This window comes from Aethina tumida, chromosome 5, assembly GCF_024364675.1.
Source record: "Aethina tumida isolate Nest 87 chromosome 5, icAetTumi1.1, whole genome shotgun sequence".
NCBI classification, from domain to species: domain Eukaryota; kingdom Metazoa; phylum Arthropoda; class Insecta; order Coleoptera; family Nitidulidae; genus Aethina; species Aethina tumida.
In genome coordinates this window covers 14,219,662-14,363,840 of record NC_065439.1, presented here as the reverse complement: position 1 = coordinate 14,363,840, position 144,179 = coordinate 14,219,662, and the positions used below count along the sequence as shown (strand labels likewise).

The 144,179-nt window shown below is 32.4% G+C and overlaps 15 protein-coding genes across 21 annotated transcripts; 6 read left to right on the top strand and 9 right to left on the bottom strand.

The window, feature by feature from the left end:
* Positions 1-10,812: 10,812 nt before the first annotated feature.
* On the top strand, positions 10,813-34,797 carry LOC109598653 (T-cell leukemia homeobox protein 3). Of its 2 annotated transcripts, XM_020014557.2 has the most exons (4): positions 10,813-11,586; positions 25,674-25,721; positions 25,806-26,034; positions 34,016-34,797. In XM_020014557.2, exons 1-4 carry the CDS (start codon positions 11,145-11,147, stop codon positions 34,230-34,232), a joined length of 936 nt encoding a protein of 311 aa, XP_019870116.1. In that variant the 5' UTR covers positions 10,813-11,144; the 3' UTR covers positions 34,233-34,797. The 2 variants fall into 2 exon arrangements, with proteins under 2 accessions (XP_019870116.1, XP_019870117.1); XM_020014558.2 differs by lacking the exon at positions 25,674-25,721.
* An 18,554-nt stretch (positions 34,798-53,351) lies between these two features.
* Positions 53,352-64,748, top strand: LOC109598661 (lateral signaling target protein 2 homolog). 2 transcript variants are annotated; one of them, XM_020014567.2, is made up of 6 exons: positions 53,352-53,770; positions 60,494-60,772; positions 61,425-61,722; positions 61,777-62,638; positions 62,691-63,017; positions 63,080-64,748. In XM_020014567.2, exons 1-6 carry the CDS (start codon positions 53,735-53,737, stop codon positions 63,759-63,761), a joined length of 2,484 nt encoding a protein of 827 aa, XP_019870126.2. In that variant the 5' UTR covers positions 53,352-53,734; the 3' UTR covers positions 63,762-64,748. The 2 variants fall into 2 exon arrangements, with proteins under 2 accessions (XP_019870126.2, XP_049823409.1); XM_049967452.1 differs by lacking the exon at positions 53,352-53,770 and adding an exon at positions 60,236-60,355.
* Positions 64,749-66,117: 1,369 nt separating this feature from the next.
* On the bottom strand, positions 66,118-70,136 carry LOC109598650 (vacuolar protein sorting-associated protein 54). Its single transcript, XM_020014553.2, has 4 exons — positions 69,216-70,136; positions 67,858-68,009; positions 67,578-67,803; positions 66,118-67,525 (listed from the first exon to the last, which is right to left on the bottom strand). Exons 1-4 carry the CDS (start codon positions 70,003-70,005, stop codon positions 66,249-66,251), a joined length of 2,445 nt encoding a protein of 814 aa, XP_019870112.1. The 5' UTR covers positions 70,006-70,136; the 3' UTR covers positions 66,118-66,248.
* Positions 70,137-71,213: 1,077 nt separating this feature from the next.
* Positions 71,214-77,635, bottom strand: LOC109598652 (CD63 antigen). The gene is made up of 5 exons (XM_020014556.2): positions 77,267-77,635; positions 73,033-73,221; positions 72,809-72,982; positions 72,277-72,747; positions 71,214-72,223 (listed from the first exon to the last, which is right to left on the bottom strand). Exons 1-5 carry the CDS (start codon positions 77,330-77,332, stop codon positions 72,158-72,160), a joined length of 966 nt encoding a protein of 321 aa, XP_019870115.1. The 5' UTR covers positions 77,333-77,635; the 3' UTR covers positions 71,214-72,157.
* Positions 77,636-77,792: 157 nt separating this feature from the next.
* Positions 77,793-78,335, bottom strand: LOC109598659 (cytochrome c oxidase assembly protein COX20, mitochondrial). The gene is made up of 2 exons (XM_020014563.2): positions 78,178-78,335; positions 77,793-78,127 (listed from the first exon to the last, which is right to left on the bottom strand). The coding sequence occupies exons 1-2, from the start codon at positions 78,229-78,231 to the stop codon at positions 77,831-77,833; spliced, it is 351 nt and encodes a 116-aa protein (XP_019870122.1). The 5' UTR covers positions 78,232-78,335; the 3' UTR covers positions 77,793-77,830.
* A 1,617-nt stretch (positions 78,336-79,952) lies between these two features.
* LOC109598660 (ninein) lies at positions 79,953-99,412 on the top strand. Of its 2 annotated transcripts, none has more exons than XM_020014566.2 (6): positions 79,953-80,067; positions 80,446-81,113; positions 86,523-87,714; positions 95,796-96,043; positions 97,015-98,218; positions 98,276-99,412. In XM_020014566.2, exons 2-6 carry the CDS (start codon positions 80,466-80,468, stop codon positions 98,512-98,514), a joined length of 3,531 nt encoding a protein of 1,176 aa, XP_019870125.2. In that variant the 5' UTR covers positions 79,953-80,067; positions 80,446-80,465; the 3' UTR covers positions 98,515-99,412. The 2 variants fall into 2 exon arrangements, with proteins under 2 accessions (XP_019870125.2, XP_019870123.2); XM_020014564.2 differs by having other exon boundaries at positions 80,421-81,113.
* A 30-nt stretch (positions 99,413-99,442) lies between these two features.
* On the bottom strand, positions 99,443-101,927 carry LOC109598649 (dihydrolipoyl dehydrogenase, mitochondrial). The gene is made up of 7 exons (XM_020014552.2): positions 101,769-101,927; positions 101,360-101,506; positions 101,166-101,304; positions 100,862-101,106; positions 100,482-100,808; positions 99,984-100,428; positions 99,443-99,929 (listed from the first exon to the last, which is right to left on the bottom strand). The coding sequence occupies exons 1-7, from the start codon at positions 101,808-101,810 to the stop codon at positions 99,754-99,756; spliced, it is 1,521 nt and encodes a 506-aa protein (XP_019870111.1). The 5' UTR covers positions 101,811-101,927; the 3' UTR covers positions 99,443-99,753.
* Positions 101,928-103,274: 1,347 nt separating this feature from the next.
* LOC109598658 (apolipoprotein D) lies at positions 103,275-104,442 on the top strand. The gene is made up of 4 exons (XM_020014562.2): positions 103,275-103,494; positions 103,833-103,963; positions 104,016-104,233; positions 104,283-104,442. Exons 1-4 carry the CDS (start codon positions 103,372-103,374, stop codon positions 104,408-104,410), a joined length of 600 nt encoding a protein of 199 aa, XP_019870121.1. The 5' UTR covers positions 103,275-103,371; the 3' UTR covers positions 104,411-104,442.
* A 37-nt stretch (positions 104,443-104,479) lies between these two features.
* Positions 104,480-105,497, bottom strand: LOC109598656 (josephin-like protein). Its single transcript, XM_020014561.2, has 3 exons — positions 105,129-105,497; positions 104,895-105,075; positions 104,480-104,844 (listed from the first exon to the last, which is right to left on the bottom strand). The coding sequence occupies exons 1-3, from the start codon at positions 105,377-105,379 to the stop codon at positions 104,638-104,640; spliced, it is 639 nt and encodes a 212-aa protein (XP_019870120.1). The 5' UTR covers positions 105,380-105,497; the 3' UTR covers positions 104,480-104,637.
* A 2,313-nt stretch (positions 105,498-107,810) lies between these two features.
* On the bottom strand, positions 107,811-109,791 carry LOC109598655 (sugar transporter SWEET1). Its single transcript, XM_020014560.2, has 4 exons — positions 109,605-109,791; positions 109,348-109,549; positions 108,482-108,760; positions 107,811-108,092 (listed from the first exon to the last, which is right to left on the bottom strand). Exons 1-4 carry the CDS (start codon positions 109,679-109,681, stop codon positions 107,991-107,993), a joined length of 660 nt encoding a protein of 219 aa, XP_019870119.1. The 5' UTR covers positions 109,682-109,791; the 3' UTR covers positions 107,811-107,990.
* A 245-nt stretch (positions 109,792-110,036) lies between these two features.
* Positions 110,037-120,697, top strand: LOC109598662 (huntingtin-interacting protein 1). 3 transcript variants are annotated; one of them, XM_049967298.1, is made up of 15 exons: positions 110,042-110,254; positions 111,813-111,911; positions 116,565-116,828; positions 116,883-117,040; positions 117,151-117,487; positions 117,540-117,772; positions 117,828-118,003; positions 118,059-118,141; positions 118,452-118,658; positions 118,708-118,858; positions 118,910-119,218; positions 119,273-119,670; positions 119,732-119,832; positions 119,890-120,119; positions 120,300-120,697. In XM_049967298.1, exons 2-15 carry the CDS (start codon positions 111,885-111,887, stop codon positions 120,470-120,472), a joined length of 2,847 nt encoding a protein of 948 aa, XP_049823255.1. In that variant the 5' UTR covers positions 110,042-110,254; positions 111,813-111,884; the 3' UTR covers positions 120,473-120,697. The 3 variants fall into 3 exon arrangements, with proteins under 3 accessions (XP_019870127.1, XP_019870128.1, XP_049823255.1); XM_020014568.2 differs by lacking the exon at positions 111,813-111,911 and having other exon boundaries at positions 110,037-110,254; XM_020014569.2 differs by lacking the exon at positions 111,813-111,911 and having other exon boundaries at positions 110,038-110,254; positions 120,312-120,697.
* A 220-nt stretch (positions 120,698-120,917) lies between these two features.
* On the top strand, positions 120,918-122,304 carry LOC109598654 (3-oxoacyl-[acyl-carrier-protein] synthase, mitochondrial). Its single transcript, XM_020014559.2, has one exon. The coding sequence runs from the start codon at positions 120,978-120,980 to the stop codon at positions 122,241-122,243; it is 1,266 nt and encodes a 421-aa protein (XP_019870118.2). The 5' UTR covers positions 120,918-120,977; the 3' UTR covers positions 122,244-122,304.
* Positions 122,305-122,344: 40 nt separating this feature from the next.
* Positions 122,345-125,901, bottom strand: LOC109598651 (gametogenetin-binding protein 2-like). Of its 2 annotated transcripts, none has more exons than XM_020014555.2 (8): positions 125,690-125,901; positions 125,340-125,530; positions 125,134-125,274; positions 124,830-125,080; positions 124,606-124,774; positions 124,230-124,533; positions 123,229-123,882; positions 122,345-123,170 (listed from the first exon to the last, which is right to left on the bottom strand). In XM_020014555.2, exons 1-8 carry the CDS (start codon positions 125,789-125,791, stop codon positions 122,973-122,975), a joined length of 2,010 nt encoding a protein of 669 aa, XP_019870114.2. In that variant the 5' UTR covers positions 125,792-125,901; the 3' UTR covers positions 122,345-122,972. The 2 variants fall into 2 exon arrangements, with proteins under 2 accessions (XP_019870114.2, XP_049823669.1); XM_049967712.1 differs by having other exon boundaries at positions 124,230-124,527.
* Positions 125,902-126,299: 398 nt separating this feature from the next.
* On the bottom strand, positions 126,300-127,703 carry LOC109598645 (transcription factor E2F5). Its single transcript, XM_049967316.1, has 5 exons — positions 127,516-127,703; positions 127,350-127,459; positions 126,888-127,293; positions 126,710-126,830; positions 126,300-126,660 (listed from the first exon to the last, which is right to left on the bottom strand). The coding sequence occupies exons 1-5, from the start codon at positions 127,624-127,626 to the stop codon at positions 126,533-126,535; spliced, it is 876 nt and encodes a 291-aa protein (XP_049823273.1). The 5' UTR covers positions 127,627-127,703; the 3' UTR covers positions 126,300-126,532.
* A 318-nt stretch (positions 127,704-128,021) lies between these two features.
* On the bottom strand, positions 128,022-129,782 carry LOC109598646 (cytosolic non-specific dipeptidase). Its single transcript, XM_020014550.2, has 5 exons — positions 129,361-129,782; positions 129,109-129,302; positions 128,694-129,056; positions 128,314-128,644; positions 128,022-128,260 (listed from the first exon to the last, which is right to left on the bottom strand). Exons 1-5 carry the CDS (start codon positions 129,739-129,741, stop codon positions 128,048-128,050), a joined length of 1,482 nt encoding a protein of 493 aa, XP_019870109.2. The 5' UTR covers positions 129,742-129,782; the 3' UTR covers positions 128,022-128,047.
* Between the last annotated feature and the right edge of the window lie 14,397 nt (positions 129,783-144,179).

Here is a 144,179-nt window from a genome sequence, read left to right as displayed (position 1 = left end):
GTTTAAAACTAATAGCTCAGTTTGTCTAGACTATTTCCTGAGCAGTTCACTAATTTATTGTAATATTCAATGTCAGTTTCTTAATTTAAAAATACTTATAATATAATTATTATTTAAATAAATCAAATAATTTATAAACAATAAAATTGTGAGATATATTGTGACAAAACATTGTACTAATTATTAGAATATTATCGATTTAGAAATATTAATATTAATACTTGATCTATTTTTGAATTTATTAACAGAATATATTGGAATGTGTTTCATTATTCAATTGTTTAATAATTTTCTTATTTTTTAGCTAGTTAGTATTTCACTGTAATCTTCAATTTATTTTATAATTTTTATAAAATAAAATGTAATTATTGCATTATATATGGTAAATATACATCAATTTCAGTGTTAGTGGGTAATGGTTTAAAACTAATAGCCTAGTTTGGTTAGTCTATTTCCTGAGCGGTTTAGTAATTTATTGTAACATTCAATGTTAGTTTTTTAATTTAAAAATACTTATATACTATATTTATTATTTAAATAAATCAACTAATAAAATTTTGAGATATATTGCGATAAAATATTTTCATAATTTTTAGTATATTATCGATGTAGAAATATTAATATTAATACTTGATCTATTTTTGAATTTATTCACAGAATATATTGGAATATGTTTCATTATTCAATCGTTTAATAACTGTCTTGTATTTTAACTACAATAGTTAGTATTTCTCGTAATATCCAATTTATTTTATAATTTTTTTTTAATTAAAATGTTATTGTGGCATTATATATGGTAAATATACATCAATTTCAGTGATAGTGGGTAATGGTTTAAAACTAATAGCCCAGTTTGGCTAGTCTATTTCCTGAGCAGTTTAGTAATTTATTGTAATATTCAATGTTAGTTTTTTAATTTAAAAATACTTGTAATATATTTATTATTTAAATAAATCAAATAATTTATAACTAATAAAATTTTGAGATACATTGTGATAAAATATTGTGATAATTTTTAAAATATTATCGACGTAGAAATATTAATATTAATACTTGATATATTTTTGAATTTATTCACAGAATATATTGGAATATGTTTCATATTCAATTGTTTAATAACTGTCTTGTATTTTAACTATAATAGTTAGTATTTCTCGTAATATCCGTAATATATATATATATATATATATATATATATATATATATATATATATATATATATATATATATATATATATATATATATATTTAAATTAAAATGTTATTGTGGTATTATATATGGTAAATATACATCAATTTCAGTGTTAGTCGGTAATGGATTAAATGTAATAGCTCAGTTTGGCTAATCTATTTTCTAAGCAGTTCAGTAATTAATTGTAATATTCAAAGTTGGTTTTTTAATTTAAAACTACTTATAATACAATTATTATTTAAATAAATCAAATAATGTGTAACTAATACCATTTTAAGATATATTGTGATAAAACATTGTGATAATTTTTAGATTATAGGAGTAGAAATATTAATATTAATACCTGGTCTATTTTTGAATATCTTCACAGAATATATTGAAATGTGTTTCATTATTCAATTTTTTTAATAACTCTCTTATATTTTAACTACTTAGTATTTCACTGTAATCTTCAATTTGTTTTATATTTTTTTTATTAAAATGTAATTTTATCATTATATTGGGTAAATATACATCAATATCGGTAATGGTCTCTATTACGCATTAGTTAAATAATATATCTTTTTAACGTTACATATATTTTGAAATATTTTGAGATACTTTTTAATTTTGGTAATTATTTACACCCTTATTAAGATAATAATTTAATTTAATAATTATTCAAGAAAATTAAAAATGGAAATAAGGATAATTATCTATATAATAATTTAAATGTAATTATTGTTTTAAATCAGTTCACAGAATTTTGTCTTACTAGTTTCATATCTTTAAAATAATTTAGTAATTCATTATAATCTTGAATATTTAAAGTTAACTTTAGTGAGTAATAGCTATCATTATACACTTGTTATGCTACAATATGCCATTATTTACTATTTTTTTAAGTGGCGTAAGATTTTAGACATAGACAGTAAAACAAGTGGGAGACTTTAGAAAACCTCGGCAACGTTGCTGGAAGCAAGAAAGATAGATCGCGGCCGCATGCAGTGAGCTATGACCCGCCGACCAACCGCATGTCGAGAAAAGCGAATAAAACAAAAGGCGGCCGCGGCAAGGAATGTGCACGGAATACACAAATATCGCCACCGTCCTCCATCCCTTGTTCCCGGTAATTCGAAAACGAGACCCCCAGATTCGCGTCCGGGAGCTAATTCCGCACCGGTACAAGGGTTATTTTGATCGATGACACGTTTCGGACGTGGCCGTTTTAAAATTCAATCGCATCGAAGTCAAGTGAAACCACCCTTTCGGTCGGCCGCCCTTCAAAATGTCAAAACGACAATTTCCCTATCGAAGGAGGATGAATAATAAAGTCTTGTCTCAGTCGCAACGGTAGGCTTTAACCCCTTGATGCACTTCAAATATTAACCGACCCCTTTTTTAAACTGCCGTTTTAATAATTAGCGGCGGGCACAGCGGCGTCGGATTTTACGGCCCGCGTCCGCCACATCGCAATGAAACGGTCGATTGTCCCGATTTAATTTGCCACCCGTCATCGGTTTATTTTTAGTTTTTTTCAGTTGATTTGGTGCCCCCAAATCAAGTCCAACGACAGTTATCGTTGCGAAAATTGTGTGAGGTGCGCCCCTGGTTATTTTTCGGGAGGAATGCAAGTCTCGGTGGAGCACGGACAGAGAGCAGGAGATTTGAACAGTTTAAATCTTCGTTAATTATTAACCGGACCCTTTTTAACTCCAATTAAGTCTTGGAAACGTTATTGGTGATTTACGCCATCCATAATGTATTCACAGCCCGGTTACAAATTTATTTCCGACGTTCCGCTTTCGTGTGGGTCCTCGTTTTCCAGAAATTTCCTCTGGAGAATTTTAATTCGTTGTTACTTCTCGTCAAAGGCGAAACGGATTTGTCTTTGTTCGTGCCCCGATGGAAACGTATAATTGTACAACGGTATAAAAGGAGGCATGAAAAAATAATCGTTTTTATGTGGCATGACGAAAGAATCAATAAAAAGTATAATTCAGTTTTGTAGACAAAGTGCTGTTTAACAGCGGCTTCGCTAGTAAGATTTTAATAATTGATCGGGCGCATTTTATACAAATGGTGGAGTCCAACACGGATCGCACACTCTTCACAACCCTCAAAAAATCCCCAACCACTTTTCTGCACAAATTCACTTCTTATTTACAACTTTAAAACGTTCCCCTCATAACAAAAACTATTCGCAATAAATTCCGTAACGATTCAAGTCGACACATATGCGAATTTAAAGAAGAATTCAGCAATTTTTGACAGGGTTGGGAGTTGAAGTTTGCGGCCAGTGTGCGTGTTTATTTCGGGGTGAACAAAATATCCGAATGTATCCCTGGAGTGGCATCATTTATAACCTATCGCCTAACGAAATAAAGCGCAGTTTGCCGTGAAATACAATTTTTAATAAAGCGAAACACAACATCAAATAAATTGACATTTTTATTTGGCCCGTCAATTTGGGTTTTATGAATGTTTCAGTTGGCTTTTTAAAATTTTCATGTAAAACTAAAACGATTCCATGATAGCGATACGTATTCGAACAATTGCCGACGTCAATGTCAATCACAATTCACTAGTTGTATTTTGTAAATTTTTGTTTAGGACTTTTCAATTTATGCATGTATGCATGTAAGTTATTATTTTGAATAATTTATTACGACATACATATTTTAAAAATGAAACTTTAATGTGTCACTAGAAAATAAGTGGGATTTTATTTTTTATTTTGCCAAGGACATTAATTAGTCGAAAGGAGGAATATTAAGAATTCAAGATGTGACAGAGGGTGTGAGACCACCAGATGACAATAATTAAAATGTTACGATATAAGTATTAAATCATTTAAATTTATTGATTTTTTTAAGTTCCAACCAATTATGCCGTAATTAAAAATCTTATTAATTAAATAACATGTGAAAGTAAGTGTCTCAAAAATCAATTGATTCTTTATTTAATACCACTTTTGAAAAATTAATTTATAACAAAATTATTATTAATAATAAATAAACAAAACTTTGATTGCATATATAAGAAATTTATATACCTATCTACATATTTATTTTTTTGTTTTATACAATTATTTATGCTAATGTTGATTTAATTATAATTTTTATTGCTAAAAATTATTTATTCATAATTAAAAACATACGAAATTGCTATTTTAGAAATAAGGAATTCAGTTTAATTAAATTTTATGTTTAAGATAACATTTATTAATTATTATAATTTATTTCAAACATTTTTTAAAATTAAAATCTTTTTCGTCATTTTTTAATTACCATTAAAAGATACCACCAATTACCACCAAAAATATTTGAGAACGGATATAAATTTTTTTATCTCTATTCCTAATTAAAAAATTTATTTTAATTAACTTAGAAAATTAAACAATATTTTGATTAATAGTAAAAGCAAGATAAACTTTTCCTTATTTTTGTTAATAAAAGAGTAAATCAAAAACGAAAATATTTGCAACTAAATTCTTTTTTAGTTAATAACATTTTCTTTTTTTATTCTGTATGTAAATAAAGTTAATTTCATTTTTTCGATTATCTTTTTTTAATTAAAATATTAATTTTAATTAAATTAATAATAAAAATCAAACAATATTTTGATTAATAATAAAAGCAAGATAAACTTTTCTTTACTTCTGAGATTTTCAGTAATTTTTGTTAATAAAACACTAAATTAAAACCAAAAATATTTGAAATCTAAATTATTTTTTTAGTTAATAATATTATTCTTTTTTATTCTGTATGTATATAAAATTAATTAATTTTTTTTCGATTATCTTTTTATAATTAAAAAATTAATTTTAATTGAATTATTAATAAAAATTAAACAATATTTTGATTAACATTAAAAGCAAAACAAACTTTTCTTTTCTTCTGAATTTTTCAGTGATTTTGGTTAATAAAAGTTTAAATCCGAAAACGAAAATGTTTGAAACTAAATTAATTTTTTAGTTAATAATATTAATAATTAAAGTCTTAATAAAAATTAAACAATATTTTGATTAATATTAAAAGTAAGACGAACTTTTCTTTACTTCTGAAATTTTCATTAATTTTGATTAATAAAATATTAGAAACTGAATTATTTTTTTAGTTAATATGTTATTCTTTTTTATTCTGTATATAAAGTTATTATTTTTTCGTTTTTCCTTTTCTAATTAAAAAATTAATTTTAATAAAATTATTAATAAAAAATTAAACAATATTTTGATTAATAGAAAAAGCAACTTTCCTTTATTTTTTCAGTAATTTTGATTAATAAAAGACCAAATCAAAAATGAAAAGATTTGAAACTAAATTATTTTTTCAGTTAATAATATTATTCTTTTTTATTCAATATATAAAAAAGATATATTATTTTTTTTCCGATACTTTTCTTCTAATTAAAAATTTAATTTTAATTAAATTATCAATAAAAATTAAACAATATTTTGATTAATAGTAAAAGTAAGGTAAACTTTCCTTTATTTTTGTTAATAAAAGAGTAAATCACAAACAAAAATGTTTGAAACTAAATTATATTTACATTGTTAATAATATTATCTTTTTTTATTCTGTTCGCACATATAATTAATATATTTTTTTAAATTATCAGTAAAAAATTAAATTATATTTTGATTAATGTTTAAAGCAAGACAAAAACTTTCCTTTACTACTGAGATTTTCAATAAATTTGGTAATTAAATATTTAGGTATTCTGTAAGTAAATAAAATTTCTTTTACTATTTTAATTAAATTCTTAATAAAATTTTAATAATTTATTTTGTTAAATTCAAAATAAAACGACCATATTAAAATGCAATATAATTTTTCAATTTATTTTAATTGTTTTTTATCTAAATAAAAATATATCTAAATTTCTTCAGAATAATATAATAAACATCAACAATCAAGATTATAAATATGTTACCAAAAAACTAATAAAATATTTAATATAATTTTTTATAAAATTATTATAAACCTACCTGCTTTTTTAAATATTTATTGTATTTATTTTAATGAATACAAAACAAAAGATTTGAAAGAAGAATTTTACACAAATTAATTAATTTTTATTATTTTTTTAATTACAACAAAAATTAATAAATTACAAATTTATTATTTTATATATTTTGATGTGATGATTTTTAAAAAATTAAGTAACAATTTATAAAGTCTCATTTTTTCCATTCGTTCTGGAAATAAAGTAAAAAAAACGTAGAAACTGTTTTTGTAATATTGAAAGTAAAATATTAAATATATATTAATTTTTTAATTCATTTAAATTTTAATTAAATTTATGAATGTATTTAATATTCCTTGTCTATTTTCTAAAAATAAAAACAATAGCTTGATAAATTGAAGAAATCAAAAAAAATTTCTTAACATAAAGCTTCTAATAAAAACCTTAAATTTCTTTGTTTGGCAGTTAAGCACGGTGTCACTTATTAAACAATTCACGCCTCCAATTAAATAATTCAGGGCGATACGTTCCTTATAGCGTTAATTCCGACAGCGGGGGAAAAACCGGGAACGTCTGGCGTGCTTTATGAAAACACATCGCCGGAATTAGGACCGGGCTAAATAATTGACCGGCGAGAGAACACACAACCCCCGAATGCATATATACGAATACAAGTGGGGGGGGGCGGTGGCTTTAAATGCAGAACGCCAACAGTCGTATTTAATCCAATTTAAGTGGCGTTGGTGGGGGCTGGGGGGGACAAAGGAGCAATTTATAAAACCATCCCGGAACCGGTTGTTTATTCGACGTTCGCAATCATTAAATGTCGAAATTAGGTATCGATTCGGGCGGCGTATCATTTTCATTGTTTTCGAAATTGCATGGCGCCGCAATTCAAGATAAACGCGACGGTTTCGTAATTACCGGACCCGATAAAAACGAACGGTGTTTAATTATTTAGGGGCGCAATTTACATAATCACGTTAATTGTTGTTTTATTACGATGTACGGACCGGCGCTCCCGATTTCGTGCACAACGTTCCCCACCGATAATAACATGTAATATCGTTGCCACCATTTTTAATTAGCTGCGAGATTAACACTTTCATACTTTTATTATTAGCTTAATTTATATATAACTGAATGGATAATATACATAATTAACTGTTCGAAAACCATTTCACCTACATAACAAAATATTGAAACATCAAGTAAAATTATCCCCACTTAAAATAAAAGTGCCACACCTGAACTGTTTTCTCAGAAAATTTAAATTTGTACTTTTTAGCTTTAAGGTGCAATTATTGTTAATTTAATAAATTAACCTTTTTATATATTGCTCACAAACCCACATTACACATAATTCCACCAAATAATTGAATAATGAAAGTATTTTTATTTAAAAAAAAAAAAGAAATCTCATCGCAGTACTTAATTAACATTAAATATTTAATTAACAAAAGCATCTCGAGTAAGTTAAATGGCGAATCGTTGTAAAGAGTGCAGGCCATTAAAAATTACTTTTTCAATTATTCAGCACGGTAAATATAAAGTAAATTACATTATAACAGGCTAATTCATTTATTAAACAGCTGAATGAGCATAATTGGACAGCAATTCTAGGAAAATCAAAATGGCTCCGGCGAGAAACAAAAGCAAAGAGGTTTACGAATAAAAAATGACAATTAATTCTTGAAACAAAACACTTGACTTGCTTTTACAAGTCGAGTGGTACCGTTGAAATTGCCCGCACAGAATTCCCACTTTCCACAGCATAAAAACAAAGATATTTTGAGTAATTAACTTTTATTTTAAATTCCGACATGCTTCATTAACTTTAATTCACAATTAAGTAAAATAAAAATTATTATTTTTATCTTTCGAATAATTTTATTAAAAAAAATGTATGAAATATAAAAATACATACAAGTAATTTACATTAATATAATAATTAATAATAATAATTTCTAGATTTTTGTTGCTACCATAATTTAATTTTTTTGTATATGGTAAAACATTTTAAATGAATATATTAATTTCGTTTAAATTATTTATTTTAAAAATGTAATCAAATAAAAAAATATTAAATAATGAGAATAATATAATTTATTTTTTAAGATTAAAATTAAATTATGTAATATAATAAATATTAAATAATTTTATTCAATAACACAAATGTTAAACTTATTTGATAAATTACGATATTATAATTTAAAATACTCTTTTATGAATAATTTAATATTTTTAGATTTATAGAACAAATTTAATACGTACTTTGGTAATTGTTTGTAATTTTTGGCTATAAAAAATCGAAAAAAAGGACTCCTCGGCACATTAAAGAATATATTTTGACCAATTTAAAAAAGTAAGATTTCTTAGAGAAAAAATAATTTTAAATTTGAAGAAAAACTGATTTTTTTCGGTTTTTGTTTGAAAACTTGGTGAATAAAAATTTATATCAAAAGTTCATTTTACAAAAAAAAAATGTCAATAATTTTTCATTTTTTTATGAATTGACAATTTAACAATTTTTATATTATTATCATATTTTCCCTATTTTTTTTAAATATTTTATTTTTAGGTGTGATGAAGGACTTGTGTTGGTCAATTGAAAAAAATCAAAATTTCATAGAGAGAAATTAATTTTAAATTTGAACAATACTGATTTTTGACGTTTATCTTTGAAATTTTTATGAAAAAAAATTCTTTTATGCTGCCAAAGTACATAAAAAATAGAACATTTACAAAAAAAAAAAAGAAATAGGAACCTAACCTATTTTTTCATAAAGTTAATCAAAAATAGAATATTTTCAAAAATAAAAATAATTGTTCAATTTGTCGATAGATCAATTTTTTCGATTTTTTATGCCTGAAACAATTACCCATACTTTAATTTTATTTAAAAAAAAATGTTTAAAAATTATAAATAATTTTAATTGAAATGTTAATTAATAGCGTTTGAGTAATTAAAACAAATTAACGCATGTAATAGTTTTAAACTATTTATTTTTATTTCTGCTTTAATTATTTATTATTTTTTGTTATTATAAAATTTTATTTATAATTTTATGATCCTAATAATACATTAAATATAATTATATTTTATATAATTCTAAATATATGATAAATATATTTAATTTTAAATATCTTGATTTTTCTATAATTTTATTTTTTTTAATTTTATATCATATTATAAACTTTATTTTATTTTTTGAATAAAGTAGTTAATAAAAACATATAATTATTTAGTTTTAATCTTTTTGAGCATTATTAATTTTAAATTCATATATAAAATATATTTAATAGCATTGAAATTTTTTTTCTTCTATAATTATTTAAATTTTTAATTATCTCTTTTTACTAATATTTCTAATTTATTTTAATCTATTAGTGCACAAGACTTTGTAATAATAATTAAAGAAAGATAATTTAATTGAATATTATTTTAATACCACATTATTTTCTGATTTTATAAATTATATTTTATTATTTATTGAATATATAAGGAATTATAAATAATTAAAATATATATATAACTCATATAATTTCAAGTTCATAAGTTCATAAAATTATATAAAAAATTTAATCATATAAAAAATATTTATTAACAATAAGATTTTTTACTATAATAATTTAATTTTTTAATTATCTCTTTTTATTAATAATTCAAGGTTTATTTTAATAAATATTTATTAATATTAAATATTAAAACTCATTGTTAATTCTACAAACAAACGTATGTATATTTTTTAATAAAATATTAAATTATTTTTTAATGGAAATATTATGTTAATATAAATTCTTTTTAAATACTTTTTTACTATATAATGTTTCTAATTTTATATCAAATTTAATAAATTATAAATATTATAATATTTTTTCTTAATATGTTATTAAAACTGACGTTCATTAAATAAGAAATTATTTATTTATTTATGAATAATTTTTAACAAACTAATTCATTAATCAAATTAGCCAGCTTTAGTCTGTTGAAACTTTTTCTGTAAAAATATACTATATGAATTTATTATATAAAATGTTTTTAAATAAAAATAAAGTGTTGGAAAAAATTTGAATATTTTTACAAAATTGTTATATTATAACATATAAGTAATTAATAAAATTAATAAATGACCTTTACAAATTTTTTTCTAAACAAATGATACATACTTTATTTCGTATTTTAAAAAAGATTTTATGACTTTTTAAAATAAATCATAGAGTATTTTGTTCTTTATTATTTTTACACATTTTTATATTTCATTTATATTAAAATATTCTTCTAATATAATAATGACTTGTTATATTGTTTTTTTTTATTTTAAAGAAATTTTGAAACAAATGACACTTACTTTATTTCGTATTTTTTTACTTTTATTTTAAAAAAGATTTTATAGCTTTTTAAAAGAAATTATGAAACATTTTGTTTTTATATCAATTATTTATTATAAAATGATCTAAAAAACTGATTACTTTTATTTTTATAATAATTTTTTACAACATTTTTAAAACAAAAAAAAATTAAAAGCATCAAAAAAATGTATAATCCGGGCCGTAAAGTATAAAATCAAAAACCGCCCGGACAACAGCACCCCATCAAATTATCGTAACCGCTTGCTTGATCTCCAAAAAAATTAACAGAAAGATATTCAATTTAGCAGGAATCAGTTTAATCCAATGGGAAATGGCAGGGGTGGAGCCGAAACAACCAATCTGGCCAATGATTGGGCGTCAGTTAACTACGCTCACGATGCCATGGCAACCGCTAACTTACTCGCCAGTCTTTAACTGACATTCGTCCAAGTCCGGTGAAACACACGACCGCACATTCACGCTGCTCATTTGTTTCACGTGTTTCAACAACCCCTCTGCGACCGATCTAGCCGACTGACTACCCACTTGCCCGTATGCGTCGCGCGTTCCAACCGCGTCCGGTGTGTTTGTGTCCGATGTTCGTTTAGACCCTGCAACCCCCGTCTATAATAAATAAAAAATCCACACAACCATGTCCGACCACGAGCTGACGGAAGAGATGTCCGACCACGAGATAAACGTCCTGGACACGGACAGCCGACTATCGCACAGTGACAGTGAGGCGAGGAGCCACTGCTCCAGCCCGGAGAACGTGTCCACGTCGCACAGCTCCACCAACACCACCCTGCCCTTCAGCATCTCCAACTTGCTGGGGAAGAATTTCGAACAGAAGCCGGAATCGGACGCGGGCGCCCTGTACCAGCATCCCGGCTTCCAGCAGCGGAGCCCGTTGGGCCTGGTGCCGTCCGGGTTCTACGGCCAGGGCGTGCTGAGGGTGCCGGCACACAGGCCGCTGGGCGGGCCCGGCAGTCCCGGTGCCGTGTTCAACCCCTGGATCAGTCTGGATCCGGTGCTGCAGCGGTCGGCGGCCGCCGCCGCTTTCGCGTCGCAGGTTGTCAAGGATAGATTAGCAGGTAAGTTCCTTGTTATTGTGTTTTGGTGCACAGAAATGCGTCATGTCAGTCGGGCAATTTTTAGTCGAAAGGCTGAATGAATTAGGTTCTTTGTGTGACTGTCGGGAAGAGTACATAATACATTCTATTTCTCCTACGTGTCGTAAGTCAAGGTGAAACAAGAAACCGTTTGTTAAATCAGTCAAACAGAAACTATTTTATAACACAATTTAATTTTATTAGAGACGTTATTTTAAACTTTCATTTTTCTATATTGTTATAATTTTAAAAAAAATAACAAATTTTTTATATCACATTTTTATTCAAAGAGAAGTTCAAAAAATCAAGTCAAATAGGAATTATTTTAATTAGATTAAAACGTACTTATTTGACTTGTAAACATTTAACAAGTTTTTTCATTATTATTATGTTCGAAAAAAGTTATTAACCGTATTGTTAATTGACACAATTTATTTTTAATTCAGGAACAAGGACAATAAAAATATATTCAAATAAATTTAAACTTTAATGTATTAGTGAGTATTTTAATTAACAACCTAATCAAATAATAAATTAAATGACTTTTATTTAACTTTATTTAACATTTTATAAAACTTATTTAAATTGGATAACCTAATATTTTTAATTTGATTTGAAAATAAGAAGAATGTTAAAAAAGTTTAGTCAATTAAAGACTTATTTAAACTTCATAAAATATCTATATCTATAAAACTGGATAAAATTTATTTGAATTAGAAATGAGCTTAATAAAAATCTAATTAAATAAAAGTATAAAGTTTTCTACTATTAAAATATGTTTTGTCTTTATTTTATTTTCTGGTTTTTATGATGGAGAGTCTTAAAATTTGTTTTTAATATTCCTTATTTAATTCTCAGAAGAAAAATTTTTAACAACATTAAATTGTGTTTCCATTATATTGATATTTTACAGACAGTTCTACTTAAGTCAAATTAAATAGTTACAATTTTAATCATGTCCCATAAAAAACCTTGTTACACAATTAAAATAAAATCCTAAAATTGCAGTGGACGTTGTGCCATACACTTCCACTCATTATATTTTTATCTGTTACATTGTACGGGAAATAACATTAATTACAGACAGTATTTAAAACGTGTAATTACTTGTAAACAAAAGCAAATAAACTAACAAAACGAAACTATCGTTTAATTAAACAATTATTTTTATTAATAGTCTGACATTGATAAACTACGTTCGCCGAAATAAAAAACTTTGTTAAAAGTCGCGTCAACATTAAGGATTAATTATAAATAACGTCCACCGATCGGAATTAACAAACATGCAAAGTCGATTAATCAGTGCTGTTTATATTTAATGTCGATATCGATGGTGATTAAAAGGCTTCCGATCCATCCGGGAGTACGGACTAATAGAAAGCGCCTGAATCATTCAAAATCCCGATACCGAATACGAATAAACTAATTATTTAACCGCCGCCTCAAAACTTATATTACTCACATTTAAATAAGTTAACGTGCCAGTTTGTTTTTTGCCTGACTTTTGTTTGCGCGAAATGCAAACCATTCAAAAATCGTTTGTCGATATAAATGCTTAAGTAGGTGGTAATTTAGATTAAACCAGTAAAATGGTTTATTATCTGCGAACCGTGCAAAAGAAAACGAAAACGAACAACAATGATAATGTAAAACTCTTGTACGTTGTAAACTCTTGAATATTATTAAGGCACGACGCTTTTTTACCTGAGTGAAAAATATTAATGGAAAACATTTATCATTCCGTTTTATTTTCAATTTCATATTGATAAGCAGTTTAACATAATAAATTACTGTTTAAACAACTTCAAGTATTATCAGAGAAAGTACCTAAGGTACACTACATCTGTTGTCTATTTTATTAACTTGTCAAATTTCGGAGAAGTACCTTCGTACAATTTTAGTTTTTAACTATTTAATAAATCTAAATAGCTAAATAACTGGAGTATTTTCAGAAAAATATCTGATATCTTTTATTTTTATTAATCTATAAATTTTCGGGGAAGTACTCACGTATGATAATAATTTTAATTATTTATTTTCGGGGAAGTACCCACGTATATTGGTTATTTATGTTGGTGTTAAATAAATTTGACAAAGAGTCTAATATATTAAATTAATGTTTTAACAGTTGGAAAAGGTTCCTATATACAGATATTATCGTGTTGTCTAATTTACAACTTACAAGTCATTAATTTGTTCTTAAATAATATTAATAAAAAGTATTGTAAATTATTTTTTGCATAATAATAATTTTAATTTGATATTGATAAAAAGTTTAATAAATTAATGCTTAAATAACTGAAAGAATTGTTAGATAAACCATCTAAATACGGACTCTATTCATTGCCTAATTTATTAAATTATTTGTTTTCGAAAAAGTACCCACGTATGTCTGTAAATAAATTTGTTGTTAAATAATATACATTGGACGAATAATTGGGGAATATATCTAAACATAGACACCATCATGTTGTCTACATTATTGACTTATAAATTATTAATTTGTTCTTAAATAATATTGAGAAAAATATAATAAATTAAAATTCAAATAGAAGAATTGTCATAGAAAAACTACAGACTCCATTTTTTGTCTATCTAATTTTAGTGACAGTACCTGCTTGTGATTTTAGTTTAGTCTTAATAAATATTGATAAAAAGTCTTATAAATTTTCGAGGTAGTACCCATGTATGATAAAAATTTTAATTTGATATTAATAAAAAGTTTAATTAATTAATATTTAAATAACTGAAAGAATTGTTAGGTACCTTTGCCAAATTTATTAACCCATTTGTTTTCGAAGAAGTACCACGTACGTCTAATTAAATTTGTTATTAAATAATAACTAGGGGATATACCCAGAAGACTTCTCAGGGGAAGTATTTAACTACACACTCTATCTTTTGTCAATTTTATTAACTTACACATTTTCGTGAAAGTACCCTCATGTGATTTTAGTTCGGTCTTAATACATATAATTTTCAGGAGATATCACTGAAATTTTTATTAACCTATAAATTTTCCAGGTAGTACCCATGTATGATAATAATTTTAATTTGTTATTGATGAAAAGTTTAATTAATTAATTAATGATAATTAATTGATAAAAAGTCTTATAAATAAATAATTAAATAGCCGGATGAATTTTCAAGAGATATATCTGATATCTTTTATTTTTATTTTCCTATACATTTTCGATGTAGTACCCATGTTGGATAATAATTTTAATTTGATATTGATAAAAAGTTTAATTAATTAATGTTTAAATAACTGTAAGAATTGTTAGGTAAAATATTTAGATACATACTCCATCCATTGCCTAATTTATTAAACTATTTGTTTTCGGAAAAGTACCCACGTATGTCTGTAAATAAATTTGTTGTTAAATAATATTTACCTAAACACAGACACCATGATGTTATCTACATTATTGACTTATTAAATTGTTCTTAAATAATATTGATAAAAAATATAATAAATTAATGTTTAAATAAAATTGTCAGGGGAAGTTTTCAACTACTGACTCCATCTTTTGTCTGTTTCATTAACTTAAATTTGATTTTAAATTTTCGAGAAAGTTTTAAAAAATATATATACAAATTTTTATAAATAGATAGAAAAGAATTTTCAGAAAAAATATCTGAAATATATTTTTATTAATAATAAAATAAAATTTCATAAATTAATATTTAAGCAATAGAAATAATTCGTAGGAAAAATATCTAAAATTTAAACTCCAACTATTAACAACTTACGGACTTAACACACGAATTATTTGTAAACTAAATTTAATATAAAATAATATTAAAAATACTGAAACAATTATTAACGAAAGAAGTTACGTAGTTTATTAATTTTCGGGGAATTTCTTGCTTAAAATTTTGGTAAAAAAATTACTGAGTAAAAGTTGAATTAACTAGAAAAACTGCGAGAAGAATATTTGGATAAGTACTCACATATGATAGTGATTTTAATTTGGTGTTAAATTGCTCAGAGGAAATCCGGATGGAAAATGTATTATTTGCCGTTCTAATTGGATCCCGTAAACATGGTTCGGTTTATATTGATCCCCATCAGAACTGTTGGCGTTATTAAATTTAAACACGCCGGCGGTATATTAACGAGGACGCAGTATAATTCCCCCCACGAAACGTCGGACAAAGGGATAATGACATATCAAACTTGTATAAAGTGTTATTAGCGTCGATCGCGGACCATTAAATATAAAGAGTAAATAACCAAAACATTAATACAAGAGTAAATTTGATCTAAATTGGTTCTTAGTCGATAATACAATAATAAATGTCCCATTGCATGTCTGGATATAATAATAACTCTATAACGAAATGGAGTCTTCAAAATGGCGCACGAACATAAAAAACAAATATGTAATTACTAATCGTGGTCTTGTTAAATACAACTATTCGATTTCAGTTTTATTTTTATGTTTCTGATAATTTCGATGTAACATTTTAAAAGCACTTCTAAAATAAATGCGACAAACGCTCTGTTATACAATTATATTTAATTAACGTATAAATTGAATTTAAAATTGTTTTAGCCCTACTTAATAATTAAATTGTCAATTTAAAACATAATTACGAAAATAAATGACTTTTTCATTAAAATAATTTATTTTATTGACAAAATAAAACAAACAACACGAAAATTTCACGATGAATATTTAAAAGCAAAATATCCATGATTAACATTATAAATTGTACGAGCTTCAGAATCGGTTGTTTTACGGCTTTAGATTTAATGAGTTTAGTAACGACCCAATAACATTTAAACAGTCCAGATGTCACGACTAATAATTTATTCAAATAAATTTACTGTAATACACACTTTTTATTATTGTAGCTTCCGTTGTCGGAAAACGGAAAAACCACACATTTGAATATCATGAGAGTTTTACAGCTGTGAGTTTTCCGCAACGATCTACTTAAAAATTAATATTTATAAGATTCCGGGGACAAAAGCCAGCAACGATTTAATCAATTCCATTTAGGTTTCCATAAATTTATTATTATGTCACATAAATAATTTAGAAACCAAATATTTTTACTAACTCCCTCTGCCGTCCAATTAGTAAGGTAAATTTCGGGGAAGCACCCACTATATATAATAATCAATTTACATTGACAGAGTTTAAATAACGTGCTTTGGATAATAAAGCTTTTAGAAGAGCTCCGAAACTTTTATAAAAGGGCTAAAGACATTTGGCGTTCCGTTAAAAAGTTATCCGGAAACGTTGGCCGTAAAACGTCAGTTCTCATTCGCGGATAAGTATTTACCGTCATCGGAAACTTCCCCTAAAGGAGAAAAAGAGCGCCGCGGCGCCGCGTAAAAAGCCTAAAAGCCCGAGATCAATATGCATTACATATAATACGGGAGTCACTTTAAATCCTAGCCCGTGCTTTTCGGCTCGCGGAACTTTTAAACTGAACTCCCTCATGGGACAAAATGGCGTATACCCACACACACACACACACATAGAGAGACCCGCACGGCAAAGTAATTCACCGCAACGTGAACGTTTATATTAAAATTCCGAGTTATGCGCCCGATGCAAATGGGGCCCTTTTTACGTCCCAACTTTAAACGGACGCCCGGAATTTATTTATACGGCGCCGTTTCGCTACTTTTTTCCCAAACGTTGCGAGCACGTGGCCGCCGAAACTGAGACGGAATCTAAAAGGCATCCGTCGCGATCAATCTTCCAGGTGTTTATTTATTCAAATGAAGTCGCTCGGATGGGTCTTTCTCTTTTTTGCTCGGTTGAAGTCGGCTTAGCAATGCGAGAGTTATTGCAAAGAAGAACGCTTCATCCATCCAACAAATATGGCGGAGCCATATGAAGGGTTTTTTCCCTTCAAGAAATGAAGATTGGATAAGTTTAAGAAGAACTTGTATGATTTAATACAGGGAACAATGATGGGAAGACCACAAAATTAGCGAGGCAAAAATTATAGATAATTATCAATTAAAATTCAAGGTCTAACAATTTAAAAGAAGTAAGATTGAACTTAATGCTTCATCAAAACATCTTATCTTTATTCCTTTACTAGTCTCATTATATTAATTTATTCGTTACAAAGAATGGGATATTTATGCGCCTGATGAAGACGAGAAGAATCCATATCGAATAATTGGTTTTTAGAGCATAGATATAGATAATTCATGAACAGAAGTAAAATGGAGAGTCATCAACAAGCATTTTTCTCACTTGTTTGCATACATTAACATGTAAATCATGTCCATAATTAATTAACTTTGAAAAAACCTCTTAATCCAGTCCTTATCAATTTTTAAGCAATCTAAATGGCATAAACAGACGGATATAGTACTAATTTAGAGGCGAATGCTAATTTATGGAACCACTTAGCTAAACTGTGATTCCTCCATTGGAACATCTAAATGTGGATTATTTTTTATGTTAATAACACCATTTTATTTTAACAGCAGCAATTTATATGACAAGTTTTTAACTACCGAAATGAAAAAAATTAAATCGGTAGTCTGTAAACCACGTTTTATATTCAATTCTCGAGGCTACTTTATTTTAAAACGTGGTTTATCACAACGTATTTTTAAATACCGTTTTAACGATAATCGAATGTAATTGGTATACATATTTAGATAAGCACGGTCAATAATTCCATCATTAACCACTCCCGTCCAAAACCCAACGTTTCCTCTACGTCTCGGACCAGATCGTAATTTAGGAAATTGAAATACGCATGGCTTAACGACAACGAGGGTAGGCAGTGGAAATCCACCCCCGTCGCAACAAAAGACGCGAAAGTCTGTTGGCTGACGCCTCGAGGGGCTGCGCAGGGATAATTTTCCTCTTTACCGTCAATTTCCTCCCTCCACCGTTCTTATCACTGTTTTATTTTACACACTCCGTCTCAACCAACAATTACTTTGCCACCTCCGTTGTTCTCCCTAAAGATGTTGTTAAGGAAAGATTAATTTCGTTTTACATCAAGCCATCTTTAATCCTTCTTCCAATCAGTACTAAATATGAAAAAACAAGCAAGATTCTGGTGGTGGTGGTCTTGAAAGTCTGGATAGGAACCTCGCACCAGTAGACTCGTCCCGCAACCTTCCGACTTGGTCCAACCACGTTAATGAACTTGACGTAAAAAGTTAACAATGCATGTACACTATTCATTACAGCGTCTAAACAAATTCCGTCCATGAATGTATTCATAAAATGCGGCCGGCAAGTGGGGTAATTACGGTTATCGGCGTGGCTACCAAGAAAGCCAGCGTTGCGTGTCCGCGTCTTGTTAGTCCTAGATTCGTTTCTATTCGCCCTCTTCGACATGAACATCGGAAGGGAAAAAAGGACGGGTCCGTAAACGTAATCCGTGTTGGCAGCGGTGGCCGAGAAGGTTTGACGCGCTGACAGGTATAAGCGTCGGGTGTCGAAAGGGCCGCTCCGATTTCTGCGCCGCTCCTCCTAAATTATAGATCGCGTCGAATTATTAAGGCTACATCGTGTGCCGATGGCGGGACCCCACGAATCGGAGATGCGAACCCTCGAAACTCCCGCTCGGGTTCGTTATGTCGTGCGTTTACAAGGAACTAATACAGGGCGAATTGTTTCTAGGAAGTTTTGGCCCCAAACGTCAATTTTGGGAGCTTCCAAAAAGTTGTGGGGTTATTAAAGAAGGCTCATCAAGTTAATTGCGTTGCGTTTGAACGCGGCCAGTTAAATGAATATTGAACGGGTTGTTATTCGGGAGATTATACATTTGATGACCTCGGTCAAGCCGGGTTATTGTGGTCCGTTCCGCAATGAATATCGCAACGAGGTGGACCCGAAAACACATTAACTAATAACCATAATAATAACATTAGAACGGGTCCACGTTGCCGGGTATATTAACTTAGCGAGTCCAAAACCCCAACCCGTCTGAAATATGGTGCGAATCGAGGCCCCTTAAACTTAGCGGTTAACTAGGGGGGTTGGATAATGTGCCGAAACACTTTACGATATCACCGCCGTAACGACCCAATAACTTTGCACGACGCCCGTACCATCTTCAGCGGCTCTTTGCAAAAATGATCGTAAAATTATGTATACGACGCTCTAACCGCATACTGCTGTTTAACCGATGTTTACATTGTTATAGTGGAGCGGAGATGAATTACGGTTTTCACGAGGAATTCGATTTTCCCTTTGTTTCTGCGAATCAAATGGCTTCTGGTCTGTGTTTTCTTTCCATTTTCTTTGTTTCTTTTTGTCTTCAAATTATATTAGTTACTTAAGAAAGTTTTCAATAGGACCAAATTAAATAATATATTTTAAAAAATAATCTTTTTCCATGTTAGATCGTACTTTAGTTCCTATCCCATCCACTGTGTCAGATTTCTAAATAGCTTAGTGACAAACTTTTATTCTAATTTTTATATTAGTTAATAATTTTATTAAGGCGTATAACGGAGCACATACAAATAATTTTTTTCTGTGTTGGATCATATTCAAAATCAATTTCTACCTGTTCGACTGCGCCAATTATCTAAACAGCTGCATTAGTGTAGCAACTAGAAAATTTTATGTGTTTTTAAAATGGACGTCATTTATACTGTTGAACAAACTTGATACTTTTGTTCATAGTCTTATTAATTTAATTGAGAGTTATGTGCGAACTTGTTCCGTCAACTACAACGGATTTAAATCTTACACTTATAGTGCACCCTCTGGTGTACCACAGGGATCTAACTTAGAACCTCTATTATTCCTTTTATTCATCAATAATTTATTGAGTTTGTTTTTATGCTGTCGTCTAGCCTATGCTGATCATCTGAAGCTATATAATCGAGGCGACAATATTGTACAAGCCCTTATTCTACAAAGTGATATTGACACTTTGGTGACATGGTGTCAGAGTAACAACTTCCAGCTAAATGTTAAGAAATGCTTTATTGTAAGTTACACCAAACGTGAATTGCCAGTCAAATTTTCATTCAACATAAATGAATGCGTACTGGTGAAGAATGATTGTTGTAAAGATATGGACGTTTTATTTGATAACGAATTATTTTTTATAACGCAAGTAATAGAAGTTTGTACATCAGCTTCCAAGATCTTGGGATTTGTCTTACGAAACTGCAAATGGCTAAATTCTCAAATTGCATTATACTCTGTTTTCTGCACTAGTACGAAGCAAATTGGAGTATTGTAGTATTGTCTAGAAACCCATGTACACTTGCCATCAAATTAGCCTAGAATCTATTCAACGAGGATACCTTAAGTAGTTGAGCTTTCGTATGAACCATGTATCTCCTGCTCGTAACATCGATCACAATCTATTGCTGCAAGAACCTTCTATGGACTCACTGCTAGTAAGAAGAAAAAACTTCAGCAAAGTTTCTTTTCAATATATTACATGACAAAATTGATGGTACTTATATATGATCCAATATTGGATTTAACGTGCCAAGACTTAATTCAAGAAGCAACGTTTCTCTTACCTTTACCAAGACAAAGAACCTATGTTCTATTAATAAGCCCAGTTTTCCAAATGTGCAGGAATGATATTTTTAATTAAGATGTATTATATCATCAATCAGTTCCTATCCCATCCACTGCGCCAGTTTTCTGACTAGCTTAGATACAAACTTTTATTTTAAGTTTTATATTAGTTAATAATTTTCTTTAAGGGCTAATTAAACATATCTTCTATAACGGATCACATACAAATAATATTTCTATGTTGGATCAAAATCAAAATCAATTTCTATCTGGTCGACTGCGCCAATTATCTAAATAGCTGCGTTAGTTAATGTAGCAATCAAAAAATTTTATGATTTTAAAATTGTGAAGGTTAGAAAGCCATTCATAAATACTTTCTTCATGCTGAAATGTTATGTAAATTTATTTAATATTCCATCGCGCAATCGATGTTAAAATTGTTTTTATAATTGAATCTTTATTCAAGAAATTATCGTTTATCAATTGGAATAATTGCCCATCTTGCAGCATCAATACATTTTATAAATAGCATTTCAGGATAATCCAATAAAAAACTAGTTATTGGAAGCGTGTAGGCAGTTGAACAAATAAATCGTAAAGGCAATTAATGATTGTAAACAATGATAAATCGAGTGTACTTAGTATGAGTAATGATGTGGCCGCTAATAAGAATAATTTCGTTTGCTGTTTTATGGTGTCGACGTCTGATACTGGTTGGCTGACACACATAAACCGTTTTTTCGCCGTTTATCGACACAGTAAAATAAATTAATCCAGGCGAAGACCAATAAAATATGATAAGATGCGAGGTATTGTTTGATTTGCGAACGGACGATGGGGAGTGAGTTATTAAAACATGTTTACGACACAATTGTGGGGATATTAAAACACCATATTCAAACGTAAAAAGCGCTATTAAAATCTCATCATTATCAAGCTAAAATTAATCATGGGTCTTTTAAAGTCAACTATAAACCAAGACAAAAACCTGATGGTTTTAATCAGTTGTTTAATGCAAAACAACATAAAGCTTTCAAGTTTGATAACGACGTTCTGCACCTAAAGTAAAAATACAAGAATTATAATCTAATGTTAACCGTTAAAAACACAATGTCCGACTATATTAATTGCCACTTTTGTATTTGTCTTGTGCCATGAATCTTTATCCTAATTTATTGCTTCTAATGCCTTCAATTATTTGAAACATTCCGTATTATATGAAGGGAATTTTCCGTGCGTTAAACTATAATAAAAATCTACGATAATAACCGTTTAAAATGCAAATGTCTTAATATGAATTTGCATTCTCTTAATGTGTCAGTCGCGAATATTTATGGACGTGTCGGCTGTATTTAAATTTATTTAATAAGTGACATTTAACACCGTTCAGGCATTTTACAAATGTTAATGCGTCATTTATCAGCAATTGCGAAATTAAATTAAAATCCCGCATGAACAATCCGCATTAACATTAATTATAGATAAATAAATATCTTACCATATTCATACATGTGGATTTAAATGTGGCGCCCTATGACGTCACAATTTATTTTGTGAGGTTAGGAATGGGCCGCCATCTTTATTTACTTCAATTGAAAATAGTGCTGTTTCAAGGTCCCCACGTTGAAACGGACCAATTTAAAAACGAAATCCATTCGGCTCGACCGATTTGAAAGACCGGCAATTAATTGTTCGGTCCGGTTTCGCAACGAAACGAAATAACAGTCATTAAAGACTCGATTCTATCCTTTAACGTGCATGTATCTCTCGGACAAAAATGTCGGAACAAATTGTTGTCGACCTACACACTCACACACACACAGAGAAAATTAATCATTTTTCGATTGCTCGCCGTAAAACGTTCGCCTATTAATGTTTTTTTTTTCCCCCGTCTCAGTTGTGTGCGCCTGCACGATTCCTTCTGTTATTACGAAAACTAGAAATTACCAATTATGGCCGTATAATCAAATACGTCGGGTTAAATTGAAGCTAAACCATTCGTATTTAATTCGTTTTGCCTACGTACACACGGACCGAACCCGATCCTCTCCTCCACCATATCATTATCCGCCATCTTGAATTTTATAATAAAAATGAGCCTTGCATTAGCAACACGTAAAAATATCATTAAGAAACCAACCAATAGGAACGGTTTGTGTAATAGGATTTTTTAGATTAACATCTGACAAGCTGTATACAATAATAACAATCAACTGTAGCTTTATTGTCGACAGTTGTACTTATAGAAAAACAAAACACTGCCGGTGCGGTTTATAATCATGGCCGACTATTAGACGATACGCTTTGTTGCCGGATTAATTGTGTAATTGCGGCAGGAATTTCATTAAAATTGTATCGTGTACCGAGGCAAATGTGTTTTTATTAATACCTGTACGTGTGTACGTTGTATTGTGTGCGCTTTTATCTCTATGTTCGCATCGATTTTGCAACGCCATTCATGCATCCGGTTTTCAAATAAAATTAAATATGTAAAGTTCCTCGTGTTACTCCAATATCGCCTGCTATGAATATTTATTAGTCAAATCTTGTTTTGTTTTTGAACGAGAACATTTTTGTTAAAATGTTAAAGTCTGCCTTAAAAAACATTCAGACTTATTTGAAAAAAACCTAGATAACAATCGAGCGTAATTTAATAGACAATTACACGTTGTTAAACTGCTTGTTCTTATGTGATAAGTTGAAATAATTGAAACAAGGAAATAAACTTAACGACAAACAAAATGCAATGCATTAAATTTGTCGTAACCACTGTTACGTAATTATGAAATAAAAATAATAAACAAGTTTAATTTTAGCTTTAATACACTTTATTTATTAGGTACCTTCCAAATTAAAGAAGGTACTATCCATATAGTGTATATATTTTATTAATTTTCATTTAAAATTTCATGACTTTAGTCAAAAAGTGACTGATTGTTTGTTTCATCGGTACAGGAAAAGAAATATTTCTTCTCCTTGATCTTCTTAATAATATTCTTCGATATAACTTTGATTAATTTTTATATCAGTCACTTCAGAAGCACACTCCAGTTGAAGAAAAGTCAGGAAAATCTAATTAGAAGTGGATTACAATAGCTACACATAACTGCAATCACCAATTCTAAAGGTCCTACTTTAAAAAGAAATACACCCTTTATATATTTGTTAATGATTCTCACGGAAGATGTTATGACACCACTGACTGCGCCAATTATATAATAGATATGACACTTACTCTGATATAATTATCATTCTACTAATTATTCCAATTCAACATTTTATTTTATAAATTAATCTTAAAAACGTTGTGATTCGGTGAACAGTCCAAAACATAAATTCGGGGGCTTAAAGGCTCTTATGATAAGAAACCATCGACTGCGCCAACTATATAATTCACATATAAATATTACATTTATTCTATTATTAATTACCATTCTGCTAATTGTTCCAATTCAACAATTTATTTTATAAATTAACCTTAAAAACTTCGATTTTCTGGTACTTAGAGAAGCCGTAAACAGTTCGAAACATAAATTCGGGGGCTTTAAAAGGCTCTTATAGAAATTATATTGTGTTAATTGGGTTTAATTATGGGGCTGTTGTTTTTGTCGGGACGTCGTCATTTTTCACGTGGCTTAATTTCTTAAGCCGTCGGACGTGGGAGTCGCCTCCCCCGAAAATCGACTCGGCAACAGTTTTATCATTTTAAAAAATCCCTCCCCTGCTCGTCTTCATCTATTATAAATGGGGCAATTTAAAATTCATCCGTGTTAAAAAACGGCGCCCGTATTAACAACGAGTCGATTTTCATCCGAGTCGCTGACAAAGGGAAGTTTCGGAAAGCGATGATGACGGTTTATGGACGACGTTTTACGACTAGTGCAGGATTTCGAGTAAAATTTGCATCGGCGAAAAAAATGTTTGGGGGTATAAACAATGCAGTTATCGAAAATGACTTTAAGTAGATATTTTTATGGGCGAGGAACACTTAAAAATTATACGGCTGTCTCCTGTCAACGCAATTAAATTCTGCAAAGTAGTTAAAATGTTGCTGATACGATGAGGAACGTTTTACGACGGTAAAACAAATAATAAACACATTAACGACAATTCCTCTAAATTGATATGGCCACATTAAAATAATTATAAAACCATTTAATTGCCACGGTGGATGTTTGATTGTTCGAGACATTTATTGATTGTAAAATTCGAATTAAATACCGTTTTCAGATGTCTTATCTTTAAACTCCAATAGGCATGAAATTTTAAGGACCCTAGCCCACAAAAAAATGCAAACAGATTATTGAACCCGAATAATTGCCTGTTATGTTTTACATTTCACATATTCCAGATAGTGGCGAGATGTAATTTATCTGCTCATTTCCGGAATCAGCATTCTCCAACAATTTATAATTAATCTTACAATAAATACCTGAAGCCAACATGCGAAGTTTAATCGTTTCGTCTTTAGATTGTATAATTGTGGGAACGCAACATTTCGGCCGCTTAATTGATGCCAGTTTCCAAAATTACGTAATTTAAATTCATGCCTCCTGTTTAATAGGTTTTCCGTTTTTTCAGCCATTTTTCCAATGACGGACGATAATTGTAACCAGTTTCCGAAACTATGTAAGTTAATTTATCCCATCGACTGCGCCAACTTTCCCCAACACCGATTCCAAACTTTCTACAATGCCTTCTCGCTTGTTCCAGCAACGTTCCCGATGACGAGGCGGATCGGACACCCGTACCAAAACAGGACGCCGCCGAAACGGAAGAAACCCCGTACGTCGTTCACCCGTCTCCAAATCGCCGAGCTGGAGAAACGGTTTCACAAACAGAAGTACCTGGCGTCCGCGGAACGGGCGGCGCTCGCCAAAACCCTCAAAATGACCGACGCCCAGGTGAAAACGTGGTTCCAGAACCGACGGACGAAATGGAGGTAAATTGTTTTGTTTTGTTTATTTAATTAAAACGCAATAAACACTTAATTAAATTCTATAAAGATAAGCGAGTACATGCGGTTTTTTGTGGTGTGAAAATTACTTCAAAGATTTATTTTTATGCTTTTAATTGTCGGTGTGCAATTTACATAAACTGTTTATAATCATTGACAATCAATTAAGGAACATTAGGAAAATGACAGGCGATTAATTTGAATAATATATTGGTCACAAACAAATTATTTTACGTTCGTTAATGAAGTCTTACTTACATTTAATAATTAATAAACTACTTTGGTGGCAATAAAACTCGAGTCGAGTACGACAGAGCTAAACCCCCATGTAAATTAAAAGGTTTAAAATTCCTGTTTCGGTCTTTTATCTAAAGTGAAACGATGTGATATATAGTATGTTGTGTAGTTATCGGCTTAGCGAGACGAAAAAGATTAGTCGAAATAAATGTACCGGGTGGGGATAAAGTGGGCTTAAAAATCTAAACATCTTTTTTTCGTTGTCGATTAAAACCCGAGCTGTGTCGAGTAGTTCTTTTAAAACAAACTGCCTCGACTTTTAATTACCTGTCCGGTAATGGACATACCGTGTTTAACAAGTGAGTGGCGCCGTAGAAATACAATCGACATTCGCCCCACATTGCGACAACACGAATCCAATCCGAGGTACTCGTTTTTTTTTCTACCCATTCCGATCAAACACGACCGAATTAAAGTTTGATTGACTTAATGTGTTCAATAATCAGCCGTTTAGTTTCTATTTAAATGCTGAGATAAACCCGAACGATTTTTACCGATCGCCGATAAATAATCGAACGTTATTTGCAAACGGACGCCAATTAAACGTGATTTATTCGTTCCCCGGTTTCGTTTTTCGAAATCAGTCGTGCCTTGCGATTTGATAAAATAATTGGGGTTGTTGCGTTCATTTATAACAGTGAAAACGTCTAACGTCCCCCCGCCGTAATAAATTCACCGCCGGCAACTAATTTGCACAAAAACAAATTAAACAATTCCCGAAAATTAGCAAATAATGAACGGGGCTGGCTCAAACATTATCTAAATAGAGTTTGCGTTAGGTGTTGATACAGCGGAGCTTTCATTATTAATTAAGGCCGTAATTAAACTGCGCGGCGCAATAGTAATTAGCACCCTTATTAAAAATGAGCGGCGCGGCGGAGAGCGCAAGCTACCCAGTTTTAATTAGTATTCACCAATTAATAATTAGCTTACCCTTTCCGTGTTTCTACGCGGGGGCTTAATTCGCCTTGTCTTTTTCATCTGCGATTTCGGTGTTTCCGGTTCCGTTTGTCGCAACATACTACATTTGCTCTAACAAGTTTTGTAGATAAATTCAGTGAAGAAATTATTAAAAACTATTGTATTTATTATACAACTTTTCCTTGTTATCCATTTGCTCCACCAATAAGATATAAAGAATTAAAGATGTTTTATTTTTACAATACAAATTGTATTTATTTTCTATTTTCACTAACAACTTCTCTTATTCTAACAAATCTCTTCATGTTCTTCTAATAATAATAAAATAAGTAAATTTTCTGTATTCCCACTAATAAGTTTCGTCAATAAATTTGTGGATCATCTTCTCTTAAGACAATTTTTTTATTCCACTATCAAATCTTACAGAGAAATTTATTGTTAAAAAAAATCTCTTCATCTTCACCAAATACAAATTTTCCCGTTCTTTTATTATTGACTAGTTTTGCAAAGAAATTTGATGTTGGAAATATTAAAAACCTTCAATCATTGAACATCTCTTCACCTTCATCTAATAGATGGTAACATCTGTATTCTCCATTTCTACAAATAAGTTTTATCCATCAATTTGTTGCTAATGTTATAAAAATGTTATATTCTTCTTAAAATCTCTTCACCTTCTCTCCTTCCTGTTCTTTTTCATTATGAAATTTTGTAGTTAAATTTATTGTTGAAGATGTTAGAAACGTTCCATTATTCAAAGAATCTCTTTATCTTCATTTATTATAATTATTACTTACAAATTTATTAAATTAATTATTACAAATTTTTTCAGTTCTTATCTACTATTTCCTAGTTTTGCAGATAAAATTTGTTATGTGTGTCTTCATCTTCGCCTTATAACAATTTTCCTATTTTTTACTACCATTGACTAGTTTTGTAGAAAAATTTATTGTTGGAATTTTTAAAAAAGTTCAATTATTCTAAAACATCTCTTCACCTTCATCTAATAGATGGTAAAAGCTTTCTGTGTTCTCCATTTCCACCAACAAGGGTCATCCATAAATTTGTTTTTGAGGTTATAAAAACGATATATTCTTGTTAAAATCTCTTCACCTTCTTTCCTAAGACCAATTTTCCTTGTTTTTCATTTTCACTACGAAATTTTGTAGAGAAATTTATTGTTGAAGATGTCAGAAACGTTCTATTATTCAAAAAATCTCTTTATTTTCATTCAATTTATTAAATTATTTATAACAAGTTTTTCCAATTCTTAACTACTAATGCCTAGTTTTGCAGAAAAATTTGTGGTGTGTCTTCATTTTCGCCTAATAACAAATTTCTCATTTTTTGAGAAAATTGTGTTGTTGGAATTATTAAAAACATTTAATTATTATAGAATATTCCCTTCATCTTTATCTAATAAATGGTAAACCCTTAAAAGTTCTTCATATTTTCTTCTTCTTCTCCTAACAGAACTTTTTTATAATTCTTTACCACTATTTCCTAGTTGTACAGAAAAATTTGTTGTTCGAGTCATTAAAAATTCAATTATTCTTCATCTAATAGAAGGTAAACTTTCTGTGTTCTCCATTTCCACCCACAAGTTTCAACCATAAATTGGTTATTGAAGTTCTAAAAACGTTACATTCCTCTTAAAATTTCTTCATATTCATTTAAGACAACTTTTCTCTGTTCTTCGGTATAAAATTTTGTATAAAAATGTATTATTCAAGATGTTAGAAATATTTCATTTAAAAAATATATCTTCATCTTTATCTAATACAAATATTTCTAGTTCATTACCACTATTGATTCGATTTACTAAAAACGTTCAATTATTCTAAAATGTCTCTTCACCTTCATCTAATAGATGGTTAAGTTTCTTTGTTCTTCATTTCCACCAACAAGTTTCATCCATAAATTTGTTAAAGAGGTTTTAAAAACGTGACATTCCTCTTAAAATTTCTTCATATTCTTTTAAGACAAATTTTCTTTGTTCTTCATTTTTACTGTAAATTTTTGTAGAAAAATATATTGTATGTTGAAACATTTTATTATTCAGAAAAAAATCTCTTCATCTTTATCTAATATAAATGTTTCTAGTTCGTTACCACTATTGACTAGTTTTGTAGATAAATTTTTTGTTAGAATTATTAAAAACATTCAATTATCCTAAAACATCTCGTTACCTTCATCTAATGGATGGTAAACTTTGTATGTTCTCCATTTACACGTACAAGTTTCATCCATAAATTGTTGCTGAAGTTATTAGAAACATTCTATTTTTCTTAAAAATGTCTTCATCTTCCAAGACAAATTTTCTCAGTTCTTTAATTCTACTATCAAATTTTGTGGATAAATTTGACGTTTATGATCTTGAAATATCTTTTCACCTTCATCTAAGAGATGGAAAATATTAAGTGTTTCCCATTTATTCTTCTTAAACATCATTTAATACAAAATTTCCTTATTCTCCATTTCTACTCTTAAATTTTGTAAAGAAATGTGTTATTAGAAACGTTCAATTATTCTAAAATTTCTTCTTCACTTCTTCATTTTCAGTAACATGTTTGTGGAGCAATTTATTAGATAAGTTCTAAAAATCTCTCCATTATTTTTAGTACAAATTTTACTTCGTCCTCATTTCCACCAACGAATTCTTTAGAGTCATTGAAGTTAACACTTTTCCATTATAAATTCCGTTACACTCAATTAAATTCATATTCACCTAATACAATTTTTCTCTGGTTTCCAAAAGCGCTCATCCCAAGATTCGAATAAAGGAAGGATCAAACGTGTCGTCAACTCCCGAATAAATAACAATATGTCAAAACTGGTCGTTTTTTATGCCGTTTCGCTGAGCCTCGACGTTAAATTATTAACGGGCCTTATATGTATTTTAAAGGATCCGGGGTGGAGTGAGAAAGTGTTATCCTGTTTGTATTTCGCCAAATGATCCGACTGACAAGGGATTCCATCACTGTAAAACGCCGACACGTTACGGGAGTCAACCGCGACTTAAAAACCTTTTAATAATTCTTAGCGTTGCGCCTTTTTCGCAAAATATCTAACTTCAAAGTGTTTTATTATTTATTAAGACCGACCGGAGGAAAGTTTCAATTCAATTTTCCAAGTGAAAAGTTTGATGATTGCATCTGCAAGATTTTTCAAGGCGCTTTCTAAAGTTTTTGACGTGTTGCGAATTGTTGATTAAACGACAATTACTATTAAATTGTGCCATATCTTAATTATACTAACCGAATAGGAAAGTAGTTCTGTTTTATTGGTCGTTTGTTTAAGAGTGTAGTAACACCAGTGTAGATTTCTGGTCTAATTCATTACGCCAAACGGCCCCCGACAATTGTTATAAAAGGAAATGGCTCGTTCTCCGCCGAAAAACACCCCCGTCAACTCAAGAGCAATGTAGTTAGCGGAACGACGTTGGCAGGCCTGTGCAGGCGATACCAGATCGTATTAGTGTAATTGACTGGAGGTTGCCTGCCTGGAACGATGTCAACCGTTGCGTTTTCCACTAAAACAACCACTAATCGAATTTTCTTTCCTTCTCCCAGTTTGTTTTATTTTCGAGTTTATCTGACTTTGGCATGCAATCCGGTCGGCATGGATTTATGCTTTTAAACCTTAGTCAAAAAACCCTTTGTCACGTCTAGTTTTATTGTTACGGCAGCGTGTGATTCCCCCACATCCGTTGGCCCTGCTGCTATCTGGGCATTATTCATTGATTAAACCGCAATAATTGTGTAACAAATATTTAGAGCCGTCGGCCGGCAATAAATTCCTGAAACTCAATTGTCAACGGACGATGCGAATTAATAGACACCGCAAATACGAAATTAGTTTTCGACCGACCTAATGCCAATAATCCGCACGGACATCAATTAAACAAAGTGGCGGGGCATAATTATGCGGAATTAATTGGCAAATTTATTTAATGTGACACGGCCAAGTCCTAATTTATTATGTGCAAGCGAAAACCCGACTATGTATAAATCATAATTAAAATACGGGCACGGCCACAACAGCTCGGAGCGGTAGTGCTCCGTTAATAATTGAGCGTCGGATGCGATTAGCGTTACGCGTCCGACGCGCCAAATTCGAATCCACCGGTGTTTTTGATTAATCACCCGGGATCTAACTCGATTTTAATTGAAGCGTCACTTACGCCCGTAACTTGATAAACGAAGACGTCAACGCAGGCCGCCCGTTAATGCGGAATTGTGCAGAACGATTGTGGTCGCGGCGGTGTTTTTCCGACGCAACAAAATTTAGGTTACGTGTCAATTAAAATGAATAGTTTCTAGTATCGGTTACAGTTAGGAAACCTGAAAAAACAATTAGGCCCGGCATTCTAGTAGGTACGAGCGTTTCCGGTTCCGCGTAAGTACCCGAGTACCCCCACGATTAATTTGTCGGCCGAGAGATTTATTTGTTGCAGTTGCGACATTTACACGTCGCTTTACTTAAGTAAACGCTTTTTTCAATTAGCCTTAATAGCCCCCATTGTGCAATCGGAAATCAAATTCCGAAACGATTTGTTACTTTCTACTAATTATTGTTTTAGTCGATCGGCACGAAAACAATTACGGCATGTGTCGGATCGTTTTGCGGATGTCCGGCGTCGCGTTGAAACGGAAAGCGTTTTGGGGGCGGCTCTATTGCCAATTTGACACCCTAAAAGCGCCTGAATATTTCAGCAGCCGACACAGAGATATCTTGAATAATGTAGACCGACATCGGTCTAGTGTTTAGGATTTTAAATATTCACGACCCCACTCCTCACCATACACCCAATCAGTTTTACATTTTGTTTCTGAAAAAAAAAGGTCCGGCGCGAAAACAAATCGTTGAAGCCCTGTTTTAATTATGCACGAGAAAATCGATCATGATGAAACGGTTTAGCTGTTTTTTATGCGTTGTTTAATAGAGCAAAAATGTTGCTACAATGTTTTTTGTTGGGACCGTCACTTCCGTATTTTACCCACTGACTTAATTATGACGACAGTGCATTAGCCAAACAATGGGCTACTTCTAAGTCGATTAATGGAGAATGTGGGTTAAGTGGTGAGGTGTTTGTTTACACTGTTCCAAAGTCGATTAGATTAACGACCGAAAAGAGCATCAAGGTTTTATAAAGATAGGTTTGGCTTTATTACTATTTACCTCCAATATCAATTGTTTTTCAAATTTCATGAATAAAACCACCAATTTTTGCTTCTAAACGTCTGTTTCATTCTTTAACATGCAACAATATTAAAAATTCATGATAAAATGTGTACTGTTATTAATATTTCATAAAATTTCTGTCTACGTTGGCTCAAAATTTTTCTTTTAAATGACGTACTCATTTTTGTAAAGTCTTCATCCTTGAAGAAATGGTGAAACGGTAAAGCAGAAAAAAATTTAATATTTTCCATTATAAACCGTCTGTTCTGACCCGATAACTTCAAAATAAAGTATTCATCCTTTAAAAGCTTCTCGAAACCCTTCAATTCTTAAGACCGTCTTTAATATCAGACTTAAATGACCAAGTTTCTTATAAAAATTCCCATTAACTTAAAAATTTCTCTCCTAAACATTGTACTTATTTTTGTAAGGTTTGTTTGCTTCTAAATATCTGTTTCGTTCATTAAGACTCAACAACTATATCAAGTTTTATGACATATCAAGTTATTGATACTTCTGTTTCATTAATTTCAAAATTTCCCTTTTAAATAATATACTACTCATTTTTGTAAAGTATTCATACTTTAAAAGCTTATGAAAACCTAAAGTATGAGATAATTTTATCCTTTCAATTTTTAACATCGTCTTTAATATCAAACTTAAGTGCCCAAGTTTCTTCTAAAAGAGTTTAAAAATGACTGTTTCATTAAGTTAAATATTTTTCTCAGCTTTGTAAGATTCTTCTACTGCTGATGGAACGAAAAAGCAGAAGAGTTTACTTCTAGAGATCTCTTTCATTCATTAAAACTCAATAAAAATAATGTTTTATGAAAAATCAGAAGATTTCATTCTCAAGACAAGTGTTCTTGATACTTCTGCTTCGTTGATTCCAGAATTTCTCTTTAAAATAATGTACTCATTTTCATCCTTTAAAGCTTGTGAAACACTAAAGCAGGAGATTATTTTATTCATTCAATTCTTAACACCGTCCTTAATATCAGATTCAAGTAGCCAAGTTTCTTTTAGAAGAGTTGTAGATTTTAAAAATTCCCGGTTCATTAACTTAAAAATTGATCTCCTAAACATTGTATTCATTTTTGTAAGATCTTTATTCTTTTACTGCTCATGGAACGAAAAACCAGAAGAGTTGCTTCTAAACGTCTGTTTCGTTCATTAAGACTCAACAAAAATAAAGTTTTATGGAAAATCAAGAGATTTCATCCTCAAGAATCAAGTGTTATTATTATTTAACATCTGACTAAACTGCCCAAAAATGCCCGTTTCATAACTTCTAAATTTCTCTCCTAAACATTGTGCTCATTTTTGTAAAATCTTCTATCTATCTATACAATTGATGAAACGAAAAAGCAGAAGCAGATTCCTGTTAGGTTGATTTCAAAATTTCTCTTTTAAACAACATATTCAACTTTCCCAAGTCTCGTTCATGTCGATATTAAGCTGAATTGTCTTTTCTTCTAAACTTACATATAAACTTTCTTCGTCATAAATAAAATCTTCTTTGGTCTACTGAAGCATTTATTAAACCATCATTGTTTAATTCCAGGCGACAGACGGCGGAAGAAAGGGAGGCGGAGAGACAGGCGGCCAACAGACTGATGCTGTCCCTGCAGGCGGAGGCCCTGTCCAAAGGTTACATGAGCGAGGGCCCGCCCCCGGCCCAAGGTCCAGGCGACACCGCCCTAAGTGCCCTTCAGAACCTGCAGCCCTGGGCGGGACCGTACAACGCGCCTCAACCGGCCCTGGCCGAATCCATGTGTTGATCTGTTGATCCGTTTATTGATTTCGATCATTTTTGTTTTCTATTGATTTGTTGAGCCGCCCGACGGAACACTGGCGTGGGCGGATGTGTAAATAGTAAAAGTGTGCAATACGGTCCGAGTGTGTTGGGACGATTGATTATTGACTTGGAGGAAAACGTTTTCTGTGGATGCAGGTTCGGTGGATACTCTTCTTTTTTTTTGGTACGGGCGTCAGAAAGATTCGTGATCTCAGATGCGGCTCTCGTTCGTGTTGGTGCGACACGCGTTTGGGCCTTGCAAAACAAATTACCGGACTGATAATGTAAATTTACAGGACGGTTATATTACATTATATGTTGACAGCGGTAACAACCATTACAACGATCGACTATCCATTATCATACGTGAAATCTAGCGGTAATGTCATAGTATTAAATTCACTTTCTGACGTAAATGTATTATTAAAACCGAAAATGTCATTACAGAATTTGTAGTGTGATCTATGTATAATAAACATTATAATTGTAGATAATGAGTTATTATTATAAGCACTAGAATATGGCATTAAAAAAATAAAATATATGACACATAACGTTTGTATTTATTTTTGCTTTTTTCCACGACATGCGATATATTGTCATAGATAGTGGAGCATGGTAATTGTTTTTTTTTCATTATACAAATTAATTTTCACTTACATTAAACACACATTCAATCTTATTCCGGGAATATATTTATTTTAGTTGTATACGATACGGAACAATTAAATAATTAAAACTACTTGGTTAATTAAATATACTGATTGCGTTATTACTAGGAAATAATAAAGAAAGAAATAAGGTAAGTAAATACAACAATAATAAACATTTATTCACTAATAGTAACGATAAATTAAAAGATAAAAAATATGTTTTGAGACTATAATTTACAATAAATATTCCAAATACATGAATAAAATCAAAAAGTTAAAAAATATAATATTTAATATTCTTTTATTAAAACATAGATATTATAGAAACACAGAAATTCAACTACTGTTGAGATGTTCTATAGCATAGTTTGATAGAGCTTAAAATCGGTGAAGGATAGGCACCGGACGTCAAGGGGGCACAAATGCAGTTCAAGATCGACGTTTAAATCTTATTGCCTTCAGAAACTGATTTTCGACAACTGATGAGTGGTGAGGAGAACAAGATCATTTAAGATTCCTAACGGTTTACCGCAGTATAAGGTCATTTGGACTGCAACATTATCGTCCCCATCTTGTGCTATCTCTGACCATTGAGCACCGAAGACAACGACTACAGTGGTGTAAAGAACGACAACATTGGAATACGGAGTAACATCCAGTCGTCTTCTCTGATGAATTCCAATTCTACTTGGGTGGACATGACGGGCGACAAAAAAGTCAGACGACGTCGGGGGAGAAACACCTCAATTTCTGTTTAGATGTTGAAAGACATCAACTGAACAATGGGCGTTAGAATATGGGGTACTATTGCCCATGGAAGGCAACATGACAGCCCAATGTTATCTTCAGGAAGTAGTGGAGCCGTATATTCTTCCTTACCTTAATAGACTAAAGAACCCAATATTGAAGCAATATAATACTCTGCCCCATGTTCCCAGGGTTAGTTTAAACATTTTCGAAGAGGCCCATATGAATCTGATATCATGACTAGCGAGATACCCCGACCTTTCACCTATTGTACATGTTTGGGTTATGGAGTAGAAAGCAAGGAAAGTTACCCCAGCCCCTACGGACTTTGGAGATTCTAAGACATGAAATACTGGTAACTTGGAATACTATACTTTTAGGGGAAATAGACCACCTCATTGAATCAATACTAAGACGTGTAGGGTAGTGTTTAGATAATCTAAATAGACAAACAGATTATTAACTAAATTATTTAAAAAATCTAGAATCTTTGATATTTTGACCCTTCACCCATAGAAAATGTTTGGGATATGATGAGTAGAAAGCATGAAAAGTTACACCAACCTCTACACACTTTAGAGATTCTAAGACATTAAGTACAGGTAGTTTGGGATACTATATTTGAAGGGGAAATAGACCACCTCATTGAATCAATACCAAGACGTGTAGGGTAGTGTTTAGATAATCTAAATAGACAAACAGATTATTAACTAAATTATTTAAAAAATCTAGAATCTTTGATATTTTGACCTTTCACCCATAGAACATGTTTGGCACGTGATGAGTAGAAAGCAAGGAAAGTTACCCCAGCCCCTACAGACTTTGGAGATTCTAAGACATGAAGTACAGGTAGCTTGATATACTACTTTAAGGGGAAATAGGCCACCTCATTGAATCAATGCCAAGACGTGTAGGTAGTGTTTAGATAATCTAAATAAACAAACAGATTATTAACTAAATTATTTAAAAAATCTAGAATCTTTGATATTTTGACCCTTCACCCATAGAAAATGTTTGGGATATGATGAGTAGAAAGCATGAAAAGTTACACCAATCCCTACACACTTTAGAGATTCTAAGACATTAAGTACAGGTAGTTTGGGATACTATATTTGAAGGAGAAATAGACCACCTCATTGAATCAATACCAAGACGTGTAGGGTAGTGTTAAGATAAACTAAATAGACAAACAAATTATTAACTAAATTATTAAAAAATCTAGAATCTTTGATATTTTGACCTTTCACCCATAGAACATGTTTGGCACGTGATGAGTAGAAAGCAAGGAAAGTTACCCCAGCCCCTACAGACTTTGGAGATTCTAAGACATGAAGTACAGGTAGCTTGATATACTACTTTAAGGGGAAATAGACCACTCCAATGCCAAGACGTGTAGGGTAGTGTTTAGATAATCTAAATAGACAAACAGATTATTAACTAAATTATTTAAAAAATCTAGAATCTTTGATATTTTGACCCTTCACCCATAGAAAATGTTTGGGATATGATGAGTAGAAAGCATGAAAAGTTACACCAACCCCTACACACTTTGGAGATTCTAAGACATTAAGTACAGGTAGTTTGGGATACTATATTTGAAGGGGAAATAGACCACCTCATTGAATCAATACCAAGACGTGTAGGGTAGTGTTAAGATAAACTAAATAGACAAACAAATTATTAACTAAATTATTAAAAAATCTAGAATCTTTGATATTTTGACCTTTCACCCATAGAACATGTTTGGCACGTGATGAGTAGAAAGCAAGGAAAGTTACCCCAGCCCCTACAGACTTTGGAGATTCTAAGACATGAAGTACAGGTAGCTTGATATACTACTTTAAGGGGAAATAGACCACTCCAATGCCAAGACGTGTAGGGTAGTGTTTAGATAATCTAAATAGACAAACAGATTATTAACTAAATTATTTAAAAAAATCTAGAATCTTTGATATTTTGTTTTCAAATTTTAATAGTTTATTCATTGCTATAACATCTATAACAATATTAAATTTGAACACCCCTTCTTGGTGTTTGCAATTTCCTTGTCACTGAATTTATAAACAGTATATATTTTGGACCAATTAGTAAAATTTTTAATATATATTGTTTAATGATTAAGATTTTTAATATATTAAAAAATAGTAAAAAAAAATCATTCATTGTAATAGCATAAAAAACATAATTTTATATAAAACCAAAGAGCAATCAAATCAATATATTCTTCCAATAATCGTTGCGGTTTTTCAAAGGAAGTCACAACAAACAACCATCAATTTAAAGGAAACCGATCTTGTAATCAAACAAACCGAAACTCATACTTTATAACCTTTACTTCCCAACTTTATGAATGGACCAGGTAGAGCTGCAGTGGCAAATTATGAATCGTCTTCCTTCCGAAAAAAATCCATTTTAATGCTCGTCATCAATGTAAACAAAAACGGACACGAAACCTGGTATCGTGACACCCGGGACCGTCTTCCCGTAATTTGCCCACTCGCAATTTGTAAAAAACACAAAAACACCCTCTAATTAGCCGGCACTATTACCCGTAGAGTGCGTAGTTTTATCAATGGGTCCAGGTAAATCCCCGAGTGCGAGTAGTAAAAACACAAATGGCCAGCGCCAAACTTAATTATCAGGTAGCGGCCGAATAATCGCGCAGCGTCTAGACAAAAAAACGACCACCGACGTCAATGACAAAATCATGTTTCTCCCCATTTTTTTTAAGGGTCCAACACCCAGATTCTGGGCCATCACTAATGTTATCTTCTAGGATTTATTTTATTCCGTACAGATTTATTCCTAATTAATGTTTCCATTTCCGAGTGATTAGGTCATTTTTTAAAGGGGTACCATAAATTATTCACAAATAATCAATACAGTAATACTGGTGAGCTAAAAATTGTCTTCTTTTAATATTTGTCAGCCTTAATTTCCAAGTTAACCACAATCTAAAATTAGATTCTGTAACAATGTTTTGGTCACATTTGAAAAGGATGATATAAATTATTCTAAAACCATCAAGGCGCCAACATTGATTGGCATTTTCTACAACACTGTTAAAAATAAATTTTTTCTTCGGCCATTTCGCCACGAAGCCATATCATTAATTCTCCGGTTGCCGGATGAAACATGAGAAGGACAAAATGAATTATTCAATGACCAAGAATATTGTAACAACGTTAAATTTTGAAACAATAAAGAAGACGGGCCTTAATCTCGCCGGTCCATTCCCGTAAGGGAAAAGATGAAAGCCTTATATTCCCATCGAGTGACTTATTAGAGAGCAAACATCGGTGGACAAGCGATTACAGCGTCCATCAGCGTTCTCCTCGTCGGATTAAGTTAACTGCCGCTTTCGATTACGAGATTTCATCGTTGATGGTTTCCGCATACACGCCCTTCCCTTCCTGCCTCCCACAGTCTTCATGTGCCGGTGTATTTGGGCTTTGCACTTTCAAGCCCAATTTTCTCTAATTCGATTACGTTTTGATGTTGGCCAGTAGTTGAACTATCGATTGATCGTTTGCCGTTGTAAACGGGAAACAAGTATTGGATTATTTGAAAAGCAATTAGGTGCGGTTGGTGGTTCTCGTTTGTAATTCATTGGACGGTCGTAAAATTGTAGGTAACGTTGAAGTAATCTTATCAGTTGGAATTTTATGCACTAGAACAAATGAGGAACGGCGGCCTTTTATGTCTAGACGATGAAAATCATATAAACCATGGGCAATTATCGAAGAATTTTTATCGAATGGGTTAGAATTTGGTTATCAAAACATCTGCTGCAATAGTCGGAATGAAATGAACAATTTAAATAATTACTAATCGTGTCTTTGTATTTTTGTCTGGCCAGCAATTACTGGTGGGAAAACTTTTTGGAAATCCACCCTCGTCTTCGGAAACCAATTACACCCGCCTTGAAATTATACAATCTATTATTATTAAAAATCTTCAAATTACAGGAAAAATGCACCTGTACAATTTTCGATCTCAAACAGGATATAGACGATTGACAAAAAAACGCACAAAAACGACACGCAACTCGACAGGATCGCAGCTTAAAATAAAAGTTGTCATTTAAGATGAAATTATAGGGGCTCGCATTTAATTCGAGTGTCGTGACCAGAAAGGCACCTCCGAGAAATGTCGATAATAACATTTTAAGATTTTTTGTTCCCCCATTTATGACTGTTGTTCAGGTGGAGGTGTAGTTATTTGTGCTCTGCGGTTGCGTTTCCGGCGTTAGATTGGATTCGAATTGGTACAGATTAAATTGTTGACGACGACAAAATAAATTGGAAATACATTCATCCATACTATAATTATAGTATTATTTTACCCATACAAAGTTACGATTTATACATACATATTTTTAAATTAAACTCATACAATCTTAGAAAGAGACGCCTACGGTCCCCTTCTCCCTTCTCCATTTCATGTTAGTCCAATACCAATCAATTCAATAAAACCTTTTATAGCTGAATAAGTTTGATAGGAAACAAAACAATCACGGAACCAATCATTCGTTAATTTTAATTTCTAGGTTAAATGTGATGCAGCTGGAGCAATTTGGCCAACTGTCACCCACCACCACGACAACCCCAAAGATGAGTCGATAAGTCAATTATTGTCCCAAAAACCGATTGTTATCTATTTAATTATTTACCAACAAAATTCCGACAACATGAAATAATCATGGCAACAACAAAACTTGCAGTTTCCAACTTCGATCGCCCACGAGTATTTAGTTGCATCGTTCCTCCAGGGTTTCGGTACAGTTTCCGGCAACAAGGACCCGATTAAATTTGCAATCCCGCTTAAATATCTCATCGCACATACTTCAACGACGCTCATAACTTGAAACATTCATCTCCGCCGACGCGAAATCAATTTCGCCGCCGCGAAAAAAACAACAAGGAATAAACTGGTGGAACCGAAACGAGTTTTATTGACTATTTGAAGAGGGCAAAGTGAGTCAATTGTAGGGCCATAAAAATGCACACATATTGTTCGGGTGTTTAGGAAGGGCGCTAATTCGATTTGCTGCCAGTCCCAGCGGTCCGGGGAATATACGTATTACACGGGGGCTTTTTGTGCGGCGGGGGCGGCGGAACGGCCTTCTGTTTGTATGATGGGAATTTAATCTTCGAGTGGTAATAAATAGAATGCCTTCCGAGATATGCTCGTGTATTTGGGTAATGGAAATTTTCGCGTTTGGTTTCTGTTTTGGTTCGGTTTAGCGTAACTGACACTTTATGATGTTCGTACTTGTATTTAGGGGTGGGTTCTGAGGCAGTGTTGCATCACAAAATTAATTTGCTCCATTGTATTTTTTAAATGTTAAAAGATACGAATCAAATCAATAAATAACAAATTATTCAGATTCCTTTTTAATTCAGTTAAACTTTTATAATTTAGGTTAAGTTGGGTTAGGTTAAGTTAGGTTAGGTTAGGTTAGGTTATGTGAGATTAGGTTATGTCAGGTTAGGTTAGGCTAGATAAAATATTCATTTATGTACCTTACTACTAAAATTATTAATGTTAAAAACATCAAATGTATAAATTATATTTTTTCTATTCTTCTATTTCATTTAATTGTATATAATAAATTTCCGAGAAATATGAATTATGAATATGGATAAATTTTTATTTATTTTTTTATAATTTATTAATAATATACGAATGTATAAATATAAAATTTAAGTTAGGTTAGGTTAGCCAGATAAAATGTGTTATATGTACCTTATTTAAAATTTATTAATAATAAAACCTCAAATGTATAAATTATAATATTTTTTCTTATTCATTATTTCATTTTTTATGCAAAATAAAACATTTAATTTTTTTCTACAGAATTATGGATATGGATAAATTTTTATTTATTTTCTTATAATTTACAAATAATAATACTTCAAATGTATAAATTATAGTATCTAGGTTAGGTTAGGTTAAATTATGTTAAGTTAGGTTAGATTAGGGTGAGTTAGGTTAAATTAGGTTAGGTCAGCCAGATGAAATGTCAAATATGTACTTTATTTAAAATTTATTAATAATAAAACCTCAAATGTATAAATTATAATATTTTTTCTATTTTTCTATTTTCTATTTTTTTTTCTTATTCATTTTTTCATATTGTGTGCAATAAGAAATATATAAAAAAATAAAACAAAACATTTAATTTTTTTCTACAGAATTATGGATAAATTTTTATTTTCTTATAATTTATAAATAATAATACTTCAAATGGGTTAGATTAGGTTGAGTTAGGTTAAATTAGGTTAGGTCAGCCAGATAAAATGTCAAATATGTACCTTATTTAAGATTTATTAATAATAAAACTTCAAATGTATAAATTATAACGTTTTCTATTTTTTCTATTCTTCTATTTTCAATTTTTTTTTTCTTATTCAATTAATTGTATATAATAAATTGATAAGAAATATATGAAAAAAAAATAAAATAAAACAATTTAATTTTGTTCTACAAATTTATGAATATCGATAAATTTTTATTTATTTTTTTTTTTATAATTTATTAATAATAATACCTCAAATGTATAATAACGTTTAGGTTAGGTTGGGATAGGTTAGAAGAGGTTGGGCCAGATAAAAATAAAATAAAACATTTAAATGTTTTCTACAGAATTATGAATAAAGATAAATTTTTATTTATTTTTATAATTTATTAATAATTATTATGTATGTATATTAAATGTATAAATTATAATATTTTTTCTATTTTTTCTATTTTTCTATTTTTTTATTACTTTTCTTATTCAAATAATTGTATAAAATATGATAAACTATAAAATAATGAAATGTATAAATTATAGCATTTAGGATAGGTTGGGATAGATTAAAAGAGGTTGGGCCATATAAAAATAAAATAAAACATTTAAATTTTTTCTACAGAATTAAGAATAAAGATAAATTTTTATTTATTTTTTATAATTTATTAATAATTATTAAGTATGCATATTAAATGTATAAATTATAATATTTTTTTTATTCTTCTATTATTTTATTACTTTTCATATTCAAATAATTGTATAAAATAGGTTTATAAGAAAAATATGATAAACTATAAAATAATGAAATGTATAAATTATAACGTTTAGGTTAGGTTGGGATAGGATATTACTTTTCTTATTCAATTAATTGTATAAAATAGGTTTATAAGAAAAATATGATGAAATATAAAATAAAATATTTATTTATTTATTTATTTTTCACAGAATTATGCATATTTTTATGAAATTTTACGTATACTCATTTCAGGGCATGCTTAATCCAGTGGTCTAGTTATAATTATTGCAAAAATTTGTTAGTCTTCAATGTTCATGTCAAAAAATTACCCAATATGTTTTATTTTTTGCCAAAAAACGAGAAATTTTTTGTATAATGAAATAATTATTTCATTCACCTCAGTCCACGTTTAATCAGTACCACTCAAAAGCAACATATTAGTAATCATACATACATCTAAAAATTGCCCAGCATCCCATTCCAAAAAAAATATATACAAACAAAAATGATGAAGGATCGCAGTGCCGAGACGCGGACAGTGTAAAATTGCAGGCGCACCAATTAGGGCGTCGCAGAAAATTGCCAACGAATTAAAATATCAAAATGCAATGATTTGAACGACGTCCTGGAAACCGGTCGGCACGCGGACAATGAGAGGGAGAGGGCGGCGGCGGCGGCGTAGAGGCGGCCAGATCGAGCGATAACCACATATCGTTGGGGGCGAAACAATTGGATTAGCCGTTTAACGTCAAGTTTGAAGAATGGTCGGTAACCCTGCGCGCCCCCCGGACCGAACCGGCACAGCCGGAGTTTGTGCCGCTGATTAAAATGTAATCTAATATTGCTACCGGGGAAAATATATACTGAACGCAAACTGAATATTTCGGCTTTCGCGTTTCGATTGTGTGTTTGCGTATCGTTTTTGTTTTCGTTTGTGCTTGCGCGCCGAATTAAAATCTCATCCGCTGCGAGGGAGCTCGCTGTTCCATTACGCCGATCTATTCTATAAATTTTAATTGCTTCATGATGAATTATAATTTAATTCTACTTACTGTTCATTTTCATTATCGCATTATTAAACTTTATGTTTTACTGATTATAACAAATACATTCATCATTATAATTCTAAATAAATTATAATCCTGAAGTCTTTTTATTAATTACATGATACAAAAAATTCAACAAATAATTCCTCGAAAAATAATAAATCCAAAAGATTCAATAGAATTGATAGACCAGATGGATTTGACAGATGTATAGATTTAATACGACCCAATAGATCCAATGGGTCCAATAGATCCAATAGATCCAATAGATCCAATAGATCCAATAGATCCAATAGATCCAATAGATCCAATAGATCCAATAGATCCAATAGATCCAATAGATCCAATAGATCCAATAGATCCAATAGATCCAATAGATCCAGTAGATCCAATAGATCCAATAGATCCAATAGATCCAATAAATCCGATAGATCAAATAGGTTCGATTGATCCAATTGATCCAACAGATCCCATAGATTCAATAGATCCAATTAATCCAATAAATACAATGCATACATACAAATGATCCGACATTCGATAAATCCATTAGATCCCTTAGATTCAATACAATATAATAGATCTAGATTGAGTATATACTCAATAGATGCAATAATTTCAATAAATTCGATAGATTTGATAAATTTAATAGTATAATAAATTCAATAAATCCAATAAATTTAACAAACCCAATAAATATAATAAATTGAATAAATACAATTAGATTTATTAATATATGAAGTCCTGTTGCCCACACACATATATTTTTTAAGGTTAAAAGATGCAAGAAATAAATCCAATAGATTCAATAAATTCTATAGACCCGATAGGTCTGATATGTCAATAGATCCATACAATATTTTACTAATTCAATAGATTCACCAGGGCTAATTTATTTAATAAATGCAACACATCTAATAAATATAATAAGTCCAATAGATTCAATAGATCTAATAACTCCAATAAATCCGATAGATTCAATAGGTCCAATTCAATAAATAAGTTCAATAAATTCAATAAATTCAATAAATTCAATAAATTCAATAAATTCAATAAATTCAATAAATTCAATAAATTCAATAAATTCAATAAATTCAATAAATTCAATAAATTCAATAAATTCAATAAATTCAATAAATTCAATAAATTCAATAAATTCAATAAATTCAATAAATTCAATAAATTCAATAAATTCAATAAATTCAATAAATTCAATAAATTCAATAAATTCAATAAATTCAATAAATTCAATAAATTCAATAAATTCAATAAATTCAATAAATTCAATAAATTCAATAAATTCAATAAATTCAATAAATTCAATAAATTCAATAAATTCAATAAATTCAATAAATTCAATAAATTCAATAAATTCAATAAATTCAATAAATTCAATAAATTCAATAAATTCAATAAATTCAATAAATTCAATAAATTCAATAAATTCAATAAATTCAATAAATTCAATAAATTCAATTCAATAAATTATTGAATAAATTATTCATAATCATTATTCATTTCAAATTCGATAAATTCGATAAATTCGATAAATTCGATAAATTCGATAAAATTTTTTGCTCAGTCCATTTGCTCAGCCGAAATATAAGTGCTCAGTTGTAAATAATTTTACTGCGTAAATATTAATAATAATTGAGTAAAAATATTTATAAACAAAGAAAATAAAACAACAGAGTTTACGAAAAAATAAAAGATACGAAAGAACCTTTTCTTTGTACGATAATTGCAAGTAACCATCATCTCAAATAATATTATTATGTCCCACGAAGAACGTACCTTTTGTTGACTTTAATTAGTGTCAGTCTACGTTGCGTGTCCGAAAATTGTTGGGCCCCCGAAAAACCGTCTAACCAATAATTATAAATGTCACTTTTCCGAAATTAGTAATTCAACAACATGTTGTGATAATGACATACATCGGAATCGAGCTGATCGAGTTAAAAAGGCATATGCCGGACCGCGATTCCGTACATTTTTTTTGCGGTCGCCAATACGTACAATTACGTTTCCCGTTCCTCGAACAAAGAACAAGCAATTTTAGAATTGGCACAATTATGACTTCACAGACACATTAATATTACCGATATGAATTTATGATGGATCGTTGTAGATGGTGAACTTTCTAAACTGAATCTGTCATCCCGTTTAATTTTACAGATGCTAATTCTCGAGCCGTGATTAAATCTGCAAATGATTAATTATGTCCGACCCGGAGAGGTTTATTCCCCAACACGATTCATCTATGGTGAATATTTAAATGGACCAGAGAACACAACTTGCCAACTTACCAAGTATTACACATTAACCATCCCCGCTAATTACAACGTCACTCCACGAAACTTTCCCAAAAATAATATTATAACATAACATCTCAATTCATCCCCGGCTACATAAAAACCCCATTAATATTTAATTCGTGTAATGCATCCTTGTGAGAGCGCATCACCCCCTGAAATTGTAACGGGAGAGTTCGACGTTTGGCACCGGCCCCAATCATCGGGGATCAATTAAACGGCGTGATCCCGACGGGATCATGTGCATTCTATTGTCGCATGAGAACCTACTCATCCCCCATCTGTCTTTGGCCGATTATTTTTGTGTACACACTCACTGTTGTTAAAATTGATATGTCAACTTGAAAGTACCATGTATATACATTGTTCACACAAGTTAACGCATCACACATTTTATAAATAAATTTTTCTATTTAAGTAAATAGTACATTGTTTGTACACTCTCATATATGACTTTTAGAACGTGTGTACAAGTACTGTGTACTTCTTTGTTGTTATTGTTTCAAGTTGGTAATAAGAGGGTAGTACGACCCTTGACTCGTACGATTCAATCTGTTTGGTTTTAGCTGTTGAACTGATAAGACGTCTAGAAGAGTAAAAAAAATCTGGTCTCTTATTAAGAATTGTTACAAATTATCCCATTATAATAATATCTGTATTCGTTCTATTTATTTAAATGTGTAATTTTCTCTTTAATTTTTAATCTTTCATATCTTAGTTCATATAATGTGTCAAATTTGTACGTGTTCGCGTGTCTTTGTTAAATTTGTCCGCCATGTTAAAATTCCATTATACCATAATCTTTTCAATCATTTTATTATTATTATTCTTGTTTATTCAGAAACAATATGATCCCGCAAAACAGTTTTTTCGCATGTATAGATTTCTGGAGACTTCTAATATTTTTACAAATGTATTTATGATATTGTCATAATTTTTGTTCATTAATTTTAAATTATTATTGTAGTTGAATTGTTGCATAGAATTATTTTGTATCTTATGTCATTTTCCGTCCGTCGAATGTTGTTTTTACTTTAATTATTGAAATATTTGTTTATATGCTTATTTATATTGTTGAAATGACTCCGAGGGGATTGTTATTATGTTTATGTATATGTATATGTTTTATTTGTGTTGTTGTCGATAACTGATTAATAGACCTTTCCCTTGATGTCCTAAAATTGAGACCAGAGGAAATTGGCTTCAGTATTCGACAGAGTGTCTATATGACGATGAACAATAACTAAATTCATTTAATTTGATTAGTTATAAACAATAATTATTAAAAGACACATTCATAATCATAGTAAAGCCAAGTTGCATATATTTTGAACAAATACGGACGTGATACTACCAAAGATGTAAATAAATCACATTTGTTAATTTTACTTATGTTTGATATTTGTGGTCTTTCTTGACTATTCAGTTCTACGTATTCAAAATGGGGTTACTACATTTTCGTAATTATTTTCTTATCATACACAACAAGGATTCCTAATTATTCTAGTTGATCACTTGGCCATTTCTTTGTATTTTAGTAAATTCTAATGGTACCCCGGTTGGTACTAGTACATGCTACCGAGTATTACACTGGAATAATGTGGGACTAGTTTCGGTTTCCTTCCCACTAAATTTGGCACACTACCTCGTAACATACAGATCATGCACCAGTTAAGTTAAGTTAAGTTTTTTTGAATTATATTATACAGATTCAGGAAAAACATGGCAAACGAAATTGAGAGACAACAAAGTGAGTTTACAGTATAAAAGAGAAAATAGTGTAAAATTTGTGAGTACAGATCTTCCTTCAATTTAGCTTCTCAAAGCTTAGAAGCTATAGAAGTATTTTACCAAGAATGGTAATAATATTACTGTCATCATGCACTTCAACATGACTGAAAGCTCATTCTTAATGAAGTTGTAGATATCTAACATACTTAAAATTGTGCACGATTTGTACATTCTGCATACTCTCAACTCTTCCAAGTTTACTAAACTGAATTTGGATCCATATCTCCAAACAGAAGAAGCTGAACAGGAAGGATGGTGAAGCTTTTTTTACATAAGATTTCCTATAATTTCTGGATAATGGTTTTCACCTGAGTTATAACACACTCTTTGGTGACATAAAGCAAGTTTAGAGTCAAATGTGAGTGGAAGGAATATGGTTTGATGATACCATTAAATTTTATCATCGTCAAAACTTACTTCATATGGAAAATACTTTACCTAATATTTGACACTTATCCGGGTTAATTTCTACCATCCATATGTTAAACCAATTAAAATATGCATGAAGAATAGGTAAAGAATTCATACAAGATTAAAAAACACTCCACCTTTGTCTTGTTATTAATTTATCTATTCCTTCAAGATTATAAAATTGCTCATATTAAAATGACACCAAATATAGGACATCAAACTCAAAATATAAAAAAATAATAAAAAAAACAAACAATTATTTGATCTCTTCGACAAAATTAAAGGACCATTTCGTCCTTTTTATGGATTTCCTTTCGGGTGCGTAATTCCACACCACCCTCGTCCTCGTCCTGTACCCAAACAACCACCATCCGATATATTATTCATAAACCGAGACAGTTCTTCGTTCGTTCTTCGCGCAATTATTTCGAAAGCTGTTTCTTATCGAACAACATCGCCGCTCTTTAATTTACTTTAGCCGGGATGATACGGCGGGCATAAAGGATGAGCTCGTCGGATTTCACTCATAATTAGAGCGAGTTTTCGGGTGCGATTTCCGCGTTTAATCCGATTAGCGTTTAAAACTGCTCGAAATTGACGGCAGCAGCACAATAAATCCGCCACCAACAGAACCAAATTTTAATTCGATTCGTGTTTTTATTATTATTATTTTTTTTTGTAACGCAGAAACCCAATTTAGATTTTGGTCCTTTTATTAGAATAAATTATTGAACTGGCAAAAAAATGTTTATGTAAATTAGTACGTAAAAAAATATTCAGAATTTCCTGCCAACCATCGTCAGTTACACAATTCCGAATCAATTACGACACGACGTGAATACAACGTTTTAGAAAGAAGCAACCAATTATTCGGTTGAAAGACTGTGGATGAAAAAAAAAATATATTGAACGAAACGCACATTTTTCAGTTTTGCTTTTATTAATATTTATTTCATTTGACCGAATTGGCTTTTTAGGTTTTTTCCCGGTCGTTACTTCAGTTCTTATATAAATTGTTGTTTGTGTGGAAATTTAAAACCGCTATAATAGTTATTTAAAATAGAACAAATTATATTATTGAATGTAATTGAAACGGTTTTTGTCGTTTTCATTTTAATGACAAAACTAAATAATTGACCGAGTCGAAAAAATCACGTTTCCTCGTCATATTTACGACAACCAGTGACTGTATATTTTACAGCAGACAATCAAATTTTCCGGTGGGCCTGTGAAATATTTAAGACGTGCCCCCGAAAAGAAAAAACGTATATTGTTCATTGCGTGTGCGTATCGAGATTATATATGTCTTTTTATTCCTGTTGTGATGTTTTATTGTGGTTTTATTACCGACCATCCAGCCACTTTCGTTCCTCCACCGTAAATATAACAATGCCTCCCCCAAGAACCGCATCAATAATTGAGGCCGCATTGACTTCGAAATTACACATTTTTACTACCGGCATTTACAACACTCGCTCGTTTTAATAATTCGCAGCGAAAAGCCCACCAAACATCTCCTTCTCCTTTTAATATTATGAAAATTCATCGGATTTGATTGATGCTCAATCAGCTACATTGAGTCCGATGAATCGTGGGGGCGCGTGTAAGGGGAAAAAGTGTCGCACGCTTCAGTTTATGCGCTTGTTAGCTGATTGACTTCTAATGAACTTATGGTGTTCAGTGGTCTCCCGGGACCGGGGAAACAATTTGCGTCCGACCCCCGAAATTCGCACGGTTAATCCGATAATTTATTTGTCGTATGAGAACAAACGCTTGTTTCATTTTTGTCCGTCTAATTAAGAAATGTTTCAAAACTAAAACTAGTTTAGAGCGTGGTCGAAAATTAAATGAAAGTTTAGTCGTATCGGAGGCAATAAATAACGCAGATAGAACCGGTGAAACTGTGGACGTTAACCGAAACGACCCGTTCAATATTATCGACGATATTCGGGGCATTTAACAAGTTATTCTTTAGGTATTCCCGAAACTTATTTAAGATATCCTATTTGTATTGATTACAGTTGGATTTTTTCCAACTTTTCTTTTTGGTCTGGCGACGGGCATTTGTCACGCGATAAAACTCAGACGATGAAATTAGTTCGTTGCTCGATTTTTACCAAATCGAATTCCCCTAATTGACGGCAATTTATTTATTCATCTCTATTGTCTCAATAAATATATATACTGATACAATGAAAATATCCACAAGATACCACAAATTAATTTAAAATTTTAATAGCTAATTTAAATTTTATAACATTAATTTTAACTTACATTTTTATTTTAAAAATTATTTAATAAATAGAGTGATTATGCATCAAATTAAAATGTGGAAATACATATTAAAGAAGATAATCAATTAATTGCATTAAAATAAACTACAAAACTGGTAAATCCGAATATAACATTAGTATAAGTATGTAAATAGTTTGTAGAATACATTTAGTACGAGAACAGCTAATCGACGCGTATCTTAAGTACAGCGCATTAATTACGAACGTTTATCGTAAACTATTTTAACGTAATGATTATTTTTAAGTGAAAAAACCAGTTTAAATCTGAAATATTTCCTATTAAGATTTCGTGGGGCGTTTTATTTTAATTGTGTAATAAATTAATTATGTTTTTGTGTGTGTTTTGGAATGTTATTCAATTTTAATAATGTTAATAACGAAGTCTCAAATTAATTAATAAATAATAATTTACTAGTGGCTGTAAATTTTAAGTTAAAAAACTTTCCCATTTTAAATTAATATATATTAAATAAAATTTTATTGAATTTAATTTAAATTTCATACAGATAAAACATCAGTTTTAAATCCATCTATTGTTAAAACACAAAATTAGACCATTAATAAAATAAATTTATTTTACAACTTAAACAAAATATAAATAGATGGCACTGCGTAACCATGGAATAATTATTTACAGTTTAAAAATATAGTTTCCGCCACATATATTTAAGTTGGAAACTGTAAACATTATATTACATTCTTTAAAGTTTAAAATTTAAGTTGAAACTTAAACCATTAATAAAATAAATTTTTTGTACGATTTAAACAAAATATAAATAGATGGCACTGAGTAACCTTAGAATAATAGTTTAGAGTTACAAAATATAGATGTCGCCACATAAATTTAAGTTGAAAACTGTTAAGATTCATTACATTCTATTATTAAACTCAAAATTATACCATTAATAAAATAAATTTATGGTAATGTTGTGTTTAAATATGAATCTGCCCAGAACGTCACCAAGTGAAAAATTTACTTCTCATTTCGCACGGTGTCAGTTTGTGTTGTTAAATCGTATTTGGAGACATTACAATTTATGTTTATATGATATATTATATCATGTATTTGTTATGGGAAATGGTACAAAAGAAATGAAATGAAACAATAAATACGGAATAAAAATTTATTGCTATCTGATATATTTAAATAAGGTATTGAAATGTACCTCGTTTTACATATATGAAGAAAACAAATTTTCTGTAGTAACGACAAAAAATTTAAAGCTATCTAATAATAATGATTTTTGAAAAATCGGCTTGAGATGGCCTTATAATAACGAAATCGGGACAATTAAGGAAAAAATAGGCAAATATCAACAGAATACACCTCCACCAAAAATATCAACAGTTATTTAAACCTGTACTTTGAAAGCTGTAGATTTTAGAACATTTTGAAAACAGGTAAAATTTTGCTAATACAGATTGGAGTTGGAAGCTTCCAGCTAAACCGGAAATGTGTTTAACGCTAATAACGAACGTCGTTTGAACGGAATCTCTTAGTTATATAAAATCTGAGTACCAATTTTTGAAAATGACTAATAAAATTGACTTTTTTCAAATTTCAAAAAATTCTTCAGTGATCGGATTTGATCGAAGCGAACTCAAATTTTCGAGATCATCTTTATTTTTGAACTTTAAAGGAAAAAATTGGCGTGCAAATCGGTTACACACGCGCGCACACTTTCGTCGAAAAGTAATGAATCTGTCCATATAAAAAATTAGTTAATATCCTATATATTACATATGTTCACCAATTTGAAAGGAAGGTATACTAACCTAAACAATTAATTAATCTCGAAATTTATATAAAGATGATGAAAATAAAAAATATGACTTAAAATTAAAATTAAATATAAATTCGTTTAATATGCAAGAACGAAATAGTAATGGTTTATTAGTTTATTTTACTTACTAATAATTTTTAAATGAAACAATCTAAAAATAGAAACACACAAAACATCGAGGCGGAGGACAAAAGCAAAGTCTAATAAGAAAATAATGAAATGAAAATGGCAGCACAGAGTAAGAAGGACACGGTGGTTGTCAGTAACGTACGTCTGGGATACCCCCATACATGTCAGTCGCAAACAACACTACCAAATTTATTGTACGATTTAACCAAAATATAAATAGATGGCACTACATAACCATGAAATAATTATTTACAGTTACAAAATACAGATATAGCCACAAAAATATAAGTTGAAAACTGTAAAGATTATTCAATTTAGTTCTTTTATATAGATTTCGCGAGAAAATTAAAGTGTTCAAAGATAGATGTCACTATAGAACAACGGTAAAAGAATTTACAGATAATTATATTTAATTTTAGTTGTTTTACGTAAAAATCAAAGATGTCGCCAGTATTCACATATACATTTAAAATAAACTGTAAATTTTTGTATATAATTTAGAACTTTCCTAACGGTGTCGTGTGAAAATTTTAGTTTTTAAATTACAGTCCCCACTTTCTGTAATTTTACGCTTCATCAGGCAAATAAACTATGTAACAAATTCCATTTCATTGTTCCACTTTCTGAAAAAGATGGCTATTAAGAAAAGAATTATATAGTCTAATATTGTTTTTAATCTTCAACTAAAATATTTGTATATTTTTACATAGATTTTAAAATTTGGAAGTAACTGAGGAGTATTCTTCACTTACTTACTTTTATCAGAAATAAGGGATTAATTCACCCTCAAATATGCAATCAAATCACAGACTTCAAGATTATCGAAAATCCTCCAAACAAATAAACGCATTTCATATTAGAAACTTTAATAAACAGACAAACAAAACAGATGGCGCCCGAATCGGCCCAAATTGGCAGACGTTCACGCCGTCCACACAGTTGTCAAATGCGTATGTCGCGTACGAGCCGTCACATCTGAGCCGCAACACCAGGTAAATCCAGAACGAGATCCAGTGGGACAAGTGGGACGCAACGGCCGAACGAGGAGAATGTCATGACAAACAGACGCTTGTGAAACGAAACGCGAGGACGTAGTGGCCCCAAGGTCCGTTATATTTATAACGCACTGCACAACATGGTCTCTTGAGCCCCGAGATTTTCGTCTGGTTCGGAGTGCGAGATTTTTGTTTTTGCGATACCGTTCGATTTCGTTTTGCGCCGTTCGCGTTTCAGTGAGGCGACGCGATGATCGTGCATTAGAGTGAATCAAACTGTGTTCATAGGATAATTATGGATTCCATACGAAAATGGTTCTACAAACCGAAGGTGAGTTTGTTTTTGTTGTGAGCGACCAGAATTTTGTTTAACAACAAACTGTACTTGTTCCGTTCGTTTGCTGCTCCTCTTAATCTAATCGTTATTTAGTCAGTGCATTACGGATTTAACTGTGATTTTCATCGCGATTCGCTTTCTATTCACGTGACGTCAGTGTTTTTATTAAAAATTTAGCCCGTTTATTGTAGATAATGGAGAAAATTGTTTATTGAATCGATGTCGCTCGCACGAACAAAGATCCGAACCACAAATTGATTTTAACACGTGTCTATTTGTCCAGTTACACTCGTTATTTCTCCTTGTGTTTCAGGACTATTGTTAATGAACTTGTCTAATTAACCCAGATCTTTTTTAGTTTAGGTCGAACGATCTGAATTTTCATACATAAGTAAATCTGCTAATAAATAAAAACCTACAATAAGTAATACTGATTTTATAAATGTATTAAAATTGTTATTTAGTCAAAATAATTGATAAATACGTTTATCTTCTAAGCTGGCATATTTATTAATTATAACAAATGTCATTAATACTCAAATTTAGGTTATACAGTTAATTAATGATGCAAATTACTGTATCTAGTATATATAAATAATTTTTTGTCGTGTTTACATTTGTTTCAATTTTATTTATAAATAATAAAATCATTTTAATTAATTTTTGAAATCTATATAATATAATATTTTAAAGTTGTAATAAATAATTCTTATTCTATTTACACCAATTTATTTATGGTTTCAAAACAACTAACTTATTTTTGTGGATTTGTTTGTCACTTAAACTATTTGTGTGTAGTTTATCATTATTAGGAAGTCTCAGTTTTTCTATTTCTATTATTGTTTAACAAAGGGAAAATTTAATTTCTCATGAATAATTCAATAACTTCACACACATGAAATTTAATTTAATTAATACGATATGGCAGTTTCACTTTTAACCATCATATTTAGACCTCCAAAAATTCAAATCAGGTATACACTTAAGGAATATATTGTAATAGATAAAAATATTTCATTGTCAGGATATTTAAGGGAAAAATAGTGTATCATGAATCATTATCAAAATAATGACAATATTTGATATAATTTACTTAATGATAATAAGTAAATAAAAAATATCTAAATTTATTGTGTTTTTGTAAGACATATAACAAAGTAAGTAGTACGAAATTTTTTAGCTGTTTGAAAAGTACGAGTAATTTATTTCTGCCAATAAGTTACACTGAATCCGAGAACATCAAAATCAAAATTTGCACAATTTTATATTGTTCTCATGCATAATATATAATACCACAACTGCAACTACTTTTACATACCTTTTAAAAGCCCCTTAAATCTTCCCGAAGAGTCAAATCTCCGCCATTTCTATCATCGATCAAAGCCAACTTGTTTTTTGATGTAAATTAGTCGCAACAAATACGCAATTTTAAATATCTGCAAATAAATTAATTATAATTATACATTGAACTCATACACATAACAAAACGTTGCAACTACTTTTGCGTTCATAATTAGTTCTAAAACGCACAAAAAATTCGTTCGCGTTACTGTCTCATTAACATGGCCAACTTGAAAAAACATTATTTTGTTTCAAATTAATCGTAATCAAAAAATGTTTATCTAAATTAATTAGAGGCAGCCTTTGTTTTTTTTTTTTTAATTTAAATGAAAAATTGCAAAAAAATATTTTTGTAGTCGGGCAAAACGCTGAATCCGAGATTAAAACAATTATAAATCGCACAATTTTACATTGCTACATCCGTAATACATAATACAAAACTCCACGACTTTGATTATATTTACTTACTTTTAAAACTCACGTTAAAACACTCGAAAATTTAGGTCTCATTTTCGCCATTTTTATCGTAATCCAAAGCCTACTTGATTTCTAATATAAATTAGTTGCAATGACCGAATTGAAATAGGTATATAGAAAACCCGCGTTACGGCCTTATTAGCAATGCGGAGGCAACTTAATTTTTAATATAAATTATTTTATCTCATATTAATCGTGGTGTATAATAAAGAATCTAAATAAATTATAATCCGTCTTTGTAAAGACCCGGAAAAAATACACGCTTTTTCAATTTAATTAAAAATGGTAAATAATTATTTTTGTAGTCAGACAAAAGTCTGAATCCTAGATCACAAAAAGTACAAATCGCACACTTTTACGTTTCTCTGAAGCGCAATGCAAACCTCGCATTTGTCTACTTTTACTTACTTTTAAAACGCCCCAAAAGTTCAGATGCTAATGAACAGACCACATCTTCGCCATTTTTAACGCAATCCAAAGCCTACTTAAATTTATAATATAAATTAGTTGCAACGACCTAATTGAAGTAGATATATAGAAAACCCGCGTTACTGCCGAATTAGCAATGCCAATTTAATTTTTAATATAAATTATTTGATTTCAAATTAATAGAGATATAAAACAAACAAACATATGTTGATCTAAATTTATTAGAATCCGTCTTTGTAAAAATAAAAAAAATTATTTTTGTAGTCAGACAAAACATTGTATTCGAGATCACAAGAATTAAAAATTGTACTATTTTACATTGTTCTGATGCACAAAACAAAACTACATGACTTTGACCACTTTTACTTACATTTAAAACACCCCAAAAATTCCGATGCCAATGAACAGGTCACATTTTCGCCATTTACGAGGGAAACCAAAGCCTACTTGATTTTTAATATAAATTGGTTGCAACGACCGAATTCAAGTAGATATATAGAAAACCCGCGTTGCTGCCGAATTAGCAATACATAGCCAATTTGATTTTTAATATAAATTATTTGATTTCATTAATAGTGGTATAAAACAAGCAAACATATGTTCATCTAAAGTAATTAGAATCCGTCTTTGTAAAAATCCGAAAAGAATACACACATTTTCAATTTAACTAAAAAGGACAAATTTTTGTAGTCCGACAAAGCGCTAAATCGGAGATCACAAAAATTATAAATTGAACAATTTTACTTTGCTGTGATGCGCAATACAAAACTCCACAACTTTGATTATTTTTACTTACCTTTAAAACCCCCAAAAAATCAAATGTCATTGAACAGGTCACATCTTTGCCATTTTTAAGAGAATCCAAAGCCTACTTGATTTTTAATATAAATTGGTTGCAACGACCGAATTCAAGTAGATATATAGAAAACCCGCGTTACTGCTAAATTAGCAATGCATAGCCAATTTGATTTTTAATATAAATTATTTTATTTCATATTAATGGTGGTCTAAATCTAAATATATTATAATCCGTCTTTGTAAAAACCCGGAAAGAATACAGGCATTTTCAATTTAATTAAAAAGGGCAAATAATTATTTTTGTAGTCAGACAAAAGTCTGAATCCTAGATCACAAAAATTATAAATAATAAATAAAATTGACTACTTTTACTTACTTTTAAAAGACTCCAAAAATTCAGATGCTAATGAACAGGATAAATCTTCGCCATTTTTAACGTAATCCAAAGCCTACTTGGTTCTAATATATTTGTTGCAACGATTGAATTGAAGTAGGTATATAGAAAACCCGTGTTACTGCCAAATTATCAATGCATAGCCAACTCGATTTTTAATATACATTATTTTATTTAAAAATAATGGTATATATTACAAAAAAATATGTATATCTAAAATAATTAAAAACCCCAAAAGAATACACGCATTTTCAATGTAATTGATGGTGATTTCGATGATTAATAGATTATTGAAACAAATGTAAAAGCTACTAACAAAAGTTTATTGAAAAATGTGTGAAAATATATCAAAACTAAAAAATATTTCTAGATTGTAAAACTTAATAAAAGCATGATTTAATAATTTGTCTGGGCATGCTCAGAATTAGATTATCGATGTCCTGTTGGGGAATCTCATTTCAAGCAGAGTGAAGCACTATAAGGCTTTTCCATACGAAGAACCCTTCTTTGAAACATGTTTAATAAGTGCTCGATGGGTCTGGCGTCTATGCTAGCCATGGTAACACATTAATATTGTTTTCCAAACATTCCATTGCAATCCTTGAAGTGTGAGGTCTGACATTATCATGCATGTAAACAAGGTTGGGTTCAATCATTGTTGCATATAGAACGACAATTGATGTCAGTTTCTGCTCCATGTATAATCTACCACTCAAAAAGTTCTCCAGCAAAATGAGGTCGGTTCCTCCTCCGATACCAATTACTCCCCGGACCATAACGAAAAGAGTGAACATTGTGAAGGCAGTTTGTATTGTTTGGCTCTCTCCACAAGTGCCACTCTTCTTAAATCAGGATAAATTCCAAACCGGGATTCATCACTAAAAGGCACTTGTTGCCCAATGTGCCACAACGTAGATTGTTTTCATACAAGCAAATCTCACATTTTCTCATCATCACATCTCCCCCTTTTCTATATCGTGCATAGAGTCGTGAAATCACGTTTTGTGTACTGCCCATTTCCACAGCAACCTGCGTTTGATTCATGCCGCTGTCCAAAAGTCTAACCGCCCTTATCACTTCTTCAATTGTTAAATGCTCCATAGTTAACTGCTATTCTGAGTTGCACGAATAAAATTATAGGTAAACAATGGCTTTTTATAGGGAGAAAATTATCGATGAAGGAATGTTTTGTTTCATTTTAATGGAAATAAACACAAATATAAAATTTATAGTCGGTTGTAAACCGCCTAAAATAATGATAATGTAGTCGTACTATATACATAGCAAATAATTGACCCTTAACCACAATCTCTAATTTTTTTAAGCTTTTAAGCTAAGAACTAAATTATCCGTTGACATTGCGGTTAATTTTATTTCAAATTAATGATGGTACTTACCAAAAATATAAATATATATATCTTTTTAATTTTTAATAATGTCTTTGAAAATATTTCACAAAGTATAATTTTCAATTTAATTAATGAAGTAGTCAGATGACACCGCAGTACTAAGGAACACTTTTAGTTCCCTTTAAATGGTAAAAACATCCCGAAAATTCTGATGGAAATTCCACAGTACCGCCATTTTATATAATTTTGTATTAAATATATATTAAATAAATAATTACATATATTTGTTAAAAATAAAATTTTTATACGTTTATTATAATATAATTCTATAAACCCAAAATAAATCTTGAAATGAACCCACCTCAATAAGCTAATTTCATGAGCCAAACGAGTGCATTAGCAGCCGTTCAAAAGAGACGCGTTATCAACCCGAAAATCGCACACAAACCGGCGGCGGCCGTCGGTTTGCCTGCGGCCGAAAACTTCATGTTGAAGTCGTTACAGCGGTCGCGGGCGCACATGGTGCACTCGATCAGTTGTACGTGCTGGAACTTCTCGAACGATTTGCAGTCTTTGTCGCACGTCCTCAGGATGTATTGGGTGTGCTGCATATTGTACCTGACGGTGACGCAATTGTAGGTGACGCTCAACGGCACAAGCACGCTGGTGACGGTGTACATATCCGGTATATCTTTGCTCAGATCCAGATCTAAATTCCTCCAACATTGTTTCGTCTTTTCCGGGTACTCTACGCACATCTCGTCAAGTACCGTGCCGTCGAGCAGCTTCTGCGCCTTGCAGTAGTAACAGATGAGGGGCTCGGCTACGGGCAGCAACAACACCGATACCATTATAATATTCATGGTTTGGTCGGACTAAAACTCCATTGAAGTGAATGTATTAAATAAAAATGACAACTTGCGTTTTAATTATGTCAATAACATAATAGGTTACATATTCATAATATGATTTTTATTACAAAATTCATCCGCTCCGATTTCATTTCACTATAACAGTGAATATGATTTCATGGTCTGCGTTGCGACGTAACTTAATTGCTCGAATTAATGTTTAGACGAAATCAGGATTTTCCCAATGAATATTGCGATTTATCACATTATTTTGCAAATATTAATTTGCATGTGTATCTTATCGTGTGGAAACAAGATGAAACGTCACCTTATCACTAAAATACACTACATAACAAGTCCATAAATAACTAAAACATTAAATAATTTATTGTTGCGTTAATAATGCGATGCGCAACTCGGCGTTTGCCACAAAAATTTAGTTAGCAAGCAAATTGCTCAATATTAAGGATATTGCCATTGTCACGGTTTTACTCTCGTTGATGAGGTAATGGGGATTGCAAAATTTACTCAAGCCCAGTTATATTTTCCCAGGAATTTGTTAAATTACAATCCTAGGTAACTTATTATTTCAATGTTTTAAAACAATAGCCATATTTGTGATAAGAATAAATGTCTTAATGTGGAGAATTTTGTGAAGGTTGCATAGAAAAAGACTATTTTAATGTTTTCTAATTATATGTGACACTCCTCGAGTTATTTTTAGAAATCAGCTTTCCACTCGCCTTGTTTATTTCCTCTTCCATTATTGTCAATCCTGTTATCAACTCTCTTTATCAATTATCAAACCGGTTTACAATTAGGAAACGAAACATTTGAAAACAAGCATCACATTGTTTATTTTACTGACCACTTTGTTTGGACACGTACTTTAGTTAACAGGCCGCCTGACTAATCCAATCTCTACCAATCAACGAGATGAGTAATTACATTTTTTTGTCCGATACAAACCTTATTCATTATAATAGATAACAAATTTTTGTTTAATCGCTTGAAATAATGATAGAACATGTAATTCACGACGAAACCATTCGATTTAATGGACAATGCATTGTTGCAGAGGGACGACAAATCGCTGCTGGCGCAGTTCTTCTACGCGGACGAGGACCTGAACATCGTGGCCAACGAGCTGGACAGCTTCGACGGACGAAAGGATCCGGAACGTTGCACCACGCTGGTGAACCAGCTGCGCCAATCCCAGGACAAGGTGCTGACGATCACCAGTGCCATCATGGACGTGCTGATCGGCGACGAACGCGCCAACCGCGACTTCCGGGCCAAGTTTCCCGAGGACGTGCTTCAGGAGAATCTAGCCGGACAGCTCTGGTTTGGAGCAGAAGTAAATCATTTAATAATTAAGTTACGAAATGGGGAACTCCGCCTCGTCAAACCCCTAACTTATTAATAAATGCTTATTATTACAATTGACGTATTGTTTCTGAGAATGTGTACGACTCATGTATTTTTAATGTATCCACTTCATTACCATTTTGGTTATCAGTAAACAGTTCGACTTTATGAATTGTATTTTTTTAAAAAACGTAATGATAAATTTATACGTGTCCTTTGTTAGAGGAGCATTTGGGAGTCGTTTACAATTTAAAACTGTTCGTGTCATTGTTTTCGACACCGCTTATTAATAAAATTTTCGAGGACAGATGCCAAAAAATATACATTATTTCGATCGTAAAAAACACATTTTTTATGTCCCGCAATAATTTTATATTGTAGTTTTGGAACAACTTGAAGGCAAATAATGCCCAGATCAGATGTTTAATAACTGCATTTGTGGGGACAGTCCCGCTGACGTAATGTTTGAACCTTTAACTATAATTTTCTTATCAAAGTCACATTTCATTACTAAGAATTATTTAACGCTGCGTAATTGTAGTTGTATTCAAGACACATTACATAAATTTGTAATCCACGCATCGTGAAACTTTTAATTAGGCACACAAAAATTTCACATTAATCATCATAATTGTTTTCAGTGTCTCGCCGCTGGTTCGTCGATAATGAACCGCGAACACGAGAGCACGGCGATGCGACCGCTTGCCAAGGCGGTCACGAAGAGCTTGGACAACGTGCGCAACCTGCTGCGCGACTCCTGCTTGCGCAACAACCAGCCGAACGGGCCGCTGAAGCTCGACTCGAACGAACTGGTCACCGAAATGCTGCTCGAAAGCCTCAAGATCTTCGACCGTTTATTCGCCGAGTTCGAGCTGGCGTACGTGAGCGCCATGGTGCCGGTGAAGTCGACGCAGGAACACGAACTGCAAGAAATGATCTGTGAGTGTTGGCCAACAGTGACGTGGTTTTGGTTGCTTATTCGATTGATTTTAGGTGTGCTGTTCTCGGAGACGTTGCAGCGGGCGCTTAAAATGAAACTGCTGACGCAAGACATGGTGGACGATTGCGATCCGGCCCTCATGTTCACGATACCCCGCCTAGCCATCGTCAGCGGCCTGCTGATCTTCCCGAACGGACCTCTGTGCATTGACAAGTCGATGGACGAGATGAGCGAGATGTTCAGACCGTTCCAGACGTTGCTGCGCAAGATCCGCGAGTTGCTTTGGGTGTTGAACAAGCGGGAGCTGTACACGTTGGAGAAACTTCTGTGCGACAACGAACAGATCAGCGGCGCCAGCGCCGTCGTCGATATGAACGTGGAAAGCGAATTGGACAGCTTCGTCGACCAGTTTTACCCCATGATCCGAGACTTTAGACTGCAACAAATCGTCAACGGCACCAAAAAGGGCCCGGACTCCACCAAGAAGTCGATCAAACATGCGAAAAGGAAAGAGGAGCCGCAACCAAGCCCGCCGCCTTCCGTGACCACGTCGGGGAGCAGCGCTCCTTCCACCTCAGGCTACCTCATCACGAACACGATTACCCACAATGCGATGGTGGCCGCCGCCTCGATGTACCGCAACGCGACGCCGCGAGACGGCTCCGGCGTCGATCCGTCTTCGCCGCCCGAGCGCGACTCGATGGAGGTGATCTCTGAGGCGGCGGCCACGCTCTCTTCCATCCTGAGTACGAGGGAACACAGCACCGGCACGGAGGCGGGTGATAAGCCACGAAGGGAGAGGCCCTACAAGCACCACGATCTCGACTCACCGAACGACTCGGGCATTTGCACGGACACGACCAGTTTGGACCGGTCGCCCAGTTTGGATCTGGCCGAGACTGCGCTCAGGGAGATGTAAGAGCGTTAATTTTATCAGTTTGGCACCAATAAAATTTGTGTTTTGTAGGACATGTTCGTGTGCCGGTAACTCCTCATCCTTGCCTTGCAACTGCCAACAGGCGGCCAGAAAAACCCCAGCTCAAACGATACCGAACAAAAAGAAGTTGGTGTCTCGGCCTGCCGTCAAATCGTCTCCATCGACTACTTTGCTCACGCGCAAGAAGTCGACGAAGAGGATACAACAGGATCGGACACCGGACGAGGATTCCTCCGCTTCCGGTGCCAGTTCGGACACATCATCTTACAACAGCGTTTGCAACGATGATGCGGAAATCGCCTTGGCCCTTCAAGCTGCCGAAATCGCCTGTAACAATGAGACCAGGGCGAAATACAAGTCAGTGACACTTTCCTTTAGTACCAATGATCATATTCATTGTCTCTTCTTTTTGTTTGCAGATCAACTGAAGACTTGATACACAGGTTGTTCGTTTGCATAGCCGGAGTAGCCGACCAGTTGCAAACCAACTTCGCCTGCGACTTGCGTATAATTCTAAAGTGTGTGTTCCTGATGAACGCGTCGCCCGACACCAACGAGCCGGCCAAGTCCTTGGACAAGGGCACTCTGGAGAATTCGATAGAGTACCACCCGTCCGAGGACGAAGTCATCGAGAATAACGAATTTTCCGTCGACCCCGACATACTTGCTCAAGAGGCGCTGTTCGACACCAACGTCTACTTCCACTTAGATCCGCAAAGCTACAACGGTTCGAACTACCACAATCATCCGAGACGCTCGAGCAACGACGAACACTCCTCCACGTTGTACGCGTCGCTCAGAGAGGACGTGGCCAATCTGCACGCCGAGTCGGCGGTGAACGAGGAGCCGCAGGATCAGATCCACCAAAACGAAACACCTCCAATATGGATACCGGACATGGAGGCGCCTAAATGCATGAGCTGCGGCGCCAATTTCACCGTGGTAAGACGCAGACATCACTGTAGGAATTGCGGGAAGGTGTTTTGCGCCCGTTGCTCGTCGAACAGTGTTCCGTTACCGAAATTTGGTCACGTCAAACCCGTGCGGGTTTGTAACAAATGCTTCATATACAACCTAACGCCTTTCACGATGAGCAATTGAAAACGTGTGCAATGCTATATTTTTTATCGTGCTTTGAGACGCGGTTAAATCAATTCGAGTTAAATTTTATACTTTTGTACTGTTTTAGGTCGTGTAATGTTTAAATGTAAGGTTGAAGGTTGCATCGAATACTAACACACACGGGAGGCATGATGAAAACTAATCGAACATGAGAATTTAAACGTTACAGCTGTGCATTTTCGTTGTGCCTCTTTCCGCGATCATTGTCTCAATTATGTAATACCAGTTTCACGATAATCACACTGGACAACTTGTACTTATTTTTACCAAAACTGACGAAAGCTTTTTGCTGTAAAGGTACTTCATATTTTATATAGATTAGAAAATTAAGACTTTCCAATTCATAGCGAAATCTGACAGTTTAAACGTTAATGATCACTATACAATTTCATGTTTTGCCTTAAAATATACCAATGTAGTTTAGTGCAAAGTTTCATATTTTTGTGTTGAAAATTATTTTTTTCAAAAATATATTTTTTTATTGTACTAGTGTCAAATGTTATAAAACCTTTTATCTTCAAAAAAAAAAAATAATTTTCAATATATGGAATCTCGTATCACATTTTTATAAGAGGTTCACATATTATGTAAATTACCATTTAGAATAAACAGAGTGATTTATACATATACATTTATTTAGTAAGTTTAATGGATTGTCGGTAAAATATTATAACCCACGATTTTTTTAACATACTAATTAAGTTAAGCTCATTTATAAGCTCTGTCTATTCTTCAGAAGCATTTATTTTTTTAAAAGAACGTTTTAACGAGAGTATTACTTTGAGGTTTATTTATGTGTAAGCATAATCTAAGTAAGTACAAAAATTTTAAACTACTATGTGTAATGTCTCTCAATAGTTTTTAATTTGTTGTACTGAAACATTTTGTGATAAACTTGTATATTTTATTTATAATGGTTTACGGGATTATTGATATCTCCAATAAAGATTATTTTTCATCAACTTATTTATTTATGTCACCACCACTTTATTAGTTCACACTGAACAAACACTATTTTATTTCGAAATTTTTGTCATAATGTATTTCAATTGAAATATAATTACTACTCTTTATTCTTTAGGTTGAAACTAATTGAAGAATCATATATCATATCTCTTAAGTTACAGTTATCTAACAAGACCTGATACCAGTTTAATGTAGCACTAAATATACCTACTCTTATTCACTTTTTCTTCAAAATTTTAATAAAAACATACTAGAAGAATATTAATTCTAAATTCTAATATAATATTAGAAATAATGTAGGAAGAAAATATGGTAAACGAGTTTAATTCAAGTTCTGTTACATTTCTTCCAATCTTCAGTTACAGTTATCTAATAAGAATATAAAAAGAGATATTTATAAAAATTGTAAATTATGTTTCAAAATATTTAAAAAAAAATGTGACAAGATTTTAACAGACTCATTTTTTCCAAAATTCTATTAATAAGAAAGAAAATACGATAATAATATTAAATTAAAAATTCTAACATTAAAGATAATGCAGAAAGAAAGTTCGGAGCAATTCAGATTTAGAATTGCTGAAGGACATTCAAAGAGCTTCAGTCAAATTGAATAAATTTTATTTATATAGTATTGAAAAATACATATTATTTTGTAGACTGAAATTTTTGAATGTATTTAGAATAATCAATAAATATGTTTATTAATTTATTGTATAACTTATTAAATAATTAATACATTCTATTTTTAAACTTTAATCCAATGTCATATACTATTTTGTTTTCATTCAAAGTTAATTTTTTCAATACATTCCTTCAAGTACTTTATAAATAAAAATGAAATAGAGTATTTCATTTATTATAAGCACTATTACCAGAAAGTATGACTTCAGATTAAAGGACCCTGGTTGATCTCTTTTTAAATGTACATTGATAATTAACAAATATATTTATTAATTAATTATATAACTAACTTATTAAATGATTATTACATTCTATTTTAAATTTAAAATTTCTAATACCTAAAATAATTTTCTATATAATATTTATACCAATTTTTCATTATCCATTTTGGTTCAATTCGAAATTAATTTTTTACATTCAGTTTTTTAATTAAGAATGGAGTAAAATATACGTTCGCTAAATAAGAGCGAGCAAAACTTTTCAGAAAATTAAATTTAACAAAAATCATTTATTAATCAACTGTTTTTCCTCTACCTCAACTACTAGAACACAAAAAAGTGTAATACATTCCTTTAACTGGTAATTTTTTCTAATAAAAATGAAGGAAGGAATACTTTCAGAATATTTATTTTAATAATAAATTACCACTAAATATTTATTGTTTGGAATTACAAAATGAAACAATATAAAAATCTAATATTATTTTATTTACATAGCATTGAAAAATAACAAAAAACGGTATACTGCAATCACACATCTTGATTTATCATACATATTATATAATATACAAAAGCCTACACGTAATATTCAGTTTTATCGTTACCGCACCCAAATATCATCCATGGCCTTATCGTTCAAATACTTCTCAGACAATACTTTCAGGTTTTTCATCGTTTCCAAATAGAAAATGGTTTCGGTGGTCACAACGCCGTGCTGGGGTCCACCGTTATTTTGTATGTTCATTCGAATCAACTGATCCCTTAACCTTGTCTTAAAATTCTTGTGTATCGTTTCGTAAATATCGCTAACCTGTTCGATCGGTAACACACAACTAACAGCCTCGTGCAATTTCGTCAAATGTCTGGAAATATTCCTGAACTGCTTCGACGGAACGGGAGGTTTCGCGTCCCATTCCGCCAGCTGATCACTTAGTAAAGTGTGCATGATGGTCAGCACTTTCGTCTCCAGCTGCTGGATATGATGTCCGATGTCCTTCTCCACGATGTCGAAGCTACTTATCGGATCTGTCGTGAGGGCGTTAAAGTGCGCCCTCACGTTGTTGATCAGCCACAATATGAGCTGCAGCGACCTGGAGGCCAACGCCAAATTTGTGCTGGTTATAGTCTTCAGACCGGCCGTTTTAAGAGCGCCGGCACCCAACACCAGCTGACAACTGCGCGAGTTGAATGTTCGTAAAAGTTCGGCCAGGTTTCGCCCCACGGTGGGCGCGAGCATCTGCAGATCGTACGCGCAGACGCAGTACTCGCTCACCAATCGCACCAGTATAAGCGCCGTGCCCACCGTCATGTACTCCTGCGAGCCGACCGTCAGCGACGCGGACGGCTTGGATTCGAAGTTGTGGCGGGTGCCGTCCTCGATCGGCGAGCCCGGCAACGATTTCATTACCGTTCCTAAGGCTAATTTATCGACTAGTATTTGAATTTCGTTAGGCACTTCGGCGACCTTCCACCGTTCCGCGTCCAACAACAGCGTCAGCTTGTTCTTGCGCTGGCTGTGGAACTTGTGCACGTAATTCCCCGCCTGGATCTTGAAGGCGGCCTTCAGTGCCGGACTCTGTCTGCCGCACACGCTCTCGCACATCTCCGTGAAATTCTCCACGATGGTCGACAACTCGGTGATCTGCACGGACGTGATCGCCTGCTTGTCCGACTGCGTGCTGACGATGGAGGCGAGCCGTTCGTTGCAGTAGTCGCACACCGACACCAGGATTTCCTTAAGCTTCGCCTCTACTCTACCGTGCTCCTCCAGCGTGAGGAAGCTTTCGGTGTCGTCGGGCGTGGAGACTAGGCCGGCACTGACTGCTGTCGTTTCTTTGATCACGTCGTGCACCGCCTTCACCCTATGCACCAGTTTGCCTGCAACACAACCCTGTACAAACTGAACTTATTTGGTTTTTGTGTTAGTTACCGAGAGCCGCGCTAGCCAATGTGAGCACCCTGAGCCAGTGGGCCGCGTCCATGGTGGGCGCGACCTCTCCAGATCCCGTCAGGCTTTCCAGGTCCTCCTCCGCGTCCGCCAACTGTTCGATCATGAGTTGCTTGAGCAGGGCTTGCGCCGCAGTTATGGCTTCCTGCTTGTACGTTTCGAGGAATTGCAGATGTTTCTCCCTCAACAGACCGGCCACGAGACTCACCTATTAAATGAGAATTTATAAATTGTACTGGCGGGATCAATAACAGAGGCTTACCAGTCGTTCCGGCTCTAAAACTCCGCCGTCAACGTCGAAAGGCCTGTGCAGGTCGGCAGCGGCGTATCTCTCGAATTCGGTACTCAGCATTTTGTCGATCAGTTTCATCATTTCTTTCAATTGAGACGGGAGGTATCGCAAGCTGGTCACACCTGAATATTACGTACGTCTTACTTAATACAATTAACAAAATGTCTTCTTTTTTTTGTTATCTTGTCACCATAAATAAACTTTATAATAATTAAAATATTACAATAATCTTGAAAAATAAAATAAAGTATGCTATTTTTTAAATAATAAATTATTTCATTTATGAAATTTGGCATATACTCATTTCAGAGGCTGTTTTATTAAATTATAAATTCATTTCATTTATGAAATTTGATATATACCCATTTCAGAGGGTGCTTATATAAAAACAATTGCTACTTTGATTTCTTCAATTTTCATGCATAAAAATTACCCTGTGGTCTTTAGTTTTGGCTTAAAAAACGTGAAATTTTGTACATATTTTCATTTTACAATTGAAAAAAAAAGTTGTTAAAATGGGACAAAAATACAAATTGTATGAGGACGTCCCACTTTCAAAAGGTACATACAATATAATAACATAAAACCAAAATAGATATTTCTTTTAGAAATTACTTTCCTGAGAGATTTAAAAATTATTATTAAGTATCAAAATAAATTAAAATTTTTAATCAAATTTTCAAAAATTCCTCAATTGAATTAATCTTAAAAATACTCGTTTAATTAAAAATATTCGTTTAATCAGTTTGAAACAAATTACAAGAAAAATATGGAAATTAAAAACTATAATTCTTCAGATCTTTTTCTTCTTCTTTCTTTAAACATAAAATTAAAAATATCAGTATAATAAAATATTATTTTCTAGAACATTTTAAAATAAATTAGTCATAAAGTCGTTTTCACTAATCTTTATGAACTTCCTGAGTCATCAAAATTTACTTAACACATACTTGTTTTGTACTTAATTCAGTGTTAAATTTATGATTTTTACTGCTTAATAAATATACATAGTAAATATTATATAACAACTTGAAATAAGAAAGTGGTCCAAATTAGGTTTATGTCATTCTTCCATTAGTGGGTCATTTGTTAAATCAATTAAAATTCCTATTTGTCCTCTTCTTAATACAAATCTGTATTTTCAACACAGCAATGTTAATGAGTTGTTTTATACTTCTTAATTGGCACTGTTTATGTCATATGTTGCTTTTCTTGCCTTGTATGCATTTATTTTTCCACATGTAATTGCCTCATATCTATTTTGCATAATTACGCTGATAATGAGCTGTTTAATTAAAGCTTGATATGTACAAAAATTGTTGACTGACCTGCTAATTCTCTGGCCAAAACTTCCTGAGTGCTGGATATCAGTTCCAGAGCAGCAACATAATCTGAAGAGCTCAACAATAATTGTAATGTTGGCTGTGTTTGCAACACAGTCGACATGAGTTTCAACTTATCCACCAAAGCTACATGATTTGATTTACTCCTAGCCAATCCAATTAATTTTAGCGAATCTTTGGCTAGGGCCTTATCCACCTTCTGAACTTTGCTCCTCAACTGTCGGACTTCTGTACTGGCCACTCTCATCTGTTCCATTATGGTGTCATGTGAAGTCATGGCGTGAAAAAAAGCGCCCGATTTCTGTGACACTTGTTTGGCAATTTGCACCTCCACAATGTCCAGATAGTTGCCCAGTTCCTCCTGCAGCGCGTGTTCATCTTTGTTTTCGTTCTGATGGAACACTTGCACAAACACTTTGGGATCGTTCAGATTGAACGTTTGCTTAAGGAATATCTCAGGAATGGTGTCAATGCTGATCTCATTGTTCAACAGATCCGTTTTGCTTTTCGTCTTGATGTTCGCGTCGAGCTTGGCCTGGGCGAGTCGCACGTGCCGTTTGTACCGCTTGCCATACTTCCTGATGTAGGAGTCGAGGTGCGCGTAGGTAATCTCCGGCAGGAACGGACTCTTGGGTATGTCAGCCCGTTCGACGAACGAGTCGCCCCACGTTTTCGTGAAGAAATTCGACTGCTTGCCGCGGTTCGGATCGTTGAGGACGGCGGGCAGGTGTTGGGAGGCCGAGTACAACGTCCATGGCTCGTCACCATTATTCATTTTGGGTCGCGGTCGCGCAATGTGTTCCACTACCTCACTTTGTATTTCTTCATTATGGCGTGCATCGCCGCAAAATATTGTGAAACACCTTATCAGGTGACGGTGGTCGACAGCCCATGTCACCAGCTGTCAAAGTCAAAGTTGGAAACTTACGAACAAGGTCTACCAACTGCTTTCGGCTGTGCTGTTGGTAGGCAACAAGGTTTTCTATGCAACAGATTACAAACAAATATTAAAATTAAAACTTAACGTTAATAAAATTTGTACGTGTTGAACCTTGTACATATTTTTATTACAAATATTTATTATAAATTAAATTTACTTACTTTACTAAATTTACGAAAATATAAATAGGAATTTCCAACAAAAATTTAATATACAGTGTGGCTCATTTAAAAGTGGAGACTCACTTAAAATTTACATTTTTTGTCCGATTTTGATAATTTTTTTTTTCAATTATAACGCATTAAAATACGTACTTATACACAAAATGTCTCGTTTTTTGACTTTAAACATGAATATTTAGAAAAATATTTTACCAAATTTTTTATAAGAAATCTAACTATACTAGATTTAATAAAATTAAGCATATTCATAGTTCTGTGAAAATATTAAAAATCATTTCTTTATGAATTTACTTTTTTAACAATTAGTATAGTATTGTTAGCATAACATTCCTATAATATTTTAAAATAAGATAATTTGTACTATTTTTGGCAATTTATTCCACAGACTATTTAATCAAAAAATAAATTCATAAGAAAAATATGATTTTTATTTCTTTCACAAAATTAGGAGCTTACATATTTTTTTATATTTGGCATATACCCATTGCAGGTTTTCTATGCCATTCCAGGTAGTGTTTAATTCATTTTACTATAAAAAATTTGCTAATATGATTTCTTTAATTTTCGTGCCTAAAACATTACTCAGTAGGTTTTGGTTTTGGGTCAAAAAATTAGACATTTTGAACATATATACATATTTTCATGCTTTACAATTGAAAAAAATTTAAATCGAAGAAAAAATACAAAAACGGTGACCCACTTTCAAATGGGCCACACTGTACGATTGTTTTAACAATTACTTACTGATCAGTTTTATACGTACTTTAGATATAACAACATGATATTAATTGTTTTGCATTTCAAACAGAAAATATATGATTAAACTAATCCCAGTAGGATTGAAAATACTAAAACCACGCATTGTACTCTAAATTCCTTTATTTTGATAAATATTAATTTATGTTAAAAGATTCTTTTGATATTTCAAACGTAAACTGTTATCAGTAAAACGAAAATAATTTTCGAGCATACTTTATTTTATTATCTAGGAGAATGTACACTTGAAATTTTTATAAATATTTACTTAAACTACAATTTTAGTTCGTACACCAATAGGAAACATATCAATATATAAAATATACTATGTTGTGGCTTATCACAATTAATTTGAATTAACTTAATACTTTCTCTATAACTTAATATTTATATTTAAGAAGTACGTATAAGAAAAATCAAACAATAAAAAGTAGGATGCTTTCTAAATTTTAATTTTTTATATTAACAATTTTTTGTATATTGCAAATACTTTTCTTAGTATTTATTTTCTAAGAAAAGTACCAAAAAATTGGTGAAATAAAAAATAATATTTATCAAACTGTTTGATTTGGTGGGGAGTCCCCTATTTAATATTTAGTTTTAACAATAAACAACAATATGTATTCGTACTTATATTAAGTACTTGCAACAATAAAATTATTTGGTGTGGTGCTTTAAGTGTAAATTTAAGTAAAAAAAAATTAATTAACCACTTTAGTGTTTTGTTATTATTTTAACTTTAATTATACTTTTGTGTAATATAGTAAAACTTTGAAAAATAATAATAATTAAGCACTATTTAAGTGGTACGTTATTACTTCAAGCAAAAAAATGGACTTCAAATTAAGTGAACAAAGAAGAGATTCCAAACAGAACTCAATAGATTTTTATAAACAACTATTTAATTCAGGTAGCGTAATTTTTTAAGAATTTGTTACGCTCATTGGCGTGTTATTAAAGCACAAACAAAACCAGACTAGTTTTCTCCACACAGAACAATCTTTTAAGTAATTTAAGTAACAGTTATATAAGTTCAACAATGAGTCTTTTTATGTGCTGTAACACTGAGACCTTAGTTGTTTGGTGAGATAAAATGCAAAAGCAATTCCGAGAACCTAAAACAGAAAAAATTACATTTTGTACCATCTCACATACTAACAGTACCCACCTGAATAACTGCCAAAACCATGCCGGCGGCTGCCAAATCGGCAACATGTGTCTTGATAAAGGTGCTAAACGCATCAGCACAACCAGTTTGGTAAGGATCCGACGTAGAGGGTGAAATAGTGGTTGCAGGTGATTCAGTTATTGGCGACTGAGTCGAAGACGTTTGATCTTCAGGTTTTGCAGTAGTCACAGAGTTCGTGGCGTTCGAAGGACTTTCAGCAGTTAAGTTAGCAGTTATTGCTGCCTGGGGATTCTCAGGATTTGCGACGTTCGTTGAGTTCACGGTTGCATTTATTTCAACCTGGGGTGAGGCAATAATGTCTGCCTCTCTGGCCACCCTGGACTTAAAATTGGCGTTACAGTAAAACTCTCCAACCGTTCCGTCTTTGCGAGGACAACAGGAAACCGGCAGTCTATCGTTGTGGAATACCCCGTTCCAGTCCGTGTAGTTGTCCACGCCGCAACATTCGAACTGAAATTTCAATCGTCTTATGTTAATTGTATTATGCATAAATTATAATTTTAGTGCGTACATCAATTTGTATCAAGTCCCAGGCAGTCATGACAAAGGAGTGGTTGCTGTTGTATAGACCTAAGTTGCTCTTTAACTCATCATGCAGGTAATCGTAGGTCTTGCCTCTCAACACGTAACCGGCTATTCCAATGGATAGTTCGAAGATGAAGATCACTATCAGCAAGATGGTGAACTACAAATACAATAATTAGTCATACGTCTCGATTTTTAAACGTCACTTACAATTCCAGTGAGAAGCCAGCTCTCCTTAAGGGCGCCACAGCATCCGCATAACGAGATGATGAAGATGATGCTGCCAGTTGCTATCAGCATGTTGGGTAGAGAAAAGTACTGTCCATCCAAAAATTCGTCGTAACTTCCATAAATTGCTTTTACGGAGGCGCCGATAACAACTAAGACTATTCCTGTTATCTGCGAATAATAATTTTATTTTAAGCATTTTTGTGTTGTATAAAGTGGTGACCAGAGAAATAGCACAAAATTTAAAATCAAACATTTTGTTAGTTAGATATTTTATAAAAGGATTTAATTTAAATTTTGTCCAGTTAGTATAAAAAATATATTTTAATTCCACACCTTTTTTACTTTTTTTGTTACATATCTTATAAACGTTGGAGATATTATTTTAAACGCATAATTTATTTTTATTATTTTATTGAATAAATTCACTTTCACTGAGAAAAACGTAACATTACACTCCAGAAAAAGGAAAATAATAATGAAACATTAAGGTGTAAATTTGGTGACATCGTTATAAAAATATGCTTATGATTTTTAATTTTTCCCAAGAATTATGAATTGAATTTTCTATGAAATTTTGGAATACATCCATTTCAGAGGGTGCTAAGAACAATAGTGTCCTTAGATTTTATATAACAAAAAAATGCTAATATGATTTCTTCAATTTTAATGAAAATCAATATTTTATTGATTTATTGTCCTACATATTTACATTCCCAGTTATAGTTTCAAACCGAATAATAGGAAATTTCATTTAATCCTTCTTGGACATTTTATCAAAAAAGTGTTTAAAATTGAAATTGAAGAATCAACTTTCTTCAGGATTAAATCGTTTATTATGTAAAAATTTGACAATGACAAAAGTAAATAAGGAAAATGCAGAGGGAATGATATTTAAATAATTTTGCACTGTAGCTGTGGAACATACAGGTACAAGTTTTTATATATCAGTGATTACCAATATTGCTGAAATCGTTATAAATTTAAGATGCTTCCGAAAAATAGTTTACAGTGCTTATATAAAACAACACATTCATTTGAAAATACAATAAGAAAACGTCCTAAGAAAAAAAAACAACTCATTTTATTGATAGACAAATTGGAAAAATCAGTACTTAAGTAGAAATTATTTTGATTTGGATACAAAATAAATAATGGTAGAAAGAACAACAGGATAGCAATGTATGTTATTTTTCTGTCTACCACTGTATGTGAAGAAAGTAGTTAAATTTTAGTGGTTCGTAAATAATTAATTTGCTTAACCAAACAGTTTCGTTTTTAGATAATTACTTAGTCGAACGTTTTTGATTAGCAAGTGTAAATTACATATGTATGTGCAATTTCGCCGTACAAATGATTTTGTAGAACAGTGTAATTTACTGTTGTTGATTGCTAATTCCTCTATTTAAATTTATGAATAATTATCCTATTATTATTCAGCGTAATTTATGATCTTTTGTCTTTGTGCATTAGTAGAGACATTATACTAGTATAAATTCTAAAATATTAAAGTTTTGTTTTATAAATATTTGTTTTATACAGTGTGGCCCATTTGAAAGCTGGAACCACTATTTAAATTTTTATTTTTTGTTCGATTTTAACAAACTTTTCTCAATTGTAAAAAATGAAAATATGTACTTTTTTGGTTTTAAGCATAAAAATTCAGGAAATCATACTAGCAAATTTTTTATAGGAAATCTAACTATAATACACCACTGGATTGAATACATAAATGAGTATATACTAAATTTCATTAAATCATTCTTTTATAAATTTATTTCTTTAACAATTAATATTATTAGCATAAAATTTCTATAAAGTTTTAAAATAAGATAATTTGTGTTATTTTTGACAGTTTTTTCCACAGACTATTTAATCAAAAAATAAATTAATGAGAAGAATATGATTTTTTTTTCACAAAATTATGAACATCCATGTTTTTTTATATTTGGTATATTACCCATTGCATATAGTGCTTAATCTAATTTGCTATAAAAAATTATGATTTCTTTAATTTGAACGCCTAAACATCAGGTTTTACAATAGACATATAGTCACATTTTTGGTCCAGAAACAAAACCTATAGAGTAATTTTTTGTCATGAAAATTGAAGAAATTATACCAGCAATTTTTTTATAGGAAATCTAACTACACTCCCAGAAGAATTGATAAAGAAAACCATAATATTACGAAAAAGATATAATAAATGCATTGAATAGGGTGGCAGGTTAGTGGAAGTAAATAAAATTTGAGTATTAAAAGTATTAGTACAATATAAAGTACAGTATTATTAGTATAATATTCAAATGTTCTTGAAAATAAGATAATTTGTGCTATTTTTCTCAGTTCATCCCATATATTACTTGATTAAAAAAATAAATTCACAGTAAGAATATGATTTTTAATTTTTACAGAGAGTTATGAATGTACACATTTTTTTAATGAAATTTTGGTATACATCCATTTCAGGGAGTGCTTAATCCAGTAGTGTAATTAGATTTTTTTACAACCCCACTTATATTTTCAACCGAATAATAGGAAATCTCATTTAATCTTTTTTGGACATATTATCAAAAAAGTAATTTATGTTAAAAATTGAAATTGAAGAATCAACTTTCTTCATGATTAAATCGTTTATTATATTATGTAAAAAAATTCGACTATGACAAAAGTAAATATGGAAAAATGCAAAGGAATTTTATTTAAATAGTTTTGCACTATGGGACAGACAGGTACAGGTTTTTATACCGATTGGAAAGCCTTTGATGCTATTGGATTTTGAAAAAGATAGGTTGCATGCAGAGACGGTATAAGATTCTCACTACGAAGCAGACTTTTACTGTGTATGATTTCTCTCAAAATTCAGTCGGATCAAATAGATTTCGATTGGTATATAGGGATAGCTTAATCCAGTGGTGAAGTTAGATTTACTATAAAAAATTTGCTAGTATGATTTCTTCAATTTTCATGTCTAAAAATTACCATGTAAGGTAGGTTGGGTTTTGGGTCAAAAAAGTGACATTTTGTCTATAAGTACATATTTTCATTCTATATAATTAAAAAAAGACAAAATGGGACAAAAATATAAATTTTATGAGGATGTCCTGCTTTCAAATGGGCCACACTATATAATAATATAAAATTCTATAATAATGTTTCTATAGAAAGTTCGATTAATCCAATTAATTTAATGGACAAGTCTGTATTGGTTTGTTGAGGTTGTAGCTACGTAATTTTAATCCAATCAATACGAAAAAACGATAAAATCTTAAGTATGTAATATTTTTCTTCTAATAAGTATTTATGACTAATTAAATTTGTTAATCGTCCAAATTGTCATCAGTGTGACTCACTAAAGATTTAATTGATTAAAACTAATCGATATATTAATAATTTGATGCTTATCATGAATAACAATAACTTATTTATTACGCACAGAACATACGGATTTACTTTAAATTATATAAATAAATTGCATAACCGTGTTATAATTAGTCCATGTTAAATAATTTCTAGCATTGTTTAATGAAATTATTCGGGTTTCAAGGACGTCTTAGGAATTTTCTGCTGTTTCTCTTCGTAATTATGTGCATTATTATATACCTCGAAATTGAATTCGATAACTTAATCCAATATAAGAATTCTTGGAATTTACTACTGTTATCAATTGCTTAATTACAATCCGTAGACACTTGAAATATTTCAGATATTATAGTATTAAACGTTTAAACAATATTTTATTTCTACGAGGAACAACATTGAATTGATCTATTTTTATTGTATTTACAGAATTCCACAAAACACTGGAGTGAGATAATAAATAAATATTTGTTTAGTATTTAGATCAGTGTTAAAATATCCATAAAAATTACCCGTATAAAGTTCAACCACAGATTAAATATATATATTTTCCTGACTTCTCAATATTTAATCTTTGGCTGGATAACATTTAATATATGGTTGGATTTTCACGTGCACGCATAAAATATGTGATAATCATTTCCTTCTATTATGCCTCGCACATAAAATTGTATATTTAAAATATGACCAGATGTTGGAAGGTGCATTAAAATTTAATCGTACCAGACGCAAAAACCGTTTCTGAATGTTAACATTCCGTCTTAATTTAACTCGGCAATAACATTTTTAGTAACAAAATAAACATAAATACGTCAGTAACAATTGTTGATCTTAACTTATTGCACAATTCACTCACCACAAAAATGAAATTGAAAAATATCATAAGATATTTAATCATCCTGGCGCTGCAATTGAGATTCATCTTGACTTGAAACGTATGGCACTTCACAAGTAAAAAACCCGATAATCAAATACAAACTGTCGCGCTTCAGGTGAATTTCACTTTCAACCTGATCCACATTCGGCCACGTTGCGTTTGAGCCGACGAATGAAAGTGTAATCGTCGATCTATAAGCGTAATCCGATAAAAGATAAGACTGTGCCTGTTATTAATGGACGCATTTTATGTTAACGGATATTGTTATTTGCGTTTCGGCGTCGGACGCGGAACAATATGGTTCTAAGCGTGCGACGACGGACTTATGCGCGCCGTTCGCAACGATTAATTGATTTCTGATGGCTGTCCACGGTGAAAACATGTTGTTCGCGGATCACGTGCATTATTTATGGCGGTCGAATTTGCTTTTTTTTCTTGTAATTATACGAAACGCGTTGTTAACTGGGTTGCATATGTACGTGGAATTTTGAAATGAAACTCGTGATAATTTAAAACAATTTACTAACAATAAATTAACAAATTTTAAACGTCTACTGGTCTATTGTCTCGCTCCGTTCCTTCGTAAAGGGCGTTCTGCCTTATCAGTTCCTGCATCTTCAGCATCTCGAACTTGTTGACGGAATATTGATACCTGCACTGGATCCAATAAGCTAAAGTGATGAAGGAGAATGAATAGACTGCGAAATTGCAGGCGGACAGTGGTCGACTATTAAACATAAAATGGCCAAGTCCTAATGTAATTCCACCCCCCATTCCGTAAAGGAGGCTGTTACGGAAGCACGGGATCTTTGAAATGTCCCGTCCGAAGATAATAAATGACTATAATAAACAAACTATAATAATATTCTAGTTAATGATTTAAATTGTACCTTTTCCGGTTCTGGATTTACTTCCGGTAATCTTCTTTCTTCTTCTTCCGGCATTTTTAATAATTAACAAATAATATAGAGCATGAAATGTTTGTTTTGAAAATGCAGTGGAGAATTATGTGGTTATGTATTGTTCGACAATAGTGCACAAACCAATACTTAGATGGCGCTAATTTGGTCATAAATTCAACTCTTCAAACTTAAATTTTAACTAATTTTCTTTTTCCATATTTCCGTAATTTTTGGTCCAATTGTGTTCTAATTCGGCATATTATATCCTAAAATACATACTTACAACTCAATATAATATATTTTTTCCATCTCATCGTTTCCTCGCCTTCATTAAATATTTTTTAAAACTATTAATTATTAATTTAGAAGGAAAAAGGTACTCTTGATTAACCTTGATTATCACAGTTTTTTTGAGATATTTCAGTTTTAATGTTAAAAAAGAGTGATTTTAAATTTATGTTTATCAAATTAATAAGAAGAGATAGAAAATATATACAGTGTGGCCCATTTCAAACCGTGGCGCCCCCTTAAAATTTTTATTTTATATGAAAATATGTAGTGATAGACAAAATCATACATTTTTTGGCTCAAAACCAAAATATACAGGGTAATATTAATAATAATATATAAAAATATATATAAAAATATATATGAAAATTGAAGAAATATAACTAGGACTTTTTTATAGAAATTTTAACCAAACTACTGGATTATGCAAAAAAATTGCTAGTATGATCCTTCTAATTTTCGTACCTAACAACAAATTACCTTGTGGATTTCTATATTGGACCAAAAAAGTGACATTTTGTCTGTAAGTATATATTTACACGCTGTACATTTCAAAAAAGTTTGTCAGCCAAAGTTTTAAGAGGATGTCTCACATTCAAATGGATCACACTGTATGTACTTGTGTGTATATATTTTCATTCTTTCATTATCAAAACTAATTAATTATTAATTTAATTAATTTAATATACCTACTTGATTTTATATTGTATCGAAACCTATTTTCTTTAAACATTAAAATGAAATAAAAGTCCTCAGAATCTACGCTACTACATCATTATCGAATTTTTTTTATATTGAATTGTAGGTACGTATTTTAGGGGAACACATACTAAATTTAAACCCAATTGGACCAGAGGTTACAAAAATATAAAAAAAATTGAAATATGAGGAACTGAATTTACTTAAAAGATGGAAAACTTAAAAAATTAGTTTTTTTATTAGTGGACGAGTTTTATTTACTCCTAAAGTTTTACTATTTATTTTAAAATCCTTTGTATAATTTTTTTGTGGCGCCATCTATAGAGCGATTATTGAACTACATGCAATATAGTAGAATTCTGTTATTAATTAATTATAAATAACAACAAATTGATTAAATTTTAAATTATATGATAGCAACTTTGCTTTTTTAGATGTAGACTAATATAAAAATAAAAATAAACTAACAAATTAGAGTCTATTGCGGCGTCATCTGTGCACCAAATATTAAAATAGTAGAAATAATATAAATGCTTCAAAGTTTTCTTTCAAAATTTGAGATTGTATTTTTAATATTGGTTTTATTATTGATTATATTTTTACAACAATTAAATTATGTCAAAATATTACTATTAATAACATCAAATCTTAGTTTGTTTTATGTTCTTTAGTTAATGCTCATCTCTATAATTAATTAGCCTACAGTTTCCTTTCCACTGTTGCTTCCGTATATTTTCACTGTTGTGATTGTGCAGTATTTGTGACGTACGGTGCGATAGTAATAACTTGGTCCCGTTATGTTTTTAATCTAAATAAATTAGTGCGAAGTGTGTGTGCATTTACCTAATGCGAAAACAAATCATGCTGTAATTAATGCAGTTTACGTTTTTGGTAAGTGGCTTTTTGTACGTATAGAAACCATCCAAAATTGGAAAGGCGCGGTTGAAGAACGGTCACGTAAAAAAAATGGACCGAGTAAATTGTAAATATTAGTTTGTGTTAATGGCACGTTAAATGGCACTGCATAAATTCATGAGCTCGGTGCGTTTGTTCACACGCCGTTTAAATTTAAACACGTTAAAATAGTTGTTCTAAATATTTGGCATAGTTTTGCAAGTGTCTTGATTGCAAATATTGTATTTGTGTTTCGCCATCCCGTCGCCAATCTAGTCCGCCGACTGTAATCGTTTTCGCGCACCTAGATCGAAAACCCCCAACCAATACCGATAAATGTGCCCCCACAGTTTAAACCAGAACCCGACCTTCCAGCCCTGAACAACCCCCCAAACATGGACCCGTACGAGGAGCAGCTGCTGAAGGTCTTCAACAGCCACGACCGAAATAACTGCGGCAGCCTGGACAGAGAGGGGTTGACGCAACTGTGCCAGACGTTGCAATTGGAGGAGCACAGTGCGGAACTGATAAAATGCGTCCTGAAGGACGCCAAATATAAACGGGCCTCGTTCCCGGAATTCAAAGACGCACTGCTCGCCCTCCTCGGCAACATGCAGAGCAAGAACGTGATAACGGACGAGGGCGATTTGGAGAAGAGCCCCGAACGTGAGGTGTCCCCGAAACTGGTGTACGGATCGAAGAAGTACGGCAGAAGATCGAGGCCGCGGATCGACGAGGTCACTCAGATCTTCAACGAGGACAACGACATCACCATCAACAAGTCGAGTGCCGTTCAAAGGTCCAACTCCCAATCGGAAGTTTCCAATTCCAAGAAGAGGAAGACGAACTACAAACTGAAGCGGTGCACCTCCTTGCCGGGGAAGACGGACCTGACCAACGGGAAGTTGGAGAACAACTTTCACGTGGGCAACTCCCTCAGTTGTGAGCCGGAGCAAATTTGCACGGAAGACATGCTGAGGGAGGCTTGGAAGAAGTTAGGAGTTGGAGAGGATGGATATTTGAACCAGAACGAATTGATATTGGTGAGTGCATAATTTTATGTATTTATGTCGATTGTGTTTTGTAATACAATTAATTAGTACTAATTAACTAACGAAATTTGTTTAAAATATACATACACATACATGTTCAGCGTCGTGTTAAATTAGTTCTTTCAAATTATCGTCATAATTATAGCCGACAATCTAATGTTTTATTTACAGTTTTTTAACTTAGTTTTTTTGGAGTTTTACTAGAAATGTTTACATAAGATTATTATTAAACAGATTCGAGAAAGTGACTAAACTTTATGTTTAAAAAACACGTAGATACATTTAATTGTCTTAATTGTTTGTTTATAAAACTGCGTTTTAAAAACTCGTTTGAATTAATAGTTTTCCTCTTCCATAAAAGGATGATTGAATAACAAAATTGACGGCGCAAAATATAAACAACTAATCGCATTTAAATATAATCGGATGAACATGAACGCTGACGCTGTTTCCAAACACGTGAGTCTCCAATTTTCCCGTTTTACCTGCCTAGTTTCATTGTTGCTCACTTTGTATCTAATCCAGATGTTTGCCATGTTATTTGGACGCCAGATGCGGTATTGTATTATTGTGGAAAATGCATTTTATTGTTGTCTTGTTTTGCATCTGGTTTAATCATCATCATTTTTATCTTGACGTGTTTATAAATCAATTAATTTTACCTGCGTTCTAAACAAACACAAGTTTATAACAATTTACAACTCGTTCATAAATTATGTGTTGCAGGAAGACAACAAGTCACCAAATATTTTCTTTCGAATAGAAAGTATGTACTACAACTAATAAACGCGTTCACATAATTTTAAACAATTTTATTACACATTTTTATACATAATCTACGTTCTTTTATGTACGAAAACAGTTATAATAACATTGTTAATGCCGATCCACTTATAATAATCCGACGATGATTAATCGTAGTTTGGATTTTGATTACCTTGTCCGCGCTTTTTATTCGGAACATGACCTAGGCTTTCCTGTTTTCAAAACGAGACAGGTTTGACGAAGAACGTATGCAAATTAATCGACGCCGTTTCTCGTATCTGTATTTATTATTGTTGGTTTGTCGCATGACATCACATTCGTTAATTGCATCCGCGAAAAAAGTCAGTGCTAGTTTCGGTGTTGTGTCGTCCAGTTGGAAAATGGATGTTTTGGTAAACCCTCACTTTCTACTAACGGTTAAATCATCCGGGATAAAAATATTAATAGACTTGACATCAGGAGGTGAAATTCGCGGATTAATCCGTTTAATTAATAATTCGAAAGTGCACTTAGGAACGTGTGGAAAATTACATGTGTGCGATTTGTCGGGATCGTTTAATTATTCGGACTCGATGATGTAACGAATAGAAAGTCTTTGTCCACTATGTGGATCATGATCAATTAGTATTTTTGCTTTGGGTGTTCTGTGCCGATATTTATAAAGATCAAGGACGACTTTGTCTAATGCAAAAATGCGGTTTAGAAATGGCTTGTTGTGATGTAGGATAATTGTGCTTTAATTATATGTCTAAGAAAAATTATGCAGGAAAATTGACGTAATCCGATTAAAATAAATTGTGCGGACGCGCAGAATATTATTATATTTTAATAACACTTTTTTATGGGCCCCACTGTGTTTTTGTACGTTATGTAATTGTGTAGATAGAATGAACCTTGCAAGTCGATTGATTTACCATCGATTGTTTATAAGTGATATTAATGCTGAACAATAAAGATGTTTATCTAGTTTCATAGCTACTTTTCGTGGTCTAAACTTAACACAACCAGATGTTTATTTTAATTTAAATTTGTCCTATGCATTAAACACATGCAGAGCATTCTAAAATTATATTTCCCATTCCTCCACTTCCAATGCTTCACATCTACAATGAAAGTATTGATTAGTTTAATTCACTTTTACATAAATTTATAAATCAACACTTTAATAAATAAGAAAAATACAAATACAGTGGAGCTATAATTATATCAACTATATCAACTTATTAAAATATACACATACAGGAAAAGTCTAAGGATATTTTTGTAAACCTTTGAGTTTTGCTTCAGATCTGGAAAAATAAAATATGAAATTTTCTATTATATATTTATTTATTTAAACCAAATTAAAAAATATTTGTTTAATATAACGTATAAACAAAAAAAGTTAATTCACATGTCATTAGTTTTTAACATAACATGAAATCTCTTTAATTTAACCAAAAATAATTTTATGTATTTCCTGCACCACTGGTCAATATTATTTTAAGGTGTTTGAGTCCATTCTGTATCTAAGAGCTCTTTAAGTTTAAGAACGTAGTGAATATTGCTCATTTGTGAAGCCTCTTTTTCGAGGCATGTCCTCCCACTCATGATCTATCGGATTTAAGTCTGGTGATTAATTGGTGATGTTGAATCCTCAATCTCAGTCCAGTATTATCCTGGAGACAGAAGATTTCATCAGTAACACCAGCAAATATAAGGACAGTTGGTTGCTGTGCCCTTAAAAACCCATTTGGAAAAACGAGATTAGTTCTAGTGTTAATAAAGATACCACCCCAAATCATTATTGTGTCACCTCTATGTTGAAAAACTTTCTGGATGTGCCTAAGACACTTCAAATTTCCAGATCATTTAATGTTCTCCTTCGACGAGAGTCTAGATGAAAAGAAAATCAGATTTTGTTGATGGATAACATAAGACTGTTGCCCAATCATTTTCAATCCTGCTTTAAAAATATTCATATTCCAATTTTGCCCCTCGATTGCTTCTAGAAAGAGAGGCCATCTTACTGGTCTTCTAAAATGTAGAATGGCTTCATGTAAACTGTTTCATATTGTATTCCGACTGACGACTACTTTGTGAGCTTGCTGTATCTCCGTTAACTACTCAGTTGCTGTAAGAAAAGTTGTTTTCGAGCAATTAATGTTAAATATCGATCCTGAATTGCTGTGGTGCGGCGTCCATGACCTGGATGCTGTCCAGTCAGATTAACAGTTTCTCTAAAGCGCCTCTACAGTTTCCTCTAAGGCATCCTGAAGCTGTCCCTTTCAATTCATTTCTTCCAAAGTTAAATATCGTCGTTATATGTCGATATAATAAAGTGTATGGATTTTTATACGTTTTCAATTTTATAGCACAATACAAAGAAGAACATGTTTAATGGTCAAACATATATATTATATTCACAACAAAAAGGAAATTAGGTAAATTATATAGATTTTCATAAGGAATCCTTAAACTCTTCTTGTATGTGTTAAAAATATGAGCTGTACTACTTGAATTAGATCATTAACCAGCTAGTCCATATAATTTAATTATTGAAACTGAGTAGGTCCTTTGTTTTTCGTTGGAGAAATACTATAATAACTTTTTTCTTTATAGTATATAAATATTTATTAATGAGTCATAGAGAAAATTTATCTGAACTCTGAAAACAAAGTTAAAGATAACCTGAAGGAAATCGATTTAGGACTGTAAGAATAACGTTAGTGATGTTCTGTCGCAGACACACTAAAAAACTCCTACATTCTAATAAGAATTTGAACAATGGTATATTAAGCAACAATTTGCTTCTTAATACTGAAAAATATTGACGTTAAGTAATATCAACATGATAACGATTCCAAATACAAATCCAAAATTGTGACAGATTAGTTAAAAAATTTAAAATTAATTCACGAAATCTTTCATATAATTTTATAAAAAAGGTTATTATCAATATTTATATGATGCTATTACTCGTATTGATTGGTTGTATCTTAAGATATTTTACTGATGTTGGTGACTTACGTGATATTTTATATAAGAAACTGTATTGTGCCAAGAATAAACATGTAAATTCCAGTCCGATATTTATCAATCCATTTTGATTTTATGGGTAAATTATTAACGTTAAAATTAATACACCAAATTAAAAAAAACAAGTGATCTTTTCCGTAAGGAACTTACCAGATTACTCTGTGTGGTAAAAAAGATAGTACTTCGAGCATAGTGTCAACAATAATTTTATTTTTAGATGTTCACACAAAGAAAGGTAATTCTAGTATTTCCGCTACAACAACAGGTTGCTTAACTCTTTTCAGGATATTGTAGATGGATTTGCAGGCTAGTTCAAAAGTGTGTTTATAGCTAATTCTCACATTTTCATATCAATATTCCGGAGCTTAATGATTATTAAAGCATTTGGACATGACCGCTGTTCTGGTTTTGTTGGGGCCTTTAAACACCATTCGATTTTAAAATTTGGTCAGTAACTTAACAATGTTAACTGAGTATGTGTTAAGTGAAAGATAAAGGTGCTAAACAGGTTTCTCCAAAACGTTCAACAGGACTGATCCCTCTATCAACAAAATAAACATCATTGAATTTAACAGTTTACACTATTCAACTACGGTCTTCGTAACTATTTTAAAATTAATAAAAAAAAATACATTTCTTGTACATTTTACAATTTGATTTGGAATTACTGAAATTATGAAAATAGTTCAATGAAATAAAATAAAAAATATATTATTAAAACAATTTTCTATTATATTTCAAGCAGGAGAAATTATTTTTAAGTAACATTAATAAGAACAATTAAATTTTTCTACATTATACAATTGAATTAAGTTTCTATCAAATTTTATAAAATAAAACATTTTTTAAATAAAACAAAAAATAAATTCTTTATACAATTTTCTGTTGGATTTCAAGAAGGAAATACTATTTAAAAAAAAATTAATAAGAAATATTAATTCTTTTCTACATTTTATTATTGAATTTCAAAAAAGAAAGTCTTTATTTTTCCTTCAAGTCATTGACGATTTACCATTGTCCATTAACTGATTGATGTGCAAGAAATAATTTAAATATTAAGTGTCTGATTCACTCGTAGAATCATACCTAACGTTTTTAATTACACTATGTATAATTCTTTTCTTCAGTGCAACCATATTATCGAAGATTTATGAGTTTTAATATATATATTATGGAGATGTCTAGTTCTGCATAGACTCTGTTATAGTCATTATATTTAAATTATTTTATTTAAAATATGATTTATTTTATTTAATTTTAATAAATATTTGACTTATGTTGTTTAATTTTTAATTTGTTTATGAGTATTTATGACTTTTATAGGCAATTTTTAAAAGTTTTATAATAATCTTATTGCCAATAAAAAATTTATAAATAAGTAAACATGCTTTAAGCTGTTGAACACCTTCTAAGAATATGTTCAATATTCCAATAAGTATTTAAACATTAAAATTTTAAAAAAAAACTTCTTTTTATGATTTTACAGACATTTTTTTAATTAAGAAAAATATATTTATATTCAATTAAGACTAATTGACCTTTTAAAAATAATGATTACAACTGTAATATCTATAAAATTCCTCATTAGTTATTAATATTCACAATTATTTATTTCAGGTGTGCGATGCGATAGGTCTGAACAAACTGGCAGACGGTCTAATTAGACAGTTAAGCGACAAACTCCCAATGAACTACGACCAAAAGATCAGTTTCCAGGACGTGATGGAGGCGCTGCGCGAGGACGAAACGTGGTTCGAGGTCCTGAACACCGTGCCGACCAACAACAACGACTCAAAACTGGGCCGCAACGCCGACACGTCGTTCCCGGACTCGCGCACCTTCCAATACGTTACGCTAGGTCCGGACGGCAACGGACTGGTGTCCGCCGATTCGCTTATAGAAATGTGGGAAACGGTCGGCATCCATTCGCCCAAGGAGCTGTTGCACGAGCTAGGTTTCGACACCAGGAACATTAACATATTGGACTTGGCTCAGGTGTTGGAAAAGCAGACCAAGATAATGAACGACACGTCCCGGACGGAGTATCAGAGTCCGCATCTCGTGCTGCTCCAGGCCACCCTGACGCTCTACCAGTCGGAGATCAGGTGTCTGAAGCATGTGCTGGGCCAGATGCATGCGGAAAGGGAGAAACTGAAGTGCGACGTGGTGGAGGCCAACAACAGGTCGACGCTTCTGGCGCAAGAGGTGGACGACAATCACTCGCGCATGGAGCAGAACACACTCAACCAGGTCAAGCTTTTGGAGCAGCGTCACGCCGACATTCTCAAGGAGGTGACGCAGCAGTACTCCCGAGACAAGGACCAGTTGACCAACATTAACTTATCATTGGAGGAGAAAATCGTCAATTTGGAACAGGAAGTGCTGAAGCTTAAGAACGACCTGGCGGTGGCGCAGAAGTACTCACTTAACTTGGAAAAGGAAAACAGGACGTTGTCCAACGAAATCGTAGACTTGAAAAAGGACAAGGAAATGCTGACGATCCAGATAAACGCTCTGGAAAATGAGAACCAGAAGTTCGGGGCCATGGAGTACGAGGAGCACGAGATGCTGATCGCCAAACTGGCGGCGTTACAAATCGAAAATGCTCAGCTGAAGGACAAGAACGACGAGATGGTGTCGGAGATCGAATCGTTGACGAATCAGGTGGCGAGTATGAGGTCGAAGGTTTGCAGCACCCCGACCTTCAACACCTTGGATCAATCGATGGAGGGAAACATCTCAATTATCGTCGAAGGCGTGAATGTCGGCGCAAAACGGAGGAGCGACTATTCACCTACAAAGGACAAATGTAAGTGTGATGTGATGGAATGGTTGATGTGGCTGTAAAAAACTAATTATGTATGAGTGATTATTATTCGAAACAGTCAAATAGATATTCACATAATTAAAAGAAACAAAACAAGAAAAAAACATAAAACCACGAAACACAATAAAACGACACAAAAGGATTTCTTTAATATTCCAGATAATTAAACGTTCGTTCCGACTAATTTTTAAATTGTGCGTGTTATTACCTCTATGATTATATCGAGTTTTTCTACCCAAATTTACAACTATTAACTTCGTAAACTCGTGATCTCGTCGAAGATATCCGGGCAAATAAATACGTAAATTCGGCCGAGATAATTACTGGCACAAAAACCGAGCAACAATTTAAATAGAAACGGCCTAACTGTTAATTTCAAACATTTAGTACAAAACATGATTTTGGCGAACCAAAGTAAAAAAAACAAATTACTAATAATTTTTTGTACGATTTTCTCCCGGATTTCAGAAAAAGAATTATTTTTGGATGATATTGTCATTATTATTAGAAAGTTACAGGTGTATTTATTAGTTTTATTAAAATTTATTGGGTATTATTTTCTTTTCAACTAATGCCGAAAAAGTTAATTGTTTCTTCAAGCTACTTGTGTACATTTTAATTGGTATTAAAGCTAATTTTAGGTAGATGACAAAGCTTAATTTTAATCAACAAAAATAAAAAAAAGTAATTAAATCTTCCAACTTTCTGTTGAACGCCAAAAAAATACTTTTAAGTAACATTAGACGAATTTAAAAAAAAAATATTTTTAAATGAAATAAAATAAAAATATAAATTTTCATACAATTTTGTATTGGATTTCAAGAAGAAAAAACTATTTTGAAGTGAAACTAAGAAAATAATTGAATATTGTACAATTTTCATTCATAAAAAAACTATTTTTAAATAAAGTAAAATAAAAGAATAGATTTTTAATAGAATTTTCTGTTATATTTAAAGCAATAAAAACCATAAATTAATAAGAAAAATTAAATATTTTCTATATTTTACAATTAAATTTCAAGAAATACTATTTTTACGTGGAATTAATAAAATATTTGAATATTTTCTATTGAAAAAAACTTTAAATTTAATAAAATAAATAGATCCTTAATAGTTACCCCTCTTACTTACTGTTGAATTTCTAGAAAAAAAAAACTATTTTTTAAGTCAAATTGATAATAAAATTAAATATTTTCCATAATCTTCAGACTGAGGTCAAAAGGCAAAAACTATTTTTAAGTGAAAAGTGTCTTGTACAATTTTCTATAGAATTTCAAATAATATAAAAAAATAGATAATTTTCTATTGGATTTCAAGAAAAGGAAATACTAAAAAATAATAAAATTAAATATTTTCTACAATTTAAGGTTGAATTAAAAACAACTTAGTAAAACTAATAAGAAAAAAATTTTCTACATTTTACAATTTAATTTCAATTATTTTTTGAACTATTTTTAAGTGAAATTATGAAAATAATTGAATATTTTGAACTATTTTCTATTCATAAAAAAATATTTTTAAATGAAATAAAATAAAAAATAGATTATTAATACAATTTTCTGTTATATTTCAAAAAGAAAAAACTATGTATTAATTTTACTCACTAAAATTAATACAGTTCAGTTTCAAAAAGTGTAACTATGTTTACGTGAAATTAATAAAGTAGTTGAATATTTTGTTCAATTTTCTATTGAAATTTTGAAAAAATATTTTTTAAATTTAATAAAATAAAAAATAGATCTTTCAAGAAAAAGAAGTACTTTTAAGTAAAATAATAACAAAATTAAATATTTTTTATAATTTAGGGTTGAATTAAAAAAAGTTAGTAAAATTAATAAGAAAAACATTTAAGATCCTTAATACACTTTTCTGTTCAACAAAAAATACTATTTTTAAATAAAATTAATAATAAAATTAAATCATTTCTATAATTTTCAGAGGAAGATCAAAAGACAAAAACTAGTTTTAAGTGAAAGTCAAATATTTTGTATATATGTTATCAAATTTTATAAAATAAAACATTTTCTAAATAAAATATAAAAAAAATATTCTTCAAACAACTTTCTGTTGGATTTCAATAAGGAAAAACTATTTTTAAATAAAATTAAAGACTATTTTAAGTGAAATTAAGAAAAATATTGAATTTTCTATTGAAAAAAATATATATTTTTAAATAAAATAAATAAATATATCCCTAATACAATTTTATGACGATTTTTAAATAAAAAATAGATCCTTTTTACACTTTTCTATTTGATTCAAGAAACTTTGCTTATGTAATAATAAAAAAATAAAATAAATCCTTTCTACAATTTTTTGTCAAATTTCAATTTCATTTACATAAATGGTACTATTTTAATATTAGAAAGTGACAATTATATTCTCGTATTTTATTAAAATTTATTTAGTGTTCTCCCCGTAATTTTCGAATAACCTCGTTTTTGTTGATTAATTACCGTTTTCAAACAGCCTACAAACATTTTAATTACGTACAGATTAAATCGCTCGGCAAAAAAGTCAAAGATATGACATAATTGTTTCGAACGCGATTAGAAAGTCCCAACGAAGGGACAGAAAAAGCTTTCGGTGCGTTCACGGCGCATTACCGCGTTTCCTTTAAAAACCGAAATCGAATCCGAATGTGGCACCGTCTCCTGGAACGTGCAAGCAAGAAACCCATCGACATAGGCGTACCAATTTAATGCTCGAACGGATCCACAGATTTTTGCGTCCGGAATTAATTGGACGGGCGATCGAAAACAACCGGGTCACGGAACTATTGTACAACGTTTCAGAAGTGGTAGTTTAGAAGAGATGCGGTCGCACTACACGCTAATAGTCGGTCGTGTTCTGGTTGTTACGACTATTTGTGCGGAGATTGTTATCTTGGCCGGTTCGAGGAAAAAAATGCAGATGTGGTAAAAAGCGGGGAGGCCGCAGGCGAAATCCGCGTTTTGAATAATGCAACGCGAAATCGCCGTTTATGATAATCGCCGCGTTACAAAATTCTGCCTTTCGTTCGGGAGGTTTTGGAGTGTGCGGCAAGGAGGTTAACGACATAAGGAAGTAGACGCACACGTATGCAAACGCAATCTGAAGCGGAGACATATTTATCATTATAATTTATAATGGCGCACACCTAGATGCATCACACCCACCACCTCTGTGGTCCCGTCTCCGCGGCATGGTTTCATGCACCCACGAAATTAACAAACGTATCGTGTTTTCGATGATCGGTGGCGAGGGTCACGGCAAACGAATCGATAAAAAGAAAATATTTGGGTGAACGCGACACGGCAGATGAACTGTGGCCGTCTGGACACGTGCACCTGTCCGTGTCCATGGTTGTGAGTAGTTTTCCTTTAATTAACGTGCATCTGACGAGATGACGCAGTTCGCGACATTTTTATTTACTTGGGTTATTTTTAACATGTTTTGTCGATATTTTCAGTTTGCGCCGTTGTAAAAACATTCGATTGTCAATATTTGATTAATAATTTGAGATTTGGTGACGATTTCATTGTACAGCTGCAGGTGAAACAAAAATAAATGGCTACGTGACCATCTAAAGAAAAAGGTCAAAGCGATAAAGCAAGTATTTTAATTATTTATATAGATTGCACTGGAATATATATTGATATGAATTATAACGGAATAATTCTATTAAATATTAATCATAATTGCCTAAACAGATTAATTGTACTTTTTTTAATTAACGTAGACAAAAACAATTGTGCAATAAGGCAAATTTGTAAACAAAGTGTTGATTATTACTACAAAAACACGATATTTTGTTGATTTATTCATTTATTGTAGCTGTTTTACACACTCCAATTTATCGTACAATTGTGAGACCTTCAAGTTATTGATACGAATAACACAGAAATTCCCCAATTTATTATCCAATATTTAATTACCTAATTAATTGTTAGACAGAACCAGTTATATTCCTCTCCTGTTTTCTAACAACTTTTAATACTAACAATATATGGGATGCATTGGTGAAAAATTGGTGTCAATAAATTAGTGCTTGACACAAACCAATTTATGTCCAATGCTGAGCTCTTCAATTTATTGCTGCTTAAAGTACAGAAAGTGGGCAATTTATTGTTCAATTTTTGACGGACCAATGAACTGTTGGAAGATTATTAGTTATACATTTCACCAATTTTTAATAACTTTTGATATTACCAACTTACAAACAAAAATTGTTTACAAAAATATAAAGACTACATATACTAAAATATTCTAACCTAAAAATAAACTTGTTGTCAGCACTGGCAAAATATTGATATTATACTTAAATTGGTGTTAATAAACTGGTGTTTGTAATAGTTATTTTATACATGCCAATTTATGTCCAATGCTGAATCTTCCAATTTATTTCTGCTTGAAGTACAAAAATTGACCAATTTATTGTTCAATTTTTAACGGACCAATGAACTGTTGGAAGATGAACTAGTTAAACTTTTCACCAATTTTTTAGTAACTTTTGATGTTACCCACTTACAAAAAAAAAGTTTACAAAAATATAAGGGTTACATATAGTAATATATCCTAACCTAAAAATAAACATGTTGCTGTTTTACACGCCAATTTATGTCCAATGCTGAGTCTTTCAATTTATTGCTGGTTGAAGTACAGAAATTGGCCAATATATTGTTCATTTTTTAACGGACCAATGAACTGTTATACTCCACCAATTTTTTAGTATCTTTTGATATTACCAACTTACAAACAAAAATTGTTTACAAAAATATAAAGACTACATATACTAAAATATCCTAACCTAAAAATATACATATTGCCCGCAATGGCGAAATATTGTTGTTTTTTTATAAGTTGGTAATATCAAAAGTTACTAAAAAATTGGTGAAGAGTATAACAGTTCGTTGGTCCGTTAAAAAATGAACAACAAATTGGCCAATTTCTGTACTTCAATCAGCAATAAATTGAAAGACTCAGCATTGAACATAAATTGGCATATGTAAAACAGCTATTACAAAAACCAATTTGTTGACACCAATTTGTATATTTTACCAATTATTCACCAGTACAGGCAACATGTTTATAAGTTGGTAGCATTAAAAGTTGGCTCTGTCTACAATTTATTGTTCAATTTTTAACGGATCAATGAACTGTCGGAAGATGAACTAGTTATACCCTTCACCAATTTTTTAGTAACCTTTGTTATTACCAACTTACAAACAAAAATTGTTGACAAAAATATAAAAACTACATATACTAAAATATCTTAATCTAAAAATAAACAAAATGGTGTTCGAAATAGCTGTTTTACACATGCCAATTTATGTCCAATGCTGAGTCTTTCAATTTATTGCTGTTTGAAGTACATAAATTGGTCAATTTATTTTTCAATTTTTAACTGCCCAATATATTGTTGGAAGTTGGACCAACTTATAAACAAAATTTGTTTACAAACATTGGTGTCTATAGGTTGGGTGAATTGGTTATGTAATAGCAATTTTACACATGCCAATTTATTGGTCAACTTGAAGTCTTACAATTTATTACTATTATGTAATATAAGAACTAGACAATTGATTGTTCAATTTTTAAATGACCAATGAACTGTTCTATATGTTGATAATTTTCTGATAACTTTTGATACTACCAACATATTAATAAAATTTATTTAAACACAAACATGTTGTCAGTATTGGAGAAAAATTGGTACGTGTGATGAACAAATTGCTGTCAATACATTGTGAATAAATTGGTGTGTAAAACAGGTACAAAAATTCTATTACATTCACCAATTTATTGTCCAATTTTGTGATCTTCAGTTTATTGATATGTATAATACAGTCTGACAGAAAACTTTTACATGATCAATAAATTAGTGGAACATAGAACAAATTCTATTCTCCGCCAAAAAAATGGACAATAAATAGGATTTCAGAAAATTGTATATATAAAAAAAATGAAATATTTTGGCATCACGCACAACAGTAACTAGACACAAACAAGTTCAACGTTCTGGTTTTAAAGAAAATGTAAATAACATCGACTGATTGACGTATGAGACATGAAGTAAATTTATTATCTTACAACTTGATGGATTCTATCAACTCAAATTGATCTTAATAAGACAGTTTACGGACAAGATAGACAACAATCAGAATCAACATTGAAAAACCATTACCAAAACGCAAAAACTCAAACAAAAACTAGCGAAATCAATCGGCAACACATTGGGGGTACGATCAATTAACGGACGGTACCCAAAAACAACATCGTGTGGTGGTGCTGCCTTAGCTGGCTACAACAAATGGAAACCCGTTTCTAGTCGGTACCCGACGACGAAGGTCGCGGGTGTGTGGGCAAACGAAAACCGTGTGGTCGGCCGGGCCGCTGCTCCGGGTACTGGTTCTTCAGTACCGAACGTGCCGTGTGCGTCGCAGTAACGTACGTGCGGTATCGCGAAACGGGCGTGAAAGTTTCAGCAGTTGTGAGTGTGTGTGTGCAAAATACCGAGTCGCCGGAGGAATGCGTATTGTCGCGTGCAGAGGTAAATGCGTTTTGTGTGTACGTACTTAGTACGAGACGAAAATAAATGCGGCGGAAAATAAAATAAGAAAAAATATGCGAGGAGAAATCGCAACGCCCACGGAATGTCCGAGTGTTTTTGTGCGGAATTGTTTCAAAATATTATAAGTCGGGGCTGAAGGACGACCTGGCACTCATAGAAAGTGTGATGACACTGGTATACTAACTATAAACAATGAATTATTAATTTGTTTAATAAATATTAATATTTAAAAAACACTTCCTTGCTCCAAGAGTCAACAATATCACAAAATAACTGTTTATTCTCGTCTAAAAATCAGTACTATGAATTAAATAATATATTTTTTGAACAAGAACCTGATCTCCTTGATGTTTATTCTTGATGATGGACTATAAAGGTTGAAATTAAATCAAAGAAGTTACTTAACTTAATATATATTATTCGAGAAAGAGAAGATGAGGATTAAATTTATTACCGAATCTAATGAATTAATTTGTAGGCAATATTCATACGTTTAATTTGTCCTAGTTGTAAAACACTGTATTAACCATTTTAGGATGTGCACCTCATTTTGCCTGATTACAGTGATTAAACTATTCGTCCCAGTTGTAAACCATAAAATTAACAATTCGTGCTGTATTTACATAAAAAACAACTCTCATTTCCAACAGATCATATCTCCATTCTATTCAATTATAAAGTCAGTCCGGAAACGCGAGTACAATTGCAAACATAATCCGCAATATGATAATTATCTAGCTAATACATGCCGTCATCGATATTTTAAAAACATCAATCATTATCACCGTCTTATCAATTATAATACAAATAATAACCAAATAGAATGTCACATTAATTGAAGTGATCAATTATAAGATTTGCACAGGTTTTATTTTTGTAATGGAAGTGTTTTCTTGTTGTTTTGTGGCAAACGGTGAGCAGAAATAGTTGAATTACACGTCGAAATTGTTTCTAATGACCTCCGGTAACATAACACTTTTCACTTTTCGTTCGAGAAATCCACAACAAGTACAAATTAATTTCAACGCATTGATTGAGTTTAAGGAACTTATTACGGCCTAATCATCAATCATCTTGACTGGATAATTAAGTTTAAACCGAGAATGGACACATAATCCGACATTCTAAGTTTACAATTAGAATTCGCGAACCATTTGTGTTGGCTGCTGATTTATGAAACCCAACCTTATTTATTATTAGTAATTGCGTGGAAAGTGAAGAAAATCTCTATAAGAAATCCAACACCATATGCTCCCGATATTGGCGAATGAATTATGCATTCCACCAAATGCTGTTTATTGTTCGTATTTTACAACACAAATCCATTAATGTGTGTGTACAGCAATCCAATCGCCGATTTGCATAACGACATTGGCATTCCATATTTTTGTCTGGCTTTTGAATAATTTCAATAAATTATTTCTAAATGGCTCTCGTTTTCGCCTCGACTCGAACAACAACCAAAGGTCGATTGATTATCTAGCCAAACTGCAATTTGTTTTGTTTCCAGGCGATGGTAGCCCGAGATTGGGCAAGCTGCGTCGCAAAACCACCGGCTCGCTGTCGGATCCGATGAAGGGCCAGGACAATCTGGAGCTGCCGCTCACGTCGAGCGAGAGCGGCTTCGAAACGGAGGCGGACTGTCTCGACTCCTCCATATCGGCGTCGGAACACGAGGAAATAGCCCGTCTCCAAGCCAAGGTGGCCTTCCTCGAGCAGGTCCTCGTCCAGAACGCCATCCCCGTGCCCGACACCTTGGTAAGTGGCTGATAGAAGTGCTGGCGGTTGCTCGAACTGGAAACCAATTACAAATCATCCGAATCTCAACGATTTTCCTCGCCCTGTGATAAACCAAAACTGACTGATGTACCGATTAAAATTCCGATGATTCGAGCAACTTCCTGCGTTATTAGGATTTTTGTGCGTGTCATAAAGCATGTAAGACGATAAATCACCTATGTACTTTATTTAATACTCTAATCGAGATTACACAAGTCACGTATTTTGTAGATGCTTTAAATTGTACCTTGACAAAAGTTTATTATTATTTATTAATTTGTGTGTTGGGTTTTTTTTATAAATTTTATATTTATTAATGGAATGGTTGCACTAGAGATTTTTTATGTAAATTTGGAGAAGCCAGGAATGCGTATTACCAGTTTAACGCACGTGTATTGTAGGTGCATCTTTACAATTTATTCATTGTCGCATTTTATTGTTACTTTCACAATACGTATATGGCGAACAATAAAACAAGATATCCTCCACAACAGTTTACAGTTAGATCTATAATAACGCATTGGGCTGTTATTTAATGTTGGACATCGATTGAAAACTACAGATAAAAGGTGCGGGAAACCACTCGTGTATAATCAAATTTTTGTACTTATACGACGCGTGTATTTCCCCTTATCCTCATCAAACCAAAATCAGTATTATATTTATTTATTTAATAATTCGAGTTGTTCCGACTCTGGTGCTACCAATTCCTAAGCTTCTCCATACCATTAATTTATTTTTGTATCTATTTTGTACTAATTTTTTATATAATTTTTAATAAACTATTGTTTGTACACCTTTTGTTTTATTTATGGAGAAGCTTACGTTATAGTCTTTTAGTTTTTTCAGGCGGTAAGTACGCAGTGTTGAGTAGTTTAAGGTTTTGGGTTTGATTTACTTTCAACGCCAGTCCAACAATTCAATTCACGACCTGCTTCTGTAACTTCTAGCCTGAGTCGCCATGCAGCTTGGCCACCACACTGATAAACCTGACGGAAAGGGTGCGCGACCTGGAGACCATCATCTTCGACGCCAAGGCCTCCCTCAAGCGTATGGTGGAGAAGAAGTGCGTGAGCGAGGACAACGTCAGTCAAATCCGCAAAAAACTGGAAAATATCCAACTAGAATCGATCGGCACGAACATCGACGACAGCTTCGACACCGAATTCAAGTCGCCGACGGTGGAAAGTGGATGTCAGACCGAACCTACAGAGGACAAGTCGGTTAACATCGAGGAGCTGCGCGAGGCGAGCAAAAAGGCCGAAGAAAAGAACAAGGAGCTGAGCGCCGCCAACAAGGAACTCGAGGCAAAGATCGTCGAGTACGAGAACTGTCTCGAGTTGCTCAGGAACGAGATGGTGCAGTGCGAGGACTATTGGGAGACCAAAATCGACGAGGAACGCCAGATATTCGAGCAGGAGCACAAACTGACCAGCGACACACTGACAGATTTGCTGGTCAAACTGAAGGAGTACGAGGATCAGTTCGCGAGTCAGGACCAAACCGACAATCGGCTGCCCCCAATCGTAGAGACTGAAAATCTGGAGAAACAGTTCACGGACTTGGAACAGGAGTACGAGGACTACAAAAACAAGACTGACGCCGAGATATTCAGGAAGGACGAGGAGATATCCGTGCTGAGGGAACAGCTGGAGAAGCTGATGCTCAAAGCGGACACCAAGGACGCCGAGATCCAGGCCAACGAGAGCGTGACGGAAAAAATGAAAACGTTTACGAGCTACATAATCGAGCAGTCCGACTACAAGCGGGAGGAACAGGACGAGAACGTTTGGGAGCAAAGCGAACAACCAATCAAGCCGACGACGTTGAACTGGAACTTCAATGAGAACGCGCCGCGCCCCTTGTCCAACGTTCCTTCCACCTCCAGCAGTTCGAACGGCATGGACAAGAACACGACGCCCTGCCGGCCGAAAAGAACGAGGAAACACGACAAGCACATGTACAAGAAGAAGGAGGAGGTGAAAAAGTGCGACAAGCCGCAGAATGCGAAGCCCGCCTTCAACCAGGACGTCGTGATGCCCGCCAGCTCCTACTACAACCTCAACAACAGGCGACATTACTTGGAACAAAGGGTCAAGAGTCTGGAAATGGTGTTGACGCAACAGCACTACCATCACGAGCACGTGATGCAACGTACGTACATTTCACAACGCAATTAAATGTTTTATAACTTTGTTTTTGTCATTGCAGAGTATTTCCAACAGTTCCGAGCGGACAGAGCCGAGTACCAGTGCAAGTTGAAGTTCCTGCAAGAAAAGCTCGAGCAACAGGTCAGAATTTGCAACGACCAGCTGCAAAAGCTGGAGAGGACGGACCAGTTGGTCAAGGAGATGTACGTGGAGAACTCTTATTTGATCGCGAACGTGCAGAGGTTGGAACAACAGTGCCATATCATGAAACAATGCAGCGCAAACTCGAGCACTGTTTAGGCTAATTTAAATTATTACTAGGGTTTAATTGTTATTTGTTGTAGAATGTTTATAGTTTATTATTGATAGTACAAAAGCGTGGAGAAATTTGCGTAGGTCGTTCCAACGATGTCGGTGTTTGTCGTGGACATTTGATGTCATCGGATATGATTTGCGTAAAAGTTTTAAAAGATCTGAATTTTGAATTCTTTTGTTATTGTCTCATAATTTAATGACAATAAAGTAAGTTCACTTTATAATTTTTCTCATGTTTTAATGAGACGTATCTTTGTACATATATTTTAACCAGAATTTCAATTTGTACTAATGATATTTGTTTTTTAAACTAACAAGTGATGATTAAAAATTCGTTAACGTGCCTTGTATATCAATTTCCAATAGCAAAAGAATTTATTACTTGTATGTATTATTTTTTTAAACATTGGTTGTGGTGTAAGCATTCTACTTGTTGATTGTACTGACATACCTGAACTATATGTTATAGAATTTTCTGGATTAACACAATATTTATTATTTTAATTCGTATTAATGAGCTCTAGTTTTTATATAGTATATAATTATAACTGGCCTATCATATCATTAATGGTGTTAATGAATTTATTAGTAATCAATTTTTTGGTAATAATCACTTTTATGTACATGCATTTTATGTCGCATTTAGTGAAAATCTAGTCTTCAACAAATCTGTTCAAATTTTAAAATGCTTAGTTTTATGGAAACATTAGCGTCCACTAAATGAATGTAAAGCTATTTTTTTAATACACAATCCATGTTGTATTGAATATATTGTTCATGAATTTGTAAATTCACTGATTACGATTTTTTTTATCCCAAAGAATCTTGTATATTTGTTTGTTATATCACTTTAATAAAGAAACTTTTTCTTTCCCATAAACGTTGCGTTATTATCGGGTGACAAAAATAAAACTATGGTGAACAAATATTTATTAACCATATGTGTTTATACTTATCAATAAAGGAAAATTATTGCGACCTTATTTCAAATAAGGAATATTAAAACGGTTCGATGATACAAAATAAATAATATCGACATTAAAAAATAACCATATACCTAAGTGTTTTTTATATTTTTGCCTTAGCAGTACATGTACTCGACGCAATCGGACAGTTATTAGAACTTATCCATTACATTTGAATCTTACATTAATAAATAAATACCAGTTCGATTGAACACAGGCATAACATGGGAAATATCTTTTTGCATCCATCGTGACTGTCTTAGAAGTTGATTGGTTTGCCGAAGTAGGCGGACACGTTCGCTTCTCTCAGAGCTTCCGCACATGTTGGATGGGCATGGCACACTCTCGCTACGTCTTCGGCGGCCGCACCGTATTCCTGAGCCAGCACAGCTTCGTTAATCAATTCACCGGCGGCTGGTCCAATAATGTGTGTACCTAAAATTAAATTGGATTAACCAAGTTCATGTTTCATTGTTGAACTGTACTTACCAAGGATGCGGTCGGTGTTCTTGCAGGCCAGTACTTTAACGAAACCGTCTGTCTCGTTGTTGGTCTTCGCCCTGGAGTTGGCCAAGAATGGGAATTTGCCGACTTTGTAGGGGATTCCTTCCTTCTGCAGATCCTCTTCGGTCCTGCCAACCCAGCCGACTTCCGGATGTGTGTAGATAACGGAGGGCACGCAGTTGTAGTCGATGTGCACTGGGCCACCCTTCATTCCTTCCACGCAGATAATACCTTCGTCTTCAGCTTTGTGCGCCAACATGGGACCGTGGATGCAATCACCAATGGCATAAATGTTAGGAATAACTGTTTGGAATACTGCATTCACTGGAATTCTTCCCTTCTGGTCCTTTTCAATGCCCAACTCTTCCAACCCCAAGTTCTCAGTGTATGGTCTCCTGCCCACTGACACCAACAAAACTTCGCACTCCAACTGCAACATCGCAACAATTACATTATGTAACTCATATTATGTTATTGACTTACCGTTTCGTTTTTGCTGGAGTCTTTGGCATCTTGCACTTGTACTTTGATGACACCTCCGCTCTTCTCGGCGCTCATTACTTTGGTGTTGAGTTTGAAGCTGAGACCCTGTTTGGTGAGGACTTTTTGCAAAGTCTTGGCAACTTCCTGGTCGATGCCTGCTCCACCGATGCTGGGCAAGAACTCGATCGCGGTCACTTCCGAGCCCAATCTCGACCAAACCGAACCCAGTTCCAAACCGATTACACCGGCACCGATGACGATAAACCTCTTCGGCACTTCTTTAAGTGACAGGGCTCCAGTGGAAGAAACGATTTGCTCCTCGTCGATCTACAACGGACCAAAATAAATAAAAACCACCGTAGTTTTATTTGAGTATTTACAGTGATTCCTGGGAAAGGTGTGACTTCCGATCCGGTGGCAATAAGGATGTTTTTGGTGTTGATTACTTCAGACGAGCCATCTGGTTTCATGGCTGTTACTTGGTTTTTGCCGGTAATTTTGCCGTGGCCGTTGACGAGGGTCACCTTGTTCTTCTTGAACAACTGCACGATTCCGCCAGTTAAAGCTTTCACTGCGGCCTCTTTTTGGCCCATCAAACTTTGAAGGTTTAAACGAATGTTGTCGGCTGCGATAGTAATGAAACTTAGTATTTTGGAGCAAACGTAAAACGTAAATAAAACTTACATTCAATTCCTCTCTTAGCCAAATCTCCTGAATGGGCCATGTGATAGTAATGTGAGTTGTTCAACAGAGCTTTTGATGGGATGCATCCCACATTCAAACATGTTCCACCACAAGTTGAGTCTTTTTCTACACACACCACCTAAAATTCTGCGATATTTAGCAACAAATCACCCGATTAATTAAAGTTTCTTTACCTTCATTCCCAATTGGGCGGCTTTGATCGCCGCAACGTAGCCGCCGGGGCCTGAACCAATGACCGTGAGTTCAGCATCGTGTGTCGTTGAATAAAGGCGTTGTGGCAGCGTCTCCCACAGATTTTTGTATCTGTATAAGTTCTTGGGCTGAAAATATCATGTAATCACGTCTTCGTCCTAAATGACATTCAAAGCTTGCACAACAGATAACAGACTCCAATTGGACCATGTTTTTTTCTAGTTGATTCAAAACGAAACTTTTATTGTTTGATCAAGGATTGTTTAAACAGTCTATGGTGACTACTTATACATTTAAAAAAAGTGATGTATTATACAACAGTGAAAAATCGGCAAGACTTTGAGGTTATATTACGTAATTCGCGAAATACTCGGCGATTATGGTACTCACCCTTACGGAGTGCGAGACGGCGTTCCATATGGTGGATTGCATGTTGAGTACGTGGTGATTTCGATCTTAAAACCTAAAAAATGATGGACTGAAGGAAAGCGACGGTGTTGATGTCAATGAGACTGTCAAAGGCAGCAAATGTCAGATTGGTCAGATATGACGTTGATTTGCGGTAAAAATATCACGTGAATTGGACAAAAAATCACGACCTCGGGCTGTTTTGAAACCGTGTTGCGTCACGTGTGTCTTTTGGTACATATTTGTTTCCGCATTGATTTCTTATCATAGCATTTATATCGATTGTAATCTGCACAGTTTTTAATGTGGGAATAGGCATTTGGTTTTATTCGCCTTTTCATTAAGGGTTTATTTTCGATTTTTATAATATTTATCTGTCTGACACACGTCAATTTGACAATGTCAAAATATGACAAATAAAAGAATATTTAACAGCGACAATACATAATATTGAACACATTTGTTTTATTTTTTCTCAATAGATGGCACTTCATTTATTTAAATTAAATTTATTTTATCAATTCATAAAACATTATTAAAAATATTTATTAAATGTAAATTATACATACTATTAAGCATCGACGAATGTGCGCGCATGGGTAACCGATTTGAACGCCCATTTTTTCTTTGAAAGTTTAGAAATAAAGATAATTTGAAATTTGAAAAAATAATTTATTAGTCATTTTCAAAAATTTATATTTCAGCTTATATATAATCATTCTTCTCTGTGAATCCCCTGAGCTTAACTCTAATATATATTATCGTTAAGCTCATTTCCTCCTTAGCTTAGTTTTGAATGTGTGGACGAAATCTCTAAGTTACATAGAATCTAAGATACAAATTTTTAAAGATGAATAAAAAACGGATTTCATCGAATCGAATCTATACAAATTTAAATAGCTTTCATTCAACTTATCTATACTGCTACAATAAATTAATGCACTACAACAATAATAATTGTTCAATATTATTTTTTTCTGAAAATAGAAATCTTGGAAAAACTATTATACATTTTTTAAAAGTCAAGTACGAATTTGTTCAAAATTAAAAGAAACAGTGTACTTATTCTGATTTTTATTTTTAAAATAATAAGTGGTGCGTTAATTCCTTTAGTCAAAGTATATTAATATTTCAATACATTTTAGATTTTATTATATAATGAGAGATTTTGATATTTTTTGTTATCTATTTATTTATTCCTTATCAAATTGGTAATATGTACGCACTTACATAACTGAAATAAATTCATCAATCAATTGATTTGTAAAAATTAATTAAAACTGCTTATTAGAAAATAAAATAAACTTTATCTTAATATTTTACATTAATATTCATATATTAATATTAACACACAAAACTATCGAACAATTCCCAGAAAGCACGAAAAACATCCTGGTTTAATTTAGCAAAATCCAACAATAAACATTACTTAGTAATGTGTTAATGTGCTGAAACGGGTTTGAATAAATTGCATGAATTATAACAGGTCAGGTAATTGAATACGATTCGGTCGCTAATATAATCAACAGGAACGAACTGAGGAAACATCACTATGTAATTTACTTTATTCAAATGATGACCTAAAATGGTGTGCACGCGAAAATCAATCGGGTCTTTAATACTTTTCGCTGTCGCCCAAATTGCTATCGGAAATGGGATTGGACCATGTCCTAAAATTAAATATTTGGATAATTTTAATATATCTAGGGTAAGTTTGGAACTATTTAATATTTCCCTTTAAGAAATTCAAAAGTGAAATTAATTATTGAATACCATCATTATTATTTTTTATTTAATTAAAATTGTCATTCTGTAATAATTTCATTTTCATTTTATTTTTTATAAAATGTTTTCAAAATACAATACATAAATACATTTCTACGTATTTTACGTGTAAACAATATATTTTAATATTAACGAATTCATATTGACAAAAATTTATTTACTAAAGAAGTTACATAAATTAGGTAAATTCATCATTGTGTGTAAATCCAGCAAAGGACAAATGTAAATATTATTTTTTAAGATTTGATTCATCCGTTTTAGATTACTGGACATTGGAATGAGATTGAAAGATCATTTTATTTAATGGAATTGATTTCCAGCTGTGTTACCATGGACATATACGAAAAAGCCAAAGGAAGTTTAAACGTTTCAATCACAACAAAAAGCCGATGGTAATACTACATACAATCTTAAGAAGACTGTTGGCAATTAAACATGTTTTAGGTCTGGCACATTGTCTATTAGTGATGGTACTGCCACTTCATCAAAAAGAGATCCCTCTATCCTAAATTATAGGGTCACAAGCCAACTTCCAAAGGCCATAAGTAGATTTTTACCAGGTGCGGGAACTTATCAAGTCATAAAAACTGATTATGACAATTATATGGTTTTATATTCGTGTACAACACTTGCCATAGCTCACTACCCTATTGTGCACGTCGGTAAGTTTTTAATAGGCCTTGTTTCTTTTTGTAATGTGAAGTTTTTTAGATTTAGCGTGGATATTAGGCAGACATAAAGAAATTAGTGCGGAGGTTCGTGCCGATATATATCAATTTTTAAGTTCCTATTACATTGACTCTGAGAGACTGATACTGGCTCAAAATAAAGATTGTTAATTTGTGATTAATAAGATGTTTACCAAACTAAATTGCTGTATTTATTTATGCACTCATAAAAGACACCCATGCGACGTAAACATTTATTAACAGAACATCAGACATTTGAATACAAATGAAAACAAACCATAATCAACATTTACCCTTAGAAATAACAGTGTTAAAACTTGTATGTTTTGGCAGTTTCATAATTAAATATAAGCTACGCACAGTTACAAAAAATATTGCTATAAACTGTTGACAGAAACAGAGTCTTCATTCAAAATATCCTTGAGCTGCAAAATTTCAGCCTCCCTTTCTGGTATATTGTTACTGTATGTTGCTTGGTCCTTTAACCATGCCTGGTTTTTGTCCAATTCTTGTGACACAACCAGAAACAGTTCTTTATCTTTGCAGTCTAATTCTTGTTTTAGATAATTCAATAAATCTTGATCCTAAAATATAATTATATAATTGTGTACAACTGTGAAATAAATATATTTACCCTTCCTATAATTAGTGGCTTATCTAACTTAGAATCTAAATTGTAAAACAGTCCATTTAATTCCCTAATTGTTATCCAGTGCCTTCTACGAAGAGGTAGAGTTATGAAGCTTATTTTGTAATCACTTGGTACATTCAAAATGTACCCACATATGTTTTTTAACTGTAAACAACTTGGATCTCTGTAAAATACGTATTTTAGCGTGGTTTCGTCTCGTCATTCGTGACCATTTACTTTCGTTTATCAAACCATATTGTTTCATAGCCCCTGGACTGTAAGGCTTTCATTATAACATTGATGTCATAGTTGCCCAGTCCCAGGACCGATTTGTGGGGGTTGATCCAGTTGTCCGGCGATAAAGTCTGACATATACCGTCTAATTCGTTTTTGGTAAACGCGTCGCGACTCTGAAACAAGTTGTTGAGCGCGTGCAAGGCGCACAACTCCCTAACTTGTTTCTCGTGGTAGATTTCATTTAAACTCATGTCAGTTTCGTTGCTGTGACATTTGTGTAGATGTGGGGCTATTCGGGGGTTATTGTACGGGGCCGTTTATTTAGGCCAAGAATTTTGAACACCAAAATATTGATTTGACATCTGACGGCAGTTGCTGCCAACAGAATTTCTCATGAGCGCAAATTCAAATATTTAATTGTTGTTATTATTAACATTTTGGAACAATTTTTAATGCGGTAAACATTTGTAAAATATTTAAGAAAAACTTATTATTAAAATATTTAAACATATCTATTTTCTATCAATTTTAATACATTGGTAAAATTTTATATAAACTTATTGTTTATACGATTGTTTTAGAATATTTTCACAGCTTTTTTTGTAAAATATTTTAGCAAAAGAATTATTTTTAAACATGGCAAATTTCAATTGGTTAATATTAATTTATTTGTGAAATTTTTTAATTTTTAAACAATTTTTTTCATCAATTATTTATTACCAATTTTAATTCACTTTGACAGTTGTTTATTATTCATTTGATAATTTTATGTGGTATATAAAATATTTTGTGGTTTATAAAATATTTTCGAAAAACTTTTTAAATATATTTATTTTGTCTCAATTTTAATTCACTGGTAAAATTTTATTTAAATTTATTATTTATATTATTGTTTTAGAATATTTTTCCCAGCTAAATTATTTGAGAAAAAAACTATTTTTAAACATATCAAATTTCAATTAGTTAATTTTAAATTTTGAATTTTTTAACAATTTTTGTATTAAAATTGTTTATTATTAATTTAAAGGTTTTGTGTGGTAAACATTTATAAAATATTTTAGAAAAACTTATTAATTTTTTTTAAGTATATCTATTTTCATTCAATTTTAATACAATTGTAAAATTTATTTAAAATTATTAATGTTTATATTATTGTTTTAGAATATTTTTCCCAGCTGTTTTTTGTAAAATATTTCAGAAAAAAGCTATTTCTAAACATATCAAATTACAATTAGTTAATTTTAATTTAATTGTAAAATATTTTCATCAAAATTGTTTATTAGTAATTTAAAAGTTTTGTGTGGTTAACATTTATAAAATATTTTAGAAAAACTTATTATTTTTTTTTAAATATATCTATTTTTATCAATTTTATCAGAATTGTAAAATTTTATTTAAAATTATTAATGTTTATATTATTCTTTCAGAATATTTTCCCAGCTTTTTTTTGTAAAATATTTTATAAAAAAGCTATTTTTAAACATATCAAATTTCAATTAGTTAATTTTAATTTATATGTGAAATTATTGTAGTTTTGAACAAATTTTTGATCAAAATTGTTTAATATTAATTTAAGTATTGTGTGATTAACATTTATAAAATATTTTAGAAAAATTAATTATTAAATTTTCTTAATATATTTATCAATTTTAATACAATAGTTAAATTTTATTTAAAATTATTAATGTTTTTATTATTGTTTTAGAATATTTTCTCAGCTTATTTTGTAAAATATTTTAGAAAAAGATATTTTTAAACATTTCAATTAGTTAATTTTATTTTATTTGTGAAATTATTGAATTTTTGAACAATTTTTTCATTAAAATTGTTTACTATTAATTTAAGTTTTGTGTAATTAACATTTATAAACTATTTTAGAAAAACATATTAAATTTTTTAAATATATTTATTTTCTATCAATTTTAGTTAGATAATTTTAATTTATTTGTGAAATATTTTCATCAAAATTGTTTATTATTAATTTAAAAGTTTTGTGTGGTTAATATATTTATAAAGTATTTTCGAAAAAATTATTATTAATTTTTTTAAATATATATATTTCTATCAATTTTATTACAATTGTAAAATTTTATTTAAAATTATTAATGTTTATATTATTTAGAATATTTTCCCAGCATTTTTTTGTAACATATTTTAGAAAAAAGCTTTTTTTAAACATATCAAATTTCAACTAGTTAATTTTAATTTATTTGTGAAATTATAGAAATTTTAAACAATTTTTTCATCAAAATTGTTTATTATTAATTTAAGTTTTGTGTAATTAACATTTTATTAAATATTTTAGAAAAACTTATTAAATTTATTAAATATATTTATTTTCTATCAATTTTAATACAATTGCAAAATTTTATGTAAAATTATTAATGTTTATATTATTATTTTAGAATATTTTCTCAGCTTTTTGTTTGTAAAATATTTTAGTGAAAAGTTATTTCTAAACATATCATTTTCAATTAGTTAATTTTAATTTATTTGTGAATTATTGAATGTTTAAACATTTTATTCATCAATAATTGTCCTTCACTTAACTAAATACACCAAGTAGTGAAAGTATTTAAAAACAATCACAAGAACTATGCATAAATGCGCGTAATTTATTTATTTGCAGACAAATCCGATTACATTAGTAAAAACAATTTTGGGCATTAAATAAAATCATGATAACCTAGAATAAAATTTTATTTCATACAAGTATAACATAATATAAATACATTAATACTCTGGTGCTTTGTAAAATTTGAAATACAAATTTTCTGGACGATTTACACGCATTATTCACTAGATAAGTAGCACATCTCAAATTTCACACAGCTTGATTTGAGTCCATAACTGTTTTTATGCTTATATTATATCATTTGCATACACTTTTGACTTAACATTTGGGTAGACATAGAACAAACTCAGCTGGAAACCAGAGAGCAAAGCGCCTAGAAAATTCGGAATCTGAAAAAAAAGAGGTCGTTAAAAATTTTTCTAGAATAATGTTTGATAAGAAAATTATCAATATTGTTATTTATTGTATAACTTATCGTACACGGAAATTCCGCTAATATAAAGATAAGTCTTGTATTTAACCATCTAATTCATAATACTGTAACAATTAAATATATAAAAATATATGAATTGAAAAAAACCTAAAATCTGAGAAAACAGATAAATGTTATATAAAATTTGGTTGAGTGTTCTCCAAAATTCGATTTCACTAGATAGTATTGATCTTAATTGAAATTTGAGTGCTTAGAAAACACTTATAAAGATGTATCTAATGTTATCTAAATTGAAGGCCCAATATTATCAAATAAAAATCTAAAATTTTTTATAAAAATATTCACCTGTATAAACATGTCCTCCAACAGATACCCGTAAACGAGCCATTGGAGACAGACGACGAACGACGCCAGTATAATAGGATAGGGCAAGCTTTCCGTATTTTTCACCTTAATCACATGCAAAAGCGACGAAAGAGGTGCGGCGAAAAACAGAATCGTCACCGCCGTACAAATCACGCCCAGATGATTCTGGGCTTCCGTCACCTGGGTGGCGCGTTCCACATACAAAAGGGTCAGCAGCAGGAACAGGCCACAAACTAGAATTTGTCTCACTATAAATTCCTAAAAAAAATGCATTCAACTTTATGAGTGTCTAGTTTAACACCAGAGGTAGTCAACAACAAATGCTAATTATAGATTTTTTCACCACAAATACATAATTAAAGTGTAATATGCAAATTTGTTCAGTTATCACAGTAAACACTCCCACACCAGACTAATTAATAATTTTCATGATAATGTGACACAATTATAATATGAAAAAATGTCTCTTCTATTTTGTAACATTTCCCTATTGTTTTTGTGATGATTTAGTGAAGTACAAGAAATTAAATAATAATTATTTATCTATAAAAAATACCAAACTGTTTATTTTAAAACATTTCATAGATTTTCCAGTTAGATAATCATTCAACCATTAAATTATACACATTGTCAAAGAAAGTAATATTATTTTAAGATGATTGATATTCATTTCTATTTGTGTAGTTGGTTTATAAAACATTTAAATTTACATTTGCAAAACAATAGCTAATAAAACGAACACAGTTTAGAACTAGTAAAAGCAACAATATTTGATAAAGTAGTATAACAAATAATAACTGATAAGGCTTATGCAAATTTTAATAATTACAAAGGGACATTCTTACCGTCTTAACACTATATATATAAAAAACGACAACGTATCCAACAAAAAGTGCGGATCCAACAGTATTGACTAAAATGATGGACCGATCCTCAATCAAGAACCCATATCTCAGCCACAAAGCAGTGGACAGGCATCCACTGACAAATGGAAATGCGGAATTGTCGCCGGTGCTTTTATTCTGCACCACCTTCTGACACACCAAGCTGAAACGACCATCGATATTAGCAAAAACATGCGAACGTACACAGTAGCACTTACATGCCAGTTAAAAACTGTAAAATAGCGCACAGCGATGCGGACACGCTGAGGAAGTTTTTCAGGTCCTCAGTGTCCATCGCTACGGCATTGTCTGCTGTCCGACTATTCGGGCGGATTTGTGTCGTCGAGCCACATAATTTTGTTGACAACTCGCTGGCGGACCGACATTTGTTTCGTGTTGTCACCTTACGGCAGCATTTTTAAACGGGCCGGTATTTCAGGGATTTATGTGGTGTTTAGTCGTAAATCAAAATAAAATAAAACGAAACTCGAAACTAAAATTTATTAAAATATTACCAAATAAACTCTCATAATTGGCTTATTCATAGAATAAATTTTCATACAACATGAAGTTAAAAGTTAAAAATGGGTGGCAACCTCGTTTACACAAGGGTGTACACCTGTTGCCTACAGTCTCCGCTGTAACGCCCCAATTTGCGATCGCCTTTAATCCGATACGATTTGGAAACAGTTTGTTGTTGACCGTCGTCGGTAGCGAGTGTTCGTGTTTTGATTTTGTTGTGTTGTGTCCCGGTGGGTGTTGATCAATTGATGTTGCGCTGACCATGGCTTCGTTGTCTTTGCCCCGCGTTCTGCACCCCCGTAAAACCAGTCTGGAGATCGAGAGGGAGAATTTCGAGAAGTCGCAGGTGGGTCTTGTTTACTAGGTTATATTTTTTGGGTGGTAAACAATGCGAAACACGTTCGAAAAACATCTGTTCGGACGGTAGTGGCGGTGCCCGAAGGGCGTACGGGCGGCAACCAGAACATGTCCATATTTATGTGTAAGCAACACCTTGAGATATTTATAAAACAATAATCAAATGCACAGATACGAACGGTTTAAACACTTGGACAGGATTATCTCATGGATCGTGAATGAATCACGAGATTAATTGGAATTCATCTCAGTCGTTTTTTATGGTTTATTTGCTAATTGAGTGTCCTTTAAGTTTCACTCGACCGGGTAAAAAAAACTAAGTAAATATGTTGACTGACGCACTGACTTCTGGTGTTATCGACTTGTGTTGTATATTTTTGCGGGCGTCAAAGATCCGGATGTTTTACTAATTTTATTTCCACACTATTTACATTAGAGTTCAATTGAAAATCCGTTTTCAGTTGACAATTAATTAAAGAATTTTACAGTTAATTTAACAATTAAATTTGTCTGTGTACAGTTAGTGAAAGTTAATGACTATTTCATAATGAACAGTTAACTGTTGGTAAAGCACGAAAAAGTTTTGGCAATTAACAATTTATTAAAATAAAAGCTTACAATTTATTAGTGTTTGTATAATGATTATATTTTATTAAGGGGTACACCTAAGGTGACTTTTGAGAATTTTTTAAAAGAAAACTACTGCACCAAATGTTTTAAAATTTGAAGAATACATTTATGTATAAAAAATGAAATTTTCAAATGAAAATATTTAATTTTAAATGAGTTATTCACTGTCTCCCAAGAAACTAGAAATAAAAAAGGTCCTCCACTGTTGCAGTGATTGTGGCCTTCACCGTGGCTGAATTAAAAAAAATAAATAAATATATTATTAAACTAGAAAGTATTGTCTTTACCCACGATTGGAGGGTCATTGTACAGAGTAAGAAACATACAAATTAAGCAGAAAAAATATTTGAATACATAAAGATTATATTTAGAGCTAATCTGCTATTCCAGGTCCTTATAATTAACTTTCTTCTTCTTCAAAAAGCGACTGTTGCAGCCATTCTTCAAGATGATTGACCCTCTCTTATTAAAAATTTAAATATTTTTAGCATTACAGCCCGGACAATAACACTGGTAGATCCTGCAGTAAAGATAACTTTCTGCTATTGAGCAGATGTTGTTTAGAAGGCTCTAACTCAAAAACTATTTGAGATATTCATTTGAAATTTTGCTATGTTATTTTTGAAGATATATACTATCGAATATATAAAATTTACAAAATTTCACCCTGGGTGTGTCCATTAATCAGGCTTTAAATTATTTTTATATTTTTACTGATAAACAACGAATATTATGTTATAACATACGCATTTTAATTTAGCTCTTGCATGTCTTTACTTACTATTTTGTTCTAGTAAATCGCACGTTCTGCTATAATAAATATTCTCGGAAAAGTGCCACGGGACAGCCTTTTTTATCAGCAGTTGTATCAGATAAACTTTATTTTTTATAATCTCATTAGTTTGTCGTTGTTTCAGAATTCCTTGCACTAATCCTTTAATTCTTAAATAACACCCCGCATATAATTTTTTGCATGCATTTGGACAAAAATGGCAGAGTTCAATATCGAACGATACGTAAGTAATATATTTATTTTGACACGTCTTTGGGTCATTGCTTTTGTTGTGGTTTGTTTATGCTTTTCATTTTATAGCTAATTTAACAATCTTCATCATCTTTCCAGCAGCACTCGCTTTAATTTTATACAATTATCTTCACACAACGTGGTTTCCGTCCAATTCGATCCGGATGGCGTTTTGCGATTAATTAACGTCGCAGATTAATCGATCGCGACGCATAAAAAAATGGCATGCCGGACAAATTGCATCTAGCATTATGTTGTGAACGCCGAAGAATATAATAATCACGTAATCGATGAGCGAGTACGGTAAACATAACTGTATAGCACGATCGAAAACCGTACACCATAAACCACATACATGTTTTGTTTCAACCAAAGGTAGCCTTTTGTTTTGTTCATTGTAACATAAACGAATTCATGAATCACCAAGGTTGCAATCATTCCTAGAAACACCTCTTACGTTGGTTGATCTTTGAACGGTGAATTTCAATAAAAATGCACGTAGGAGTTGAAGTTTTAAAAGTCTAAATATAAACTGGATGGTTTCCGGTTTGGAGGCTGCAAAAGGGACCGAAATAAAGGTCAAGTCGACGCACCTGGACATTTGCTCATCTTGCACGTGGCCAATGCTGAAAAGAAGGGTGTTAAATCGATGCTTTACTGTTAGTTTGTACTTGAACACAAGTAGTTTTATTGTGCGTTTCCTCGAATTTTCTTTAATAACATGCTGGTGGAACTTTAATTTATTTTAAAAAGTTAGTCATAACTTTTATGTTCCAACACATAACACACTCATTTTATGTAATTTAAACGCAAACGTAACACCTGTATTAATTATAACGAATTATCCAACTGTAGAATTAAAAGTAAATTGCATAAGACGTTTTCGAAGTAATTGCACATTCTCGAAAATTTGTGTTGTGTGTCTGGGGTTCATTAAAACCGTGTTGCGTCCCGAATCGATATATGGATCCAAGTCTATTTTCGTGCGAATTAATTCTTGTACTGGCACGATTCAATTTTACCTTCGTGAGCATGTTGAAAAGATGAACTTTAGTGTTTGTATCAAGCTATATTTTCACCAATAAAACCATCGAATTATGGACTGACTTCAATCGATAATAACATCATGTTTTCAACTGGTAATAATCGGTTCTTTTAACGTTTGGAACTGTTTGTGCGACAGATTGTGGAACCGGAAACGGGACGAGATTGGAGCCGGCTCTCCCCAGTTTCACAACCTACCAACTAATATGCAGGCTGTGTTTATTATCCTGACTGTACGATTTACTATCCAAAGATGCTTTTCCTGTGTGAAAATCAGACGTTTATGTTTATCTTATCGGATGATATCAACGAATTAATCGATATAAAAATACATTTATTCCATCATCAAATGCGTTCCTTGTGTTGTTAATCAAATTTATTAATATATAAAATAATTGATGTAGCAACTGAACTGTTAAACTAATTATAGTTTATAAAGTGTTAAATTTTTTTTCTAAATTGAGCTGAATATAAATATAACAATTTTTTGAATAAATATTTAAATTTTTATTAATATATATGGGCAGATTTAAAGATGACCTTGAACATTTGAGCCTGATTCGATCAAATTCTGAAGAATTTTTGAAATTTGAAAAAAGTCAATTTTTTAATCATTTTCTAAAATTTGTTTCTCAACTTCCATGATACACTGAATATGCTCAACTTCTATATAACCTTAGATATTCCGTTCAAACCGTATTCTTCTCTGTGAACCCTCTACTTTCATGACAAAAATAGATATTAGGGCTAAATTTATTTTCGGCTTAGGGGAGCTTCCAACTAAACCACTGCATTAGCAAAATTTTGCCTGTTTTCAAAATGTTCTCAAATCTACAGCTTTTAAAGTATTCTGTTGATATCTGCCCATTTTTTCTTTAATTATCTCGATTTCGTTAATACTGCCATCAAAGTTTATTTAATATATAAATCAGTCCATGTGGCCTTCTATGTGATGAATGAAGTCTTCATCAGAAGTAGAAAAGCACCCCCATAACATAAATTAACCATCACCATGTTCTACAGTTGTTATAACAAACTTTTGTGTAGTCTTGCTTCTGCAGGATGTCTATATAAGCAAAGTCACCATCTTTAAACAAATTGAAATAAAAACTACTTGTCCTTATTGTTCTGTGGTTCAGTGAACGGATAATAAGCAAATCGAAATCGAGTCTTCCACTCTTAGTTGAAAGCAGGGTTTTTTGTGGGTCTGCAGCAAATCACCATCCACTTCTAACAGTCCTTGAACTAATTTCAGTAAGTCCATTTCCATTTGACATTATAATTATTCAGTTATGGGTTTTCTTTGATGAATTTCGACTCCAATATTTTTCGTAACTACCATTTATATGGTTTCTTTAATTTTTTAATAATAGGGGAATAGATTGCTTTATTTAGCCATAAAATCCTAACAATCAGTCTTTTAATGCTTAATTATAATTTTTCTGAACGCATATGATAGAGTTTCACTAGTGGTAATTAATAAGTAATTATAATGATAAATAATCCACTGAAATTCATATAAGGTGATAAAATAATGGAACAAAAAAATGTTACAATTTTATTCAACGAAAAATACATAACGTACCAGTTTTATATAGAATTAAATTATGTAAATCCCACTGGATAACAGAAAAACAATAAATAAACATTATATATACACATGTATAGATACAGATCTAGAACAGGTCACTCATACTTTTAATATACACACAAAAGAAAAGACTTAAATATATTTTATGAAAATCCAGATAAATTACTTAAATTTAAATTTCGTTGCAAATATTACATATTTTAATATTTTAAACATGTTCATAATATTTGTACTGATCTCTGAAATTGTTATGTATAAAAAACCTGCATTGTTTTATTAAATTGCATATAAATACTTTTAAGCTATTCAAATTTACGATTTACTTCTATTTATTACATTCTGCCGGATTGTTAAGTGTCCATTGTATCAAAATTATCTTTTACGATGGAATGACGTCATTTAACATTGGAAAAAAATAATCAAGCAGTGGGACATTTTCATACTAGCTTAAAGCAAATTAAAATAGTTTTAGTGTTTTCCTAAAGTGTCATTAGCCAGAGAAACTGGTAGTCCGGCTGAAGAGTATCCAGGTGGTGGAGGCCTCTTCTTTCAGCAGCAGAGTTGATAATGGAGTTACTGCAAGCACGTAATGTAGTCATTAATCTAGATAATGTAAGAAATAGAGTACATGAAACCATTATACATGTTAAAAGACTAATAAAATGCCCACCAATTACTAGAAAAAATCGAAGGCAAAAGTGGGTTGAAAGTGATTGGCAGAGAGTTTTATTTATCGACCAACCCCTATTTGATTTTCATTCAGATTCTCGTCGAACGAAAGTTTGGAGAAGATATGGAAATTGTGAACTATTAGTTTTTAGATATAGAGGTGGCATAATATTGTTTCGAGTGGTATCAGTATTGACGGTTGAATATATTGGACATGTTTCAAAGAAGAATTTCTCCACAGATAATCAATATTTAAAACCGTTTTAGGTTGTAAGATCTTTTAGACAGAGAATGGACTCAAATACTTAAAAATGTCATTGATAATCTTATCTTCTCTTTACTAAAATTACTTTGGGATAATTTAATTTTAGTATTTTAATTTTCATAATATAAAATGATATTTTATGTTTTTTACATTAATTTGGTATAAATAAACAAATATTAAATTTCTTATTTTATTTACACAAAGGACTAATACAAAATTCAAAGTTTTACAAAAATATCCTTAGACATTTCTTCTATGTGTATTTAAATAAGTTGTTACAATGATTGTATTGTAGATTGTTTAAATTTATATTTTTTTATTATTAAAGCATGTCTAAATATTGACTGGAAATATAAATTAAGCTTTGCTTTGTTGTCTGTATATAAATAAACTCATTGTATCTAAATGTGTCTATGTAATGAACTTCAATCATACATTGACTTTTCTTTGTTTTACATTTTTGTTTATATCACCTTTATTTTACCGTCACAACAGTTTAAAAATAGACAAATCTGAGAATAAGTAATAGAAAAACTGTTGAATCATTTTTAAAGTCTAAAACCAGGATTTTATTGAGCCCATTAATCCCCGAAAATATAAAAAAGTAAGTGGGAATTAAACGAACCAGTCTAAAAATAGAAGAACGAGGCGGAAAGCAACAAATAAATTGGTGCTATATTATTCACTAAAACTAGTACAAATTTTACTACATTTAGTTGTTATTTGAATATTTAACATCCCAGATCACAACACAAATCTTAAGTTAAAATAACGAAATACAGACACACACATTTTGTTGTTTAAAAGTGTGTCAAACACTTGAGATTTTGGTTGGTGATTGTTTAAACAATTACATTTATTATCGCTAGATGTATCAGTGCACTGTACCAGTTTAAAAAATATAAATAAACATAAAGTAATAATTGATTTATGTCACGAAGGTTTGTATTTATTTACATAACTCATTATGACTTGTGTATTTGTTGCATCATGTCTGTTCCTATTGTTTACAGTGCTTATTAATTCACGTGTTGCTTATAAATTATCAGCACATAATTCTTTGAAATTTTTCATAGACAATATCACTGCATAAAGCCATCAACAATGTGGAAGCGCCGGTCAAAGAGAAGCACGTACGATCTGCCATCATCGGCACATATCATACCCAAGGAGCCAAACTGTACTGGTCAATTGTCCTGCGTTTGCCCGCCATGGACGACCGGATTGTGGCCTGGAAGTTGTGCCACGTGTCGCACAAAGTTTTAAGGGAGGGTCATCCCTTGTGTCTTGTTCACAGTCAGCGACACGTGAACGATCTCGATGAGGTTGGAAAGCTTTGGGTAATTCCTTGTATATTTCGTTGTATAAGTTAGATTAATTGATGTTAATTGTAGCGCCATTTAACAGACGGTTACGGGGCAATGATAAGGAAGTACACGCTGCTGTTAATGACGAAACTGGACTTCCACAGAAAAAATCCGCGGTTTCCTGGCCATCTAGGCGTCACGCCCGAAGAGCTGGACTCAATCGGCGGCAGCGACATAAACAACTAGTAATGCTTCTGTTTAATACGCCTTATCTAATTATGGCTCAATGAATGACTATTAATTTCATTCAATCATTCATTAACAGCAACAATGTTGATAATTCATCCGGTTTCAGTTTCCAAATGACAGTGGAAATGTTCGACTACCTAGAAGCGATCCTGGAACTACAAGCAGCGGTCTTCGGTTCCTTAAACATGGCACGTTCAAACTCGATGACCACAGCGGGCCAATGTCGACTAGCACCCTTGATACCCTGCATCCAAGACGCCTCCAAACTGTACGACTACTGCGTCAAAATCATGTTCAAACTGCACGCCAGCCTCCAGCCCGACATCCTGCTGGGCCATCGCGAGCGTTTCCTCAAGCAGTTCAAACAGCTGAAACAGTTCTACCAGAATACCAGCAATTTGCAGTACTTCAAGGACCTGATCGCCATTCCCCCGTTACCCGAAGTAAGTTACCCAACATCTTTTTGACACTGACAACTGATTGCCGGTGTTTCAGAACCCGCCGAATTTTTTGATAACATCCACCTTCGGCGATTACGTCACACAGGAGGTGGTAGTGCCGGAACCGGAACCGGAGGACGACTTGCCGACGGAGGGCAACCTGATCGACACGACGGATGCCTCCGAACCCGTCGAAACAGTCAACCATCACTTGAGTTTGATGCAACACGCGCACCAGGAGTTGATAAAGGAGAACGAACTTCTTAAAAGGGAACGCGACAGAGTCAAGTAATTTTCTCAATTATAACGCGTTGTTGTTTGTTCATTTTGTGCGTTGTTGCAGCATTGAGTTCGAAAGGGTTATTGCGTTGGAAAAACGCAAACTGGCGATGCTGGAGAACAAGTTGTTGAACCTAGAAACTGACTTGGCTAAAAAGGACAGCGAATTAACGCAGGAACGGCAAGTCAAGGAAGATTTGCTTTCGTCCTTTGCCGAATTACAAAACCACGATTCTGAACGTACGTCATTATTCTTTTGTTTGGTAAATATACTCACATAAGGTAACTTTTACAGAGAAAAACATTGTGGATAAATTCAACAGACTGAAAAACTGGTACACTAAACTCAGGAATGAACATATAGCAAAGTTGAACGACGTAAGTCAAATTTTGTTTATATACATTAAGTTTAAGATAAACTTCCTTGCTTGCCTTTATATGCTACAAGATCTGAAAACAGAGCTAATATCAGAAAGTTAATAAATATTATCATATTTTCTGTTTCATTCTCATACTTATTTTTTTAAGAACTTGAACGCTTTGACCATTTTGCACTGTAAGCCATTAAAACTAGTCGAAAATTAAAAAGTTTTAAAGTAAGAATTATTTGAACTTGATATAAATTGTAACCAAATCCTAATTAAATATATTTTGGAGATATTAAGCAGTTTTATAATTATTTATTTAGTATTCAGAGTTGCAAAAACAATGTAAAGTTACCGTCTCCAAATTGGAAACAGCAGAACACACAAAAGAAGAACTGGAAAATCGTATTAAAACACTAGAAGAACAGGTAAAAGAAGTACAGGAAAAAGAATCAGAGGTGCTCAAAACCCAGTCTGTGGAACTGGAGAATTTGAAAAAAGACAAGGAATTGTTTAATATGGAAACAGAAGTAGGTTTATTACGGATATTTTACCGTATATAAATTAATGTATGTGTAGATTTTAAGGAAAAGTGTGGAGGACGCGCTAAAAGAAAGGGATAGTGCCAGATTAGAGCTGGACAATTTGACGAAAGAAAAGGACGAGTTGAAACATAAATCAGAGGAATTCCAGTACAAAATACTAGAGGCAGATAAACAAGCTGAATTATGTAAGTTTTGCCACAAGCATCAGTGAATTTCTTAATTGGTTTTACTTACAGTAAAAAAAGAAACGGATGAAAAACTGAAGGAAATCGTTTCGAAATCACTGATAAACAGCCAAGAAATCTTGACACACGCAATCGACGAGGTGGACAATCCGGCGTTGACCGCCTTAACGTGCACCCCAGATTATTTAAAGAGTTTGAAAAACGACTGCGTGGGCGCCTTACAAACAACCGTACAATTGTCGTTCGAGGACTACAGTTCTGTTATTGTGGCCGCGAATGTAATCGCACATAGACTGGCAAATTTTATCGTACAAGGGCGTGCAACGTGCAATACTAGTCCGGATATTAATTTTGGAGAAAGTAAATATTTTACTCTTGTCGTATTTTATTTATTTATCCTTCGTTTTATCGCAGAAATGGCCGACACGTGCAAACAACTAGGCGAACTAATAGTGAACGTGATAAAGAAAATGAAGGTCGCCCAATCGACACAGGAAGAGGTGAACCTGGCAATTCAAAAACTGGAAGAAGTGTCAGCATTGGCGGAGAACATTAACGTTTCTTTATTGGGGGAGAAGGCTGAAAATTTGGCGGACATGCTCGAGAGCGAAATGTCCGCGATGGACAAAGCGATAGAGGAAGCCGCCAAGGCAATCCAGGAAATGTTGAACAACTCCAGAGCGGCGGATTCGGGAATCAAACTGGAGGTCAACGAAAAAATACTGGACAGCTGTACGGGTTTGATGCACGCCATTAGAATTCTCGTGCAGAAGTCCAAGTTGTTGCAAAGTGAAATAGTTGCTCAAGGAAGGGTAATCATCAAACTTATAATTATAATTAGTCCGTATTGTTTATTGGATTCGTTTTTATTAGGGAACGGCGAGTGCAAAGGAATTTTACAAGCGTAACTCTCAGTGGACTGACGGGTTTATTTCTGCCGCAAAAGCTGTTGCTGTAGCTGCTAAATTCCTACTGTAAAACATTTTTTGAATACATATATTTGTGTGTATTTAACACGTTTTTGTTTATAGCACCGCTGCCGACAAAGCTGTAACATCCAACGGAAAGTTGGAACAATTGGTTGTGGCATCCCAGGAGATTTCTGCATCGACGGCTCAACTCGTGGTTGCAAGTAGAGTAAAAGCGGACAGAAAAAGTGTTAATTTAAAACAATTAACTCAAGCGTCTAAGGAAGTTACCACAGCGACTGGTTCTGTAGTTGCGACTGTTAAAGATTGTAGTCAGTTAATTGATGAAGCAGGTAAGTTAATTTTTTTATTCATCATTCATTCATTTATCATTGGGAGCACTTTTTATTTGCACATTTCCATCTAATTGTGTTGTGTGCTTTTGCCTGTGCTTTTTTAACGATTTTTTAACAGATTTCCTTGTGGCTAAAGCTTGACTAATTCACCTTAAAAATTGAACGTACTATTTTAAGGTTGTTTTGTAGAAGAATTAGACGTCTCGAATTTGACGTTACACCAAGCGAAACGTTTGGAGATGGATTCTAGGGTCAGAGTGCTAGAACTGGAGAAGGAATTGGAAATGGAAAGACTTCGGCTAGCGGCGCTCAGGAGACATCACTACCAGTTAGCTGGTGATGGAGCTTAACTTCTATTAAAATCATCTCAAAGTACGATTATTTATTAACAATTTAGAATTAGATAATCCAAAGATAGGTAAAATATTAAGTTTGTAATAACTTTCATATTGAAGTTGTTAGTGTTATACATTGTAGTTTATATACATTCATATTACCATATATTTTATATGTTCGTATAATTCCATTTGTATTTACAATTTACATCTATAATATTAATAAATTATATAAAAATATTTGGTTCCATTCATACAACATCGTTTTATTATTTAAGTATTCGAGAAACAAATTTAATGTAAAACTTTCGAATTCTATAGATAATAAAATTAGACTTGCTCAACATAAATATTAAATAATAATTATTAATATTCCATAATTTTAAATTGGTTTTTACATAAAATGTATTTTGGTACATTTGAACTACTGTCAAATTTCACATAACCTTAAAAGGTTAGATAACCTCACTATTTCCACAAAGTTTATTTATTAAAAACAAATAATTTTAATGAAAACAAAATGCATAGACGCGTGGTTGTGACCGGCATCGGTGTGTTGTCGCCGGTCGGCGCGAACCTAAAAGAATCATGGAAGAACATAATAAACGGCAAGAGCGGTATCACCAAACTGTTGGGCCCCGAATACGAACACCTCCCTTGCAAAGTTGCCGGCTTCGTCAAAACCGACGGAGCGAAATTCGACATCGCTGCCCGTTTCTCACCGTCCGAACTGAAATCAATGGGCCCAGCAACCGCTTTCGCCCTCCTGGCAGCCGAAGAAGCCCTAACCGATGCCGGATTAACACAAGCCTCGGAAGAAACCCGTAATAACATCGGTGTGGCTGTGGGCATGGGTATGGTGGATTTGCAGGACATTTGCAAGACCTACGACGCCTTGAAAAAGGGTTATCACCAGGTCAGTCCCTTTTTTGTGCCCAGGATATTACCGAACATGGCGGCAGGACAGATCAGCATAAAGTACGGATTCAGGGGACCAAACCACGCGGTGTCGACGGCCTGTGCGACGGGAGCGCATGCAATCGGTGACTCGTTCAGATTTGTAAGAAATGGAGATGCTGATGTTATGATTTGTGGTGGTACTGAGTCGTGTATTTCCCCGTTAGCCATCGCCGGATTTTGTAGGCTTAGAGCTTTAAGTACACACTTCAATGAAGAGCCTGAAAAAGCATCCAGGCCATTTGATAATAAAAGAGATGGTTTTGTAATGGGTGAAGGTAGCTCGATTTTAGTGTTGGAGGAACTTGAACATGCTCTAAACAGACAAGCAAACATTTATGCGGAAATTCTAGGCTATGGTCTCTCTGGAGATGCCTCTCATTTAACAGCACCAAGGTCAGATGGTACTGGAGCACATTTAGCCATGTCGAGGGCAGTGAAGGACGCAAAGGTGGACGTAAGTGACATTTCTTATGTAAACGCACACGCAACTTCCACCCCGATAGGAGACGCGATAGAAGTCAAAGCAATAAGTCAATTGTTTGGCGACAGAGTGAAAAATATAGCAATATCTTCAACCAAAGGTGCACATGGACATTTATTAGGGGCGGCTGGTAATTTAGAGGCTGTTTTCACAATTAAAGCTGTGCAAGAAGGTATTTTGCCTCCTACAATTAATCACGAGGCTGTCGACTTAAAAGACATAAATTTTGTTCCTAATAATAATCAGAAGTGGAATGACAATGGCAAGAGAAGGATAGCCCTTAAAAACGCCTTCGGATTTGGAGGAACTAATGCTTGTTTGTGTATAGCTGAATATCAAGGCTGAAAATTTATTTTTTCATCTTTTTTATATAATTGTTTAAGTAATAAAGTGTTGTTTTTTATAACATTGTTTTATTATGGAATGGATGAGAAATGAAGACAAGGTTTTTAATATGAACTTAGGTACTTTATTTGTTTTATTTATGACTTACATAGAACAAGAAGCAATGAAATATAGACATTGCTCCCATACAAAACAACTCTATCTTTTTTAACAATAATAACCCATATGGAATGCAACAAATACATTATAAATATTGTATTAAATACCGGCTCATTTTTATCTTTTAAACAGGAGCTCAATTTTAAAGAAGTAAAACAGTTGTAAATTAAACAAATATGTATCTGAAATAATTATGTAATTTGAAGGCAGACAAAATTTAGAAAACGACGAATTTTGAAAATACTCCAGACCATTTATTTTCTAAAAATCAAATGAGTGTTAAGATATGACTAGGCAGAATTATTTTCAAAAGCTCGCCTCACAAAAAAATATATATACCAGTGGAATAATAACAAAAAGCATGTGTGAAAATGTGTTGATTAAATGCAAATGTAACTGAGCGCAATATCCTAATCAAACAAAATATTTTGAATTAAAAAAAATTACCATACTGTCTGCTTTTCGCATATTCCGCCGGTAAAACACAAAAATACAGATTTTAAAAACTGATAAAAAATATAAAAATGAGTTGTATCCTTTCGAAAACAACGCCGCTTCTGCGCCATTAAATCAGTTCGACGCGTACTTGGTCTGTACGAGCAGTCTAGGCACTTGCAGCGGTCCGTTAACGCAGAACTGCGCAAATCTCTTTTGTAGAGTTTCGCGCAGTTCGCGCCGCTGTTCGTATACCTGTCTGCTGTTGTTCTTGAATTCGCGCACCTCCTCCGCCGTTATGTAACAGTCGTTATCGTCGTCCTCACTGTGATCCTAAAATATTAAAATATGAGTTACGATTGAGCCTCAAGAAATTGGTTGAGCCGCTCACCTCGAGCATTTCCTGCAGACTTAACTGTGTGCCATTGCCGCCGTACGACAACCTGCAATGTGACGAAATATACTCCTGTTCGTGCTGGCAACAACTATCCGAGCACGCGAGCTCTGAACCCTCCGGCGATGTGCTCAAACTGGAGACGGACGATCCGGACTCGAAGCACCCGTTGTTGTTCTCCGACGAATAGCCGCAATCGTGCGAGTGATCGCTGCCGCCGCCGTCCTTCGTGCTCGCCACGAACGGATCGCAAACGCACGTGGACGGCGGCTTCTTTGCTGCGTCACCGTCACACTTGCAATCCTCGTCCGGCCACATTTCGTTTGACGTGCTGCACCGCGAACGGTCCTTTGTTTTGGCCTTGACGTAGTCCGCATAGTGTTGCGGATCGAGCGCCTCACTACCGTTATTATTGCACTGCACCGTCAGGCGTTTGCTTTTCGCAGGCGACAGCAGTTTCTCGCAGCCGTAGCAGCCGCCGCCCCCGTCCGCTTGTTTTGTTGGCGAGTCGGCCGATTTGACGGTGATGGGGGAGTCGCACGAGCAGCCCTTGCCGTCGTTCAAATCGTCCTTATCGTATTCGTCGATTGGCGAGTCGCCTGCGCCGCAGTCGTTGCAATTCTCCTTTTCCTCCGGGTCCATTGTTTTACCCTGCGAAACAACCCGAAAAAACCGGTGTTTGAGTACAAATTTGATGTACATGCAAAGCGACGAAAAAGTGAACAAAAGATATAAAATAATTATTAAAAATTTGTATAAACTTTTGTGGAATATTTGACGAACAGATGTCATAAATTTGAATGACGGCATGATTTGTCAATTCAATGTTTTACTGAAATGCTACATGCTTCAACTAAAATTTACGATGATTTGGAGTTGTTTTAAAAATACATGCACACACCAGTCTGCAGTTTTCATAGAAATATCAATTTGTTTGTTAACTCGATTTAATGACAATAAATAAAACAAATACAACTCAATATGTATTACACCAATACCTTTTTACGCCTGCGCTTGATCTTCTTCTGTTCCCTACGTAGCTGTTTCTGTTGCTCTTCGCGGGCAAACTCTTCATAGAGCAGTTCCAGCTGGCTGACGCCCCTGGTTCTCTCGACCATGGTCTCGAAGCTGCGGCTGAGCGTGTGCACGGCGACGGCCGCGAACACTTGGCACGTGCATTCCTCCTCGCGCATCCGCATGTAGACGCGGTGGAGGCGCTCGTACATGCAGATGCCGAGACAGGTGAGCACCTCCTCCTGCGCGATCTCGAGCGTCTTCGCGTGGCGTTCTCTACGACTAAATCTGCGTGCGTTAAGATGGTTTAATTTACGGGGAACGGAAAGGCGCTTAGGTAGATAGTTATGAGTGTCTCACCTTCCAAGTAGTTCGGGCTCGGCGCGGCTAATCAGCTTCGTAATGTAATCAGTCTTCGGTTGCAGGTGAATGTGTTTGTCAGGCAGGCAACGTTTTATTTCTGCGTACAACGACGACACGTAACCCTTCTCCTTAGTTGGCTCCGGCTCCTCCACCAACAAAGTATAAGCTAAAATAGAACGTAACCGTTTAATTGTTTAAAAACTGTAAAATAGTTATAGTACCTTTTAAAACTTTAGTTCTGCATTCAGCGCAGAATCTGTGTTTACGCAGGTACGTTTCAAGTGTCGTGTGCAGACTAGATGCCTCAATGATGCACACGTCCTTTTTGCAGTCCATTTTCATGCAGTCCCAAACATCCCTCCAAACTGGGGTTAGTGGTCTGCTGCGCTGTGAGTCGAGAGAATGCAACAGGCATCGCACACTCTTTTTATTTCTTTTTGGCTGGTTTTCAATCAGTTTGTCTAAACGAGCACTAAAAAGACACTCTTAAACATTGATCAACTTGCTTAGTAAGAGGAAACTTACGCATGGTCATGAAATATGGAGCCCAAAACAGGGGAGTCCTGTTTATCTTTCTTGATAGTAATTATCCCATCACCTGTAACTATCAATGGATCTAGAGTGGGATGTCCATACTTCTGCAGCTCTATGTAGAGCCTCTCCACACTGGAAATACAAAAATATCCTCATGTAAATCAGTTCAGTGACCTGAAACAAAGCAAACAGCTCACCTTCTTCTGCAGCCAACACAGGGTACATTCTGGTTGAGCACATGCATAAGTTCATCTTTGTTGATGTGCAGTGCATTGTCCAGCTCGGTCATGGAGAGCACACGCCACTTGCGTTCGAACTCCTCGAGCTCGCGGCCCCGCAATATTTTGTTGTCACTGATAATACCGGAGCCCTGCACGTCCATAACCAGCTGAAACGTTTCAATCATATCAATTGTTGTTCAACACTTTCTAGGTCAAATAAATTGTTGTGAATTAAAGTCGGCAAGCCGACGGACGAGTGTATGTTGAACGTAATTCAATGTGGACGTGGTGAGGAGGGCGGTTTTTAGTGAGAATTATTAAATTACCGTTAAATTTTCATCGACAACAAGAGGGATTTGTCTCCTGCTAAGCGGGTTGTTGGGACGATAGACATCCACCAACCTCGGCAATTTCTCTTTCGCGGTCATAGCACGAACCGTTCTTCTCTTCTCTATGTACCGCACCGCTTTAAACGATAAATATGTCTGTCTGAATGGTTTAATTAACGTAACACTTTTAGTACATGACTTAAACTGCCATTTGCAATTTGTCTGTCAAATGACGTCTTTCACTATGACGACAGAGGACGCTATTTGAATATTTTTAAATTGATATGTATTTTTATCAAATTTCAAAATTTATCGTTTTTAATCAATACACTGTATATTAGATGTATATTTATGATATAAATTATCAAATAAATAAATTATTTAAGTAAATAATATTATCACCGACGGCAAAAGCCTACTGGTACAAAGATGCAGACGAGGTTGCCTAGCATTAGATGTTTATTACGCCATTTAAAATTAACATTTGTAATGTACTTTTGATTGAAACAAGGTAATGTTTTTAATACAAAACCAACTAAATTAAAAAGTTTAATTTGCATGGGAAAATTGAAAAAACGCCAATATTAACAATTCAATAATTAAAACATTTTGGCGTTACTTTGTAAATTTATTTAACAAAAATATTATAAATTAAAAAGTACTCTGTCACATTCATAATAATGCATGAGATAACAAAAAAAGGTAAACCAAAACATTTACCCCAATTTGTATAATTACAACACTTGATAAATATTTTTCGTCTCCCCGAATAAATCACTTTTCAATAACAAAATAGTTGATCCTCAATTAAAAACTGCACATATTTACATCATCTTTAAACTATTCGTTTGGCACAGTAATGTCAAACAAATCACTTAGTCCTTCTGACTCTGATAAACCAAATGAAAAATCTTCAGTGAATGGAAGTGGACTCAGTCGCAAAAACGGATCTGTACTTGAAACTATGCCTAAAAAATAATTGTCAGTATATTTAATTAATTCGCAATGTAAATTTACCTTCATTAAGCTTATAAATATTATTGTTTGGTATTGTTCTAAATAAAATTTCAGCAGTCAATAATTCTGGATCATTTTCCACTGAATAACATCTTCTTTTATCTTCCACATATTCAATATGCTACAAAAAATATTAATCGATTATAAAAAACATGACAAGAAACTAAACACTACATACATTAATTTTCCTTTTTTTAATGTTTTCATCTTTGACATCTTCCTCAATCTTTTCTTCATTTCTCAATAGATTAGCTACAATAGGTTTTTCAGCCTTGAAATTCAATGAAAGCTCTTCACTATTGTTTTTAAACTTTACACTAGTTTGGTTAACAGGGGTATTTATAAGTAGTATTATTTGGTCTGATTCATAAGCTGATAACAAGTCATCTTTTGTAACATATAAATATTGCTTAGTTTCCAAATCTTCAGTTATGTTTTTAATGCTTTGTGTTACCCACAACTTGTGAAGGTCCAATTTCTGTTCATATTCATCTAATTTAGCTAATTTTTCTTTTAGTTCAGTGACTTTAACTGAAAATTCTTGAGAATTTCCTCCTTGGATACAATCCCGATATGTGTAAGGTCTAAAAAATATATTTATATGTAGACAAATCCTTTGGTTGTAGCTTTCGTAACTTACTTCCATTGAATACTGTTTTTGCTCTTTTTCTCAATCAGTCCGATACCTTCTAGCACATTAGTTATGTCATAAATACGCCTCTTTTGCCTGACAGCTAAAAAATCCGCCGCCTAAAAGCGCACAGAACTTAATTAGAAAAGGAAAATTGGAAATCACACACACTTACAACTTTCAAATCCAAAACACCACCCTGAGACTTTTGCAAAAGGCTCACGAACTTGGTGGTCAGAAGTCCTAAGGATTTCTCAAATCGGCTCGGTTGTGTTTCTGCCATCATAATTCGAATTATTTACTTTTTACGTCGTTCAAACACATTTCTGATGCCAAACTGAAAATTTGCGTTTCGTGGGGATAAACAAAATCCCCTATTTATCGGCCTACGCATTTAGTTTTCTATAATCTGAATCTGTTTCTATAGAAAAAGTTTGTTGTTGTCAATCAAAAAACCTGCACATTTTTTTAATGGCCACGCTTAGTTCGGCATCTAATTCATAGAGGGCGTCTGTTGGATTAAAATAGAAAACATTCATTAAAAATCATGGGTGTTTACATAATGTTGAATAGATGTCTCTGTCAAATGTATTTTTATTTTAGCGTTTCATTAAATGTTACTTTTTTGTGACATGAAATTATTTAAGTTTTTGTATATTAGTTTGAAATTAAACATAAAAATTTTATTAAATGAGAATTTATTTCGGTTATTTTTCGCCGAGCTGTATAATCAAAGCAGCAATTAACTTGGTACCTTCCATGTAATTTTTTTTGGGAATAAACTCATTCGGTCTGTATTTGTTGCAATTCTGCGACACCAGTGGCAAACAAAGAACAGGTTTTTCGAAAACCATTTTCAAAATTGTAATTATTAGCCGACTCTTGTCTTCTCGTATCATGTCGGGATCTTCTTTGTAAATCTGTAACAAATCATACTCAAAACCTCATTATTTCCTTTAATATTTAAATTTACTTGAAGGGTGGCTCTTTTGGCAGCTTGAAATAAAGGACAATATATATCTTCAATCCAATGTTTCACCGATGATTGAAGTACCACATCCACTTTACTTTTAATATCTAGTTCTTTAACTGCGTTCTTCACGTGCGCGTTAATCATCGTGACTGATTTTTCCACAATTTGCCTAGGAACGATCTTCACCATGAAATCTTGCCTTACTATGCTTGTATCAGGATCATCGCAAGCGCAAGTCATTACTTCACCAACGGTAATGCTTGGATTTCTCCAGAAGTCCATCAACAGACGGATTTTGTCCAGGTGTTGCTTGTGAGGAGGCAAAGATGCTCTAAACATAAGAGTAATAATAAAAAGTCTACTTCGAAATTGAATTTTACCTAACGGCGTCTATATCAAAGTTCCTGATCGATTCGTAAATCCTCTCTTCATCTGGCGTGACTTGGTCTACATAATCGTTGAAGTGAGGTATCAAAATTTTATTCTCATCATTGACTATCGTATCAAGAATCTTTTTAGCATCTTCGCTTAAGTCACTATCGGTTTCCGGATTCTTTTGTACCATCAGAGACATGTACAAAACGCCTACAGTTCCGTAAACTATGCTTGGGTACTTTTGACCTAGCCACTCTGATAAATTACACACCACATATTCTATATCATTGAAAAAGTCTTGCTTTTTGGCTACCAGGAACTTCATCAACTCAGGACTCCTTAATGTGTAAGCGAACTCAACAATAAATCTGAAAGATAATTTCATAACTTAATTAAAAATTGGATAATAGCGAATGGTACTTGATGTTAATGGGTAAGTCAAAGTTCAGTCGATTGAAGGATTGGATGGCGTGCATCCAACAAAGTAAAGGCCCTTTGGATGAAGCAGTTCCACAACCATAGTACTTAGCATCACGTTCCGATAAAGTCCAAGGATCACTGTCCCATTCAGCCGGGTTCTGTTCCCTGACGTCTAAGTGTAAATACACACACAACTTAAAATTTTATTCACTTATTAAAAACCTTAATATGGAAAAAATAGAAACGTAGTACCGTTATTTTGGCAATGGGCGACTTCAACCGACCGAGCAAAACTGGCGGCAGCACCAAAGTCTGGTCGCCGAACTGAATGGAACCGATGTCGAAACTCTCATTCCGGATGCTCAGCTTGTTGAACCAACCTTCAACGTAACTTTTCATCCGGTAAATCTCTTTGGAGTACTTCGGATTGGTCGGTATGCATTTGATGGCCACCGTGTCCGACAGATCTCTTCTGTAGCTCCTTTCGCAACCGTCGATGTCTTTCAGGAGTTTCAGGAGCTGACGTTTGATCGGGATTTTGAACTTCACGTGTTCCGCGTACCAACTTCCATATGTGTAGTTGGTGGTGATCGTTTCGGTGTGCTCATTTCTGTATGTGTGGGGGAACACCATTTTTTTTGTATGGGTAATGTATAAAAAAGTATAATTGACACAAAACTGACAGGAGGTATTCAACTATTCTATCAACAATAATCATCACTATTGTTGATAGAATTAGTAAATTAAAGCCGCATTTAATTTCTCTATGTGGTCTTGTAATTGTGTTACAGTTTTAGTTTATATAAATGATCGATTAGAAGTACCACAATGAGTTTAATAAAGAAAAATCAATGTATCCCGGCTAATTACGTCGAGGGTGCCGTTGCACATGCGATGGGCAGTACCTTTTGGTACAATAAGGTGGTGTATGTAATTATGAGCGAGGACCCGTGGAGATGTCTTGTCACGATTGTGTTAAATATAGTGTTTGGTACACCAATAACCAGCCGGTCGGACCAGGCAAGTGATGGACTTGTGTGCGGTACTGTTTGAAGTCCAAGAAGTGGCTTGGTTGAGTGGATCGCCGATTGGTACTTTATTAAAGATACCTGTTCGATCGAATATGGAATTTAATATTGATGCGACCCGCCGTAACCCAGACAGCGGCGCGCTGCTTATAACGAGACATTCTCTTTTATGAGCTACGGGGATCAATTATCAAGGCTAATGATCCGGACGCGGGAAAAATACTTAACAAACCTGTGAATTTGTGAAAACACCGTTGGAGTTTTCGGTACTACCCACGTAACGGAACAATTAATCTCCCGGAGCAGGAATTGACACCGACAAATCAGCCTGGTCATAATTTTAGATCTATATGCCAGGTCTCATCGCCGGCCCCGGATAATTATTTATTACAATAAATATTCCATTATTGTTAATGATTTTTCTCTCGTCTCGTCTTGTCGGTGCGTAGAGCGAAAAGCGGATGGTCATTATATTAAATCGATCCGTGGCGTGGACACCTAGGTGGCAAGTGTATTAAAAGGAAAGCAATCGACTGCTTTCAGGGGGCAAAAAGCCGTGATGGACTTAAGTATGTAAACTAATGATTGGACCCCTTGCGGTGCGCCACGTTGTTCCATTCTACAGTAGTTCTTGTACCGGGCCCTGACGCTCCTTTTGCTCCTGGTGGCAACGTGGACCCCGACGAGCGGCGTTTTCAATTAACTTCTTCCGCATGCAACACTTCTTCAACTCGATCAGTTTTTCGGCCGGACAAGATGCCGGATCCAATAAATAACGTCGGGGCCGGTGCAATCGTGCCGCTTGGGGGCAGCGTTGAAAATAAATCAAGAGAAAAAGTGCGAAAGCGAACGGAGGGAACCGAAGGAAGATGTGCAATACTTAAGATTCGCCGTTAATAAAAGTTATTATCGAGCGGTATGTGTACACACATTATAAAATCGTGACTTTAGCTACCCACCGTGTAATGAGGAGGCCCCAGTCCTGCCAGTCTGCCACTCCGCGCACGATTGCCGTCTCACTTTAACGATCCGAACGCTCTCCTCTCGTTATGTCCGTGCAACGAGATTGTCCGATAACAAATATTTATATCGGGAATTATTATAATTTCATCTAATATATCATTAACACCTTCACACAGTATTTTATGCCACTCGACGGCTGCGACCTGGGATCCGATTAGCGGTCGTTACATTTTTTTTTACTCTAATGCCCGTATCAATTTTTAACCGCCACAGATCTGTTCGACTGGTTGAAATTTCTGATATGAATTTGTTTTACATCTGGTTAACATCTGTATTACAAATTGCTATTGTGAACTGTTTCACAGTTTTTGTCTATTTTTCAATTAGCACTAAATTAGAACTTATATGATCCAGAAAATAAAATCCATAAAACAGTGGTATTTGAAGTATGAATTAGTCTAGGTACTGTTTAATGAACTGTAATGAAACTGCATTTCTACTTAGTAAATTAATAAAGTAAAGAGTAATTAATAAATTTACATTTCAATCTTATCTTTCAGTTCATTAAGATCTAGATATAGGGATGGATAAACTTGATGTAGCGATGTAAGGGAAGTACTTATATTTTCGATATTTTTGTTTCAATGTATTGAAAGATATCGATGTGTACTATCTCTAATAGTATTATTTAATGTATTATATTATGGAATGAGATATGTCGGTGTGTGGCAAGTAATGATACATATTTTGTGAATTATATAGTGGTGGCTATAATTATAGCAACTTATTGAAGTACACTGCACATTTATTGAAAATGAAAAAATACTGTTAGAGAAATAATTAAATATAACAAAATTTTAACATTTTTCAAGTTAAGTTTATTTGCATTAATAAGGAGTATTTCCATCAAGTCCGTTAATGACCTTTTGACAATGTAGCCTCATTCTTAAAATTAATGTTCTTATGATTTCCTGATCAGTGCCCTCCCAAATTTCTATGATCTTTTCCTTTAGTTGATGTAATGTCTTTGGTGGTGGTTGAAGTGCTCTTATTTTCCCATATGGTTCCACAGATGTCCAATCGGATATAAGTCAGGATTTCTAACTGGTCAGTTCATTTGTGGAATATTTACCTCGTCAAGGTAGTTTCGGCAGTAAATGGAGCAAATGGTACAACATGAGGTTCTGGGATTTCCCTTACATACCTATCAGTCGTTAAACTTCCTCCACCAATGACAACCAGTTCCGTATGTGCCTGCAAACTAATGCATCCCAAACCATTACCGATCCTCCACCAAAAGTAAGAGTTTAAGCTATAATACGTTGAGCGTAACGTTCTCTTAGACGTCTATACACACACTCCTCTACGACGATTATTGATATTTAAAGAAAACCTAGACTTATCACTAAACAATACATGACTCTACTCAGCTTCTCCCTTATGAAAGCACTCTCTAGCCAAATTCAGTTAATCATTACGATGTGTTGATGTCAATAAGGGACTTGTTACAGCACGGTACGGGGTTATATTCCTTCTTCCTTTAGCCTTCTCCTTATGGTATCCTAGCTTATTCTTACATTATAAGTCAATGAAAACTGTGCTGAAGTAAAGTACAAGATGCCAACCTTTGTCTAAGTGCTTACGGTCTTGCAATGGTGCCTTTTTTTCGCCCCTGTTCAGGTCTTCTTTCATTGGTACTCGTTCCGTAAAATCGTTCAATCACTTTTGAAAATAAAAATATGAGCTACTATTACTACTTGAATTGGATGGTAGTACCTGTAATGTTTATTGTTTTTTCTGTTGTTTTTGAGTCTACGATACAACTGGTCAATCTAATTTTATTCTATAAAAAATTGAGAAATTTTCATTTTTCAATGGACAATATTATAGCAACTTTTTTCTTTATGAACTGCTACAAAGTGAAACAGAAAGAAAAAATACAATTCAGCGTTATCAAGACCGAGAGAAACAAGAAAAAATGCCGAAGAGTTAACGGTTACATAAGTCATTTGTAAAGAAACTGGCCAAATTGTAGCTTCGAAAAAAATTGTTCAATCGATAATATGTAAAAAACAATTTAATTTTAACGTCAACTTAAAGCCAACCTGGAGGAAATGGGACTTGCCAAAATTACTTTAAGGACTCTGAGAAGATGTATAGTGAATGGAGGTTCGTTTGACCCCAGACCTACAAGAAAAATTCTGGTTTCTACTAAAAATGAGGAAATCTAGTTTTAATTTGCTTAGGATCACATTCATTAAACCTGACGTGTAGTTTTTATAAAGAAGTCTAAAATTAATTCATAAAAAAATGATGATTCTAATTACCATGTATTAAACACCCTACAGAGATAAAACAAGAAGTTTGTTAAACCCACACTGAAACATGGTGACGGTTCAATTATGCTTTGTGAATGATTCAATTCATTTATGTACAGGAATATATTAAAGAATAATTTGCTTTCATATATGATATGATTCTCTTAATAAACGCGTTTCAACATGAAAACAATCCAAAATTGTGTCGGATTGGTTCAAAGACTAATGTATCAATATTTTCTCTTGCCCGTCTCAATCTTCTGACATAAAGCCTATAGAAAACATGGGGGATCACGTTTATAAGCAAATTGGACATAAAAATTTTACAAATTTAAATGAATTCATCACAGAAAAGAAAAAAGCATAATATGGTCCAGTCTATGCAACGAGGCCAAAGTTATAGAATAAAAAGGTTATCAAAGTGTTAATGTTAAGTTAAATACTACAGATTTAATCATTAAAAATCCCTTTCAAAATTAAAATTGCTATTTCTATAGCCAGCTCAATTAAGAAAAATATTTATAACATTTTATAGAATTAAAATATACTATTTTTTAATTATAAAAACTGTATAATATTCATAAAATGTTAGTTTAATTATAAACAAAGTTTATGTTTCATCATCGTCATTCAAAATTAGTCAATGAGATTAATTTTTATAAGAGTATGTTAGAAGTGTTGCCCACTAATTATACATAAATATGCCGCCCTCTTTTAACGACACTTATAACTTTGAAATTTATAAATAACAATATTGAAATATTAATTTTATGATGCAATTATTCTACTATCTACTACTACTATTCGACTATCACCAAGTTTAGATCATAAAACCTATTAAATGCCTTATCGAGTTATTTTATTTCTATTTATAAAATGGCACTTTAATTTTAAAAAAACAAAGGATATATTTTTCAATACAAATTCAAATCCAAAAATGTTTTGTCCTAAAATTGGTTTGGTCCATGAAATATGCTGTCATCTGTTAACGACATTTCTAATTCCCGATTAAATTTAGTTTAATGCAACTCCTGAAATTATAGTTAAAATTAATTCGGTGATGCAACTATTGTGAGGCGCATCACGGAGTTTAGATCCTAAAACCCACTAAAACAAGGTTAATAATCCACACAAAACAAAATAGTTCCACCTTACACCGATATCAGGTTACAGTTTGTGTCCGAGGCATCAGTAACCGGATAGATATTAATTACGCGGGGCACACCACCATTATTTCAGAGGCAGGCCAATTTATTAAAACCTAACCACGGACATTCCTGAAACGGTTAACAACAAATTAATTTCGTACACGGTGCGAGCCATTGAACACCGAGCCTTTGATTAAATGTAACATGGACAACGGGGCAATGATGTCGCTGTAATGTTAATTTGGGCAAGTGGGTGTTCTATTGTGTGCGGGAAAAAAAACCACCCGGTCCGGGTAGGATGATTTATCGCGCACCAAAAATGTAGATAATAGACTTAGGAACAGTGTGTGGAGGTTGGATTTCCTCGATCGTTAGCGAATAATTTTTAATTTGTCGATGGATAAGTTTAATGGTTTCCCATGTGGTACCGGCGTTAATGTGGCTCGGATTTGAAAAATGTTTACGCTGATGACACCTGTTGTGCGGCGACCTCCGCGACCCGAGACGCTCTTACCCGAGAATTTCGTTAACAAAAGATAACTGAACACTCGAGCTAATCATGAGAAATGCTTGTTATTAACCTATTGACATTTCGCGTCTGTGAATCAAACATAACCAGTCCGGGTTGTGTAACACGTGCATTTTTTACCCACCTACCAGTTCCTCGTTTCCACCAAAAATTTACCCGGTAAGTAAGACTAATGATATCGGCAGTGATTAGATGCGTTCCCGTTGAGCGTGGCTCGAAAGAACAATGAATCATCTATTTCGAAACGGTCCGAAAGCAACAATTAATATACTAAAGCAAAATCCGTGGGCCACCCTGTAAATTATCCATGGGAGCAAATGGAGTGTACAAAAGGCTTGTGTGCAGTGGACGCGCGGTGGAAATAGGTCAGGCACGTAATAGACGTTTGAAAGGCGAAGCCAATTTATATCGTAATTTCATCGGCAGTCTCCGCGGCCCGGTGAATGGTGCCACTTAAGAGTTTGATGGATAGATCGATGGACCAACATTAATCATCCGAAATCAATTTCGGAGAGCGAGTTTCGCGGAGACAATGGCACGCCCGAAATGGCCCACTAACGAGCACCTCAACTTTGAATCTAACACTTTTCAAATTTTGTTTGACGTCTATTAAATTTAAAATGTAGAAAAATCGATTTTATACGTTTGTGTTGCGTAGGTTTGGTTGTCTTATGCTTGTGCGCACAATGTGACGCCCTCTACCAACCAAAAGAATAATGAAGGATAATGTTATCAAAGTAAATAGCAAACTGTTATTAATTTTGAAACACTGACACTTTTAAAAAATGTATAATCGAACATATTTGGGATACACTTGGGAGATGATTAAGGGACTATTCAAACGGTCCCAATGAGTTGGAGGAAGTGAAGCATCTTCTTGTCTAAAATGGCTGTAATTCGAAATAGAGGCATGAATACCCAATATTAAATAAAATTTAATTTAAATCAAAATCGACTTTTATTCATTTTCCATTACACGTCTCCATCTATACAAATAAAAAATAAAAAATTGAGCTTTCGACATTTTTTCTATTTCAAAATATTCTATTAAAGAGTAAAAAAATGATTATTTTTAAAAAAAAAAATTAATTATAAATTTGAAAAAATGTTGCTCTTGCAATTTTTGCTTTTTTATGAAATTTTTTTATAATATATTATTTATATTATATTTTTATTTCCTTTTAAAAAGTTCATAAAAATAGCATATTTTTAAGAAAAAAAAAAAAAAAAAAAATTGCCGACAATGAAATTTTTTATGAACTTTGAAAATTTAACAATTTTTATTAAATTGAAGATTCACGTTTTATATCATTAGAAATCAAAAATTCAAAATTTTTTCATATATTTTTGTAAATGTAAATGAAATATTAATTTTAAATTTGAACGATACTGAGGGTTTTCTTTAAAATTTTTTCTATTTTTAGTTAGGTTTTTTTTGGAAAAAAAAGAAATAAAAACCTAACCTTGAAAATTTTTAGGCGTGATGAAGAACTTTTCTTGTTCAATTGAAAATAGTCAAAATTTTTTAGAGAAAAATAAATTTGAAACACTGATTTTTGAGATTTTTTCTTAAAATTTATATGTGTATGTTTATTCTTTTTCAAAAAAAGATAAAAACCTAACCTAACATATTTTTTTCAGAAACTTTCAGATCTTGCAGTTTATATATATATAGCATATTTTCAAAAACAAAAAAATTGTCGATAATGTAATTTTTCAAGTTTTTTTGAACTTTTGAGAATTTAACAATTTTTATTAAATTGAAGTTTCACGTTTTATATCATTACAAATCAAAAAATTAATATTTTTTCATATATTTTTTAATGTTCTATTTTCAGTTTTTAGAACTTGTCTTTAGAGAAAAGTTGATTTTAAATTTGAACAATAATCCTTAAAATTTGTATGAAAATTTATTTTATAGTGTATGCTTATTTTTTTTCAAAAAAAAAAAGAAATAGAAACCTAACCTAACCTATTTTACATATATTATACACTACTGGAAAAAAGTTTGGAAACCCTAGAATATAATTGATGAAATTAGCAAATATATTGAAATACAAAATAATAAAAAGAATAATACACAGAGTATACTGCAGCAAATTTCGATATTATAAAAAATATTATAAGAAGTAGACAAAGTCCCAAATAGAATGATAAAAAATATCTCTAAAATTTACTAAAAAATTAGTTAACTTCATGAACAAATGGTGTGCAGCAGTCATACGAGTTGATGGTTATGCAACAAAATATTAATGTTTCTATTTGTTTTTGGTTTATTATTAGAAAATTAAATTATTTCATAAGGTTTCCAAACTTATGTCCAATTAAAAAAGTTTAAATTTGCATAATATTCTATTTTACTTTATAATATTTTAATAAAAGTGAATAAAATTTCTAGAAGTAATATTAACAGTAATTTTGTTTATTGTTTATTAATTTTTCGAATGATAAATAATTCAATTTTTGGGTTTCCAAATTTTTGGCCAGGAATGTAATTATAATTAAAAAAAAAAAATGAAATAGAAACCTAATCTAACCTAATCTATTTTTTCCAGAAAGTTATTCAAAATATTCAAAAAATGTAATTGTTTAGAATAACAACTTCACCTTTTTTCAACCATAAAAAATCGAAGAATTGAACTTTCGTAAAGCTTATGTAAAAAAACAAATAATTTATATCTTTGTTTCCCATTTTGAGAAAAAATTAAAACACTTCGCCTGGTAAGAAACCTTATTTGTTTTGAAAACACTAGATGTAGTATAGCTGAAGCTGAAGCTGAAGGTTTTGACTTTCTTTGTACACTCCAATTTTTTTGAAATTAGAATTCTGATTTGTCAATTTGTGTGTTCTATTTTTTATGTCACTAGATATACCTATATATTATAATATTATTATTAGATAATAGTATTTATAGTTAAATCGAAATACTAATAGTAAATCACAGTTTCGTTGACGTTGAATAAATCAGGTTTAATTAATTAGCACCTCAAATCGGGCTTATTAATTATGATCGTGTCCGAATCGGAATGAAGCCGAAACGAAATAAAAAATAAAAATATATTACGAGCTGAAATAAAAGCGAAGGTCGCCGTATCGAGTGTTCATTTGTGTTTTGAATAAGAAGGACCGTGGAGAGAACATCAGCGGGCAAAGGTGGATAATTTATCGTCCACGGAGCGCATGTCATAAAACAATCGCTAACAAGTAGTTCCAATTCCAGGAATTTTAAATTCCCAAACAGTTTAAAATGTTTTGAACACGAAACAAAATCTATTACTTACCTCCGTCTATATGTTAAGGCTGCGGCGGAAAAAACGAGCAAGGAAAAAATGTCAACCGAGTCCAGGTACTGCCCGAGGCCATTGGTGGGTCACCTGTAACGCCAACAAGGGGACGTTTGTTTTTACTGGTAGCGTTCGACATGGCCTAACCTAATTGACCATTATCGGGGTTTTGTTTCGGGATGTTAATTGCTTATCAATTAGATAAAACTAAGCCACAACACTTTTACGTTCACTCACACGTTCGAAATTTTAACTAATAAAATAAAACAGAGGCTCTTTGGAAAACTTTCTTCCAATTAAAACTGAAACAGATTAATTATAACATACTGTGGTGGCCATAATTGTAGCAACTTATTAAAATGTATTAAAAATATGAGCTGTACTACCTGTATTGGGTGCCAGTACCTCTAATGTATATTGTTTTTTCCGTTATTATTGTGTATACTATGCTAATTTTATTATTAAAAAATTTGTGTATCAATATATCAATCATAATACATAAGAGTTTAGGACTAAGTAAGACAGTCGTTTCCCATATTATTAAAAAAATTTTGTTCGAAAAACTGGATAATTCGAATATAAAAACAATCCAATCTTGTCGCCAATTGAAATTAAGGCATTCTTAGAGGAAATGGGTTTTACTGAAATTAGTTCAAGGACTGTGAGAAGATGGTTAGTGAATGGACATTTGTTTGACCCCAAACCTACAAGGAAAACCGTTTTCTATTAAAAATGTAATAGTCCAATTTTGACTACTTTAGAATCACACTCACTGGACAACAGAACAAAGGGGATGAGTAGATTTCAGTGACCAGTCTAGATTTATAAAAAAATATGGTTTTTCTTATGTTATACCCTTAGTGAAACCTGGTGGTGGTTCAATAATGCTATGGGGATGCTCCAATTCTTCTGACGTAGGTCCCCTCAGAATGATTTGGGCACAGGGATATATCAAACGGTAATTTGCTTTCAGATAATGATGTAATGATACTTTAATAAATGTGTTTCAACAGGAAAACCATCCCAAACACAAATCTAACACTGTTAGGCATTGGTTAAAAGACCAAAGCATCCATGTTTTGTCTTGCCCGTCCCAATCTCCAAACATTAATCCTATAGTAAACATTTGAGATCACGTTTATAACCAAATTTGACATAAAATTTTTATAAATTTAAATGAACTTTTCACAGCAATTCAAGAAGTTTTCCTTCAAGTCACTCTAGACTTGTCGTATATTCGAAAAATGGTTCAGTTTACGTCACGGAAATGTGCAAAAATTATAGAATAAAAAGTAATATTATACAAAGTGTTAATGTCATGTTAGTCATCAAAAATCTCTTTCAAAATTAAAATTCAATTAAGAAAAATATATGTAACAGTTTATAAAATAAAATATACTAGTTTTTAATTATAATAACTGTGTAAAACAACAATGGTAAATTAATTCTTTAATATTTTTTAATAGTTTAACATTAAATATTCATAAAATCTTTGTTTAATTTTATATAAATAAAGTCTATATTTTTCTATACATTGTTATTCAACATTTTTATTTTATTCTGAAATTGATTTTTATAACAGTAAGTTACATGTGTTGCCTACTAGTTGTACATAAATATGCCGCCCTCTATTAATGACACTTCTAACCTTCGAATAAATGTACATTTATTTATTTACATGTAGTTTAATATAACTTGTGATCTTGTAGATAACAATATTGATACATTTATTCAATGATTATGGATGATTCGATACTAAATACATATAGGTTTTTCCTTAAAATCAAGTTAAATAATACAGATTTAATTAAAAATTTATTTCAAAATTAAAATTGCTACATTTATGTCCAGCTCAATCAAGAAAAATATATGTAACAGTTTATATAATAAAATATACTAGTTTTTAATTATAAAAACTGTGTAAGACAACAATATTAAATTAATAATTTAATATTTTTAATAGTTTAACATTAAATATTCATAAAATCTCTGTTTAATTTTATATAAATAAAGTCTATATTTTTATATACATTATTATCAACAATATCTTATTCTGAAATTGATTTTTATAATAGTAAGTTATATGTGTTGCCTACTAGTTGTACATAAATTTGCCGCCCTCTATTAATGACATTTCTAACCTTCGAATAAATGTACATTTATTTATTTACATGTAGTTTAATATAACTTGTGATCTTGTAGATAACAATATTGAAACATTTATTCCATGATAATGAAATACTACTATATTATTAAATGCATATACCGATTTCTAGAAATTATGGATATTTCAATTTCATTTTCGATATTTTTGTTTCGATGTATCGAAAACATTCAAATTCTAATCAATTATACATAAGTTATTTTTAATTTTTCTATTTATAAAATGTCACTTTAATTTTATAAAAATAAAGGATTTATTTTTTGATACAAATTTAAATTTATAAATGTTTTGTCCTGAAATTGTTTTACAAAAGTATGTTAGACTTGTTGCCTATTAATTGTTCACAAAATATGGCGCCCTCTATTGACGACAATTCCAAGTTTTAAAAAAAATTTTGTATAATACAACTGAAATTTTGAGGCAAGACAAAATAATATAAAAAATTATAAAACTGATTTTTATAAAAATATGTTAGATATATTGTCTATTAATTGTACATAAATGTACTTTTTTATAACTTTTAAACTCCATTCCAAGTCTAGGCCACGGAGATGGATAAAAGGATATTATACAAAGTGTTAATGTTAAATTGAAAAACCTAGATTTAGAAATTAAAAATTCAAAGTTACTATATTTAGCACAATTCAATATGTATATATATATATATATATAACATTTTATAGAATAAGAATATAATACTACATAAAACAACTACAGTAAATTAATGTTATTTCAACACTTCACATTAAATAAAAGAGTTATGGGTAGAATAATTAACATTTTAAAAAATTACTATATTAATGACCACTAATTCAGTTCAGTTTTTTTGCAAGAAAATTTTAACTCAATCAATAAGTTTTTGTCTTATAATAATGATAATATATAATATAATGATATTTGAAAACATCTTGGAGAACCTGAGAGTACGACACTGCCGGCAACAAAAGAGTGTAGTACAGCTCTCACGACTCCAATTCTGGGATCCAAGTGACTTATGACGATTGTTTTCACAAACAATTGCAAGCACGCTTCTTGCATTTTGTTTATTTGGCCAGATTGTATTTATATACGTACTCTTATACCATTGTTCAACTAATTGTTTATTTACATATTCAGATGTGGTCAAATAGAAAAATTATAACCGTTTATATTTTTTATTATTTTGGGGGGAACACCTGGGATTTTTTTGTGCGCTTAATTTATTATTCCAATACAGTTTCCACGCCGTACCTGATTAAAACAATAAAATTTAAGGGTGGTCCTATAAAAATTCCGTAAACTTGTTTAGTTTCAACCACTCGCGGCTTTCTCGGAAACTCGGAGCGTTTTAGTATTCAAAACCGAGCCTAACCTTTATAAATTCATTCAAAAATGGTCCCCGCATCTGACCGTGTTCTCTTATACGGGAAAAAAGCATTTTAATGATTACATATTAGATTGGACTTTATTACTGTTATTAAATTTATTAAGTATCGGTTGCGTTATGCTACAAATCATTAAATTTAATGCCCTAGGTTTATAATTAGCTATTAATGTTGTTTAAAATTTATATTTAGAATATGATTTAGCAAATTTATTAAGTGCAATTGATGGCTTACCTTAATGCAGCATTTAAATCATAATCTTGCATTAATTAATCCGATACCAGGGGAAAAACTTGACCCATTTCCCAACGAAATTACTCATGCAAACTTACTCTCTAAAATAAACGCATAAAACTATCAATTGACACAGCGCAGCAAGTGAAAACATGAAGCTTTTTATATCCCACGGTGGATTGTGCATAAAAATTCCTGCGCCTAATAAAAAAATGCCACGGCGTTGAAAATATTTCGCGTCGGATTCCACCCGTGGAACGAACGCAACGCATAAACGGCCCGCGACTTGGCATCATATTAATTCTAATTAAATTGGCATTTACAGCCCAAATGCTCCCCGAATTAATATTCGAACGAGTCTCAGGCCGTTCCACATAACTTCCATCCTCCTCGCCTCCATTTCCCCCCACGAAAACAATTCGCACGTCCAACCCAAGGTGGAATAACCCCGGTCACAGTAAAATAAAAAACATTTCAGAGCTCAATTTTATTACAGGACTTAAATCTAATATGCGGGTCGATAAGATCAACCACCTCCGAAGAAACCTGAAGATCATTCCGAAATGGTGCGAGGTACTTGCCACCGTGTGGTCACAGCCATCCGTTGCCTTTATCGACGCACCAATCACCTCGTTTTTTCCGTCCATCACAAATATGCTTGCGCAATTACCGCAACCATAAAAACCACCACCATCAATCGCCCAATAAATCCGCGACAAAATTGGCCCGGTGCGAGTTAGACAATAATTCCGCCGTCTCCATTTTTACACAAAGTTTCAGCTACTGAACTAAGCGATATTATCTCGGCCGTTCGATCTGGCCAGCTTCTTTCCTCGCCTCCCGGGACGAGCGAAGAAAGCACCACGGGACGCACGGTGCCGCCAACACCGACGGCACAACCGTTCGCTCAATCAAAGTCAATTTTTAACATTAAACCACTCAGTGGCTCATTACGGGGCGACGGCGGAAAACGATCGGGACGAAAAACCGTACGAATTGCAACGTTCAATTGATTCCGTCGCCCGTCTTTTGGCTGATCACTTTTTTTGGTTTCGTTGTACTGTGCGTGTGTGTGTGTCGAAGTGGGCGTTCGCAGTGGTATATGTGACAGAAATCCGTGTTTAATGATATGTTAAAACATTAAGGAATACAACGGCCATTAAATATTATATTATATTGATGAGAAAAAACGAAATCTCAGCTTGTTTCGTATATAAAAGAGGAATTTATAATTTTGGAATTTCGGTGGCTTAACGATGTGATAATTTCAATTCAATTTATTGCACTGCTCCTTTGGTTTTATGTATTTTATGCTAATTAAACAATTAATGAGATGCTCAATCCTTTCTACCTGTCTTTATATAGAATTCTAGGAATCGATATAAAAAAGAAGCGATGGAACGCACCTAGGGACTCTTTACCATGGCTACTTTTTTATTTTTTAAATATTTATATAATGCTCAAATAATATTATAATAATAGTCAATATTAGTAACCAGAATAAGCAATTCATGATTTATTTGGGTAAATTATTATGTTATTATGATTTGATAATGTTTTTGATACTTTTTCTAACTCTGTTTCAATTATTTCCTACAATGTATTTAAAACAATTTTTTTTGAGTTGGTGCATTTAAATGCTCCAATTTGTTCCATTTCAAATTTAGCTTCACATACTTTTTGTTTTGTTTGTTTTGAAGATGTTTTGTAAGTGTACTATTTTGAAATCAGTGGTTTAAAAGAGGGAGTGAATGTACTAAAGATGTCAAGGTCGTCCTGAAACCTGTGCTAAATGGAGAAAATCGTGGAAATCATCGTGGAACATATTTGGAAATACGCTTTTACCTGAAGATTCAATCTTTACAAAGAAGTAACCTATGATGAATTTCATCAAAAAGTAGTATAAAATTGAGGATAACAATATTAGACTTCTGTCAATTCTCTCCATGCACGCAAAGTATGTCAAATGATCAACTTCTTACCAAGAAAACAAACCATTACTATTCAAAAGCAAAGCAAATTGAGTCCATGAAAAAAT

Coding starts and splice junctions, on each gene's coding strand:
- LOC109598653 (XM_020014557.2), top strand. CDS start 11,145: ATGTCCGACCACGAGCTGACGGAAGAGATGTCCGACCACGAGATAAAC. Junction 11,587..25,673: donor TGTCAAGGATAGATTAGCAG/GTAAGTTCCTTG, acceptor CCGTTTTTTCAG/CCATTTTTCCAATGACGGAC. Junction 25,722..25,805: donor TAACCAGTTTCCGAAACTAT/GTAAGTTAATTT, acceptor CGCTTGTTCCAG/CAACGTTCCCGATGACGAGG.
- LOC109598661 (XM_020014567.2), top strand. CDS start 53,735: ATGGATTCCATACGAAAATGGTTCTACAAACCGAAG. Junction 61,723..61,776: donor CGAACTGCAAGAAATGATCT/GTGAGTGTTGGC, acceptor GATTGATTTTAG/GTGTGCTGTTCTCGGAGACG. Junction 62,639..62,690: donor GAGACTGCGCTCAGGGAGAT/GTAAGAGCGTTA, acceptor TGTGTTTTGTAG/GACATGTTCGTGTGCCGGTA.
- LOC109598650 (XM_020014553.2), bottom strand. CDS start 70,005: ATGAATAATGGTGACGAGCCATGGACGTTGTACTCGGCCTCCCAACAC. Junction 67,804..67,857: donor TTTTAGAGCCGGAACGACTG/GTAAGCCTCTGT, acceptor CTCATTTAATAG/GTGAGTCTCGTGGCCGGTCT. Junction 67,526..67,577: donor ATTGGCTAGCGCGGCTCTCG/GTAACTAACACA, acceptor GTTGTGTTGCAG/GCAAACTGGTGCATAGGGTG.
- LOC109598652 (XM_020014556.2), bottom strand. CDS start 77,332: ATGAATCTCAATTGCAGCGCCAGGATGATTAAATATCTTATGATATTT. Junction 72,983..73,032: donor GCTGGCTTCTCACTGGAATT/GTAAGTGACGTT, acceptor TTGTATTTGTAG/TTCACCATCTTGCTGATAGT. Junction 72,748..72,808: donor GGGACTTGATACAAATTGAT/GTACGCACTAAA, acceptor TTGAAATTTCAG/TTCGAATGTTGCGGCGTGGA.
- LOC109598659 (XM_020014563.2), bottom strand. CDS start 78,231: ATGCCGGAAGAAGAAGAAAGAAGATTACCGGAAGTAAATCCAGAACCG. Junction 78,128..78,177: donor TAAATCCAGAACCGGAAAAG/GTACAATTTAAA, acceptor TGTTTATTATAG/TCATTTATTATCTTCGGACG.
- LOC109598660 (XM_020014564.2), top strand. Junction 96,044..97,014: donor TCCCCGTGCCCGACACCTTG/GTAAGTGGCTGA, acceptor TGTAACTTCTAG/CCTGAGTCGCCATGCAGCTT. Junction 98,219..98,275: donor TCACGAGCACGTGATGCAAC/GTACGTACATTT, acceptor TTGTCATTGCAG/AGTATTTCCAACAGTTCCGA.
- LOC109598649 (XM_020014552.2), bottom strand. CDS start 101,810: ATGCAATCCACCATATGGAACGCCGTCTCGCACTCCGTAAGG. Junction 101,107..101,165: donor GGCTAAGAGAGGAATTGAAT/GTAAGTTTTATT, acceptor TTACTATCGCAG/CCGACAACATTCGTTTAAAC. Junction 100,429..100,481: donor ACTCCAGCAAAAACGAAACG/GTAAGTCAATAA, acceptor GCGATGTTGCAG/TTGGAGTGCGAAGTTTTGTT.
- LOC109598658 (XM_020014562.2), top strand. CDS start 103,372: ATGGTGTGCACGCGAAAATCAATCGGGTCTTTAATACTTTTCGCTGTC. Junction 103,495..103,832: donor ATAATTTTAATATATCTAGG/GTAAGTTTGGAA, acceptor CATCCGTTTTAG/ATTACTGGACATTGGAATGA. Junction 103,964..104,015: donor ATCACAACAAAAAGCCGATG/GTAATACTACAT, acceptor AACATGTTTTAG/GTCTGGCACATTGTCTATTA.
- LOC109598656 (XM_020014561.2), bottom strand. CDS start 105,379: ATGAGTTTAAATGAAATCTACCACGAGAAACAAGTTAGGGAGTTGTGC. Junction 105,076..105,128: donor ATATGGTTTGATAAACGAAA/GTAAATGGTCAC, acceptor CGTATTTTACAG/AGATCCAAGTTGTTTACAGT. Junction 104,845..104,894: donor AGCCACTAATTATAGGAAGG/GTAAATATATTT, acceptor ATTATATTTTAG/GATCAAGATTTATTGAATTA.
- LOC109598655 (XM_020014560.2), bottom strand. CDS start 109,681: ATGGACACTGAGGACCTGAAAAACTTCCTCAGCGTGTCCGCATCGCTG. Junction 109,550..109,604: donor TTACAGTTTTTAACTGGCAT/GTAAGTGCTACT, acceptor TGGTCGTTTCAG/CTTGGTGTGTCAGAAGGTGG. Junction 108,761..109,347: donor ATATATATAGTGTTAAGACG/GTAAGAATGTCC, acceptor CATTTTTTTTAG/GAATTTATAGTGAGACAAAT.
- LOC109598662 (XM_020014568.2), top strand. CDS start 110,171: ATGGCTTCGTTGTCTTTGCCCCGCGTTCTGCACCCCCGTAAAACCAGT. Junction 117,488..117,539: donor CCATTCCCCCGTTACCCGAA/GTAAGTTACCCA, acceptor CCGGTGTTTCAG/AACCCGCCGAATTTTTTGAT. Junction 120,120..120,299: donor TCAGTTAATTGATGAAGCAG/GTAAGTTAATTT, acceptor TACTATTTTAAG/GTTGTTTTGTAGAAGAATTA.
- LOC109598654 (XM_020014559.2), top strand. CDS start 120,978: ATGCATAGACGCGTGGTTGTGACCGGCATCGGTGTGTTGTCGCCGGTC.
- LOC109598651 (XM_020014555.2), bottom strand. CDS start 125,791: ATGACCGCGAAAGAGAAATTGCCGAGGTTGGTGGATGTCTATCGTCCC. Junction 125,531..125,689: donor TTGTCGATGAAAATTTAACG/GTAATTTAATAA, acceptor GAAACGTTTCAG/CTGGTTATGGACGTGCAGGG. Junction 123,883..124,229: donor TCAAGCGCAGGCGTAAAAAG/GTATTGGTGTAA, acceptor GTTGTTTCGCAG/GGTAAAACAATGGACCCGGA.
- LOC109598645 (XM_049967316.1), bottom strand. CDS start 127,626: ATGATGGCAGAAACACAACCGAGCCGATTTGAGAAATCCTTAGGACTT. Junction 127,294..127,349: donor AAAAACAGTATTCAATGGAA/GTAAGTTACGAA, acceptor TATATTTTTTAG/ACCTTACACATATCGGGATT. Junction 126,661..126,709: donor TATTTATAAGCTTAATGAAG/GTAAATTTACAT, acceptor ATTATTTTTTAG/GCATAGTTTCAAGTACAGAT.
- LOC109598646 (XM_020014550.2), bottom strand. CDS start 129,741: ATGGTGTTCCCCCACACATACAGAAATGAGCACACCGAAACGATCACC. Junction 129,057..129,108: donor GACTTACCCATTAACATCAA/GTACCATTCGCT, acceptor ATTATCTTTCAG/ATTTATTGTTGAGTTCGCTT. Junction 128,261..128,313: donor CCAAAAGAGCCACCCTTCAA/GTAAATTTAAAT, acceptor GATTTGTTACAG/ATTTACAAAGAAGATCCCGA.